General features: G+C 41.1%; 1 protein-coding gene across 1 annotated transcript; it reads right to left on the reverse strand.

The window, feature by feature from the left end:
* Nucleotides 1-4,749: 4,749 nt before the first annotated feature.
* TOX3 (TOX high mobility group box family member 3) lies at nucleotides 4,750-112,126 on the reverse strand. The gene is made up of 7 exons (XM_067721247.1): nucleotides 111,920-112,126; nucleotides 36,851-36,916; nucleotides 32,300-32,554; nucleotides 16,814-17,083; nucleotides 12,500-12,727; nucleotides 10,785-10,865; nucleotides 4,750-6,642 (listed from the first exon to the last, which is right to left on the reverse strand). The coding sequence occupies exons 1-7, from the start codon at nucleotides 112,004-112,006 to the stop codon at nucleotides 5,914-5,916; spliced, it is 1,716 nt and encodes a 571-aa protein (XP_067577348.1). The 5' UTR covers nucleotides 112,007-112,126; the 3' UTR covers nucleotides 4,750-5,913.
* Nucleotides 112,127-144,179: the final 32,053 nt, after the last annotated feature.

Consider the following 144,179-nt stretch of genomic DNA (forward strand, 5'->3'; position numbering starts at 1 on the left):
CTTTGAAATGTACACAGTACTATATAAATGCCGGGGATATAATGAGATGTTTTACAAAAGAGTATTATTCCTCTGCTAAGAAGTGTACATCCACATTCACATTTTCTATCTGTGAACGTTCTTCTTTGAAATTAAATTGAGACCATAACCAACATCCCTCCCAGTGCTGCCTGAGGTTTCACTCAAGCGAAAAAGCAAGGCCTTCTTTTTATCATTCATCGCATTTGAGTTCAAGCACCGAGAGGTACTTTTTAAAAGTGGTGAAAATAGCTTTCTTTTCACAGCAGAAACACAGAAAAGGATCTCCCTCTGGATGCTAATATAAGGATGAGGCTTATTCTGCAGTTGTCACCAAAGATGCCTTGATTCGGATTTGTCGATGGTGTGTTCCGCCACCAGGAAGTTGGGAGGGGTGTGAGAGAGCGCGTGACGCCATCACTTTATTTATTTATGTGAATAATTAAAATATTGAGATACGTTTTCAAGTGGGAACCTTGTTCCATTTTTCATTTGGCTTTTAGTGCCAACTGGATACATCCTTCTCAAAAGTGAGTTAAGATAAAATCCTTCATGTATTCAATCAACTCTGATCCTGCTGTTTCTTACTCAGACACTTTCAGTGCTTTTTGAATTAAGCACAAGTCTCCGGCTGGGCGTACAAGAACTTCTACAAATCTAATCCCAAACCTCCTTTCTAGCACTTTCTCCCGCTCACCTACCCCCAAACCACTGTGTGTCCAAGTTGCTATATTCCTCTCTCTCTTTTGTTTTTTTGGCCTCACCGTGTGGCTTGCGGGACCTTAATTTCCCAACGAGCCCCTGCAGTGGAAGCGCAGAGTCCTAACCACTGGACGGCCAGGGAAGTCCCTATTTGCTATATTCTCTACTGGTGTTTCAATGGCGCCTGTGCTTTCAACCCAGGTGGCTCTTCTCCTGTTCCCCCTTGTCTGGAGATGCCTCCTTCTTCTACCAGGGTAGGACTTCCATCTCGGCCTGGTGAAATTCTACCTAACCTTTTAAGGCACATCTTAAATGCCAGGAATCCCACGCAGCTTTTCCTAATACCCCTAACCAATTGCAATCTCTTCCCTTTCTAAATAAATTGTGATTTTTCTCAGATTACCAAAAACAAAAAACAAAAAACAAAAAACACCCACCACCACACGCACACACTACAACCCACATGCGTTCTACGCTGGCACACGGATCGACTACTGGGTGCTTTCCCTCACAACACGGACAAAATAAAAGCTCCTAAAGTTAAGGATGGCTTTTATTTTATTTTTTTAACGTGTATTATGAAAAATTTCAAACATATACAAAGTCAACAGAAGGCCCTGTTTATTTTTGCATCTCCTTTGGGACCTATCATAGTGTTTTGCATGTAGCAGAAGTAAATTTAAGTAATTAGGGCCTTAGGCAAATAGAGCTGTCTGTCTGCATATCTGACTCCATGGTTGCTGGATGGTTAAGCTTTTCCTTTCCACACACCAGCACATACAACCAACACACCTGTAGGATCACAGTCAACATGGGTTAAACCCATTTACCAACTTTCAAAATTCAGGGAAAGTGCTTATTCTCAGGGTTACGTCAGAGAGTCAGCAAAGCGAACTGTGTCTGAGAGGATGAGGAGAAAAACTCATTAATATTAAGAACATTTTCTAAGAGAATTCTAATCTGGTTGTGTATCTGTGTGACTTTCCAGGTGAGGCACATTTCTTGTAAATGTGAAATATTTGACCGATAACCTACAAGTGTTAGGGCTCTCTCCACATATCAGAGTCTTAGCCTTTCTTTACCTTGCATTATTAACTGACACAAAATATCATTTTGAAGAAGCCTCCCTCTTCCAAACCCTCACCTCAGACCCTTAATTCTACTATTTGAGACAGACTTTTAAGGAAATTTTGTGCCTACTTAGCCCATTGTTTTGCTATTACTGTGCGTGTGTGTGTGTGTTTGGGGGAGCAACGAAATCCTTCAAGCAAACCAGAATTCTAGAGTGATAGCTTACATGCCCATGCTGTGTCATCTCCAGTTAACTCAAACTGACTGTACACTTTGCTCTTCTGTGAGTGCACGGAAGATCAATGAATACGGGGAAACTCCAGCCCAGCTCCCCCACTTTCCCATCCGATGCGAGTAGGTCTGAGGCGGTCATGCTCCTGTGACGTGTGTGCCACAGCTCAGGCAGGCAGGTGGTGCGGACCCAGCTCCCCACTTTCCCATCCGATGCGAGTAGATCTAGGCGGATCATGCTCCTGCGATGTGTGTGCCACAGCTCAGGCAGGCAGGTGGTGCGGGGACACCACTCAAGCTTGGCCTATTCAATCCCGAGTCCTGTACCGCGCATTCATGCATAGCAAAACACCATCTGGTCCTATTTTGCCTTTAGCAATCACAGCTGACCAAGAACGATAATAACAGCTGTTGCAAAACAAAAGCCAGACAAAGGGGGTGGGGACGGGGGCGAAGGAAAGGTTAGATGGAAGTCCAGTGCTGAAAAATGCTCCGTGAAGTGAGAAATGGGAAAGAAACCATTCAGATGTCTGAATGGACACAGCAGAGGACTGCTACTTAAACTTGAGATATTAATCCATCTGTCTAGAACGCTTTCAACCCTCCGTCGGGTGGTAATATATTGCAGAAATTATGCTGCACGAAGGCATTTAAGCTTCTGTTCTTTGAGTTGGGAGCTAATGACCCCGTGTCAGCTAAAAACGAAAACTCCTTATCTTCTTTCATCATAAGGCAGGACAGGTTAATGCAAAAAAGAGAGTCTGTTTAGCCAGAGTAATAAAATAGTGTGCACATGGCAGGGGAGAGAAAAGGTGTGTGGTGGAGGACCGGGTGAGGGGGGGAGCCTCGTTAATGTCTGTGGACCACTTAAGAGGGAAAGCAGTTAGGCCGTTTAGGTGTCCCGCTAATCAGATACCACATTGCTCATGCCTATTTTTCATTACCCTGATTCATTTCTGACCTGTAAAAGTACACCACGTACTTACTTATGTCTCAGAAATAGGAACCAATCCTGTGTACAAAGTGAAATACAAGTTGACTCATAATGCGCTTATCGGATCCTGAGAATAATATGGTAACAAGGTTGGGGAATTCTTTTCACAATTCAAGCTTTTTGACATTTTCAAGACATAGTTTTGCCTGGTGATTAATGCTTTAAACTGTAGTAATTAAGCTGGTTTTTTTTTCTTGAAATTGACCATCAATGGCTTAGCAGTATTTAATCAGATGTGATAAAACCCAAGATTTATAAAAATCATTTAATAGATGATACAACACCTGCTTCTAACTGCAAACAGTTGAAAACAGACTTCATTTGCAATTCAGTCTTATCACTAGTGACATTTTTTTTCCGAGCAATACTTCATGGGTTTTCAAAATGACAATTACAGAACTAATACACAATTACTGTCACATGTAGTTTAGCAATTAATTTTGAAGACATTTGTCTAAAGGTTTCACAACAGAATATAAAATGGTTCTTATTGTTATGTAATGTTAGTTTCAATTCACAGAAAATCTTTTACCATCAGCTCTGCTTCTGATGGGTTTGATGCAAGCAGCTCATTTCTTTGTGGAATACAATTGCTCCCTTGTAGATGCGATTAGGCATCATTCTTAGACTGTTTGAACACTGATACCTGTCAACTAATACATCTTACGAAAAGCTTCAATTTAGACATAAATTTTCCTACAGCCAGAAATCTATAAATTTATAATTAGAATCTCTTGCTGTTCAATATTTGTACATAATGCAGGGGATGAGAAGATTATGAAATATTGAAAGCTGAATTCATTATTCATAGCCCACAACATACAGTAAATATTCTTTGAAATACAACAACTTTGAGGAATCCATATTCCATTATTTTTTGAATGTCTTGCACACAGTAGCCATGGATACCACTACTCACACCCTAATTTTTTCCAGATTAGGATTCTGGTCAGGGTTAACACTTGCTGTTTTTAATTTTCATTTTATCATAAGCAGTTGAAGACTGTTGCCAGTGGTAATTTGCAATTTTTATCAAGACCTCTTCATTATAGCTTCTGACAGGACAGATGCTGTAATTAATCATGCAGGACAACTGGGGATAGTGGTCACACTGTTCTCAAAGAGGAGTCACTACAGAGCAGGAAAAGGGGGGAAGAAATGGGCACTGAAATAATTATTTTGGCTTAAGAATTAGCATTCACCATCTATTTTAACAGCAATAAAAACACAGTGCCAGCTAGTCCAAGCCCCAAATAGAAGACAAGTGCTTCTTCCTCTATACTTACCTTGCCCTTGCATCTTAACAAAATGATAATCATAAAAAACTTCTAATGGTTCTATTTCTTTTCCTTTTTTCCCCTTTCTTGGCCGCACTGTGCAGCTTGCGGGATCTTAGTTCCCTGACGAGGGATCGAACCTGCGCCCTCGGCAGTGAAAGCGAGGAGTCCTAACCACTGGGCCGCCAGGGAATTCCACTAATGGTTCCGTTTCTAACGGTTTATTTGTTTTTTTACAGGCTCTGGTTTGGGGCCATGCAATCCACATTCCTGGCTATGAATCTCTTATTTCCAGTTGGAAATGGAAGAAGGTGCTTGGGCTCAAACACAGGTTGGTATGGGACCTATTCCCCCCATCTTCTACATATTCAAGGAACCCAAAGTGAAATTTGACATATTTTATTTTGAAAAGTGAACAGTAGTTGCCTGGTTGTTGCATGAAAATACAGTCTGCAGTTTTTACTGAAATGTGTTTATTCTATAGCAAGATAAAAGCATTTTTGTTTTAGTTAAGCAAAATACAAACAACTTAATTGCTGCTATCATAACTCATAAAAAAGTATAAAACAGCATAAAAACACAATAAGCAACGTAGCAATGAATGGTTTATGTCACCAGTGTTTACGTTAAAGCCTTGTTTATGAAAACTTTACAACACATGATATGAAAACTTACAACTTTGAAAGAAAATATTTACATTGATTATTCAGATGTGGTGCGCCTTTTAAATATTCTACCGGTATTACATCATAATAAAAACTCTTGTTCTTTTTTTTTTTAAATCTTAACTTTTGTAATAACTGTCTCCATTTAAGTGCATTTCCCTTTTAAAAATACAGTGTTTTTCATTTTCGAAACTTGTCACTCAAAACACAGAATATAATATTCACATTCTTTTCTTCTAATTGGAATGAATATAATGGGCTAACAGTGGTCATAGATATTGTTACAACATATACTGTGGTTTGATTTGGAGAAGTCATGGGTAAAAAGTGAAAAGGAGTCAATAATTGAAACTAATCACTTGCATTTTTTTTTTTCTTCTGGAGAGATTTAAGAAAAAAAAATAAGAGCTTTGGCAAAAGTCTGTGATTTACATTATGTTTTTCATGACAAAAAAATGCCATCAACGATTGACGTCATACAAATGTTTGTATGAAACTGGATTTTCGTATTTCAGGTAGTTACGACTGTGCTTTTTATTTTTAGGGCTTCGGAAGTTCCAATCGCCTTGAAGTGTGGTTTCTTCACTTCGGGAGAAATAAGGCCATTTGCTATGACTCAGAGAGGCCAGTTTATTATAATCATCAGTATGTCCCAGGATTCATTAAACGGTTTGATTCACATATTGTAGGTAGAGCCTGAATAAATAAAAAAAGGCATCACATAAAAGAGCACAGCTTTTCTTGTTTAAAAACAAAGTGGTTTAGAGTCAGCTAGAAGATGATTTTCAGCTACACTGTAGTTCTTATTGCCTATCTAATAGACACTTGAGAGGACCGCGTGATCTTTTACACATTTCTGCATAACCAACACCGACTCACGAGTTGCAGCCACACATGGTTTACTCTCGGACGCCACTCTCCTCCAGAGGCGCAAATCCGCCTGCCACGTGCGTCTTCAGAAAATACTGACCTGCGATAATACTTGAGTCTGTGTCTGAGACTGTATCTGTGACTGGTGCTGCTGAGAAGCTGGCTGGGGGCTCCCGATGGCGGGGATGGGGGATGTAATCTGGGAGGTGACAGGGGAGTGCTGCCGAGGAGAAGGCTGGGACTGATGCTGCATGTGCTGCAGCTGCTGCAGCTGGAGATGCTGCTGCAGCTGCTGCTGCAGCTGCTGTTGGTTGATTTGCTGCTGGAGGTGCTGTTGCTGCTGCAGGTGCTGCTGCATGTGGTGCTGAAAATGCTGCTGCTGCATCTGCTGCTGGATCTGCTGATGCATCTGGTGCTGCTGGAGCTGCTGCTGCTGCATCTGTTGCATCTGTTGTTGTTGCTGCTGCTGCTGCTGCTGCAGCTGCATCTGATGCTGCTGGGTCTGCACTGAAGGGCTCACTTGGGTGGAGGACGCCGAGCCCACCATGGAGCTGATCAGTGGAGCCCCAATGTTCGATGGCATGTTGGCTGCGATGGTGACTGAAGTGACGATCTGGTTCATGGGGAGTCTCATGGTTAAGGGTTTGGGAGCGATTGACCTAGGGAGCGATTGTTGGAGAGTCTGAGGGGAGGCCGACACTGTTCCGTGCTGAGACAGCGGAGGGCTGAGAAGGAGGGAGGAGGTCAAATTGGTGGACGCCAGGGTCTGCTGAACAGAACGAATGGTCTGGGCTTCTGCTGATTCGGCAGCAGCCTGCATTTTGGGGGAGAAGGTTGGGGTATTTTTAGTATTGTAAATTGATGTCAAAAATGGCCACCATTATTCATGCTTCCCTGAACTCAAGCACTTTGTCATGTGACTTTAAAGCTCCTTCCAGAGGTAGAGTGACATCCCCCACCCTTTGAATCTGGGCTGGCCTGGCACCTTTGCTCTGGTCAACAGAATGTGATGGAAGTGAGGCTTCATATTCTGTCTGTCTGTGTCTGTCAGAACCTACCACCTCGTGATGACAGCCATGTGGCCCAGTTACCCACTCAAGAGCCAGCTCACTGCCAGCCAACTGCCACATAGGTGTATGAGTCCAGCACCAACCCCCTGAGGTTGACTGCACACAGACGAGCAGGACTAGCTGATCCTGCCGAGTCTTGGTTGAGATTTAAAGACCCAGCTAGTTAACTGGCACTTTCTGGGATAAATGCTTATCTTTTTAAGTCATTGGGCTTGGGGCTGGTTGTTACACAGCACTATTGTAGTAAAAGATGACTGATACATATATTTAAGAGTAACAATTCTTTAGCATTTAAGTCTGAACTAATGTCACCAGCAAGAACCATTTTGAAAGACAACAGATTATAGACTGCCTGAGTTCAAATCTAGCTCTACTACTCAACAACTTTGTGGCTTGGGGCAAGTTAATTCACTCATCTGTTCCTCAGTTTCCTCATCTATAAAATAGTGTTATATGGTATTCACCTTGTATAGAGGTTGTGAGAATTAAACTAACTCATATTTATTAAGCATTTAGAACAGTGCCCGGCCTACAAAAAGCACTTCGTAAATGTTAGCTATTTTCATTAATTAACAATTACTACTACCAGAAAACAACTGTTACCAGAAAACTTCAAAGCCCCGTATATAATAATCAAAGCCACGATTATTTATAACAGTGCTCACTTGAGTATAAGAAAAACATAACTGAATTCTTTAGAGACACTAAATTGAAGTACTTTACAACTTTAGAAATATTTTTAGTTTACCAAATATTTTCAAAGATTTCCAAAATTTAGCAAAGGAGTCATACACAAAGGGAGAAAGTTCAGCACTCATGTGACTGCGTAACCTGTTATAAGATAAACAAATGACCTGGGGCTCAACATGGAGAGAAACTGCCTCATATATTTTGTACTAAAAACACATAATTACCTCCACAAAAATAAATTATTTTAAATGCAACTGGGATTGGAGTAATTCCTCTTAAAGACTATTTTTTCCTCTTATTCTTCATAAAATTTGGTTTTTTTGTAGGGGGTTGTGTATGGGGGGGACCTTGGCGGCATCAAGCTGCCATCCACTCTCTTTAATGATTCTGAATATTTATTTCTAGATTTTTACTACTCACATTTATAAAATCTACTATTAGAAGAAACCTGAGGAGTGACCTTACATGGAGAATCACTCAAGGTAGGAAAAGCCATGGCCGATGGCTTCTGTTTGAACACCTGATCAGCGTAAAGCTCCGTCCATCGGTGGACAGTTCTCTGGTTTTGTACAAAAGCTCAGGGGGCGCTGCATATTACTGGAGGCTCGTGTTCTGAAGCCTTTGGGTAAGAAGAAACCTGCAAATACTCATAATTATCTTTAAAAACAACCATTAAATCACCCACAAAGTAGAATACACACAGTCTTCTACATATAAACATGAACATTATTTTATATACTCTAATATTAAAAAATTGCCAAGCCAGTCTTAAGGAAAAACTACAAGAAGAGTCTATATTTAAACACCTGGGCAATCACACCATTATGCCTATGAGATGCTCCCCTAGTGCAGAATGGAAAAGGGTGGATGGCTGTGAAGAGCTCCTGCTCGTCTGCCGGGTCTACTCCCTCATGGTTGAAAATTAAGTTTCTATTAATTTTGTTGGTTGTTGTGAAGATTAAAAGTGAGAGTAGGGCTTCCCTGGTGGCGCAGTGGTTGGGAGTCCGCCTGCCGATGCAGGGCACACGGGTTCGTGCCCCAGTCCGGGAGGATCCTACATGCCACGGAGCGGCTGGGCCCGTGAGCCATGGCCACTGAGCCTGTGCGTCCGGAGCCTGTGCTCCGCAACGGGAGAGGCCACAACAGTGAGAGGCCCACGTACCGCAAAAAAAAAAAAAGTGACAGTAGAGTCACATCTTAAGGGAAAGTCGCGGGCTCTGATTGTAGAGACTTAAGTTAAATGCACGTGTGATGTTTATTATTTCTAACGTTGAGGCTGAAATCTCGCTCACTTGTAACCTCACTCCTTGGATGAGTTCTTCCATCCAGGGCACAGAGATCAAGCTTAGGCTTCCCTTCCATCATGGCTCTTATATTTGAGGACCAAAATCATACTGCTCCAAATCTTTGCTTCCATGATTCTTTCAATTATTTAAGTATTATTGGATTTTCGGTCCTTACCATCATGGAGGCAACCTGCTAGAGGGCCTTCAATTGGTCAACCACTGGGAACCAATTCTTTAGACGTGATCTAATCAGCAAATTGTACAGTCAGATGCTGCTTCCTGTGAGATCACCATATTAGCAGCTATTTCACACTTTGGGTTCAGGTTGAAATTATTCCAAATTTAGACCTCAAGGACTATTTTAGTTGCCTGTCATGTCTCTGACTATAAATTTAGGGTGCTCTCAACTGCACTGACCTAATGAAAAAAACAAAACAAAAACACCCCTCCCCCAAACAATTTGGATTTATTCTTTTCAAATTCCATCCTATTGAATAGTTTTTTAGAATCAATGTAATCAATCAATCCATTTGGAAACATTTCCGAATCGGATTTTAGTATCCAATGTAAAACGTTTAAGTTATCCCTTCTAAGTCGGTCACAGACCTGATCAGCCCAATCATGGAGGCTATTTCCAGAACGCCTTTTGAGTTACTGGCTCTTGGCTTAAATCCATGTATGATCAATTATTCATGCTCTAATGCACAAAGATCACCTGCACCTGCTTCTAGGTAAATGAATGAATAAACGATCCACGCGAGAAGTACATGCACATTGTTACTCTATTCATGTCACTCCGTCTAATTAGCCACCAAGTACACCTCAATTCTTAACATCTGTGGCCCACACAGTCTACCAATGTGCAAATCCCCATCCAGAATAGGTATATCTCTCAATGTGCACCTTCCAGAGTCTCAGAAAAAACTTTTGCTACGGACCTGATGAATGTTTTCTCTTTCTAATGAGGTGGGAAGAGTCCTAAGAGCTATACCTACGAGGTATAGGAGTACCTCTCTTGATCTGGTTCTGAGCAGCTGCCAGCGGTGGATCTTACAATTCTGGTGAAGACGAGAAAAGAGGGCTAAACCCTTTTTAAATGGCTCTGCCCGGCAACACTGACCATGCCCTGAGGCCCTATGTGGTACTCGGAGGCAACAACAATGACAATGAAATGGAATCTCTGCTTGCCAGGGGAAATACATCACGAGCAAAAACATTAGTTCACATTATCCTCCCCAAAGCCTCTCTAAATTCTAGAAAGGCTAAGGACAAAGTTAATTAAATGTTAAACATATAAGGTAACAGCTCATGCTCCTTTTGGATCAAGGTAACAGTAATCCAGAGTGACATTTGCTTTGGACTACTGTTGCATTTTATAATACATCAGGGCCCAGTGTATATTCTATGTATAATACATGTATACATGTCTTTTTTAAAGTACTTGGAGCATAATTTTATCTTAAATAAGCATGAGGCTTATTTATTTATATGATGTGGAACAGTTTGGTCAAAAACGCAACATCCTCTATTATATTATATCCTCTACAATGCAACCATGGAAGAATTGATGATCTGATGTCCAAAAATGCCTAACATACTTCTCAGTTTAAATAGAGGACATCAACACAGATCTCAGTCCCCGATGGGAAGAAAGGGGCTGTTTGAAATCTGTCTAAATAGCTTCAACATACATATATAGAGATCAGTGACTCCCGGAAACATCAGCTTGAATGAACATTTATTTTCCATGCCATCCTTGGGGTGATCTCTAATGGGAACAAATAAGTTTATGAGTTGTTCGAGATGCTTTTTTTTTTTTTTTATCAACTCGAAGAGGAGTTGCATTTATGATTTCAATCCTCCAGGGCTCCTAACTCTCTCAGAGACTGGCCGTCCCGGTCTGGGTTTACCTTAGAAACGAGGCTGGCCCTATACGCAGCCAGGGCCTTCAGGTATTCTTTTTTGGCGGCTTCCGTTTTCCTTTTATAGACCTATTAAAAGACCACAATTAGCACCACCTTTAGCACACACATTCTCAGCCATAAAATAACTGCTGGGCAAATTACGTCGCAACAGAACTCACATAAAAAGTTGGTCTCCCTGGCTTTGATTTTTAAATGTAGAAACACACACACAGATATTAAAACAAAATGAAACCCTGCCACCCCCACTGGGGCACAACTCTGACGTTTACTATGGCAAACAGAAAAAGATTTCCGGTTGCAGCATAGAATTCATGAGAGTAACAGCTAAGGGCCTTCTGTTCGGGCAGTAAATAAGGTAACAAGGATGAAATTTGCAGCAAATGGTTTAAATTATAGAAAGTTAAGGAACTTCTCCATCCATGTCTTCTTTCCCTCACACCCATTTCTAAGCTGAAACAAACCAGAGGATGAAAAACCAACAATAATAGGGAAAGTGTGTGAAGACAGAAGAGGTAAGATGGAGGCCTTTCAACCTGGGTTTTCTTTTGGAGAAAAAACAAGAAAAATCAGAGATCGTGAAAGATGAAAGATTTCCATTAGTGAGACCAGTGAGTTACATAAATATATTCCAGTATATTAAACCTCATTTGGGCTTCCTTTTCTTAAACTGTGCTGTCTGATGGCTGGCTGTTATACCGAAGTGCAACTCTCCTTTTCTCCAGAATTTAAAAGTTAGATGCAGCAGTTTGCCAGCCCCCTTAGGATTACATTTCTAGGGTAGAAAATCAGTCTGCCGCATAGAGCATGAAGCTCAGTGCCAACAAACAGGCAGATTCTACAGCTGCACCATCCCAAGGTAACCAGTTGGTAGGAATGAGGAGGAAGGAAGAAAGAAAGAAAGAGAGAGAGAGAGAGAGAGAGAGAGAGAGGAAGGAAGGAGGGAAGGAAGAAAGAAAGAAAAAGAAAATCAAGCGTTTTCCACTCCTTATTCCTGAAACAATTATTCTGGTTTATTACTAATAGGGGTCTATTCTTGTGAGGATATGGAAAATCAACGCCCATGAATGGTCACTGGAGCTCATGCAAGGAGCCAGGGGAGGACTGAGCCCCAAGGAAACCATTCTTCTCTCCATTTGTGTGGAGGACTTGCACGGGGGAAGATGGGAAGCGGGACCTTGAGGAAGTGTCTCCCACCAGCATGGCTAATCTCTCAATACCTCTCATATAGCCACGCTTTCAAATGAACTTGGAATAAAATTTCAAATGCCCGATGACAATAATGAGACACGCAGAGTCAGCTTCAAAGTTTGGAAACCCCCCAGGAGAGCACAAGAGTTCAGAAAGATGATCAAAAAAAAGGCAAGCAGGATGGACCTAATCCCTTTGTAGTGCCTTTTTTTAACAAAGGGGGGAAAAATTCCGCATTATTTAAAATGAAAAGATGATCATCAAAAGTTTATGCTTGCAGGATACTGCCTGGATCTCCTCCAACTCTCTTCTGAATGGGTTCTGAACACACACCCTTAAGGGAACTGAGAAATCCATATAACTGCAGAGTGGTTTGGATTTATGTGTGTGTGTTTTTTAATTCCATAGCTTAGAAAGGCTTTCATGAGAAGCAGTCATATTAAGTGGATGTATTCACTCAGAAAAGGTGTAAAGAATCATCTTGCAATGACCACGATGGATCTTTGCCTCACCTGCTTTTGTTCTTCTCCAAGGCTGTCCCACATAGATGCTACGATTTTTGAGACCTCTCCAAAGGTTGCATTAGGGTTTTGACCTTTAATTGCAGCCTGTGTGTCTCTGAAAAACAGGGCATATGCTGACACTGGCTTCTGTGGCTCATTGGGATCTTTCTTTTTCTTTTTCTTTGGAGTCTTGGGCTTCTTGCCAGAATCTGGAGCAGCTCTTTTCTCTCCAATGGCCTGCAAAGCAGGAAGAAAATTCACTGCCTAGAATGTACTTGCAGAGAATGCAGAAAGACTTACTCAGGTCCCCAATCGTTCTTTTAAAGTTTTGTTAAACATCATCAACAGATGAATCACCACGAAGTGTGGGGGAGGGGTAAGCTTGCTTAGAGTTAACTGGACAGCAGAGATTAGCATTTAGAACATTGATTAATGAGACCCAGAAGTATCTTCAATACATTCGCAACATATGCTCTAAATAGCAATTATGAATAATGAAAAACAGAACGCTCTGTACCGAGTAATGCCATATATATGTATATGGGCTACACATGTACCCATAAACAAAATATTTTACATTTTCAAAGGTTTTAGAAGTAAACCTAAATACTATTGAGGATGTTGATCATATTCAGATATTTTATATAAGGTTCCTTAGCCATAGAGGCATACCATACGTATGATCGGTCTGAATTGATTTTTTTGAGGCTTGGTCTTTTATTTTACCAGAATATTACTTTGCTAATGGTCTCCGGAAACTCAAATGGAAATTAGCTCTAATCCCTAAGCTCGCACAATAAGGGAAAGGTCACTTTTATTTTCTAAAACAATAAAAACTTCCTAAAGAATAGGATAACAAGAAATGTAAAAATGTCAAAACTCTAAGTAGAGCTAGAAAGGAAATGGACACTCTTCATAAAATTAAAAACCTGTGAAAGAGCAGCAACAGTAGATACTTAAAATCACCAAGGCTAAAAAGAAGACTAATAAGGCGATGTTTATTATTACATATAGTAAGTAACCCTGCCCACAAGAATACTGGCCTAGAGACGCTCACACATATTCACAATGAACTCTGAAACTGAAACTATAGAGATGATATGGGTACAGTTCCCCTCATTTATATACCACTGAGCTCCAGTATTCACCTGCTACCATCATCTAATTTCAACAGTCATATAACATACTCATCAGAGAAGCAGGGGAAATGATTTATCAACCTTGTTTTATCTCCCCCTAGATTATGATATGACTATATTGGAGATAATTTTGCCGTTAACTTCATCAAGAATGCTGAAGTGTTTGACAGAATCTGTTTTAAAAGCCAGCCTTGGGCAAGATCAACAGAGATAGATTCAAGTAGTAACAGATTGGCTTTTAATGGCCTTGAGTCTTGAATCTTAATTCAAATTTTCCAAGAGTATCATTACTTTCTGAAAGAGGGTCATTGGGAACTTAATCCAATTACTAGCATTCTTAGGGAGGAAATGGATAAGTAACTTTTCTTTGAGAGCTCTGAACCCTCAAGGTGTTAGGAAACCAAGAGCCTACTTGTTGGTGGGCCTGTTGTTTGTACTGAGTGATAACCACACCCATACTTTATACCAGTAGCTTATGCACTTCAGTAGGTGTTAAGCTAGATCTCACCTCTCCTCCAAAATGCCATCTTTCATAACTCACACGATTAATTCAATAAAATTCTGTAGACCTCAGAGTCTTTTTTCTAAATCCTCAGAATAAGTGCAACTTGTTTAATCTAGTTAATGAATCTGAACTTGCAAGGGAGTCAGATGTCTGTTCAGTTAGAGCTTCAATTGGAGCCAAGTTTTCCTTCAATGAAAAAATATTACGTAAGCCACATGAAAAAAAATATATACACAGATTTTTCTGAGTCAAACAACTCTATTCTTTCCTTGGAAGAGAATTTGGCACCGTTTCCGCCAACAATACCCTGACCAATGGCAAGATGAAAGTTATTTCCAGTAAAGCTTTTTCTAAATAAGAAGAGTTCTATTTCATTCTTTGTGAAAAAACATTCAAGTGTTGACAACCTTTGACGTCTTTCTTGGACAACCATGACTTGCCTTAATCATCATTAGCTTTTGAGAATAAACCCAAAATGAAGAACCTCACAGTGTAAATAAAAGCTCAGAATTAATTCTCCTAAAGAAACTTCTGCATAGTTGACTCAAAGGGCTGTGAAAAAATGGAGAAATAGCTTTGCCCAAAAGACATAATCAACAATAACGTTAATCTTCCTTTTTCAGCTAAGTTGCTTAAGAGATATACTGGATTCCTTGTCTTTACACAAAACCTAGACCCTGGCTTAAAATGGAACAAGCTAAGAGTCACATAAAAGGTTCTCTTTAGAGGTGACAATTTCAGATTGATACAGAGGTAATTATTAAGGTCAGTAGAAATGTGAGACAAATGAAAGGACTCCATTTGAATTGTGTAATAGCCAGTTATAACTCAGCTGTATCTTATACACATCCCTCGAGTTTCTTTATTACTTTCCACTTCATCCCGCTGAAGTCCTTGTGAGTGTGAACACAGACTGCTAAGTGCATTTCCCCACCTTGTGTCCAGTGGGGAGTTAACATAATGGGATAGACCAAGTCCTCTCTCTTAAAATCCCTGCAACATTTCTCCTCTTTTCAGGTAAACTCCCTCCTCTTTTCATCACCCACAATCTTTTCTAGCTCCTCTTCTTCCATTTCTATTTAAACGTAAATGATGCTCAAGGTAAAAATCAGTGATGCTCAATATTCTGGCCTTGTCTCGCTCCTTGCGCACTCTGAGAAATCCTGATTACTTCTATGTGCTCACATCTACGTGCAGATGGTCCCCAAATCTATAGCTCCACCTCCAACAGACTGAGTTCTAGACTCACATGGAAGCAACTCAAATTCAACCCCTACCATGTCAAACTCTCATCTTCCCCGTGGGGAAAAAAAATAACACCCTCTCTTCCTAGGTTGAGCCTCTCCATTTACTGATAGCTACGCTGGCTCTCAAACTAAAACCCCGTGTACCTTTTATTCCTTCAAATTCCAGGGGATCACCAAACCTTAAGAGATGATTCTTTCTCTTGAATGTCTCACTAAACTGGTACCTCCTGTCCATGCGTTCCTTTGCTAAAATAAAAGCAAACACTTCATAACAAAAGGACGTTTTAATTGAGTTCCTTCTCTCTGGTCCTTCTCTTTATAACACATTCTATATACAGCCCAAGTTATCTTTCTAAAGCATAAATTTGCTTATGCCATTTTTCTATGCAAATAATTAATCAGCTCTCAACTACCAACAGGGGAAAGGCTACCACATTTCAGCCATTTCTTTCTTCAACTCATTTCTTTCTTCCCCCATGTCACACTGCTCATGATACCCATAAATGGACATGTAATTTCATTGCTCTTTCTACCAGAATGCTGGCCTCTGTCTTCTGCCTCACAAACTTTTATGTATCCTCTTAGACCTAATTCAAACATCACCTTCTCAATAAAGGCTTCCTCATATCAATCTCCTAAGCAGAATCGATGACCATCTCAGCACACCAAATACATCAATTATACCTCTAATCACATCTGGAGCTAGTTTTAAACATTGCTATTTGTTCCCAGTGCAAAGTCCCAGGGGCAATAACTCTCTTAGAAATCTTTGTATCACCAAAACACAGTAAAACGCCAAGCACAGAGTAAGTGTACCACACATAATTAATAAATGAGGAACGAGTAATTGTGTACCTACAAGTAAGTTCAGTGAAACAGAATACTTTTCTAGGCATTCAGAAAAGTCATACCTGCAACTAAGTTTTTACTTCACACTGTGCATATTTGAATCACGTGTCATTTCCCTGACAAAAGCAAAGATGTAAAACGATTGGAACTCACTACGTGATAAACCTCATCAAAGGTGCAAGACTGTCCAATGGGGCAGCAGTTCAGCCAACTAACCAGATGAAACTTGCCTACCTGGACATTAACTTAGAACCAGAGCAGTTCAGAATTTCTGGAAAGTCTAGTGCAAGCCTTCCCTTTTGCTGATTTAGGAAAATTAAGCCTACAAGAGTTAAGTGACTTACTCAATGCCTTACAACTAATAGGAGAAGCCAGATCTTCCAATTTTCAGTTGAATACACTTTCCACAGAAAATAAGTAAACATAAAAGAGTGAAGAAAAAAAATTAAACCACCATAAATTCAAATGCTACTCCAAATCCATGAAGCAAAAGAAGGTACTACTGTGAATGAAATTCAAAGACATGAGCATGGGGTGATTCCCAATTCTCTGGTAGGCTATATACTAAAGGCAATTAACTCACTCTGTTGGATTCATCAGCATCCTCTTCATTGATGGAGCTAGAAGGGGAGGGAGTCGCCGATTTGCTCGCTGGAGGTGAAGGAGACGTGTGGGGCACACTGGCACCTCCCAAATTCAACCCCAACTGGGCGCTGAGCTGAGACTGGTTGATGGTGGTGAGCTGGGCAGGAGGCATGATCCCAGAGCGAGCAGCATCCGTCATGTGGATGATGGACCTCATGATCAGGGAGGGATCCTGACGGTATTGTGAAACTTGGGTGTGGCTCTGATCCTAAAGGGGCAACAGCAAGGGGGGGAATTCTTAGTTTTCCCAAACATCAGTGAGCTTACAGGGGTTGGGAACGAAATGGGGAAAGGGGATCAAAAGGTACCAACTGTCAGTTACAAAATAAGTACATCATAAGGATGTAATACACAGCATGGTGGCTGTAGGTCACAGGACTGTATTGCATATTGGAAAGCTGCTAAGAGAATAGATCATAAAAGTCCTCTTCACAATAAAAAAAACATCTTTTTTGTAACTGTATGATGACAAATGTTAACTAGACTTACTGTGGTGATAATTTCGCAATATATACAAATATCCGATCATTACACTGTACACCTGAAACTAATGTAATATTAGATGTCAATTATACCTCAATTAAAAAGAACAATGAACTTATAATGTCAGCAGTTCCTTAGATAGGTTTGACTTGTAATTTTGATAGATCTGACTTATCTCAGGATAGCTATTAATTGTCTAGCTATTAATTTATTAATTAGAAGGACTCATGCCAGAAAGCTGAAAGGTCAAAAGCACAAAGCCCAAATTATCCAGCCTAGTCTGCTGCACCAGAGAACTATCACTGGATGACTTAACTAAGTGATAACAAAACACTACCAGCAAAGGGAAGAGAAACAGCCACCTCTTGCTTCGTACTGAGGAAACTGATGACAAGGAAAGGGTGGAAACAGAGGTCTAACCCTTTCAGGCTCACCAGTTGGTTTGCCATCCTTCTCCTGCACAGTTCTGGTTCTACTACCCTTTCCCCAGCTCTGCAAAAGGGGAGAATCAGTTCTCTATTTTATCCTCCCAGGCATGCATATGCCATATAGAGAGGATGGGCTAGAGAAGCACAGAGCAAGCATCTGTTTGCTTCAGGGCACCCTCTCTGTAAAACCCTCTGTGGTTAACCAGAGGGTCATTCCAATTCTGAATTACATTGTCAACGACACTTGGAAGTCATTCCATGTCCTCAGGATTGGATATCACTTTTTTCATCTTAAACCTGCTTTGTTTTCTTCTGTTCAACCCATCTGATTTAATATACTAATGAATTTTAAAAAATATGTATAAGGAGGAGGTAAAGACAATCAGAATTAGCTTCTCTGAAAGTTACTGCTGTCACTTGAAATGTAGCCTTCTCTGTATTGGGCAGTCATGTAAAAGGCTTTAGAGTTGCTTCTTCTTCTTCTTTTAATTCCAAAAAATCAAAAAATGAAGACATGCTTTTCAAATGACTTACTTTAAGACTTGTCATCTAGAGTGAGTCTGTGATTTTCTTGAAACCAAATTCTCCTGACTCACAGTGACCCAGAATCTAATTTTATACACAAGCCTATGAATTCCTCTTTTGAATCTTTCTGATAAGGCTTATTTTGCTCTTTAAAGAAACAAATGAATTGTAACTTGGAGCGTTTGATCTCTTGATATTAAATATTATAATGCCACTAAATAAGAAGCCAGAGCTATCAGTAGGAAACTAGTTGAATCAATCATGATCGACCATACTACAAAGTATTATGAAGCTTTTTAAAATAATGAATTAGATTTATGTGTATTGACCTAGAGAAATGATTCTCAATTTTGGATCTAATGACATTTTGGACCAGATAATTCTTTGCTGTGGGAGCTGTCCTTTGCATTGCAGGATGTTAACAGTAAACTTGGCCTCCACCTACTAGATGCCAGTAGCAACCTCCCTCCCCTCACCAGTCATGACAATCAAAAATGTCTCCAGACATTGCCCCCTGGAGGGCAAAACTGCTCCCAGTTCTAGAAAACCACTAATCTAGAGTGAAATGCAAGATATAGCAAGTGAAAAAGCAAGTTGCAAAACAGAGTACAGACCCTTTTTGTTTAAAAAAAAAAGTGTATAAACAATGGTTACATTATATCGGATTGGATTGGAGGGGCAAGGAGGGAAGCATCTTAACTTTTTCCATTTAACAAAACAAAAGAAGCAAAAACTAAAACACTCTAGTTAGGAAAAACTAAAACGAGGAGACACAAGTAGTTAAAATAGTCTGTAGCTAATTGCTAGGGTTTAATATTAAACATATAAATTTTCCACTTCTTAATGATTTCTGAGTTATCAAATTCCTGTGGAATCCTGGAGAAATGTGTCACTCATATCAGAAGAACCCCAACTCTTCTTTGTCTCACTGACAATATCCTCTTCCACTACTCCTAAAATATTACCTTCTCCGGGCAGGCATCCTTCTGCAGACTTGTATGGCAAAAGTGGATTTTACGCTACCAGTTTGTCCTAATTTCTTTTTATTAGCATTCTTCACACATTTAGCTATTTCTCTTCAAAAATCTGAGCTGACTGTCCACTCTTCCGCATTCTTTTAAAGTTCCACCATTTCTTGCTTACGTCACTTCCAGCCCCCGACTCCTGGGATTTAAGCTATCTTATTCTTTTCTTTTTATTGTTTTTTAACATCTTTATTGGATTATAATTGCTTTACGAGGGTGTGTTAGTTACTGCTGTATAACAAAGTGAATCAGCTATATGTATACCTATATCCCCATATCCCCTGCCTCTTGCATCTCCCTCCCACCCTCCCTATCCCACCCCTCTAGGTGGTCACAAAGCACCGAGCTGATCTCCCTGTGCTATGCGGCTGCTTCCCCCTAGCTATCTATTTTACATTTGGTAGTGTATATATGTCCATGCCTCTCTCTCACTTCGTCCCAGCTTACCCTTCCCCCTCCCCGTGCCCTCAACTTCATTCTCTACGTCTGCGTCTTTATTCCTGTCCTACCCCTAGGTTCTTCAGAACCATTTTTTTGTTTAGATTCCATATAGATGTGTTAGCATACGGTATTTGTTTTTCTCTTTCTGACTTACTTCACTCTGTATGACAGACTCTAGGTCCATCCACCTCACTACAAATAACTCAGTTTCGTTTCTTTTTATGGCTGAGTAATATTCCATTGTATATATGTGCCACATCTTCTTTATCCATTGTATACATGTGCCACATCTTCTTTATCCATTGTATATATGTGCCACATCTTCTTTATCCATTCATCTGTTGATGGACACTTAGGTTGCTTCCATGTCCTGCCTATTGTAAACAGAGCTGCAATGAACATTTTGGTACATGACTCTTTTTTGAATTATGGTTTTCTCAGGGTATATGCCCAGTAGTGGGATTGCTGGGTCATATGGTAGTTCTATTTTTAGTTTTTTAAGGAACCTCCATACTGTTCTGCATAGTGGCTGTATCAATTTACATTCCCACTAACAGTGCAAGAGGGATCCCTTTTCTCCACACCCTCTCCAGCATTTATTGTTTGTAGATTTTTTTGATGATGGCCATTCTGACTGGTGTAAGGTGATACCTCACTATAGTTTTGATTTGCATTTCTCTAATGATTAGTGATGTTGAGCATCCTTTCATGTGTTTGTTGGCAGTCTGTATATCTTCTTTTGAGAAATGTCTATTTAGGTCTTCTGCCCATCTTTGGATTGGGTTTTTGGGTTATTTTTGATATTGAGCTGCCTGAGCTTAAGCTATCTTATTCTTAATTTTAGTCTCTAAATACATCTTTCAGAAGGCTTTTTAAAAGTCCTTTCAGACTTCTTTAAATCTAAGTATTTTAAAATATCTACAGGCCACTCTAGAGTATTTTAATTCTGACTGAATAATAATAAATTAGTTAACTGGCATGGCCATGACATATGAGGATACGACTTACACAGTTTTCTCATTAACTGAGGAGTCACTTTGTTTTCTTTACTTCTATGCCCATGAACATCAGCACGTATAGGTACTTGACTGATGCATCCCAGACCTACAGTATTTCAGAGGAATCTCATGGTCACACAGAAGGCCAAGGAGTTAGTTTTCTTGGCTTTATCAGCTCTTCCTGAATTCCACCTGCAATTTATGCCTTTATGATGGACCTGGTTGCCTGAGAGTTCCTGTTGACAAAGAGCCAAGGTTCACAAACAAGGAACATTGACTGTATGTTTACTCGGGGCCAGGATTTGTGCTAAGCTTAATATGCATTTTCCAATTCAATCCTCTAACTTTCTGAATTAGATACTATTATACCTATTCTTGGCTAAGAGTGATTCCCTAGGCTACCGAGCTAGCTGGTGACTGCTTGATGGAGAAACTGTGCTCTAGGGAGCCACGGTGCCACCACAGTGGAAGCACGTACTGACGGAAAGAGAGAAGAATGGGGCTCTGAGTTCTGCACTGCCACCATCCATCCCCCTTTAACAAAAGCAACTCAGTTTTCGTTTGCTTTATAAATTGAGATTCCTCACAACATTTCACCAAGAAAAAATGGGTTTTCCTGAAGCAGGGACAGTGTATAAACCACTCCTGAACCATACTGGTGGTGGGGCTAAGGTCTTGCCAAAACTTAGAGCCATCTGCATGGTCTTCAGATCCAAAAAATGCTGGCGCACCTTTTCTAATCTCCCACAGGACCATACACCAAGGACCGTTAAAATATTGTCAAGTAACCTCTGAACCACATAATCAATGCATCAAATTGTGCTAGCATTTACCACGGTACACAGCTCTCCAATAATAACTTCCTATATGTAAGGATTACAGTATAAGATTAATGGTGAAAGTTATCTCTTTAGAGAGTCAAGTTCCTTTAGGGCCACCAATTATTAACAGCTTCCTTGGGGAAGCTGACGATCCTGAAACTCTCCAATCATTTTCTATTTTAAAAAAAAGGTAACCTTTAAAAGACACTTCCTTGCATCTTAGGATTTCTACCTAAAAAGAGAAAGATGTCAGCTCAGTTGAAAAGTGTTTATTGAGCACTTACTATGTGCCAGGCCAGATATCTTTGAAAACTAGAAAATTACCATATGATTCTTTTAAACATGACTCTAATTTAGAAGGGACTGATGAATTTACTATAACAAAGTATAAGCAAGAATAATTCATATATACTCCTCCAAAATAGCTCACCATTTTTCCTAGTAGTACTGACATGAGAAGAAAATGTATAACCATGGATATAGCTCTAAGAAATTTAATGCATTTTTGAGACTTCCCTGGTGGCGCAGGGGTTAAGAATCCACCTACCAATACAGGGGACACGGGTTCAAGCCCTGGTCTGGGAAGATCCCACATGCTGCGGAGCAACTAAGCCCATGTGCCACAACTACAGAGCCTGCACTCTAGAGCCCGCGAGCCACAACTACTGAGCCCACGTGCCACAACCACTGAAGCCCGTGTGCCTAGAGTCCGTGCTCCACAACAGGAGAAGCCACCGCAATGAGAAGCCCGTGCACCCCAACGAAGATTAGCTCCTGCTCGCCGCAACTAGAGAAAGCCTGTGTGGCAACAAGACCCAACGCAGCCAAAATAAATAAATTAATTTTTAAAAATGGTATTACACAGATATAGACTGTATTTCCCCACACTGTACATTAAAAAAAAAGAAATTTAATGCATTTTTGTAAATCATTACGTTTCACTTATTAAAATTAAGCCTTGAAATATTTACCAATGATCACTGAAAGGCAAAGCAACTAGTGGGTTATAAGAGATTGCTATTAGCACATCCAACAATAAGGACTGAATGCTGGTAGCTTCTTCAACTCCTTTCACAATTATGTTTCATGTGGAGAGTTTACTTGTATCACTTGCTAAACTGTTCATCATTTGGAAACAACTCATTCTCTCTTCTTATCTCACTCTGTCTTCTAATTGATAATATTAGATAAGAGCTTCTCAACCTCTGCAGTATTGACATTTTGGTCTGGGTAATTCTTTGTTGGGAGAACGCATCATATTCTTTGTTTACAATGCACCTTGAGCATTGTAAATGCTTAACAGCATCTCTGGTCTCTACCCACTAGGTGCCAGTAGCCTCCCCTGCCCCACAGGTTGTGACAACCATATGTCTCCAGACATTGGCAAATGTCCCCTGATGGGCAAAATCCCCCCCTTTCCTGTTTGAGAATGACTTTATTAGACAAATATAATGGAAATCATCTTCTTGAGGGGGAGGAGGAGGGAGTGTCCAAAGATTAGGTTCTGTCTGTGAAAACAGAACACATGTGCATAAACAAGATTCAAACTGTGATACTGTGAAAAAAATAAGCTAGACAAAAAAAAATTATTCTGGGGAGGGTAGCTACATTTGATTAAGTCAGCAAGAAAGGCCTCTCCAAGATGACTTTTGAGCTGATACCTAAAGAATGAGGAGAAGCTAATCAGGAAATGAGGAGAAAGTATGTTCCTGGCAGAGGGAAGAGCATATGCAAAGTCTGAGGTGGGAGAGGGCTTGGCACTCTTAAGAAATGGAAAGGAGACCCGCAGAGGTGGGAGCCAGGTAGGCAAGATAAACAGCGAAATGCAATGGGATCGGAGAGATGGGAATGGGCCAGATCATGCAAGGTGGGGAAATCAGGGGATGCTTCCCTGCAGAGGTGACCCACCGGGGTGAGGTGTAAAGGAAGAGAAGAAGCTAACTGAGCTAGAAAAGAGGGAAGAGCATCGTATGCAGAGAAGAAGAACTTGTACAAAGTCACATAGCATAAGGAAGCGCATCACGGATAAGTAAGGGAGAGGTCAGCGTTACTGGCCAGGGAAAGCGAGGCTCGCTGTGAAGCTGGAGAGGCAAGTAATGGCCAAAAGTAACAGGCCTTGTAATCCATCCTAGATTTTGTTCACGATGTAGAAGGATGCCACTCAAAGTTTAAAGGCTTGGTACCTATCCAGTGATGTTACTCATTCCAATAAGTATTAACTGATCAGGGGACATCCCTGGTGGTCCAGTGGTTACGACTCTGCCTTCCAGTGCAGGGGGTGCGGGTTCCATCCCTGGTCGGGGAGCTAAGATCCCAGATGCTTTGCAGCCAAAACACCAAAACATAAAACAGAAGCAATATTGTAACAAATTCAATTAAAACTTTAAAAATGGTCCACATCAAAAAAAAAAAATCCTATCAACGGACAAAGGATTAATCTCCAAAATATATAAACAGCTCATTCAGCTCAATATTAAAAAAACAAACAACCCAATCCAAAAATGGACAGAAGACCTAAACAGACATTTCTCCAAAGAAGACATGCAGGTGGCCAAGAAGCACATGAAAAGCTGCTCAACATCACTAATTATTATAGAAATGCAAATCAAAACTACAGTGAGGTATCACCTCACACCAGTTAGAATGGGCATCATCAGAAAATCTACAAACAACAAATGCTGGAGAGGGTGTGGAGAAAAGGCAACCCTCTTGCACTGTTGGTGGGAATGTAAATTGATACAGCCACTATGGAGAACAGTATGGAGGTTCCGTAAAAAACTAAAAATAGAATTACCATATGATGCAGCAATCCCACTACTGGGCATATACCCAGGGGAAACCATAATTCCAAAAGACACACGCACCCCAATGTTCACTGCAGCACTATTTACAATAGCCAGGTCATGGAAGCAACCTAAATGCCCATCGACAGATGAATGGATAAAGAAGATGTGGTACATATATACAATGGAATATTTCTCAGCCATAAAAAGGAACGAAATTGGGTCATTTGTAGAGACGTGGATGGACCTAGAGACTGTCATACAGAATGAAGTATGTCAGAAAGAGAAAAACGGATATCGTATATTAACGCATATATGTGGAACCTCGAAAAATGGTACAGATGAACTGGTTTGCAGGGCAGAAATAGAGACACAGATGCAGAGAACAAACGTATAGATGACACCAAGGGGGGAAAGTGGCAGGGGCTGGGGGTTGTGTTGTGATGAATTGGGCGATTGGGATTGACATGTATATACTAATATGCATAAAATAGATCACTAATAAGAACCTGCTGTGTAAAAAATAAATAAAATAAAATTCAAAAAAGAAAGTATTAACTGATCGTACTTCATGGGCATCCATCAATTGTGGACAACTTGGATTTAATTATAAATAGTATAAATATATAGCCTAACACCTCAACTTATGTTTTGGAGAGTACTCAGGATTAGTTTTTGCAGTCAGAAAGGTCATTCGGAATGGGCAGGCCATGGACTTCTAACAGGAAGCACATTGCCTTCTATCTATAAGTACAATTCAACGAAGCCTTTGCGCAACAATGCCTTGATGGTTTGTCCCTGTCTTGGTAGGGGGAGTGCTCAGCTGAGGCTTGCTTCTCTCTCTACCTGATGAAAGAGCCTCTTTGTCTTTTGTTTTTTCTAAAACAGGAAACCAAGGAACGGGAAATTTGGGGTAGAGGTCCCCCGTTTTCTTAAATTGCCTGAAATCCAGTCTATTATTGAACGTTAATCATTTGAGTGAACGGTTAAATATCTGAATAATTTTATATTCAAAAGGAAACTTTAAATCACTAGCATAAATTAAAAACTGGAATCACCATAATCAACGGAATGCCAGATAAATACTAAGTAAAGGAAATACTGAATAATTCCATTACAGTCCATCTAAATATGCAGACCTGCCTAAGGTTCTGAGCCAGAGTTCTGCTCTCTTTTTTAAAAAGGATGAGAGAGAGACGTGAAAGACTCATTAGCCCCAAACTGAGACTTCCTTCTTGACTTAAGATTGAAAGAGAACGGAAAGGGGAAAAAACGTCCCTACTGTGCAAATCACCGTGTTATATTACCATGTCCATACTTCATATAAAATATGTGGGGTTTGGGGGGATGGGAATGGTTTGCTCTTATTTCTTTAGCCAAGAAAACTCTCCCTCCTCTACATATTCAAATCTTTTTCACTCCTACTTTCGGGCCTGTCCCTCCACGAAGTCCTCTCAGAATGAATTTCCCTTTCCTTCCCATGCCGGAATTTATCTTTGTGATGCATACTTGGTGACACATAATCACACATCCTCCTGTTTTGCGTTTTTGTTTCTTTTACAAATGTAAGATATCAGCTTTAGAATAGATTTTAAAATTTTAAGTACCACCCCTTATTCTATTTTATCTATTGATATTTTTACTCAGTTCAATGATACTTACTTCCGTCTGAGTCGATTTTATCACAAAGGATTTTTAAAAATCTAACATGCAAATGTATTTAATGCACCTTCCGTCTACATTTACAAGTAAATATTCTCTGTAACAATGTAATATCAGATTTTTATAATAAAGGGTAACATCTAATTAAGAAGCAAATAACCCAAATATATTAGAAAGTGCGACTAAATTCATTTTCACTATGTGGTTTTTTAATCAATATTTCTTGAGAAATGGAGTAATTAATTATCAGTAATAAAAACTGCTTTGTATTAATAAATATCAGAGAACTACAAATAGGAAATCCAGTAATTTTGTGCTCCATTATTTAGTTATGTCCTATAGCGAGGTTAAAATTTTATTTCCAAATAAACAATCAATCAACATTTACGCATAGCGAGTGCATTCCTAACCCAAATAGAAACTGAAACAAACACAGTCGTGCCAAATACACCAATGATAATTACAGACCTACATACCCTAAAGGTTATATTTATCAAAATATCTGCACCGAAATAGATACTTTTTACTTAATAACTACTCTCAGGGTTATAATCAAACATACCTACACATGAAAGTTTTGTGAAAACCAGTCTTCCCCAAAGTTAATAGTTTCTTAGCAAAATAAAAATTTCAAGTTTATCATAAAACAATGGTATTTTCTTATGTACCCTCTAACTCCTTTGTTTTACCAAGAAGTCAGCTCTGTGTTGATTTTATTCAATCCTAAATTAAAATTTTAAAGAGGAATTCCATTTTTACAGCTGTTGATACTTTAAACCTCCTCCCCACCTCCATTTTTATTTAGTATTAAGGTACGTTCTTAATAACAACTAAATATTCTTTCATTATCCTTTCATTCATTCATATATTCCACAAATATAATATTTATTGAGAGCCTCGTGTATTCCAGCCCAGACACTGTTCCAGGCCTGAGGATGACAGTAGCAAACGAGACAGATGAGGGGACAGGACAGGCCGTAAACGAGCAAAGGAGACCGTTTCTAAGGGTGACAAGTGAGGCCACAGTACAGGAGTAACTCTCATCCCTCTAAAAACTGTTTGACCCATCAAGCCAGTTTTATTTGGGAATCTGAGTGATGTAGAATGGTGTGTCTTCTGTCCCTAACCCACAGGGAAATACTGCCAACGCTACAGAAGATTATAACTGTAGAGTATATATATGTTAAAAACAAGATACAGGGAAATAAACCATAGCCTAACTTTTTAATAACATGTTTCCTTGAATGGGATAAATCAACCAAGTAATCACGTGTTGCCCTTCACAAGAGCTAATTGGGTTTTGTAGAAGTTTGGAACACGCCCCTCCTTTAATACATGATCCTGAAGTTAACTCAACCTTAAAGACAACACTCATACGTTTGGGGTCAGTAGGCCTCTCCAGGCAGAGAATAAAGGATATTTCTTTTAAGCCGTGTATGGTACAAGGTTATTTGCTCTACCAAAAAAGGCAGCTCGTAAAATGTCTGTGGCTTGGGTATTTGGGGTAGACGATTGTCCAGGTGTAGCAACAGTTAATTAAGGTGGACTTTGGACAGCATGCCTCTTTGAAGCAGTCATCAGACTCCGAAGTTTTGTATTACATGGAAGAGACACTGCTGACCGAGAACTCAGTTTGATAAATGATCGGTCTCTAATGATTAAGAACAATATATAGCACCTAGTAAGTGCTCAGCAAATGTCTGCTGGAGTTAATATGGTTTTAATTATATACTTTGGGCTTGGCACAGATAGGTCCCGTTCCACTCAAACTGAGTTATTTTACTTATGTAAGATGTGCCTTTTCTATTGTTAATTTACAATAAGAATACGTTTCGACCATGACCTGACCAAAAATAAACATTACTGAGTTAATCATTCAATTTGTATGAGAACTTGTTGGTCCCCCCAATGGCTAAATGGTAATCGTCCTGTGGAATTTAGCACTGCCGCCTCTATTGACAATGGCAATGAACCTGTCCATAACAATAATAAGGGCTTGTTTTAATAGAACGTTCCATGCATTAAACACATTAATGACCCATGAAATAACTGTTTTATCTGTAACACATTAAGCTACATTGCTAAAACGATGTATTAATTGAAAAGTCTGCGATTTCTCTTAACGTAAGATTTTGGATAGTACAAAAATGGCATGAAAGTTATTTTGTGAAAATAAAAATAATTCAGAATTAGACCCCTACTAAATGACTGTACGAAAAAATCAAAACTTCTAAAATAAGCCTGGTAATTTTAGGAGTATTATTTTGATACATTCTTATTTTTCTGATCAAAAATGATGTCTGTCTGGATTATGACATAAGAGCTTTGTGAATATTTTAAAAGCTGGTACTTTTCTTCTCTGTGTGCATACCTTCTGTAGGACTTTTTTCTCTCTCATTCTCCTTCCTTAACGGGTACAGAGACTGCCATACCCAAATTTAGCTCCCTTACTTCCATCTTTGTCAATTTTCTAGTACTATGTTTGATATTATCAGAGCACCAGTAGTGTTCTCTATAAACATGTGCTATCGCAATTAAGTCCAAAGCAACATCAAACAGAAAACGTCGCTCTTCCAAACACGAAACATAATGCACGAAGAAAAAATATGTGAATTATCAGTGTGTTTTATAAATTCTCTTTTGGGGGGCATACAAAATATCAGACTAGAGACAATTATGTTACTGTCTGTTTCTTGGATATCAAAGAGAATTTTGAAATTCATCAAAGCTAACCTTCTGTTATGTACAACAGGCTAAGCTGAAAAGAATGTTAACAAGTTCAATTTTCATTCAATCAGCACTACTGCTCTCTGAAATGTTTCATTGCAGGAAAGAAATAAAAATAATCTATATGGTAATTATGAGGATGAATCCCCCAGTAACTTTCAGCTACATGAAAGGTCAGTTCTATTCAAGATATTTTATCAGTCCCCTGCACATACTCCTGTCCTGTCATTTTAAATCTGAACAGCATTTTATTTTCCCATTTACTGCTACCTGCAGAATTAAGTACTTAAGCCAAATAAGAAAAAAAAAAAAAGAAATGTTGAATGCTGGCAAAGGCTATAATAGCATAGAGATAAATCGTTCAGCTGCTCTCTCAAGCCTCTAGGGCTGCAGATTTTTCTTCTCCTGGTGCACTGTGGGTATTCAAAACTTGTTCAACATGATTTCATTTCATTTCAGGCACTGCCTGAGAAAACTAAATTACAGAATCAATCATACAGAAGGTCAGAGTGAGACTTCATTACAAGTATTGCATGCTTGCATGAATATCTTTCATTTATGACTGACCCAATATGTCACAATAGCTGTCTAGTAAAAATAATCCACTTTCTGAAATTGATGTACTACTGATGTCAATGCTACTCAGCAGGCTGGGCAGATTATAGAGAGGTGTTAAAAAAAAAAAAAAAAGAAAGAAACCTTTTGGAGCGCACGTTGTAGATTTTTAGGATTGCAATCTTTTGTAGATTAAAATAATTTCCAGATGATCATCTAAACTGACAATAATGCTTAGAGGTAACCAAACTATGACTGTTGATTTCAACTTGCCAGCGACACCCTGTGTGAAAATACACATATCCACAACAAGCAAATCAAGGTTGTTCTTTGAAGTCACAAATGCATCGACTTTCAATTTTTTCAACAATTCGCTTTTGAATACCAGGGCATTATTTGCATATTTTGAAATGGGAATGCTAATCATTAGACTCTTTTTAATCCCCCCTTTTCTTTTTTGTTCCTGCTTTCTGTTTTTTAAATATAATGGCAGAAACTTAAGGAAGATAAACATGTTGTGCTGGTTGCCAACAAAAATGCAGCTAATCAGTAATGTGACAAACTGTCACTCTTTCTAAAGGAAAACCAGTGAAGCTCTGAAGAAAAGCTGGTTCAATACCCCATAAACAAGCTGGCTTTTCTTCTTATATGAAAGTCTTAATTCACCATAGCAATCCTTAACAGACAGCCATATTCATTTGGATAATAAAACTTCTTACTTGCATAAGGTATGATAGCCGGTGCACACTGGGAAGCCGAGTGCATGATGTATAAAGTATTATTTATTATTTTTCTGGTGACCTTCCTAAGGGAAATCTCCGAGGAGCTGCTGTGGAGCATTATGATGTCGCCAGTCACCTCGGTACCCGGAGGGAAATATAGAAGAACCTTGACATAACCTATTTTTAACCATGCCTCTGGCGATTCTGAATTCAAGTTTATAGGTGAACATGTCAGGTAGTACATAGAACAAAGCCAACGACACATTGTATTCATCATAATTCTGTCCTGGTACATTTTATTTTTTCCAACATTTGTGATTTAAAATCCCATGACATTTCTTCAAGGTGAAATTCTACTAGAATTTTCAACAAGATTAGTTTGTTTCCAGCCAAAATAAATATCATTTGGGTTCAGCAAAACTTCAGAAAGGCTCCAATAAATGTGATGAGGTCCATGTAAATACCATGACAACAATTTGCACTTGGCTAAAGTACTCATACTTTTAAAAATCAATGAAATAATTCAACGGCTTGAGTGATTAGCAATACATTACAAAAGAAGCATTAAAAATTGAGTCCTCTCTTCCAATGCCAGCCCGTGAAAGCACTGTTCTTTAAGTGTATGTGAATATCATAATTATTTTATGATTCCATCTTTAGTTCTTTCCAATATAGTAAATTCAATTGACCATGAAATGAAATTTCATAGTCAAAATGCCTCCTTTACACTTTTTTTATAGCAGCAATAACAGTTTTATAGCTTTAAGGCAAGGTAATTCATCAGATGTTTAATTTAAAGGCAGATTCTTATATTATTAATAAATATTTACCAATTTAATAAAGCACACATTTTAGCATGCATTATATGGTCTTTTACCTATTTCCCTAACTTAAATGAGCCTTGCTGAGCATCTATGAATAATGGTGAACCCTGGGCAAACTCTCTTGGTGACTAAACACCCTTTTTATTTTTATTATTTTCCAGGCACAACATTGCAAGCCTCATTATAGAGGAACAGAGGACAGAACCCTCCCTTCCAGTGTCAAAGGGACAAAAATGTAAGAAAGTTCACAGGAAACAATTATTTGTGATGGCGAAGAACGTTTATGAATACTTAATGACCATTTCCCGACTGTTCCCTGCATTCTTTTCTGACAAACAAGTAAAAATAAAAACCCTGATGTTCAGCTCAGACACAAAAGATCACAGGCAAAGAAAATTATGTTGCCGCAATCCTATTTGGGAAAGTAATCTTATATTTCAGAGAGCACGCTGAATCTTTGCACTGCTAATCCACTACATATTCGGCAATCATCTGTTGTTATCTGGGGAATTAACAATGAAACCAATAAACATCGCTGGCATGGTCATAATGTGCACAGAAATATGTAAACAAGCAATAGGAATTGTTTTTTGTTATACCAACACATCTGTTTCATTTGATCAGGGTTAAAAAAAAAGCCCTATAAACTATTAATCTTGTTTTAAAATGTCTGCCTAGTACCTCACCTAGATAGACACAAATGCACTACATACTATGGTAGAGAAAAAAAAAAAACAATCCCAGCAGATGAGCTTAAAATACTTAAGCAGATTTACTCTGGTGATTGCTAACTATAATTGCACACTAAGAAAAACAGAACCAAAATTATTGCATTAGTAACCTTGGCTCTCTGGAGGGCCTTACTCGATGTTTACGACAATAAATACCACAATTAGGCATACTTCACACAATAACCTGCTCTATATTTTTCTCTGCTGGTTATAAGCAATTATTCTTTCTCCCTTTCTCTGTACCACTGTTTGATATTTCATCTCAGGTAGGAGCAAATCATGTATCATAAACGTGATGCTTTGATCCAACAAATGCAAAAGACCCGGGCACTTGATAAGGGCTTCCATTTCTAAAAACTCTCCTGGGCAAACTTTCGACTCAAGTACACCTCTCTGTCAAACCAAAGGCAAGGGGAGATGGGCTGCTTTCAAACCAATGAATCAGACTTCTCAGAAACTCATTTCAAACCAGAAGGATCTTGTTGGGTCCTCCTCTTTCAAGTCAACCAACCCAGCGCGCTCTTGTCCCACACCAGGGCTTAATCCACTACCTGCATTTAAACGGCATTGGGAGGAACAATCCACACGTCCTCCGGTGGATAGGCACGAGCATGTTATGACACATGGGCTCTCAGATCTTTACCCTGAGAAGGACAAACGATAACTAAAACACTTTCAAGCAGTAAATTTGCTGCCTACCATATGCAACCCACTGCTATGAAGCACGCCATCTTGTTCCACGAGATTTCTTGAGATTGTAATGGAAGGAAGATCCAGGCTTTGAGGGGGAAACTGGGGCGTGAATTCACTTCCCTGGGAAGGCAACGGATCGCTGAGGCCTTGAAAAGGTAGAAGGACATCAGGCATGCCCAGAGCGGGGTCCGACTCTGGAGGTGGCGTGATCGGGGGTATTTCAAACTCCTCATCTCCGAGGCTTGGTGTATGGAACGTCTGCTAAAGGAAACAAAATACAGATATCTTCATATTCTCTTCCTATATCTTATTTCTCCTTGGACGGAAAACGAAAGATTTCGCATGAAAATACTACAGAGCTAGGCCAAATATTGATTTCTCAAATGAAAATACCTTAAACACAGATTTCCATATATAAAGTTTTGCTGATCATTCTGATTAAAGATTTGAGTCTCATTATCATATGATTTTAATGGAGTATCAGTATTAACAGTTTTTTAATGTGTACTTAATTAGCAACATCTGTCTTTGTTGTTAGTTGGAGCACCAGCGACATTAGATTTGGCTATATAACAAATTACCACTTTATTGATATGTTAGTGAAACGGCTCAAACGCTTACATTATCCACATGCTTCATCAAATGCTGACGATTTTGTGGAGCACACATACGACATTAATCCAGAAGTGAACATTACACATATTTACTTTCTGCCACAACATATAAAACAAGTGATATTGAATGTATGGTTTGCTTTTTAAATTTCCTTATTGGTATATCCTCAAGTGCAATGGATGCTTCCACGGAAATTGTTACTGTTTGTAATAAAGCATTTCATATAAGGATTATCAGAGTACATATATCCACGGCTTTTATTTAAATTGTAAGGAGAGTTATTTTCTTTTATAGGAAGATTTTGATATGTATTTATCAGAACACTTTTCTTCCAGTCTTCAGCTTTTTTTTTTTTTTTTTTTTTTTTGCCGTACGCGGGCCTCTCACCGTTATGGCCTCTCCCGTTGCGGAGCACAGGCTCCGGAAGCGCAGGCTCAGCGGCCATGGCTCACGGGCCCAGCCGCTCCGCGGCATGTGGGATCTTCCCGGACCGGGGCACGAACCCGTGTCCCCAGCATCGGCAGGTGGATTCCCAACCACTGTGCCACCAGGGAAGCCCCAGTCTTCAGCTTTTAAAGACCATAGAACGAGCATAGAGATATATTGATAGAAATGTTCTAATTCCATGGATGTTGCTCAATTACCTAGACATGTGTTACTTCTCAAGACCTAAGTAAATAATGCATTGTTTTCTTCACGGCTACTTAGGTTCTCAAAGATAGTGTTTTCACATAGGGCCTTGGGATGCAAATCAGGGCTGCCTTGCTGAACCCCATGAATTGTCTTTCTTAAAATAGAACTTGGATTTTGTAGGGAGAAGGGTCAAGGTCTAGAATATTTTTTTTGTAGGGTGAAGGGCTTCAGGGACAGCTCAGATACTTTTTATTCCTAGCTCAGAGGGTCAACATTATAGTTCATTTATTACTAATAGCATTTTTTGAAGAATGAATTGGTACCACATAATTTGAATCTGTTGTAACTGGTTAAAAGAACTAATTAAGAGCTGAAAATCATCCTTCTTCAAGCTATCAATGATGATGTAACCTAAGAACCATCTGAGAGAAAATAGAAACAAACGCAAGGGGAAAAAAAAAACATTTCTTGCCTATAGAACCTGTCAACTACTATTTGTATCTCACCAGAAATAAAGAGGTCACAAGCTATGGGAGTTTATGGCAGACAATTGAACATCTTGAGGTTCTTAGCAGATTCAATAGATGCAAAACATTAGAGCATAATAACACATTTGAAAGCTAGAATGAAATATTAGATTTTCTGACATATTTATTCCAATAATGACCCCCCCAAGGATGTCAATTTCCGACTGTGGTACCCCGAGTTCTCAAACACAAAGGGATGAATTGGCCACAAGCGTGTTTGGCTAATGAATGTAACCCTATGGCTGCATTTGCCGTTATTTTGGCACTAATGTGGTCTAGTAACAGATGCAACTGTAATTTGTGACTCATTTGCTACCCCATTACTGCTTAATGAAATCTAACATATCACATTAACAATACGGATAAACACTCATTCTTGATATGTGGCATTTGGCTGTTTTCATTACCACTGTAATTAACACTTGAAATATTATTTCAATAAATATTTAAAGTACTTTAAAAATGGTCAGGGTAATCATGACACAGACAGAAAACATAAAGCAAATGTGTGAATTTCAAACTCAGAGCATCCTGGTCCCTGTAGTGTTATCTACAGGGCGATACCTATGGGAAGGGGATCGGTTTCAGGCACAATTTCGACTTTACAGCATCAAACCTAAAGTCTTCCTGAATTAGTCTGTACTCGTTAAAATGTTAAAAAAAAAACAAATAAATTTACTTTTAATGCAGTGATTGGGAAATTAGGCACATACTATAACATAGTGCATTAACATTTACTTGGGCTTTATTTTTTGTTCAAGAAAAGATGTACAGTGAAATAATTATATAAGATTACTTCTTAAATTCTAACATGTCTTAAGTGAGGCAGTTAAAATTAAGGAGGTTGTCATTTTTATTTCTGTTAAGGAATAAAGAGAGATCTTACATATTATGTGTTCCTCCAGTATATTTTTTAAAAGACAAATTAATTCTGAGCTAGAATTTAATATATTACTATTTCATAACCTAATAAAATAATACCATAATATTACATTATATAACTAAGAAAATGCTAAAATTTTAAATGACTTTTAAAGAGCGGTAATCCATTAAATATAAAGTTAAACATTCCTTAGAGAAAAGAGTCATCGCAACATTGGTTATCTGAGATAATAAAAATAACCAAGTATGGCAGCAACCAAAGAAAAAGACATCGACTTTTGCAACTAGGCCATATGACCAATATCAGATTAATCAGTTAGAGTTTATATGATTACTTTTTGCAGATACTGACTTTCCAGTGTTTACCTTGTACATGTTAAAGTAGTATGTACATGATTAAATACCATCTGTACCGAAATGTTCAAAACATTTGTTCCTTTTGATAAAAATGCAAATCTGGAGAACTGTTGTATCAACATATAACAGCCAATGTCTGACACGGTGAATTATCACAGCTGGAATTAAATTGTCTCTGAACAGCTGCTGGCAGTAGAGCTTTCATCAATGTTTGATTCAAATGGAGGGAAAAAAATCCTACAGAATGAAACATCATGTTGTCCTTACAGATGGGGTTTGTGCTCATTATCACAAACAACACAACAGCCAGTGCCAAACAATATTCCCTTATCCAGGCAGCATCCTTGGTTAGAGAGATGATGGTCACTGCAAAAATGATTCATCTACGGATACCCTTAGTCCTCGATTCCCCAACTTTTTCTACTAATTTCTCCAAGTTAATTTCTTCCATACCACTTGCTTCCCTGTAACTGAGATCATTTACGAAGCCATTATGATTTTCATTCTCTGGGGTCAAGCTGGTCCAGTTTCCTATAGTTGAATGTATTTGGAAAATGAAGACTTTTTATTACAGGAATCACAATAGGAAATGTTCCATTTGGACCAATTTCACTTCTGCTTGTGCTTGTTTTAAAATCTTAAATCTCACAGTCTACCATTTTTAAGAAACCATTTCTTTTTTTTAAAATTTGTATTGGAGTATAGCTGATTCACAATGTTGTGTTACTTTCTGCTACACAGCAAAGTGAGGCAGTTATACATATACATATGTCGCTCTTTCTTGATCTAATCAAGATGGAGGCTGTTCTGGAGGGCAGGCCAATGAGACCAAGACAGCAGCCTTAAGTCACTAAGTAGGGAAGGGCAGTGAAAACAGCAACAAAAATATGTTTGTTCCATGGGCACTGGTAAACTGCAGACAAACTCAGAGCCACCATGGTGTTGCATTTCAAATCCATCGACTGATTTTCCTAGCAATAGCCGAGTCTTGGAGCATGCCCATTCATTCATTCATTCATTCAGTACATATTTATTGAGCAACTACTATGTGCCAGGCACCGTACTCGGGTGTGGGAATCTAACAAAAACACTCATTTTACACCACTCTCACTGAAGACCCCAGAAATTGTAATACTGTTCTGCCACACTGTTCCTAAACCATGTCAACTTAATGAAATTATCCCCAGAGCTGTGTGAAGTTTAAATATTTTCTATTAGGAGTCCCTTCCATCCTAGTTTCCAAATATAGTTTGGATAGATATTCTATCCTTTCTTATATACTTACTTTTGCTTGCATCTATACTCTTTTCATCAAGAGATGTGTATGTGAATTACTAACGTTCCTAACAGCCTATGGACGAGTGATAAAGACTTGTCAGGTTATTTTCTTTTCCAATAGGTTTTTCTCGTTTTTCCTCCAAAGTCGTTACCTCGTGCCACGTAATAACAAGATAAATTCAATACTTGGCTTTTTCCTCCAAGCCTGTTAAATGATCTAAATAACACACAAAACATGAACAGATACATTAAGGCAGACACCTACCTCGCTGGCTGCAAAGAAAGCGTTGTTTGCTTCAGCCATATTCATGTAGTTATTGTTATTTCCAAACTGAAAGAAAACAGATCGTTTTATGTTAATATGCAACATCATAAAGAATTCTGGGGGTTTACTTACTGCTTAGATGGGATTTGGAAAGAATGTTGGTGTTGTGAGATAAAAGGGTGGTTTCACTCGGACCCAATGTGAACTGTGACAGATTTCAGAGCACTATGCTATATGCTGTCGGCTGGTTCCCTCAGAAAATAAAGCACCGAGTTAAGCTAACGCGATAATTCTAGAAAATAGTGTTGTTTCTCAACGAGACTAATAGCAAAGGGAGACAATTGTAAACATTTGGCCAACTGGTCACTAGTGGGTGTTGTTTATCGAACTGGCATTTGTCAGAGGTTAGCAGGAAAAGAGTTTCCAAGAAAATCACCCTGACACATTTTTAAAGCATGTTGGGATTTCATAGCTTACTTTTCAAGAACAGATGTCACAAGTGTGGGTAGGTTAAAATGTGAATTAGAGTGAATAGAATTCAATTCCCAGGACTCAAATTCTATTTTCCCGTGAATGGGGTGTGGCATGAATATAAATAAATAATAAGACTAAAGAGTATTTTTTAAATCTCCAGGGTTTAAAACGATATCTATATCCATCAGAGCTGTTGAAAACAGTGGTATTTAATCTCTCAATGTAACATTAAGTGCAAAGAGGTTTAACATATAAGCGGGATCCTATGAACACAGCAATTTTTATTTAATTCCCTAACACAATAGCCCATTCAGGCCATCACAAATAAGACTGTATCAGCATTTCAGACATAAGCTCTTTCCTTCTAGAGACCTGTTATCAAAATATAAAACTTGGATTTTGGCAGAAACGTATTTTCAGGTTCAGATGGTCTAAGTAGGAACGTTTTGTTGCTTTAAACATTCTCTTATCAGTCTGGCAATGTGGAAAGGCTCTGTGAGCATAATTATCCGGAGCTATATTATTTTCATGATTTTTAAATGGTAAAAGAATGCCCTTCTTTTTATAAAGTGTATTATTTCCTTCCTTTCATGCATCAAATAACACATAGGTTTGGTCTCCACAGGGTGAAATGTATATCCATTCTCTATTATAAATAGAGCTAGTAATTATTTAAAGTAAAAGGCACAATTTTCCCAAAGAGATAGGTACACAGATAGATACAAACACACAGATAAATACAGAGAATAAATATAGATACAGACACATAGATATGAAAGACCCACATAATCTTCCTCCCAATAAACCCACAAGCACTTATTTCTGGGAGGCTCTCATCCTCTGACTCTGAACCTGTAGGATTCGTTCACAGAAGCGGGACTGACACGCTGCACTTTCTCATATCAGGGATCCAAGAACCAAGCAGGATTTATACGGAAGGCTCTAAGGGCTCCAGAACGCTGTTATGGTCTGCAGAAGCCAAATCCCACCCTGTAAAATCCCACCTAAATACATCCTCACACAATGAGCCCTCAGATTCATTTGGATAAGTATCTTTATAAGGATTTATGAAAGATGTATTTGTGGCGCTTAAGAAAGCCCTTTATCTAGTTTCTCTGAAGGCACGTGATATCAAAAACACATGGCGATGGCTTCACAAATGTATACTTATCTCCAAACTCATCAAGTTGTATACATGAAATATGTACAGTTTTTTTGTAGGTCCATGATACCTCAATAAAGTGTTTTAAAAATCATTTTAAAAGTAAAAAGAAACACGTGAGCAGGAGCATGAACACACACACACAGAGTTTTCCCCCATTTTTTTTTTTTTTTTTTTTTTTGCGGTACGCGGGCCTCTCACTGCTGTGGCCTCTTCCGTTGCAGAGCACAGGCTCCGGAAGCGCAGGCTCAGCGGCCATGGCTCATGGGCCCAGCCGCTCGGCAGCACGTGGGATCTTCCCGGACAGGGGCACGAACCCGTGTCCTCTGCATCGGCAGGCGGACTCTCAACCACTGCGCCACCAGGGAAGCCTGATCTTGGAATTTTTGATGAATGAATGATTTTAGAATTACGATCTCGGGCCTCCATTTAGAATGTTCTTTTTGGAGATTTATGAGAACTTGGGCCACGATGTATATTCCGCATACCAATTCCTGACTCAAACCTCGGGAAAGCCTGTATCACAACTTTACTGTTATTTAAATGTAGGTTTTGTTGGGGAATTAGAAATCCATTTAAGGCAAACAGCTCATTATCAGCGAGCATTTTTTTAAAGATTAAACTCACTTATTATCTAATAGCACCTAAAACAACAAAGAAAAATAAAATGGCTATTTAACGAAGGGCCTAAACAATTCAAAAAACAAATTAAGCTTAGAGTGAAATAAGAACTGGGTTAGAAATCCTCTTCTGAACAGTTAGTATGCGAATGTAATTACTGAAGAAACCACAGCTAATCAGCTGTGAATTGTATCCATTAATTAGTATTTGCCCTGGAGAAATGAGAAAAATCAGTAACAACGCTGGCACGGTGGCGCACTGATGAGCCACGAGACGGCTCCCACCGTGGTTCCTCAAGCAGGTGGCTCCAGTGGTCCACGTAATTTGAAAAGCTCTCACCTGAAGTACTGAGCTGGAATTACAAAGCACTCCTCGAATATCTTTTGTATCTATATAAGGCCTTAATTAATGGCTTTTAATTTGGAAACACTCGGCGATCAGGCGGGAACAGCTATAAATCATTTCAAATGGAAGCAAAAGTTCCTATTCTGTTTGGGGTAAAATATCTCCTCTGCACAGATGGATTCAAACGTTGACTTGTTGCAATCATCTTTCTTCTGCGCAGTGGGCTGGGCCCCTGGTTTAGAGAGGAAGGGTGGTCAGAAAAAAAAAAAATACAGGATGCCCAGTTAAATTTCATTTTTAAATATACCACTTTTTATTTTAGTATAAGTATGTCCCTTGCAGTATTTGGGATTTACTTATAGAAAAAAAATTATTCTTTATTTATGGGGGATTCAAATATAACTGCATGTTGTATGTTTTTATTTGCTAAATCTGGCCACCCAACTGCCATGGTGGACCTGATCGGGAAGAAAGGGATCCCACGTTTCCCTGGCTTTACCTTATCGAGTAATGCTAGCTTAATTTTATTTATTTTCTTTTAAAACATGACCTCTGAATCTTGTGTTGCTTGTTTCATGTAAGAACAGGTCCAATTCTGAGAGAAAAAGTGATCCTTTGGGGCAGATCTCTAATATAATGACCTCAGAACAGTTAACTTTAACTGAATTGTGTACAATTAAATTTATGTTCTAAGAGACCATGACATCGGTAAACACATTATATTACAAAAACCCTAGGTCCACGAGGGAAGGGGCCTTAATTGCGTTCACTGCTGTCTCCCTCAGAACTAACAACAATGGCTGGCATATGAGAAGCCCTCCACTATTTGTTGAAGGAAGGGAGAGAGGGAGAAAGGTCGATCGCATTTTAACTTCAATGTATCATAACCAACTAACTATCATAACCAACTAAATGGAGCGATTTTATCCCTTACTTTTTTTTTTTCGGTGGGCCTCTCACTGTAGTGGCCTCTCCCGTTGCGGAGCACAGGCTCCGGACGCGCAGGCTCAGCGGCCATGGCTCACAGGCCCAGCCGCTCCGCGGCATGTGGGATCTTCCCGGACTGGGGCATGAACCCGTGTCCCCTGCATCGGCAGGTGGACTCTCAACCATTGCGCCACCAGGGAAGGCCTATCCCTTAGTTTTTTATGATGATAATGATAATAAGGGTTTACCCAGTGAAGTCCTCTACATAGTTTCATTTAACTTTCCAGAGTGGGACCAAATGTAATTTATTTTCCCAAGAACCAGTTAGAAAAACATAATTACTATCCCTATTTTACAGACGAACACACTGAGGCTTTTCGGGGTCAGGCAACTTGCCCAAAATCACAGATACAAGCAATGAAGTCTGACATCCCTCCTGCTGCATAATCTGTATCATTTAGGTTCCAATCGCAGCAAAGAACTTGAATATTTCACTCAGTGATCAATTTCAAAACTTTATTTTTAACGATCTTACTCAAATCTTGAATTTCCCAGAGGGTATCTCATTTACTAAGTCTAGTAAAACGTTCCTCAAGAAAAGGGTTCCAAAGTCAATAAGTTTGGGAAAGGCTGCGGATCATCGCCCTCTCTTGGAATGAGTCACAGTGCTTGCTGTAAAGTTAAAGGCTCTGAGAAGTCCTGCAGTTCACTCTTCAGCAAATATTCTATGCCTACAACATGCAAGACACTGGAGACAAAATGACACAAAAGACAGCAACGTTCCTACTTGGACACACCTGACTCTTCTTTAAGTGGGAGACGGTAAACTTCCTTCCCAGGTTCGCTGTGGAGCGCTTCCTTTTCGTTTCCCCCACGACACCTTGCGGGAACACACTCTGGGAAACCTTGTTCCAAATCCTTTATTGACAGTACTTTCTTACTCTCCCTGGATCCTTCTTATAAAAGCTAATATCGTAATTTTGCACCATGGTAAAATTTACGCATTTTGCGAATCAACTAAATGCGAATTTCAACATTATGTGATTCTAAGTCACCTAAATTTGGCCTATTTCCAAACTTTTTCGATGGTAGCTCTCCACTGATGTTCCTTCCAGGATCCCCTACCCAATGATATAAGGTTCTTCTACGCGATTCTAAGTCACCTTAATTTGGCCTATTTCTAAACTTTTTCGATGGTAACTCTCCACTGATGTTCCTTGCAGGATCCCCTACACGATGATATAAGGTTCTTCTATGCGATTTCAAGAGTCAGAACAAAATATTTCAAATAAATTAAATGAAACTCAGGTGAAACAGAGAGTTAACCACTCTAAAGAGCATTTAAAAACATTATGAAAGAAATAGGTCAATTCCAAGTGTTTTAAAGACCTCATATATATTGGGAAATGGTCACTGTGAGGCAGGGGCATTTATGAGGTGCTCTGGTGATGATCGGTCCTTTCCAATTTGATAGGCTCTAATAGGTGTGATCCCCAAAGATACATTCCCAAAAGATATAATTATAAAGCAGTGCTAAAACAATTACTCTGCGTGTCGAACTTCTGTATCTTAATAATTTCACAAAAGAACATCTTCATTGTACTTGGAGGTAGGTTTGCTTTCACTGCTTGATGAGTAATTATAGCTTTGGCAAATACAATTTATGAAGTACATCAATTAAAAAGGAGCATTGCAGGATTAAAAAAAAATTATTAAAGACCATCGTGTTTGTGGCCTGACGAGCCATGTGAAATGCCAAAGTAAATTAATGGAGATTGTTAAGTCTAGCTTGTCCAGCAAAAGGCTTGGAAGACAGTGAAACAGCAGACAATAACCCATCTGTAATCACAAGACGAAGACTTCAGCCTGATGAGTCCACACAACATCATTTTCACTGAAATTATTTTGACACCCATGTGAAGAATTGTATGGGCTTCTAAAAAAGCAGCATTAACTACAGGGTATCAAACAGCTAAACGGCACAAATTTAATCCTAAAAAAAAAAAAAAAAAGATAATCCTTTGAATTCTCTTTTCTTTTTTCCCATTAGATTTGTTAGCAGACACCATCCAATTTGATGCCTCAGTAAGGACATCTGTCAAGTTGCTTACACGAATGAACTGTGCCATCATGGATCAAGTGTGCCAAGCATGGTCACATGATAGAGAAGGCTGCACTGCTAAGCTCACACACTCTCGAAGCCTCTGTTAACTGCCCCGCGGAAAAGAACTTACCAGACGTAACCAAGTTTTAACCATTTTCAGCAGTGGTAATCTGTTTCAAGATAGAAAGCCCAGAAGAGTGAACACAAGCCCAATATGGTGAATGATAATACTACTGATGATGATCAGAGGTAAATGTGGAGGGCCATACCAGGAAACGGAGAATGACTCGGTCAATAAAGTCAGTCTGTACCAAAGGTTAGGGGGTCAACAATAGGCTAGAAACAAAAAACTGCAAACAATGGACTATGAGGTATAATTAGCAGAAGAACAGACATACATATACACACATAATTCTGCTAATTATACAATTATATATTGAGAGAATTATGCACACACATATATACAATTATACACACTTACATGTATACATATGCACACATACGTTAACAGGTTCAACTACAAAGCAAGTTTTTTTTTTTAAAGAAACTTTCAAAAATATTATTTACCTTTGCATACACTAGAAACTCCTAGATAATTATCTCCCAAGCACCGGACTCACATATACAATTGCCCACAGCACTTCCCCTTGGTTGTCAATAGGCATCTCAATCATGTGAGCAAAACTGAATTCCTCATCCTCTCCCCCAACCACTCCACCCGCAGCCTCTCCTCATCTCCTTTGATGGGGAAGTGACTCAGTTCCGGTGATTCAGGCCAAAAATCATCCTTGAATCTAGTCTTTCTCTCTCCCTTCCCTCATCAAGTCATCAAAGGACTCTGTTGGCTCATCTTTCCAATTATATCCAAAGCTGACCACTTGCCACCCCTCCGCAGGATTCAGGCAGGCCCCAGCCGTCCGTTCCCTCCTGCATCCCTGCTGCAGCCTCCTGGCAGGTCCCGCTGGCTCTGCCATGCTCCCACCACAGTCTATTCTCAGCACAGAGCCAAAGAAATCCTTTGAAAATCCAAGGCAGATCACATCGCTTCTCTGCTCAAAACTCTGCAATGGCTGCTCATTCACCCAAGGGAAGAAGCCCAAGTCAGTACAATGGCCCCATTTCTTCTCTGACCTTTGCCAGTGTTCTCCCCCCTTGATTATCCTACCCTAGCCCTGCCGGCCTCCTTGCTGTTGCTTCAAGACCCGGACACATTCCTGTCTCAGGGCCTTTGCACTGGCTGTTTCCTGTGCCCAGACTGTTGTCCTTCCAAGTGTCCCCATGGCTTGCTCACTTCCCTCCTTTTGAGTCTTTTCTCAAATGTCACCTTCTCTCTGACCACGTATAAAATTTCTTTGCAGCCCTCCTCCACCTCTAGAACTCTACCCTTCTTTCCCTACTTGATTTTTTCCATAACACTTTTCAACATATTTCTTGTCTTTCTCCCCCACTAGATTGTAAACTTAATAAGAATGTGTTATCTGTTGTTTACACCGATGTCCCAGTGCCAAGAAGAGTGTTTGATAAATAGTAGGTGTTCAATAAATCTCAGTTGAATGAACAGACAGATGAATTAATTTCTAGATGTGAAATGATGGTATGTAGAATTGTCCTCCAAGCCAAGCAGGGCACAGAATAAGCACCTGAAATTCAAATAAAGAGGATAAACCAAGCATCTGTTACCACAGGTCCCTCCAAAAACCACGCTTATGGGGAAAAAGTGGTAATAGGAAGAATTATACATTCTAATAAAATGAATATTTGAAACACTAGAGATACTTAGCTTGAAAAAAATGCTTTATTCTAGCAAATGCACTTACCCTTTTCTAGAAAAGATAAAGAGGCCTTGGAGTGGTAAGGATGGATGCCTTCAGTGGCCAAAAACAAGCTGCAGTGAAAAAAGGGGCAAAAAGAAAAGAGAAAGCCAACAATCTAACATCACTGGGGCAAGAATTTGAGCATTAAATTTGATAGTTGATTTTTTTCTCATTGAAAAAAATCCTGGTTTTTGAAATTTTTGCTTTGTAGTCTAGTTCAGAGTTTCTCAAAGTGTGGTGCTAGGGACCACGGAATAAGCAGATGTCTGGTAACGGTGCAGATGACCTGATCCCCACCGTGGATTTACTATATCAGAATCTCTAGGCAGCAGGAACTTAAAAATCTGTATTTTTTTTTTACGGGCTTCTCAGGAACTCTAAAATACACTCATACTTGAAAACGATGAGCCTGATTAATTTTAGGCTAATGGGTAGAAATTTCTTTTTTAAAAAAACCTTTCCGTATACTGCATGTTGATCTTCCCGAAATGCTGATATAGCACAGGATGTAGTGTTTAGAGTAATAAAGGCTTCGTTCAATTATTTACAATCTCTTATTACCTTTCTTGCTTAGAGGAAAAAGTAATCACTTGTGAGGTGACCCCCCCCTCCCCTCCCCTCATGACCAGAAGGACTGAAACATCCTAACTTGGACCAAGTAGGAAATGCAAGTTCCACTGTTAGATTTTTCAACACGTTCTGTGGACCCACACAAGAAACAACAATGCCTAAACATATGGACTCTACCCAAACAGGGAGGCCTTTGGATTTTCATGATCTGGACACATTTGAGTCTGTGAATTGCATAGCCATCTGGACTAATTAGAAGTAGCAAGAAAAAAAAAAGAAAGAAAAAAAAGTCCCAACAACTTCTGAAACCCAACTGCACTTGTTTAATATCAGAAAAACAAATATAAGTAGGGGAGAGGGTATTAAGCTTCTCAAATCAAGTTTTCTTTTTAGCAAATATGGAACAATCTTTGGGACTGGCCCAGCAACCGAGCATCACCAATGTTCAGAAAATAGGAAAAGGGCTGATTTTCCTTAAATACACACCAAAAGGAGCCAAATATGCTGTGGCGTGACCGTGCCTTTTGTGTAATTATAGTTTATCTCACTTCCTCCCAAAAGCCTTACCAACACTTCAGTGAGTACCTATTAGATGCTAACTAAAAGGATATGGTTGGGGCTAAAAATAGTTATCAACCGAAGGGCCAGGTCAGTGAGTGACACGGACAAATGGTCTGCAAGTTTAGGAGACGAATCAAAAGGGAATGGCCTTTCTGAGGAACACGTCTCGAACCAAGGAAGAAGGCATTAGGAGGGGGTGTCCCAGGCAGAAAGGATGGGGTGAGCGAAGCTGCAGACCTCAGTGTGTACTGGCTTCTTTCCAGGAACAAACAGAGACCTTTCTGGCTGCAGGGGAGGGGTAGGTATGGAGGGAAGGTGGGGTCAGCTGGGAGAGACGGTCTGCAGCCACGCTCTGGAGGGCCCTGAAGGACAGTCTAAGTATGTTGAAATGCACTGAACAGGAAGGTCCAGGAAGGATTTTGTTGGAGGGAAGAGGTAGCGAGAGAGATGTAAAGCCCGCCCCCGAGCACATAGCTAGTGGGAGGTATGCAAGATTGGTATCAGGAAAGACAGAAGCTGGGAGACCAGTTAACACGGCAAGCCTGGCGCAAAGTTGCAGATGCCAAGACTGGGCAGAGGCAATAGAAGGAAGAATGAAATACAGACAGCACTTTGAGATCACGAGTCAGACTAACCGGCTTTGTGCTCCAATCCTGCTGAGCTAGTTATGGGATGGTAGGTAAGTTACCGAGCTCATCTTAAGGACAAGTTCAAACCCCAGCTGGGCTACTTGCTAGCCATGTAATTGTGCACAAGCCAGTTAGCCTCTGTGGACTTCAGTTTTTCCATCTCTACTGCTGGGATAAGAATACCATTTGCCTCATCCGGGTTTTTTTTTTTTTTTTGCGGTACAAGGGCCTCTCCCGTTGCAGAGCACAGGCTCCGGACGCACAGGCTCAGCGGCCATGGCTCACGGGCCCAGCCGCTCCGCGGCATATGGGATCTTCCCAGACCGGGGCACGAACCCGTATCCGCTGCATCGGCAGGCGGACTCTGAACCACTGCACCACCAGGGAAGCCCATCCGGGGGGTTTTGAGAACTAAATGGGTTAAAGCACAAAAAGCCCCCTTTTCTATCTGTACTCTGGGCTAAGGTGACATTTCAAAGAGTCTTGCAGAAACCAAAACAGACCAAGCATAGCTGTTTTACAAACTGCTGTGGCTTATATGACAGCACATGAGGGTGTTACTACCTAAAGAACTCCAGTGGCTTCACAGTGATATTCAGAGTAAAATCCTTACTCCTCCTGTCCATGGGCTACAAGTTCCCACATGATCTGGCTGCTGGTTCCTTCTCCAAACTCCCGCCTAAGAGGGTCACTCTCGCCCGCTCAGCTCCAGGCGCTCTGCCCCAGCTGTTCCTCACTCCCTTCTCCAGGCCAGTGCCTGCTGCCCTTCCTGCCTGGACTGCTCTCCTCTCTGTCACTAGTTTATGTAGGTTTCTGCTTAATGTCCCTCCCCAGGTCAGTTTAGCTACAATGGCACATACACCCCCATCCTCGGTCTTTTGTCTATTCCCTTGCTTTATGTCCCTTCACAGGATGTGTCACTGCCTGACTTCACTCCATTTGGTCGTCTGTCTCTCTTCTTACTAGAACGGAGTCCGTGGTGACAAGGAATTCGTCTGGTTCCACGTGGTTTCCTCTGGTCCCAGTGTAAGTATGGCTGCCCCCAGTAAGTATCAGTATTATCAGTGGAATGCATGAGTCAATGAATGAGCCAGAAAGATCCAAGTTCAAGTCCCAGCTTTACCACTTACATGCTGGGTATCATCAGGTATATTGCTTCATGTTACCTCTCTGAGCTTCTGCTTCCCCATTTTTTTTTTTTTTTTTTTTGCAGTACGTGGGCCTCTCACTGTTGTGGCCTCTCCCGTTGCGGAGCACAGGCTCTGGACGTGCAGGCTCAGCGGCCATGGCTCACGGGCCCAGCCGCTCCGCGGCATGTGGGATCTTCCCGGACCGGGGCACGAACCCGTGTCCCCTGCATCGGCAGGTGGACTCTCAACCACTGCGCCACCAGGGAAGCCCCGTTTCCTCATTTCTAAGGAGGAAAGGATACAACTTCGTGGGACTGGGCTACGTAAGGAGAAGTAACGTAAGACAAAGCCCCCAGCAAAGGGTCTTATATGGAAGAGACACATGATTTAAAAAAAAAACACACAAAAAAGTTGAGAGTGAAGAGCCTAGAAAGGTAGGAATTTGGTAATGTGGGAAAAATAAATGGATCATTGAAACATTTCATGCAATATTTATTAAGTGCCTACAATATAAAAGACAGTAGATATTGGGTAAAAAATATGTGAATAAGACTCAGTTTCTACCCAAGAACAGCTTTAATGGAAAAGATAGGTAGGACGCCACATGACAGGTGCTGCACTCCCCCTCTGGAAAGTCAGCAGAAGTTTTCAAATAAGAGGAGCCATTTAAATGGGGGTCATGAAGGATGTGTAGGCACTTGCCTATGAGACAAGAGCATTCTGGTAGAGAAAACTACTTGTCATAAAGTTGGCCTGGCAGACAAAGAAACGGGGATGCATGCATTCTTGGCAGAGAGGACAGAGGGAGAGTAGATATGGGAACCAGTAAGTACAGACTGCTCTCTGGAGAGGTTTAGCTCAGACATGCTGTATGGATAAAAGGCCACTTGCAGATGTTTGCAAGTAGAGGAAAGACTGAAGACAGAGGAGAAGGAATATCAGCCGACAATAAGCAGAAGAAAAGTTTCAGAGTGTAACTTGCAGAAGGTAAGAATAATGTTTTTTCTGTGTGTCTTCCATTGTATTTGACAAACTGTGGGCATCTTTTATATCATGATAGCAACTTCTAAATTAGACGTGCTTGGTCTGTTTTGGTTTCTTGAAAAGTACTGAAATGAGAGCTAAGAATAGCCATTAATCCGGAGAGAAAAAGTGGCTACTTTCTTTGATGTCACTGTAAGAACCAGAAAGATCCCTGCCCTGTCCCCCAAAGATCTGACATTCACATGCAAATTTCCGTTACCGGTAGTGCATCGGCTGGGTTTAGAAAGGGCTGTGTCTCGTAATAAATTCTAATATCCCTGGGAGGAAGAACAACTTAGTTCTCATCTGTCATGGGCACTTTAGTGTGGATTCGTTTATAATAAGTAGATCCACTGATGCACACAGTAGGTATCATCTACAAGGATGCTCAGGAAACACCACCTTGGAATGCGGAGAAAAGGAAGGGAACCCTTCTGCACTGTTGATGGGAATGTAAGTTGGTGCAGCCACTATGGAAAACAGTATGGAGATTCCTCAAAAAATTAAAAATAGAACTACCATAAGATCCAGTAATTCCACTCCTGGATATTTATCTGAAGAAAACAAAAACACTAATTTGAAAACATATATGCACCCTGATGTTCATTGCAGCATTATTCACAATAGCCAAGATATGGAAACAAGCTAAATGTCCATCAACAGGTGAATGGATAAAGAAGATGTGTATGTAGTAGTATGCAACGGAATACTACTCAGCCATAAAAAAGAAAGAAATCTTGCCTTTTGCAACAACATGGGTGGACCTAGAGGGTATTGTGATAAGTGTAGTAAGTCAAACAGGGAAAGACAAATACCATATGATTTCATTTATATGTGAATCTAAAAAACAAACAACAAAAAAGAACAAACATAACAAAACAGACTCACAGATACAGAGAACAGAAGGCTGCTAGAGGGGAGGTGGTGGGGGGAGGATAGAAATAGGTTTCTGGGAGTAAAAGGTACAAACTTCCAGTTGCAAAACAAAGCAAATGAGTCACAGATACGAAATGTACAGTGTGGGGAATATAGTCAATAACTAGGTAGCATCTTTGTATGGTGACATCGTAGTGATCATTTTGAAATGCATAGAAATGTCGAATCGCTATGCTGTGTAACAGGAAATAACATAGTGCTGTAGGTCAGTTATACTTCAAATACAAACAAATTCATGGAGAAAGAGATCAGATTTGTGGTTGCGGGGGCGGGGGGGAGGGGGAGAAGGAATTGAATAAAGGTGGTCAAAAGGTACGAAATTCCAGTGTAAGATAAATAAGTACTAGGGATGTAGCATACAACATGATAATTAACACTGCTGCATGTTACATATGAAACTCATTAAGAGAATAAATCCTAAGAGTTCTCATCGCTCGGAAAAAATTTGTTTTCTATTTCTTTAATTTTGTATCTGAATGAGATGATGAATGTTCCCGAAACTTATTGTGGTAATCATTTCATAATGTAAGTCAAATCATTATACTGCACACCTTAAACTTATACCATGCTGTACGTCAATTATATCTCAATAAAACCGAAAGAAAAAAAAAGAAAACAACACCTTGGAAAAGCCTTCCTTGGCACCACCTTGCCCACCCCTGGCTGCACTGGATTCTCTTCTTCCAAGCTCTGAGGCAACCTGTACATCACTGTGCTAAAATGATCCATTTTCATATCTCCCTCGAGGGCAGGGGCTGTATGTGACCCACTGGCCATTGCAGCACCATGGCCTGGCCCACAGGAAATACTCAACTGATATGGCCTCAGTATCAACTCAGGGGTCCTTGCAATTGGCAGCTTCGGTGTGTAGCTAAGCCATTATATTTTTGGGCACATGACTCAGTCCACTTCAAATTCAGGTGAACCACTGTGAGGGTTTGTCAAAGCACTGCCAAGTCTTAAAACAAAATAGAAATGGAAAGTCATCTAAGATAAAATCTGAGTTATTTTCCTTGTACTGCCAGACTTTGTAGTTCACGCTGCAATCAAAAGACTAAGGACCTCAGAGACTTTCCACTGAAAGCAAACTTTCAGGTCTCTAATGACATGACATATTTATACTGAATACCTTCAATCAGTCTCCCGGGCCTTGCTTCTCACACAACCCTATGAAATTTCAAATGTAAAAACGGAACCACACATTAAGCAAAATGTTCCTCAGTATTTTTAAATGAAAACATTTCAACTAATTACAGCATTTCTCTAGTTCAGTAACCAAACTCTACCAACCAAAGGTAAAACAACGTGTTCTCTAATTTCAATCAATCCCTCTAATTACGAGTTAGTATGAATTCCGTCAAAACATCAATGATTTTCTACATTGTCTTCCACTCTTTGATCGCTAAAGTATAAAATTTAATGCTCCTAAACTGTGTCATATCATGTCTGGGTGCCTAAAACAAATATACTCATATAGAGATGCAGATAAAGCTATAGATATACAGATACAAATACACAGATATACGGATCAGTGGTTCCCAACCAGGGGCAATTTTGCCCCCCAGGGGATATGTGATCCTGACTGGAGAGAGTTTTTATTGTCGTGACCAGAGTGTTCTGGCATCTAGTGGGTAAAAGCCAGGGATGTTGCTAAACATCCTGCAATGCACTGAGCAGCTCCTGCATCAAAAAATTATCCCATCCAAAAGGCTAAGAGTGCCAAGACTGAGAAATCCTGATACAGATCAGTTCATACGTTAAGCATAAACAAAAGCTATTTAAAGTATTTTAAAATACGTATTACAGGATTATTGCTTCTACACTCTCCAAACACAATCAGTGTTCTTTCTTCAAGTGGGCATTATGCTGATTTTGGATATATCTACTTATAAGATTATTGACTGCAATTAAGGATTATCTTAAATGTGTTTCAAATATGTATCAACTAGTTGCTTGTCAACTCTGAAGCTTTCCATTTATATAAATACTCAGTTGCGTGTTTCTTCCCTGTTTTGAATAAGTCAAGAAGTAGAAATAGTTTAAGACGTTTTTCTAAGGCTAACATTTTAAAAAGAGCAATAAACCTCTAAATTCTTCCCGAAGAATGATAAGTGACTTAATGTGTTTATTTTCCAGTCTCAGTCATATTTGTTACACCAAATACTGGAAGCCCGCTTAACTCAAAAATCACCAATGATAAGAGTGGGCCAGCACACATAATACATAATCATTTAAATCAAACAGGATTACATATGATGTCTATAAATGTCTATTAATTCACATCTATCCTTTCCAAAAGCTTAAGAACAAGTCTCAGATACTTGATAAGAAATTATAAGAGTGTACGAGAACCCTGTTTCTGTTCTGGCTACGGAAGCATGTCAAGGCTAGTGCTTTACAGTGTAGGGTTGGGAGTTTTCGCTCACACTGCAAGAATATCTTGATTACATACATTTTTCTGTGATTTTATGATTGCCTGAATTCTGCAGGGACAACTTTTTACCAGATGGGCGATCGTATAGCTTTCATTAGTTCTCTGTATCTTACCAGTTATGTTTGCTTATTTATCTAAAACCTTTTACTAGGAAAGGGCTCACAGGAGACTCTAAATCCCACTTCTGATAAGGTCTTGGGGCAGGAGGGAGGGAAATTACATTCCTCCCAAACAGCTATCCCGAAATCCTTAACTTAAGATTTTATACCTTATATTTATTTTTAAAGGAGGTTCCCCCCCACTTCTAGGCCTATATTTCAATTCGTTTGAGTATGAGGCTAATGGATTTTTAAACATAATCATAAAATAAAATCCCTTCAAAGTAGGAACTGTTGGCTTTCATCTTGAAGACAAATAATGGAATTCAGTCAAGATGTCAGTGTTAATCTGGTGTATAACTCAAACTTATTTTAGCATTTTACATAAAATAACCATGAATTTAAGTATCCCTAAATAAGGGAAGCATTTTATTCTTGGAATCCCAAACAGTCGTTGTACACCAGTACATTCAAGATTACCTTAACATTTCTTTGCATGAATTTAAAAAGATGTGATTATACAGCAATTTATAAGCAGCTATTCTTAAATCATATATCAAATTTTACTCACTTCAGCAAAATCCAAATTCTATTCCACAAGAGTGACTCAACTATATGAAGGCAAATTATATCAAGTTGTAAAGGCAAAAGTTACCCCAAGGGAGGTAAGACATGTAAAAATCTTAAAACAATCACAAAGGGCTATTAGCTAGGCTGCATGTTAAACTAAAAACAGTATGTGCATCCTATCTAAAAATGTACTCATTCTCCTGCTAGCCACAGTTAAAATGCAACCTATTAGGGGAGGAAATTTTTGCTCAGAAACTTCTTAAAAAAGACAAGCTAGGGGGCTTCCCTGGTGGCGCAGTGGTTGAGAGTCTGCCTGCCGATGCAGGCGACACGGGTTCGTGCCCCGGTCCGGGAGGATCCCACATGCCGTGGAGTGGCTAGGCCCGTGAGCCATGGCCGCTGAGCCTGCGCGTCCAGAGCCTGTGCTCCGCAACGGGAGAGGCCACAACAGTGAGAGGCCCGCGTACCGCAAAAAAAAAAAGAAAAAAAGGTTAATGTTGAAAATAAGCCCTGTATAATAGGGCCCCTGGGATAAGGAACAGATTCCGTGAGGGATGTCCATCTGGCACTGGCCACGAGCTGTTCCCTTCACTGTGCTGTCTAAACACTCCATACACAAAATAAGTGCTCACAGAAAGACCATGCCCCCCAAAACTACACCTACCGCCCAAAATGTTTCACTTTCATCATGTTTTAATGACTTTCATCAGATTATAAAGAGGTGAAGCTGAATATCCTAATGAACAACTAGGGGGGAAAGGTACATATAAAAGGGAAACTCTCAACATAAAAGATGATGCTTCTACATGGGAAAATAAACCCTCCAGAGATAACAGGAAACGTATTCTATTAAGTCAAAGTTCTTGACCCTTGCACTGACCAGAAAAGAAGGGCTGACAAAACACCAAGTGTTCATCTCATTCTGGCATTGAACAACTATCAACTCCCTGCACGTGCCTTTCGAAAACAAGAGCTACAAGGAAACCCTCACCTGCTTTCTCTCCACTGTTGGGCAAAAGTTTTTAAAGTTGCTTCCCCTACTAGTCAGGGCACTTTTTAATACAAGGAAGGTAACTTTACCAAAGAGACAAGATTTAATTTCTAATGGCAGAACCTGAAGTGGATGCTGTAGATGGCCATCTGGAACTATATCAAGTGTTGATTTGGGACAGATATTAACCACGGAATGCTCACCCTGGTCTTGAGAAATCTGAATGATGGAAGGTCCAGATACCAACATGGAGTTTTACAAAGTAGCAGTTGTACTGAAGTAGAAAACAGATCTTTGACAATAAGCACAACGTCACATATTTTAAATGGAGCCTAACAGTCATTAAACCTTACGAACTCCAACAGTTCATAACTCCATTAGCTAAACAAGGTCTTCCCAAGAATGATACTGCATCAAATATAAACATTCTAGAAAGGCTGTAGGTCGTGGATTTTATTTTAAACAATTCTCAAGTGGTTTTAATGTCGTAGGATAATGGTCCTGGTTTAATAGAAAACCATGCTTCAAAACCATATACAGTGTGAAATAATTTTTTCTTTTTTTTGTGCTTTCTAAAGTTAGCACCTACTAGTTCTGTAATCAGAGAAACTGTATATTTTCAATGGAACTGCTCCCAAGAAGGATTTCTTTAATCTCTATCAGCACAAAGCACATAATAAATAAAAATATTGAAAAACAGAAACAGCAATAATCAATTTTTACTGTTCATTCATTTACTCATTCTTGCAACAAATATATTCTGAGAACATCTATGTGCCAGGGAGTTTGCTTAAATACTGAGAATATGACATGAGCCAAAAATGATGGTTCCTGACTCCGTGGAACATATAGTCTGGAGAAGAGAGATAAGATAGCAATTAAATGATTACAGAAATATTTGGTGAGACTTCACCTGGGAAGTATGCCTTGAAGAAGGACACAGGGTACAGAATGGATTACAATAGATGCTGGTAGACCAGAAGGAAGACACTGCAACAGACGAGATGAGAGGTGATAGTAGCATTAACTAAGGTGGGAATGGTGGGGGTAGGGAAGTGAAGATGGGGAAAGTTGAGGAGTGGATGGAATCCAGGGATTTCCCCTGGACTCCATAATGAGTTGAGAGGGGTGAGGGAGAAGGGGCTGCTATCAAGGAAGATGGCTAGGTTTGGGGCTCGTGTAACTGGAGGGTTGGCAGTGCCATTCATCCAAACAGAGGAAGCGGAACAGAATCAGACTTGGGGATGGGGGGTGGGCTGAATCATGGGTGCATTTTAAATGTGTTGAGATTGAGGGACCCAGAAACATCTGTAGTTTTATAATAGGCAAGAACAAGCGACTCCATATTAGATCTGTTCTACTGCCTGTGCTTCGTCATGCTGGCTCTGCACCTTTTGTAAAAAAAAAGTTGCCTACAGCCTGCAATATACAGGATAGCCTAGTCTCAGGGCTCTGACCTTTAAGAGTCCATTCATATAGAGATAAAAAGTTGCAGAACAGAGAATAGCATTTGGTCTGTTGGAGGTTTACAGGAACATGTGACCTGACCTGTATGGACAGCTACAAGAACAAAGGATTCCGAAACCAAGAAGTCTGCAACAACTAATCACACCTCTCCCTCACCTTGCCTTTAAAAGTGCTTTGCTGAAACCCTTAGAGGAGTGCAAGGTTTTTGGGGCACAAGCCACCTGTCTCCTTGCATGGCCCTGCAATAAACCTTTTCCTGCTCTAAACTCCGATGTTTAGGTATCGTTTGGCCTCACTGTGCATTGGGCACACGAACTTGTGTTTGGTAACAACTGGGATTGAGGGACCAAGAAACATCTGTAGTTTATGGGAAAGGTCTGGAATAGAGAGAATTTTTTGTGAGAATCTTTGTAAGACTCACAGGTGCAGATGTTCAGTGAAGCCATGAACATGAATGGCACTGGGAAGAGAAGAGGCCTAGAACAGAACCTTGAGCAACTCCAATATTTAAAGTCCAGGATGTTGACTCAGCAAAAGGAGCCTGTGAAAGCGTGGCGAGGTTTGTAGAAGTGCAGCCTAGAGAGAGTGGCGTTCCCAACGTCAAGAGAAACTACAGTAAGAAGAGAGGAATTGGCCCTGTTAAATACTGCGAAAACTTAATTTCAACGTCTGTTGGATTTAGTGACACCAAGACACTTTGCTGTTCACAAAAGGCACTTAGCAGAAAGATAAGGAAGGGGTAGTACCAGCTGCCCTCAAGGGGTTGTGAAGACAATATAGACACGCAGGCAATGACATGGAACCACGTCCAAAAGAAACTCTAATACTCAACTCCAGTTTTGGTGGGAGAAGAGGAAAGTGGAGAAGCAAGAGGGAAGGTTGTGGCTACAGAGGATTTTACTGATATAAAGAAAATATGATGAAACTTATTTAATGTTTTAAATCAATGTTGTAATAAACAAATGAACAAATAAGTAAATAAATGTGACGAATGCCTACCCTGCAATCTTGATTTATTATGGGAGAAAAAATAATAAGCATTATGCTCTTAGCATATAAATTATCCCTCAATAGATAAACAGAGTCCAAAAACATCTTTAAAGGAAAAACCCTTAGAACAAAGGGACAAAAAAGATTTTCTTATAATAAAGCAGAAGATGTATTTTCTGGGATTAGTGAAAAAGCCTTGTTTGCCAATGATCTGGAAGAGCTGTATGGCCCAGAAACTGTTGGTTTCGGGCCATGATAAGCACACGGCAGTGCCATGCCTTACCTCTCCACCTCACATCCCTCCCCACCGGAGCAGCTGAGTCATAGATGAAAGAAAAGGAAAAAGGAAGACATCCGCTTCATCACGAGTGGTGGCAAAAGGGAGAAAAATGAGCTTTCCCAATACCCTTTCACAGCTACGAAATGTCATATGTTAAAAGGTATTGTAGATTGATTTCACCGCAGTACTTAATTCTAAAATAGGGGTAGCTCAAAATTAAACATACATGTAATGGAGCAAGAAATACTTCCTCTCTCCAGTTTTATTCACCCACACCCTTTAAAGATGAGGAATTATCCAGATGTGTTCAGAAGGAAAGGACATCTAGAAGACACAGGGTTAAAGGGATTGCTTCTATCTCTAGGACAACAAGTTTGGAAGCCTGAAACTGCCACTGTCACATTATCTTCTCAATATTGTTTTAAAAACAAGAGAATCAGACTAGATTTTGTAGTTAAAGTTAAGGAATGAAATATTAACTGGAAATTGGAGGAAATTTCTAATAAATTTGAAACCACTTCTCACAAAGCAATTTGGTTGTGATAAATGTGGATGTTGGGGCCCTTTACAACTCACAGTTTGTCTATGAAGCCATCAATATGAATTCTTACAAGTCTGTAATTTTTGGAATCAAAAACTTAGCGACTAATAGAGAAAAGTAAAATTTCCTCCAGATTCTGATATGTATAGCGAAATTCAGAAAGAATGCCATTTGCAGCAACATGGATGGACCTAGAGATGATCATATCAAGTGAAGTAAGTCAGACAGAGGAAGACAAATATTATAGGATATCACTATATGTGGAATCTAAAAAATAGTACAAATGAACTATTTACGAAACAGAAACACCCTCACAGACATAGAAAACAAACTTATGGTCACCAAAGGGGAAGGAGTGGGGGAGGGATAAATTGGGAGTATGGGATTAACAGATGCACACTACCATATAGAAAACAGATAAACGATAAGGGTTTACTATAAAGCACAGGGAACTATATTCACTATCTTGTAATAAACTATAATGGAAAAGAATCGAAAAAAATGTAGATATATACATGTATGTGTGTAACTGAATCACTTTGCTATACACCTGAAATTAACACTATACTCCAATAATTAAAAAGAAAAAGAATGAAATTCATCCACCTTGAATCTTCCGCCCTTCATCTGAGGTGCTGTGAGCTCTATTAAGCAAGCAAAAGATAAACTTCCAGGTCCCCGAACTTGAAAATGAGTAACTAACTGTACTTTCTCCATCTGTAGCCTCCTGGTATATATTTTCTTTCTTGAATACATCCCACTCTTTCCCAGCTTCAGGCCACCTCCTCCATCTGAAATGCTGCTTCTCTCCACCCCCATCCCAACATAACCCTGCCCCCAGCTAATGGCCTCCTGTGGAAATTCCTTGCTTTCATCAAGATGCAGTGCAAACACCTCCTCTCCTGCAGGATTCTTCCCAGCTCAGGCTACCAGAGTTGCTGTCTCTTTCTTTGGAATCTTCAAAGCCCTTCTTCCCATCTCTTTTATGATGCTCAGCATGTGCTGATAATGACGAATTCTTCCTATGCTTTATCCCACCACCCACATCTCCTACCACACTGGAAGGTCCTTAAGGGCAAGGACCATCTTGTCCCTTCCGACTCTTTTGCAAGACAAGCTGCCTACAATGCGTTATCCATAGAAGAGACACAATAAGTATTTGGATTTACTTTTTCACTCTGACATGAACTTTTTTTTTTTTTTTTAGTGGAAGAGAAAATATCAACTGAAGAGAAAGAAAACTAGGGTCACAAAAGTAAAGCATAACAAGGAAAAGGGATTCAAATCTTGACATATTACTTGGGTCCCAAGAAACAGACTCCCCCAAATTGTCTGCAGATCTACAAAGACTGACTCATTTATTCAACAAATGTGTACAGAGCCTTCATTACAGAATACACACACACAAAGGACTATGGGAACACAAGCACCAAAAATATGTACCTCCCAATAGGTATGATCTCTATATTATTAGGTTTCTGATCTCAGCAGAGCCCCTGCAAACACTCAGCAATCCCTTGTAACTGCTGATCCATTTCCCAGAGCATTTCTGCTGAACCTCTCCCCTCCCCTCCAGCTCTCAGCCAGTCCTCACCTACTCCTCCACTAGAGAACTTTGTCCCTTACCAAAGAAAGCAGAGGTCCTCAACTGAATTCTTCAACTGTCTATGCCAAACCAGCACCTCAAATCATCCTTTTCCTTCCTTTGCCAAGGAGAACGTGTTCTTCTGCCTCTACTCTACGTCCCATTCCCATCTAGACTGACTCTATCAATTTACCTCTCGTTTGATTCTTAACTTTTCCCACTTCACTGCTTCCTCCCTAGACTTATAAAAATATTCAAATCCTTGGGGGGAAGGGGAACCAAAGACCACTGAGACCACTGAGCCCCTCTCAAATTAATCTCCTCCCCTCCCCGCCATCCCCACCAACCCAGATTCCACCTCCACACTTTGATCTTTCATTCACTCCTAAGGCTTCAACCTGTCTTCTTTTATTTAATGAACTGCTGTTGTTGAGTCTACTACCATGGACTCCTGGCCACTTCCCTGTAGTATCTCTGTCTCAAATAATCACTTTCCCTCCTCTGACACTTTCAACCATTCCCTTTATGAAAGAGTATTTTTCATTTGGAAACTGTGACTCTCCGCCAGTTTTCTTATCCCCCTGAAGATTTCTCAGTTTCTTAACACATGCTCTGATAATTCATCACGTCCAATGCATCAGCCACCACCAACACTCTCCAAGCTAAATATCTATCATTGTACTGAGTTGCAGTTTTCCAATTCCTACTGAATATTGCAATGGATGTCTTATCAACTCAAATTCAACACATGCAGTGCAGAACTAATCTTGACCAATCTCGGCCATATTTCTCCCAAGTAACCATCCCAAGCAACACCTTTGATCTTCTCTCTCATCTTCCACATAAGGTCTGCAGCTCTGCCAACATCTTTCACATCGCTGCTTCTAATGGCACTGCTAACCCTCACCAACCCTCAGACTCCAGTTTCTCTCTTTCTAATCCATCCTCCACATGACATCTAGAGTTACCTTTCTCTCAATGTATCTTCTTCTTTCTTTTTTTTTTTTGTGGTACGCGGGCCTCTCACTGCTGTGGCCTCTCCCGTTGCGGAGCACGGGCTCCGGACGCGCAGGCTCAGCGGCCATGGCTCACAGGCCCAGCCGCTCCGCGGCATGTGGGATCTTCCCGGACCGGGGCACGAACCCGTGTCCCCTGCATCGGCAGGCGGACTCTCAACCACTGCGCCACCAGGGAAGCCCCTCAATTTATCTTCTAAACAGCATTTTTATTACATTATTTTTAAAAAATGGAAGATACTGAAAAGCATGACAAACAGAAAAAGTCTTTCTCATAACAACATGATCATTCAATCTTTTGGTGTAATACTTTCCCAATCTTTTCTGGTTTTCCTTTCCACAATATACATAATCTTTAAAACAAGATCAGGATCAAGGTGTATATTTAATACACTTTTTAAACTTAAAGATATTCCACAACCATTTTCCTCACTGTTACCATCTAGGAGGGGATTCTTCACAGCCACGCTGGATGCCAAGTCGTGGCTTCAGTATCATTTACTTCACCCATTCTCAGTGGGGTTAGCCTTCCAGAATGGAACTCTGATCGCGCATGCCCCTGTGGGGCTTAAAATCCTTCAAGGCTGCCCACAGCTTACCGATTACAAACTTTCATCAGTAGGGACAAGAGGCCATTCACAAGTCCACACCACCTTATCTATACAGCCTCATTCCCTTCTGCTTCTCTTCTCTGCTGGCTACCTCACCCTCTTTATTTCTATGATCTTTCACTTCTTTGGTTCTGCCAGTCTCTCTCCTAGAAGTGCCCTTTCCTCTTACCATCCAACTATCCCATCCATGCCCGGGCTGTCTTTCACACTAAGTATGACTGCTTCCTTCAACCTTCTCCCTAATTAGGCTTTAAAGCCCTCCAGAAAACATATCATCTTATCGCACAGCTAAAGACTTACAGCAGCCCCTCGAGTTTGTGTTAAACACGTGGGGACAAAGGCTTTTCATGGGGGTCCGTCACCAGCGTAGGACTTAGTATGTAGTATTTATAATAAGAGCTCAATTTACTGAATGCTAAGTATGTGCCATGTCAGCTGTTGTTTGAGCTTCAGAGTTGCAATTGTATATGTATTTGGATAATTATTTGATGGACGTGCTTCACCCGCCCATTGACTGTAAATGTCACAAAGGAACTGCATCCCTTTTTGCTATTTTGTTTTGAGTACTGGATACACTGTGTGGGACTAGACAGCTGCTAAATAAATATTTCCTGAAAAAATGAATAAATGACTCCATGAGGTCACTGACAGTGTGATCGCCATCCTTAGAGAGTGGAAATGGAAGTACAGACACTTTAATTGAGGTTTCATATAAAAAATCAGAAGATGACACATCAGTATGCTCGAGTGTCCCATAATAATTTTTCGGAAGGTTTCTTGTTTCTTGTGAAAGAAGGCACTTTCAGCCATGCGCCAAGCTGCTTTCAGGGCTACATGCCACGTTGCTGGGTGCAAGAGGAAGTTTGGCTTTTGAAGGGCTCCAATCTGACCAGTTCTGCGGGGCCCCCTTGACACGACAAAGGCTGACTTTGAAATATTATTCCCTCAGTTGTTCCAGGCTTTATAAATTACATCTCTTTCTCAAAATGGATCTGTATAATGAATCTTGGTATCGAATTACTTTGGCAATATTTTTAAAACTTTTTAATGGCGCTGCTGTTGTCAGTCACTTTTAAAGCTACACAAAAATTCCTTAATTTTCCTTTATGTAGAACATTCATGAGCAACCGAATTTTCACACACTGTATCTGGGACCTAAGACAGATGGCCAATCAAAATAAAGTCACTCTTCCTCTTCCCTATTGAGTCAGGGCTCCAAACGTTACCAGGTGTTATCGGATATGACGAGAAAAATGAAAGGCCATATCTTTGCTTCTGATTTGCAGAATGATGAAAAGCGTCTTTATTTTTTTCCTCAGGAGTCGACTCTTTCAACTCCCAATTTTGTTTTCATGAGAGGCACAAGGTAGATCAGACAACCCAACTAAAAAAAAAAAGTTCACCCCAGCTTTCTTTCTGAGAACAGTCAGATGAAAAGAATTTTTCTAAAGGCAAAACAGGTGGATTTTTCCCCTTTATACTTACAAGTGAAACAAACATGTACTTTGTACTTTCACTGAACACAGAACAAGTGGACAGAAGCAAGCTTCCCTCTGCTTCGTTAATACTCACACCTGCAAAGGATTCCTTTCCTGCAAAAGGCAGAGGCATGTGAAACTAGTGACTTAAAATTGGAGCAAAGGAAACAGGATCTCAGTGCAGTATTCCAGACAACATGTGAAGAATAATGTACAGGGGAGAAATAAACGTGAGGTAATGTTAAGAAATATTTAAACTTGGACACACAGTCCCCTCCCACTGCGCCCCCCTCCCAAATAAAAAACACACACTTATACGCCCACATGCACATCCACCCTCTTTTTCTCAGTAACTAGCTCTCTGGAAAAGTGAGAGCTACAGTCTTTATTCAAGTTACGCATATTCATAAATTGGACCGTAACCTAAAAGTAGTAACGGTGAGTTCTCAGGAGAGGTTAAAAAATAAATGCACAAATAAACTACACGGTGATGAGAAGCCATAAAGCCCATTTTATACCAAATATCATCTGAAGAGAATTACTTACTGGCAAGAAGACAGGCAATCGGTTATAAATATTTGACCCCCCCTGAAGAGTCTCTTTTGCCCTTCCCAACCTCTCTTTTTCTCACGAGAAAATTTCCTCAATTTCTTTATTTTCACCCCAGGCCATTTCAGAATCTTCTTAAAAACTGTGTCTTGTTTAGAGAAGATGCCTTTTCATCCAAATACTCAGCACCTTTGCTTCTATCTCTTGAAACCCCACCTTTCCTACAAAGTGTCCCCCTTCGTATGGAAGAAAGATGGTAATTATTTCCCAAAGTCCTAGCCATTTAAGCCCACAATCATCCAGACAGCTCTTCTGTCATTGCCACACTTCCTATCTTCAATGTCAATACTTCAGATGCTTTTTCAGTGTTTATAACTCTCCCTGTGTTTAAATGCTCTTTAAACATTTATCTTCACCAATATTGAAAGGCTTGAATTTTATACCTTAGGAGAACAGATATTTATTTTCTGACTGATAATCCAAAACTCCCCTACAACCCTTCCACCCACAATTTTAAGAATAATTTTATAATCTTTTCTTCCAACTCCCCAAAGAATCCTCTAATACTAGCAAACAAATCTGCTTGTCATGTGTGGCAGCTCCAGCTAATTATTTTCTAAAAGTCAGGCTCCTCTCTCCATGGTATAGAATTACTGGCTGTTTCTAAACCCCTTTTGGCCGGGCCGTGCAACTAGCTCTCACCAATGCTCTCACCGCTGCAGAAGGAATGAATGTGTGTCACTTCTGGAAGAAAACAGTTGAGAAGTAAGTGTGTGGCTTCTCCACCTACTTTCCTTTCTATCCCAGCTGGTTGCTGGCACTCAAAAGAAGACGACAGAATCTCCACCGGCCTAGCTTCCCTGCCAACGGGACAAAACTTGAACTGCATGGGTGAACAAGAACTACACCTCTATGATGAGTACCTCGTTACATATTTGGGGCTATTTGTTAGAGCTGTTAGGCTAGTCTGACTGTATCACCATCTCCTATTTGCTCATTTCTAATCTCGTAACTTCTGAGGCCATCTCGATGGTCCTCCATGACTCATTCAGTGTCCATCTTGACCTGCAAAGCTCTGATCAAATCCATCTGTCTAATAAAAAGTTCCACCAAAGACCACCCTCTCAACACTTGTATATTGTTTGTATTACACTCACTCGCATCTGGTCAAATGACTCTTTCAGTCCCTCCATCAATAAATATTTATTTAGTACTCTTACATCACATGCAAAGTTATTCGTCAACCTGATGATATCATACTGGAGGAGAGAGGAAGTTTTTTTTAGTTTGCTTGCTTTCCTGTGACAAACCGTTTACCTGTGTGATACACCAGCGGGTTCAAGAGTTTATGTCAAATGGCCAACAGTGTGTCATTAGCTCATTGACGACAACACCCTCCTCAGCACCATATAGGGAGGGCTGGTTAATAGATCTCCCATAAAGAAGTTTTTCTCCTAACAATAGGATGACTGCCTGCTGTAGCTGAAGACGGCATGCGTTTGTAGCCCGCAGCACCTGGATTCAAATCCGACCCACCAGCTGGGGTGATATAAGCTCCTTATAAGTTCCTTAAATCCTCTAAGCTCCTGTTTCCTCATCCAGAGGACAGAGATAACACTGACCCAGACCTTGCAGGACTGTCGACCATCTGCTGATAAGAGATGTGAAGAAACCCCTTTTACCTTTAAGACTTTAATATATATTGTGATTTTAAAAAATTTTTATTGGAGTATAGAGTTGTTTTACAATGTTGTGTTAGTTTCAGGTGTACAGGGAAGTGAATCAGTTATACATATATCCACTTTGTTTTTTTAAGATTCTTTTCCCATAGAGGCCATTACAGAAGTATTGAGTAGAGCTCCCTGTGCTATACAGCAGGTTATTAGTTATCTATTTTCCTTTAAGACACCTTTACCTTTACATTACCTTCAAAGAAGTCAGGAGTTCAGAAAGTACTTTTGGAAACAGAGATCTTCCTATCTCCTCAAAATGCAATTCCCTGATACCTAATTTTTGTCTTCCAAACACACTTCTTCAGAAGATATGAAGAATCGCCATGTGACCTTCCTAATAATGATCAGGAAATGAAAGTAAGTACTAACCACTCTGGACCCGCTTTCCCAAATCTCACTAGTTCTAAAACATCTCACAGATAGACCACACTAACAGTAACATTTCTTGGCATTGCCGTTCATTTCACGTGGATCACAACCCTAAATGAGGGAAGTACTATTGTCTCCTCTGCTTGCAGATGCAGAAGCTGATGCTCAGAGGAGTTAGGCATCTTGTTCAAAAGTCACACGGTGCGTGCACGTGTGGTGGACACACGATTTGAAGCCAGGCTGGATCCTGCCAGATGGCGTGCTCTCAGCGACCACCACAGTGCTTATGCACACCCCTGTCCTTCCACTACACGCTGGCCCGTTGATAATCTCCAAATTCTTGCAGCAAGGCACTTGATCCTGAAATCCCCCACCCCAAATTCATCTAGAAATGCTCGAACTGACCATGTTGGGAGGGTAAAAGAGGATCTGTAAACGTCTATTTGAGTAGAGTGATACCCGAGTATTACATTTTCTTCCAGTTATTCTCACTAGAAGTTTGGTCTGAGAAACTTTGAAAACGACCTCCACCACAACAATCAAACCTTGTCACCACGAACCGCAGGCCGTAGAAAGAGGTGCTATATCCAGTTTTACTAAATGCTGTTCACAGAAGAGTATGGAATTCTACTCGTGAGATTCTTGCATTCTTTTCTAACTAAAGACTAAAAAGCCTGCACAAAATAGTAACTGGGAGCTTTTAAAAAAAAAAAAAACCTGTAAAATACCATATAATCAAGATTGTTTAAATGTATAAAACTGTCATGTAGATTATCCTTTATGCAATTCAAATGAGCCTTTGGGAGACAGAATTAACTGAGGGCAAACAAGAGCTTAACTTTAAAAGACAAAGGCTTGGCTTATATCAAGTTGACAATTCCAGATAAGATACTGCATTATACCAGGTTATATACTCGCAATAATAATTTTTGATTGGCATATCATTTGCCACTAACTACTGCTTGGCTTCCACGGAGCACACGCAACATACTATAAACTGTTATGAGAGATGTCTTTGTATTGTTCAATATTTACAGGGTGCGTTATTTTATAAATGCTCGAGTTGGCATAAGCAAAAAAAAAAAAAAAAAAAAAAAGGCATTAAAACATTTCAGATCAAAACGATCCCCTTCGCCTTTCAAAAGAAGTACTTTCTAAAGACAGGTGACAATTCTGTTCAGAAATTTTCACACCAAGGCTAAGTAAATGTTCAGCAGTAAAAACAGAATTGCTTTGTTCAGCTGCACAAACAGATTTCTCTATCGCCTCTATTTGCGTATTCCTGAATATCCTCTTTCAGATCCCACTTTTATGGGAAGCAAAATCAATTTTCTTTTGGACAAAAAAAAAGTGAGATCTGGTCTAATGATTTTAATCTTTTAAATAAACATGAACTGAACTTGGAGCACAAGCTTTTCTCTTAAGAAAAGATCTTTGTTGTCCAGAAAGATCTCTTTCAACCTATGAACGGTTAATGCCAGTGACAGTCTAACCTGGGGAAAAAAAAGGAAAACACGTATTTATACCCCTGTTCTTTTAAAAGAAATAGCGAACGTTTAAAAACACACACACAAAAACCCTGCAACCAAATGATCCTGCCCCAAATGTAGACTGATGTTAAGTTCAATTTTTGAAACAAATTAGGTTCCCCAATTCAATTTTAAACAAATAGAAAATGAGAAACAGAAAACTATAACATAAAACTTTTATTGCTACTTTGCTAAAAAAAGCACACTCATGTTTATGAAATAGAGTCTCCCTCAGCCTCCAAAGGGGAATTATTCTAAAATTCGGCAATACTTCGGGATCCTCACAAACACCCGCCCAGAGTAGCTTTTCCAGGCCTGTTTCAGCCCTGCTAATAGTTATTGTTTGTACAACTGTAACTAAGTACATTACCAACCAGTTGTTCAATCTATATAAATTTAAGAAACACACATTGCCAAGGAGTGACTCATATATCAGTCTATTATATGCTACAGGGCTGACTGTTTTAAACAAATCACTCTGCCTACAGCTGAAGAATAGAAGCTATATACAGAGCAGAGGTTATTGTCTAATTTAAATCTTGGCTCGCTTCCCAGTGCTGTACAAGATTCCAATTTGTGGAAATGTTGCTCTTTGCTACTGCCAGAAAGGCTGCAGAAAATGGTATTGGGAGCCTTCCAGAAATATGTCTGCAAAATGCCAATCAACAAGTCACTAAAGATTAACAGTACGACTGTACCAAATTAATTTAAATTATAGAAACATATGGCTAGGATGTTTGCTTTGCACTTAAGACAACACCAACCTCACAAAGAGCTAGGTTTCTTCCACAGTATAAAATAATATCCCAATGTTCAGATTCCTGCAAAATGTATCAGCTAATAAATCGGGATGTCCTTGCAGAGCCAATCTTTTCGAATGTTTGGGGTTTTATCTTTAATATATTCAAAACATATGAGAAAATAATTTGTGTAACAAGGTATTTTTCTCCCACAAAGATAGAAAGGAAAAAATCAACATTATTCAGTGACTGAAAACAATTTGCTCTATAATGTGACGAAAATTCTAGCTTTATTGAGATTCGCCGTAGAACCCAGAGGATGATGCGATCTATTGCACATTATTCCCAATTCTAAAATATGATATTGGGCTAAGAATTTAATATATAGCCAAGAGAAATTCACCAATTATATGACCAAATCAGGAAAATCAAAAGACAACACAATTTATACCCCGCCAGCTGCTCTCAATATATATTATAGTCATGCCGCTTCCCCATTATTTTCATGGGAATCTCTAATATATACAATCATGTCATCAACCAAAAGGGGGGAAATCAATGGCACTTTAAGCCGTAGTTATACATTAGTGTACGCTGTTTCTCAACTGAATAGGAAGGGAACTGTTTTATGTTTCTCTCCACTGCTTTTCTATTATTGCCTAGCTAATGGAAATACATCAAACAAATGTTCTACAAGAGCAATAAATATTAACGTTGACCTATCCATCTGGGAGAAATGAGAACAATACTGCTCACTTTTAGCCCAAATATGACACTGATAAATGAAGCGATGAGATTCCATCACACTTTCAACAACCTGGGCTGGGAGCCCCCGCGTGATCCTGGTACTGGCAATTTTCTTCATTCATCTTCATTAGGCAGTCACTTGACCTGCCTCCCAACATCCCTGTCAAATCAGAACCTTTGGGGGGCTTGTTGTACTTTCTAACAATGTAGCCTAAAAGTGTTCTTCAAGTTGGCTTTTTTTTTTTTAAGCCAGAGGAAGGCCTGGATGAGCATGAAAGAGGGCGCAAACAATTCCTCTGGAAGCAAAGAGACATCAAATGTCACTCATGATTAAAAGGGAAGCCGCGGTATAAAACTGGTCATGCAGCCTCTGGCTCGCCAGCCGGAGCATCACCCTGGTGGCAGGAAGGCCTCCGAGTGTGCAGACCAGCACTCCCTGAGCCATAAAAAGACAATTATGTATTCAAATGAAGAATATATGTGGGACCTTATCACAGATGTAGAAATGCTTTCCATTTCCTTCCTCAATCACAGTTTCAAGTGAGCTGGAACAAGAAAGGAGGACATTCTTACCCTAACACAATGAGCGAGTTTCATCACATTAGCGGTTTTACATTACAGTCCATTATTTTCTATTTCAACAGCATAACAAGAGAGGTGCTGATTTGATTATTCCGTAATAGTGAAAATGAATACCAATGCAATATAAAATTGCTATTATAACACAAAGCTACTAATATGATTCACAAGACCCCCTGGAAATTAGGTTTTATAACTATGTTCACAGGGGAAAAATTAGAAAGCCAGTAGGCAAGAAGGGAATTAGGTGCTCCCACACCAGTCTTAGCGATGCAGAGAGCTGCTCAAAGGAAGCCAGGCGGCATTTACGTGGGAACGACACGCAACACCCCATCCTTGTGAATTATTTGAAAGGTATTCCTTCGTTTTTCTTCATGGTGTGTGTTCCAAGTACTCATGATATTAACTAAAGCTGTGTTCGCCTATACTATTGATGTAAAGTTTCTGATTCAAGAAAAAAAGAAACCCAAAAACCATAAGATAACCAACAAGGGATCTACTGTACAGCACAAGAACTATACTCAATATTTTGTAATAACCTATAAGGGAAAAGAAGCTGAAAAAGAATAGATGTATAGATGTATAACTGAATCACCGTGCTGTAACTAACTAACATGATATGGCAAATTGACTGTACTTCAATAAAAATTTTTAAAATTAAAAAAAAATTAAAAACCAAAAACGAGAGGATTCTAAACAAAGGATGAAGAATCCATCACTTCTGGAATCAAATTTTTTAAGACCAGGGTGATTCTAAAAATCCATGATAAACAAAATGATGAAGTAAAACTGCCTGAAGGCTTTTGGGCAAAGGCCCTCTTTTCTCCCTGTCCCCCAGCCCAAATTAAAAGGATGTAAACTTCGCTGGATTATTTATTTCTAAACCAATCTCCTCTCTAGCAGTCTGGAAGGATCTAAGACCCACCTCAGGATACTCTTGGTGTATGGCAGGGCGCACACCTGGACTGGTGGTTCTAGCGAGCTGAAAATGTGCTTTCCCTATGGTCTCAAATATATACCTGCCCAGACAGGTAGAGGGTGAGCAGAGAAGCACTGAACAGCAACTCTAGCATCACCCTAGGTACGAGGTAAGGATGCATGGCCCTTCACAAAAGTTTTTTCCAAGTCAGTTCTCTGTCAGTTTCTAAGAGTGTATAAGATGTCTGAGACAAACAGAAAACCATGGGAGGCATCCATCTTTGGTTTAACCATAAAAGTCACTGGCTTCAAAGTGATAACTATGAATTTCTGCTCTGGCTCCATGTAAGAATAGATACTATAATGTAGGCCAGACGTTTTCCATCTTTGCAAAGACAGGGCATTCTAGAACTGGAAAAGGGTTTGCAGACCATGGTTTTCCTCTCCAAATAAAAGAGAGTATGCTATATTTAAGAGATTTAAAATAAGTAACTCACTAGTTGGCCTAGAAAGTCACATTGTGTCAAATTGTACCCTGTATCTGCACGTGTCCTTCTTGTGTTTAAACATCTCAGTTATTGGAGGAGGTGGCAATACGACACGAACAAACACCAAAGAGTATGTAAATAAAACGTGTACATCCCGTGCATATCAGCTCCTCAGCATAGGCCATAACTCCTGACACAGCCTTATATTCAACAAATACCCAGCTAACTGACCAGTACTGGTACTACCTCATCAGCATTTGATCACATGAACCAATAGTATCACACAGGATGTTTCACAAAGATTTCTGGAGAACATTAAAATGCTGCCACATTTCTCAAGCTGGGTACCACAGAAGCATTTCCAAGTGTGTGAAGGCTGAAATCTATACTCCCACTAGGTATCAAGAGCAGATCTCTAAAAACCTTCCAACGACTGTCATTGCATTTTGCTTTCTCACCTCCCTTTTAGAAGAATCCATATGCCAATGTGTCTTAATAACAACAGTTAATATTTATTGAGCACCTTCTGTATGTTAGGCATTCTGCTAATCACTTCCCATTAATTATCTAATTCATCCTTCACAACATCTTTACGAGGTAAAAAAAGATCATATTTTATAAAATCTAGGACACCACTGATTGTAAAATACAATCCAACTACAGACATGTTAAAATGTGAATAAATGTGTGCCTCAGTCAATGAAATATGGTATTTTTATTATTACTATCCCCATTTATAGCTAAGGAGGCAAAGCTCAGAGAGGTTAAGCAACTTGTCCACAATTGCACAGCAAGAAAACCTGGACTCAAACTAAGAACAGTCTGATTCTGAAACCTTAAATTCTAATTAAGTAGTCTCCAATTATTTTTTATTACACACCTCTACTAAAAATATTCTCATAAACAATAATAACTAACCCTTTCATTTACTTACCAAGTTACCAGGCACAGTTCAAAGCCCTTTCCATATGTTAATTCATTACTTCCTCACAACAACCTCTGAGAAAGGTACCATGACTATACCCATCCTACGAACTGAGGACCTTGACCAAGGCAACCTGGTGGTGCAGAAAGCAGGCTCCACACTCTTGAGTCACTGAACTGTCTCCCTAAAACCACTGGCATCCACTGGCAACATAAGCAGGTTTATTTAGTTGTAATGTATACACCTAATTACCACCATTCTGACATATTATGCATATTTTAAAACATATCAAAAATTGTAATTAAAAAGGATGAGAAACACAGAATTACTAATATTTTCTTCTCCAATCCTAAAGTCACTCCCTGAGCTACGTGAGACCATACTGGGGAAACTCCTGCAAAAAATTCCTTTTGACAACCTTCCTTATCTAGAATGATCTATAGGAGACAACCACACCACCAACTAAGGCTCCCTCTGCCTTCCTTCCTGGGGTGGCACGGACTTGTCTCACCATCCTGCAATTACTTGAGGGAAGGAAGCAACAGAAAAGGGAAGGAAGATATCAGTTTCCTGTAATTTGAATACCCACCAAACAAAACGTGGGTATGTCAGTGAGTCCTGTCAGTAAAGTGGCCACATCTTCCCAGGTGGCTTATCAATGCATGGTTTTCTGGGACACTGCAACTCCACTTTTTCCTGAAAGTTCCTTCTAACCCAACAATAAGACAAACAGTCAAGCATTTCCTGAGCGCCTACTGTTTGCCAGCCCGTGTGCAGTACCAGGAACACACACACACAAGCTGCAGCCATAAAAAACAGGAAGAAAATCTAACATGTCTAGAAAAAGCTACACTCTTTCATGCTTCAAGTTTAACTCTTACTTCTAAAATGTCTTCTCTTGTATATTGGCCAGGCCAGTTTCCCACAGGATAAGCAGTAGTAAATATTATGCAGATCAAACCTACAAGAATGGGTCTTCAAGAAAAGAAAATAATTTTCAGTTAAAATGTAGAAGGCTATTCTCAACAAAAAGGACAGATTGAGAAACTATTTCAGTAGCAAAGAAGGAAAATTACTATTGATCCTGGCTGCCACGTCTAACGAACACACTGAGGTTTTTAAGGGTAATCTTTAGTAGTGAAGTTCAACCACATAAATTGATTATGCTGTAGTCAAAATGAAGAATTCCAGAATGAGATCTTAAATATCACTCTTAACAAAACTAAAAGCAGAGGAAGTGTTTCACAATTATTACAAAATTTTCTGGAGAGACTAAGATAAGAATTCCATAATATCCTAATGAAGACTGAACCTTGGTAACTCAGTTTCTGGGAATTTCAAAATATTATCAAACAGTACTGCTTCTTGCTTTAAGTATAACATTGGCTTGCTGGTATAATATTAATATGAATAATAACAATAACAGTGCATTTTTATATGTTACAGAGATCAGCAAACTTTTTCTTAAAGGACCAGATAGTAAATATTTTAGGCTCTATGAGCTATCTGGTCTGTATTGCAACTACTCAGCTCTGCCTGATGGAGCATGAAAGCAGCCACAGAAGACAGACTTAACATAAATGAATGAGTGTGGCTGTGTTCCAATAAAACTTTATTTACAAAAGCAGGTGACCAGCCCACAGGCCACAGTTTGCTTACCTCTGGTTTTAAATTATTACTTGTATCTATTTAATTTTTTTAAGCTTGATGTTTATTGGGATCATTCCACCATAAAAATTATGTTTGCTCATTAAAGAAATTTAGAAAGTATAAAAATGCAGAATGAAGAAAGAGCCTTGGGCTATGACGTCAAACAGGGTTGGGTTCCAGGACAGCTGTATGACTCTGGGCAAGTGACCTACCATAACAAGGTGTCAGTTTCCTCACCTGTAAAATGGAGATGATGACGGTCCTGACCTCATACTGTCATTCCTTGTGAGGACCAGAAAATGAATATATGTAAAGCACATCCCTTCTACCCACCCTATCACAACTGTTGCTATCAACTTTCTTCCAGCTTATCTCTAATGATATTAAAAACCCAGCACAATGCCAACATACCTAGTTACTCATATTGAATGCACGAGCAAATGAAACAAATGAAAGGGAAGGAGAGGGCAAAACGTTACCTTAGTTTCCAAATCAAAGTATAACCTGGATCTTCTAATGTTTTACAAGAGGGAAAGGCAACAGAAAATAATAGTTAATATTTCAACTGTATTGATAGATTTTCCAGAGCAAATTCTATATAATTTGTTTCTCTCCAACTTTCAAAGAATAAGAAACAAAAAGTAAATGAAAAGAGCTGTTATTTTACAACATTACTTGAACCAAGGGATGCATTTATGGGAACAACACACATATTGTAAATTAACCAGTTTCAACACTACAAAACAATGCTCCAAGGACAAAAATGTGAGATAAGTGATTGCACATCACTCCAAAGCCTGATTTATTGTTGTTCTTGAAATCAAGTGGTCATATTCTGGTATTTGTTCTCTACTACAGAATCACTACTTTCATATTCACTACAGCGTGAGATGAGATATTTAATAAATAATAGGTCTTGAAAGTCCAGGGATTAAGTAGTTTTTTTAAGCAAAATTGAACATCAGGGCAGCATATGCCAACGATTCCTAGTTGTGCAACAATTTTTGTGGTTGGGAAAGGACAAAAAGGCCCGGCGTATTCCCTTAAGATGCTCATGTTCTAAAATGAAGAGAATGAGAAATGTCTGTGTGTACACAGGGCTACACACACACACACACACACACACACACTGGTTGGAAGGCACAGTCATGGCTACATTCTTTCCCGCTCACATGACAACACTGCAAAGCACAGGTGAGATTCAAAGGATGGAAGGGATGTTGTTTGTTACACTGTTGGGATAAAGGAGCCTCTTAAAGACCTATTGGGATGGACAAGCAGAGGATCAAGCATGAGAGACAGAAAGGCAAGGCAAGGGACTCGATCTAGGGAAATGGACAGTGGAGATGAAAGAAGTCTGACAGAACAGCAGTGATATATTAAAAGGAGAGAAACTTTTAAAGAAGCAGGATAAATAATGAAGATCAGGTAAGGAGACCAATACATGGGAAAGAAAAAGCCTGGCTAGTCATCCTTGAATCTTACCTTTTCGCTACTCTCATTTTAGTCATCAATGCAGTTAAGATGTAATGATTAATTTATGCCACCAATAGTTCTGATTTATTAACTTCTCATTCAAATAACAACAACTGGCTAAACCATTTTTTTCAGAGGGATTACTTGTTTGCTTGTTTCTTTAGCTATAATAAATTCTGAATGCCAGGGTCTCCAAACTAAACATTAAACAAACTGATTGACAATTTGGAAGCACAGGAATAATTACAGATTATGCTAGACAATGTAACTAAATTGAGTTTTCATAAAGCTGATGACTGGATTTTGCCACAAAAATCACCAACTGCTTTGGCGTCCAGAGAACGGCCTCATGGATAAGCCCCAAGTTCCTTCTGGAGAATGCAAAACAGTCAGAATCACAATCAACTAGCTAATAATTTTATATCACAAGAAGAATTAAGAATCTCTAGGAGAATCTCAATTTTTATCTAAATCTATTTGAGACCTCAATGATGAATTTTATTAACTTAGCCCTGAATTGACACTCCCAGTCAGAATTACAATCACCAGAGGAGAAGGGTCTCAATATTAAATTCCAAGTCTATTTTATCTCCATCCAAGAATTATGGGAGCAATGCAATTAAAACTCTTCTCACGCTAAAAACAACGCACCAAGTGCCTCTGGTTTCAAGTCTTAGCAGGCACATGCCTGAAACACACAAACTGCTCAAGCTTCATTACCCATGTGCCCAAAGGTCTAACTACCGAAAGACATGAACAAATACAACAGATGAAGAGGAGCATTTTCTCCAACTGCTAGAAGCCAGGTCCAAGGCGAGAAAAGAGGAAAGAACAAGAAGGTAAACAACCTCCCGTAAGTAAGAATTCAAAACACATAGTCATCAGAGACTTCATCTCAACCCAACTCACCAAGGGATGCATCAGATTGAATGGTAGACAGATTAGAGGCATTATGAAAGGGCTACAGTGCATGACTCAAGGGTCTCGTGGATTCTTGGCCTTTCTTTTGAAGCTCACAGGGTCATGGTAGCCAGCCCCCTACCATAAGTTGTTTACCACAAACATATCGGTCAGGTTCATAAAGTAATCAGAGACTGAAGGCAAGGTGCAGGTAAGAGAACTTTCATGGGGGGTAAGGGGGATGGAATTATTGTGGAGGCCTCCAATGATGAGATACCACTTATAATCATTTAAAAGATTCAAAAACATGATTAAATCACATGTTAACATTCTCCTCCTTAGAACTCTGACTTCCCTTAGGATGTCCTTCTAAATCTACTTCATCTAAGAAGTGCTGCCATTTATAATGTAGAATTGTTTGAGTCAAGTTCTCAAAGAGGTCATCATGGAGACTAATGGATTTAAGTGGTTGGAACCTGTGATTAGAGTCCTCCACAGAGATCTGAATTTTCCTCACACTGTTCAAAGGCTTCCAACAAAGTGGTCATTGGCTCTCAAGATGATGAGATTCACATAGTTCATATTTAATGCTAAAATGTGTGGCACCCCACTATTTAACTGGGGTACACAGCAGACACGTAGGATATACATAATAATGTTTTCAGAGTTACAGAATGAAGTTGGCAGCTTTCCAGATAACCAATTTTACTCAAAGACTGTGGTGGAGGGAGGAGTCACGACTTTTGTATTACAGCAAACGTGGAGAAACTACGTTAAAAAATTGCAAAAACTGTGTTAAAAATAAAACAAGAGACTTTAAAGAATTGCTGGCAGCTAAGTGACCTTGAAGAATGTGAGTTCTCTGCCTTCTTTTCCATCGGGGGGCTTCTGTGATAAAGTGTTAGGAAGGTGAACCTTATAGGAGTCATGAAGTCTTCATTTCAACATTTATGCTTAATGATTTGCACACAATTCAGTAAGCAAAAGAAGCCACAAATAAGAAAAGAACTATTTAGGAAAACATTATGTCAAAAATAGAAAATGATGTATACAATTATTTCCATATTAATAGAGCAAAGAAATGCCATAGGTGACCCAAAGTATCAGTTCATCCAGAACTGGTACTAAAGTCCAGAAGTTACACACTGAGGATTGGATTTATACATTAGATCATTTTTACAGTTAATCTAAGATCTTAATTACATTTTACTAGGGCTAATACTATCTTTTTTCCTTTCTTTTTGGTATCTAGATTATATTACTTGAAAATAGTGACTTTCAATCATGTTAGGTGGTAGAAGAAAGCCCAGGAAGGAGTGAAAGTAAATCAGAGGACTCAACTCTATCACAACTAAGCTATGGAGTTTGCATAACTATAACAATATTATGAATGAGTTTCAGGCTTGTTTCTGAACATATTTAATATTTGATCGAAACTACTGAGCACTTTTGACTAAGCACAATAATCAAAGAATTATGCTAACATAGCAGAACTCCTGTAAGTTTCCATTATATAGGAAAAGTTTCCCTTTGATTTAATTAGATAGTTAATTAATCATACAAGTATCTGATGACATCAATACAAAAGCTGTTTTGGAGGAGACGTCTAACATCTTGGGTGGGAGTGTAAATTAGTACAATCACTCCGGAAAACAGTTCAACATCATCTAGTCAAGCACAAACCCTACCCTAAAACCCATGAGTTCCACTTCTAAGCAAACACATGGGAGAAACTCTTGTATGCTGCACTTCGGTACAGATACAAGATGTGTGCAGTGATACTGTTCGTAATAGCAAAATGTTGGTAATAAAGTCAAGTGTCCACTGACAGAAATGGTATATCCATACAATGGAATAGTGTACAGCAGTGAATACCAGAAAAGTACAGCCACATGCATCAACTTAGATGATGCACAGTATAATTCCATTGATTTAGAAATAATCAATTATTATAAAATAAATAAAATATATTATAAAATAAATAAAATAAATATAAAATAAATAAAAATATTATAAAATAAATAAATCAATTCCATTGATTTAGAAATATGCAAAATTAAACAATATGTTGTTGAGAGATAACTAGATGTGTGGTAAAACTATAAAGAAAAAACAAGGGAATGATAAATGTAAAACTCAAGAAAGTGACTGTCTCTGGGGGTGGGGATGGAGGGAGCTGCAATTGAGAATGACATGGAAGAGGCTTCAATGTTATTGATAACTTCCCATTGAGTTGGGTGTTGGGCAGATAGGTGATGGCTTTATTATTATTCTTGAAACATACTCATTAATTATACTCTTGTATGTGAAATATATTAACTTAAATTCACACATATAGTCATATATACACACATATATCTCATATATATATATAACAATTAAGAGGCTTACGATGCACTAAAAGAGTGAATAAGCCCAAATCTCTTGCACACTGACAATCAAAAGATGATTGTTATTGAGGAAGTAATTCAAAAGGAAGCCTTAGAGTATTTCCAGAAATACTGGTTCTTGTGATGTTCTTTCAACCCAAATAATAAAGTTTAGGAAAGTTCCACTTTGTGTATCTTTCTTATAAGCTGAAAATATGAATAAATGTTTACTTGGAATTATCTCTATAACTATGCTTGAAGCTAATGTTGCAAGTAAAGCTATTTATATAGCCTCATCATTGGTCTGAACGCTTATCACTGCAGTTTTATTATAAAGAACATCTAATAGACTTCTTTCCAAGCTAAGAAAAAAACAGTACTATAATAAGGTATCGTACATTCGTGGGTAAAAATACTCCTTTTAGAGAACATAACATAATTAGTTTCTATTCCAAGTCTGTCAGTGTGCACTGTTAACCTCTGACAACTATACACGAACCTTTTAATTAGTATGTTATCTTTGGTGCAATGAATAACTTGTACCTCACGTTCTAGGCAAATTAAAGATTTCCCACTAAAGCCAAATTCTTCAGTGCAGTTCTAAAAGTGTTTTGCCATTTAAATGAAATTTTACCATTCCGACTTCTTACTCCCAAAACACATAAGCCATTTTTTCCGAAGCTAGACAGCTTTTCGCTATCAACGTTCTTTCAAATATTTTACTTAAGACAGAGAATCTCATATTAAATTCAATTTCACACTTGCCAATCACACACACCCACTCACAATTCCTCTAGATGATGCAATGTGGCCTAACGTGTATGTGTGTGTATGTGTGCAAACACACAATGCTTAAATACGTATAAACACATTAACTGCTAGGTATTGGTTAAAACAGATTTTAGCCTATTACCTTATTATATATTGAACATAATGGTTGATGTTAGCAGTTCTACTAAGATAATTAACTTTTAAACAGGAATTGGCAAGTTCAAAGTCTATGATCCACAGCAGTAGTTCTCAAGCTGGTGCTATAACAGCCCAGTCATGATATTTGCGAGATGCATCTAAAAGGATCCCCAGTCCCACCTCCACCCCCAGAAACCAGAGCTATTTCCTGCTGATAATGGTGAGGAGGGAGCATCTAAGTACAAAGTCAGCTATATTCCTCCGATCCCTTGAAATCCATCCCCCCTTATACTCAAAAAAATATCTGTTGCGTTTCCAAGAGAAACAACAAAGACATAAGCCTTGGTAAAAATGATGCCACTTACAAGATAAAATGCGAGGCTCTTTTTCACGTGTCTTTCCCTTTTCTCTTATGACAAGCATGGATAATCTCAAAATATTTGTGTCAATAAACTGATTACAATAAAGTGATGGCAAGACATTAAAGATTAAAGAAGAGAAAGGAATAAAATTACATAATACTTAGAGGACAAGGGCCTTAAAAATCTAGACTAGGTCTGTTGAGCAGAAATATATACAAAAATTATATATTAGAACAAAATAAAGATGGATTTAGTAATGCTGGATTTAAACTGGAAATAGCTATTTGAACTCCTGACCTTGACCTTTTCAGCACTCACCCTAAAATGACCTAGCAGGGGAGTCATTTCTTCTTTCCAGAGGCACTTGAATGGCACAGCATACAAATTTTAGACTCTAATACTATTCTCGACTAAAAGGATTCAGAACTCCTTGGAGAATAGCTGATTCCATGTGTTGGGATAGGAAAAAAAAATCAAGGTCAACTGGAACTCGTGGCTCTCAGAAAATAAAAGTGCTTTCAGGAATGCCTGGGGTGATGCTGACAGGACCAAGAAGGAAGCTTAAGAAGACTCCCACAGTTCATGCTGCGACCATCTGAGCATCAACCTGAGAATACGAATCATAATTAATTAGAACAAGTACAGCCTATAAAAAGCTCTGAGTTCAGGATGCTAGAATAGAAAAGTTAATGTAAAGTATACCCAAAAGAAAGATATTTGTAATACAAAAGAAGAGTATGTGAAGATATCTTAAAATCAATTGTAATAGGTGGTGAAGTGTTCGCAGATTTGGATGTTCTGTTTCTCCTATTAGGCATGTGCTTCCGTATAAAGTACGGGTCTGCATTTTTCATTATGTGTGTTTGTAGGAAAGAATGAATACGGGAACTCTGAGTAACCCAAATAGTCCTAGAAAAATACGAACTATTCCAAGGAAACATGAAGAATCCCAGCAACAGCTGGGAGAGTGAGTCTTAAGGTCTGAAGAAGTTCGAGACTTTTTTTTTTTTTTTTTTTTTTTTTTGCGGTACGCGGGCCTCTCACTGTTGTGGCTTCTCCCGTTGCGGAGCACAGGCTCCGGACGCGCAGGCTCAGCGGCCATGGCTCACGGGCCCAGCCGCTCCGCGGCACGTGGGATCTTCCCGGACCGGGGCACAAACCCGTGTCCCCTGTATCGGCAGGCGGACTCTCAACCACTGCGCCACCAGGGAAGCACCCCCCCAACCAAAAAAAAAAAAAAAAAAGAGGAAGTTTGAGAACTATTAGCCCATACTCCAAAGACTCAAAAATTGAGTGTACTTGAAAAAAAAACCTCTTCAGTGTAAAACTGTGTTTGACTGTATAATTTCAAAGAATGCTTAAAACCAAGCAAGATAGTTAAGGCCTAACTGGATACATTCAGGACTCCTGAGGAAGGCAGCAGAACACACGGAGAAGTGAACCTGGAATCGGAGAGTCCAGGTTCAAGTACCACTTCGTCTATTTTCCATTGTTTTCAAACGTTAATACCTGTCAGACCTCCCTCCAGGGTAAACATGAGGATCAAATGTAAGATAATATATGCAAAGTGACCATCCCTGTATCTTGTGTTTGTTTGTTCATATATACAGAACCATCTGTATTTGGTGGTTCATCTTTAAGACAGTTTGACTATGAAAAGAGTAAGATATTTTTTATTACTCTACCCCAGAAATCAGGACACATTCTGGAAAAGACACAGAAATACGGGCTCCAACTGATTTTCCTTCAACTGAGTCAAGGGAATAAAAATTTGCCTCAGAAATAGTTGCCAAAACACCATGAAGGTTTTTGAAGGAAAAACTACAAAAGCTGATGGATTGTGTTCAACCCTCTCAAAAACGATCCCAACCCCCAATGCTCTATAACCCAGAACTTTACTCCAGGGATATTCCACCCAACATGAGCCTCTGTTTCCTATTTACCCAGAGCATAGTTACTGCTCAGTACATCTATTTATGCGTCAAATGCCATATTGATTATCACTATGCTATGTGCTTAAGATGCAGCTAGCAGTGAAAGAGACCAAGGTCCCTGCCCCTGATGAGGGGCGACAGACAAAGATAGGTGACAATAAGTAAGAATTTCAGGAAGAAAATAAAATAAGATTATGTTACTAAAAAGGCCTTGTGGGAAGGATACTTTTGAGCGGGGGAAGAGGAAAGGCTTCTGGGAGGAGGTGACATTTGGGGCTAAGACATCAACAATGAGAAGGAGCCAGCCTTACCAAGAGCTGGAAAAAGATCCCTTGCAGAAGAAAGAACAAGCAGAAAAGCCTTGAATTAGGGATGTGCCTGGCATGAGGCTGGAAGGAAGGAGAGAAGAGAAGAGAAAAAGGAAGAAAAGAAAGAGAAAAAAGAGATAAGAAAAAAAAGGTAAGATGCCTTAAGCAAAGGGAATGCTAGGGAGGATTATGACATGAGCTTGGACAGGATGGAAAGGACTATAGAAAATGGTGTGAGCGAGGTAAGCAAAAAGAATAAATAGTACCCCTCATAACAGTCAATAGTAGATCAATTCTCTTTCTGCAATTCCGAAAACTATATACGTACATAACGCCATATTGTGCACCATAGCAGTGGATCACAAGGAAAGAACAGCTATAATGCAAACAGACAGCAACTGATTCTTTGGGGAGCTTAAGAAAAATGAAGTGGACATACCAACACGAAAGGCTGAGTAAATCACAGCTTTTCCCAAAGCACACTATTAAGGCTGTATGCTGTAGAAAAGGCAACTGGATCTCCATTTTCATTCCTGCCCACTGAGAGCCATCACTACCGGTAGCACCATCTTCCAAACAACTGGAAATACAATGTTACCTGTGTTCCAGAAACATTTTGTGTTATGATACCTGGTGATGTATGATATATTTATCACAAAGAGCTGATAAATAACCATTTCCTCTTTGCATATTCAATGTACAGAAATAGCTAGGACCAGGCCCACACTTCACAAACATTCACATAATTAGAACTGTTACAAGGGTAAAGGCATGAGTTAAAATTACAGAAGCCTAGATGAGAGAGAAATTGGAAACATACTGAAAACTATTTCTTTCATCATTAAAATGGTATAAGAAATGCCAAGGTCCTAGCAGAGTACCTAGGGTCCTATAAGGGCTCAGTAAATGTTGGTTTCCTCTCCAAAATAAAAGTGACATGATTTTTCTGTGTTGCTTCTATTCTAGTTCTAAAACTAAAATTCTACTGAGTAAAAGCAGAGTGACCTAGAATTGGGATGGAAAGGCCAATCTAAAATTGAAAAATCTAAAACATAGAACTTTTACTATGTTCACTACTCATAAAATACTTAAAAGGAGGGCAGGGAATTTACATATATTCTTCTACACGCTTTACATTCATTAAGACTTACAATGGTCCTGAGGTAGGTATTACTATCCCCTTATTTCTGAAGAAATCATGGTTCAGAGATATAAATAATATAAACAAAGGAACCAAGCTAATAAATGGTAATCATGGGAGTCAAACCGAGGGCTATTAGGCCCCAAATCTATGTTTTTCCACTATATCAGACTGTTTCTCAAATATAATACAAGTTTAGCAAATTCCAAATTACTGAGGCCTAAATAGATACCTTTTTAATTAAACATTGTACGTCTTCTCTTCTGTTTCTGCGTATCATTTCAGCCATAATTCAAGAGCCAATGCTTACAAATTTAACTCCACATGACTGGTTTTGAGTAAGATCCCAACTGGTACTTAACCACTAAACTACTCAGAGCACCCTTCATTCATCTTTAGAAGAACCATTTAAAAACAAGGAAAATAGGTACTGTTTTCTCAAAATGGTTGTAAAAGCTGAGATAAGAACAGTACTCACAAGTTCAATTACGCCCGAAACAGAAGGCTTGCGAAAACTAGGGGAGGGTGAGTATAGTGGACGAAGGCCCGTGAGTTGAGAATCTAAGAGGGGATATTTATATGGAAGATAGGAATTACCTTGGAGGACGAGCTAAGCCCCAGAAGAAAAGGGGCATATAACTTTAATAGAAGAGCTAACTTTATAGAAGGACCCAAGAGAATACAAGTTCCATGAGACTGGGGCTCTGCTCTGTCTTGTTTTGTCACATAGTAGATACTCAGTAGGTTACTGCTGAATGAGTAAGCGAAGCAAATGGATAACTTAAAAGCACAGCTATGAAGAGTTTACCAAAAAAAAAAGTTTCAAGAGGGAAGAGTCATGCCTGTGTCCCTGTCCTTGGTGCTGAATAACTGTGTTTGGCTAGGTATGACGGTATCCTGAACCCACTTCACTGGTGTCCAAATTCTACTCATGTTTCTTTGTTTGAATTCTCAACTTTATTAAATTTTAGAAAGAGTCTGTTTTTTGAGCTGCAGAACAAATCATTTCATGACTTCTGTTCGGAGTTGGCATAGCTGACTGCGTGTACTTTCGACAGTTCTACCATGTTTGACACTTATATTTTCCCTACTCCCACTGGGAAGTTAAGCGTTATGTGTTTCTCATCCTCCCCTGATGTTATACTTTAGTTTAAAAATAACAGTCATTATCACTCAATTATTCAGTGATCAAGTGTAACACCAGGTGCAAACAAAAGTTCTGACAACACTAAAACATGCCCTTGTTACTGCAAAGGATTTGAGAGCTTGGCATTTATGAAGCTAGTGATCATGTTACTCTAAATTTGAAGGAGGTGAAACAGAAGAACAGAATAAGCTGATTTTTTTTTCTTTTTGCCCTTTTAACTTCCTTTTTCTTGACAGTAAGGGTACCTATAGCAAAATGTTACTCTTGTAAATCAACTATACTCCAATTAAAAAAAAAGTTACTCAGCTTTACTTCATCACTGTTCTCATTGGTATAATCAACATATAGAATGTTTATTTTAATGATCTTTACAATCTTCTGAACATGATAGCTCTAAAATAGCTACAGCTCAATCACTTTGGTTTTTCTCTTTTCTTTCCATTTATAATCCATGTGTGTGTGAATCTGTATACACACACTTATACAGATACACCTATACACACACACATAAATCAAACATGCACACATATATATGTAAAAAAAAAACTCAAAGAGTTATATATTTCAGAACTGAAAAGTCATTTGAGCTCATCTGATTAAAGCCTTGGTACTGCAGATGACCTCAAATAACTTTCAAATTCCACACAGATATCCAACACGGTCATGGATATGATACCTAAGAAAATCAACCAAAGATGAACATCAATGTACTTAGATTTAAAAATCACCTCATTTAATATTTTTAATTAATTCTCAAATTTCAGGAAGGAGGTCTATATAGCCCTGTGGATCTAACTAACATTATCAAAGAAAAATTACGATATTTTTCCCATGCAGAAATAGACACACAAGTGAAAAAATTTAATTGCTGGAGAAAGGGATCTGGATGCATCACTTACATGTTTTTAGAAAAATCTGTCTCATTCATCAGCAAGAATGAAGCAGAAAAGTTGGCAACAGAGTCAATTATATTATTTTCTAAGTAACATATAATTTGGGGCTTTTAAAAATCCTTTTTCCTATAATTGATATAAAGTTTTTACTCAAATTCTGACATTTCCTCTTTCTGGTAATGACTCAACATTACCAAAATGTAGCAAAAGACTGAAAAAACAGAACATTTATGCTAACCATAAAGGTTTGCCAATATGGATATATCTAAACATTTACATACCTATTGATTTAACCTAGTTCTCTTAAACATAAATGTGTATCATAAACAACATGCGGACAGAGAGCGGACCAGTGGTTGGGGGTACGTTGTGCTAAAGGGCACGAAGAAACCTTTGTGGTGATGTCAATGTTCTATGATCACGGTGATGGTTGTTCACAACTGCATATATTCGTCAAAATTTAAACTGTGCACTTAAAATTAGCATATTTTATTGTATGTAAATTATATCTCAATAAATCTGACAAAATAAGACCCCAAACCCTAAATGTACCATGATGCCTAAAGAATAATTTCTATCGAGTACCTGCCATGTACAAATATTAATTATGACCCAACAGAATACCAAGAATGCATTAAGTAAATAGTGATTCTCCTATTAAATACACACACACAGATTATATGTTAAGGAATAGTAAGTACAAAAATTAGGTTAGACACTGTTAACACAGAACAGAAAATGGATTTCCTACCCCCTGCCCTAACCATTCCTTACCAGTGCTCAGTCTAATTTAGGATAGAGCTGGGGGAACTTCCAGGAGTGTCTTAACTCACTTCCTCTAGACACCACCACTCAAAGCTTCCCTTGGACACTTCAGTCTAGTCTCATTGACAGTCATCATTATTTTGACCAGGAAAGAAGAGTGGCCCACCTCGAGCTATGCCTCTGCCCCTACACTGAAAGAATTAGAGAAAGAGACTCAAATCCTGCAGAAGGATGTAGTGGCAAGCTAGGGTAGTTTGCTGTGGCAAAATCTTCTCCTCTTGTCACGCTGAGAGCTCCCTTCACCTTGGCGGTGCCCTAGCCAGCCCCCGAGAGTGTCTATAAATATGCAGGAGAAGAGAAAAGCACTAATAATGATGAATGTTACATAATTAAATAATTTATGAAGGATAAAATATTGGAGCCACGGGAGCTGTGAAGGAACAGATAGGCTACATGTATCTTATCTGCAAGTTCAGTATTTAAGTTCTGACTGTCCTCTGCTGTCACACCAAAAAAAAAAAAAAAAAAATTTGGGAACCACCCAATCTTTTCCATCAGGTTAAACACACCAAGACCGCTTTGGAAATATATAGGAAAACATACAATTAAGAACAAAAATGATATTTAAAAATATAAACTATGAAGAGTATGAAAAAAGTTTCTATTTATTCCACCCGTGATCCTTCTCCCAAACCCCTAAGCAAAGGAGACGCAGATTTCTGCTTCCAAAAAATGATTTCTTGCAAACCATATAATACCTATGCTTTCAATTTTATTTAATTAAAAGTAGGGCAAAGTAAAAAACAGGTGCCTCTGCAGATGGAGTATGCTAAACACATGTAACACCTCTGATAATGCAGAATCCCACCCTCCCTTTGGAATTTAAAACATCCCTAAAAACCTGCATGTCAAATATTACCAAATATTTAGAGTCTAAAAGGATGAAGTTCGTTATTTTGCACGGTAACGCATCTTCAAATAATATTTCAGTCTCATTTTGAAGAACTGCAATTGATATCTTTTCCATATATATTTAACCTCCTACAGATTTATTTGATTCTCAATAATTACTATTCTCTGGTAAAAGGCATATGTTATTACAGTACCCTACGCTCCCACAAGCTGTCCATTCAGTGTATTTTAATAAATCTCTGCCAGAGCTGTATAAATTTGATCCTGTTTAAATTTAATAAGGATCAGAATATATCAAAGCACAAATACCCATGGGAGAAATAGATATTTTGCATAGTTATTGAATGGCCTATTCAGGGATACAATATGTAAGACCCAGACCATCAACCTTGAATTAAAAAGAGAGATTAATGCGCTTAAAGCCGGCTACTTGTTAAATAACATATGAAATTAGTATTTAATAAAACATCTTCTCTATATTGCTGCTAATGGTATCAGTCCTAATACAGCTTTAATATCAATATTCCCGTACAGAACTCTAATATTTACAAGAATTGCCAGCAACATATTTCTTAAATATCTACATTTACTTTCATAAAACACAATACTGTGTGGCACAGAGATGGAAAGTACCTTACAGTCACTTAGAATCGGGGGATTTAATGTCCATCTGAAGAATATAAATAAAAAGAACAACTGCGTTACTTGATATATTTCTCACAGATTTCAAGCGTGACGAACAGTGCACTGCTTTTCCAAACATTCTCTTCTATGGTAGGATGGGATGTTTCTGATCTGAATCATATTTCAATGATCATTAATATTCTGCGGTTAAGTAAATCACTTCAATTCTTTGTTCTACCAGAATTTACACTTGAGTGTAAACACCAAGGACAATGACTAATGAGCCTGGATTTAGAACCTGGAAGAAGTCAGAGAAGGGCTAAATGTCAGTTATCAGGAAATCCTTCCTCGCAGTGAGGACGATTAAGAGACAACTATTGCCAAGAAGATCAAAGAGAAGCAGTATCACTCAAGGCATGTAAAACCAACCTTTTCTAGCATTAAATGTCCTCGGCAGATGGATGGACTAAACTGTCTTGAGTCATCTACAAACAGTTTGGAGGCTACAAATTGTTTAAAGCCCATGAAATCTACATCAGCTCACGCATGTTATATTGAAATCTACACTTCCTTATTCCCAAACACTTTCATCTTATTTAAACTAGAAATGCAAGGATCAGTTCACTCATCACACAAAGTGAGAAAATACACTGTCGATTGAGCCACCAAGATCCATTAGCCAACCGTACCAGAAGATTAGGTCTCTCAATGGGACAGGTGGTTGTCAGGTAACCAAGGCAATGTGGCCTGCTCCTGAGCCAGGGTGCCCCCAATCGCTTCTCACTGTATCCTCTGTGAGCCCCTGAGTCTTCCTTCTCTACCACTGTTGTCTCTTCTCTGCTGGATTGGGCTGCATGAAAGAAGTGAATCCTAGCTGAGCAAAATAAAAGGATGTGATGGTTGGGCAATCAGCCATTTTTCACACTGAGAAGACAAGCTTAAACACCAGATATCACTTCTTACAAGAAGTGGTAAAATGACCTACGAATACCATGGCCTAATGGCCGATGGAAACTGGAATATGGGTCTAGATATCGCATGACAGATACGCCCAGTTTTATGAAGCACTGGTATATAAGTTCCAAACATAAAAAGCAAATCCATAGGAGTAATTAGCACATTAAAAAAATCCTGAGATAGTATCTCTAAATCCATTAAAAAACTGGCTCTTGGTTGAATGTCTTCAGTTTGCCAATGAAAGTGATGTCATTTATTACAACTTTCCTGAAGAGCTTTTATTCTAAAAGATCAGGCTTATTAGCAGCTGAACTAGCACCTTATCTTACGCAAAATACAGTTACAACAAATAGAGATGCAACCACTACCAACTGTTAATAACAAGCCAAAGCTGAGAAACTCCATTAAGTCTTGTGTTTGTTCTGCTGGTGCTAATACACTCACCTCAAATCACAGTTCTTCACCCTAGATCAGTGTCTGTCAAATTTCAATTATTTGTATACCACCTTTATGAACTTTTCCCTTTAAAGCAGGTCCACATTCTTCCTTCTCCAAAATCTTGGGGCCAGAGGGGTTTTACAGTTGAATGTTTTTAAGATTTAGAAAAGTAATACAATGCATATTCCATCTACGACATAATACCTCTAGTGGTCTGGGGCACCATCCCATAATCAAATAGACAAATATTTCTGCAGCAAAATGTCTGAATATTCACACAAAGGGAGATGAATAGAGAATAAAAACAGCCTCGCCTAAGTTCGGTTCAGATTTTGTTGCAAATGTGTTGCCATAAATTTTTTTAAAAACACTTTGTTCTTCAGAGCTTTCAGAATTTGGGAATTATGGATACAGCATTGTGAGCCTTTATTTCTCTTTAACTCAGCCATCTGAATAAGAACAATTGTGCTTTTTTGTGAACAAAAGGAAAATTTATATCATAAGTGGAAAACCAGTATTTGCCATAAATAGAACATAACCACCAAAAGTAATACAATAAAAGAACAGTGATGAATTTCATTCTAGCAAGCCATTAGCTACAGAAGGTTTGTGCCCAAGTCCTGTGTTTCCTCCCTGCCTCCTTTCTCTCTGCCTCTCTCTCTCTCCTTTATCCCTCCTTCTCTCCCTCCCTCCCTCTGCTTTCACCTCTCCCTCTTTCAATCTCTCTGTTAAAAAAAAAAAAAAAAAAAAAAGAGAGAGAGAGAGTAGCAAGTATTAGGTGTTAAAAACATAGGGGTACCACACTGAGACTTTTCTCATTGATGTAATAAGGAAGACTGAAAGGGAAATGGAAAAGAAACCCTTCCTACGTAATTCAGTGTGGTTTAATGACATATCCTCTTAGCTGAGAATCGTATCACGTCCCACCAATGGTAGAAGCTCACCACCACCTACCTCGCTTTAGTCTTACACAAACTCATCCCAGTGTTTGTTCCCGTCCCCGGCCAGCCCTACCTTCATCTTGTCAGATGTTTGGAAACACACGGAGGTCTTCAGTACGCAGCTGCGAAGAAACTTAAGTTGTGTAAGACCACAAGGGTCCACGAAGTGCTTCATTTTACCTGAAACCCACCTTATACCTGTTAGATGTGTTCTGCCTTTGTCTATGGCTGCCTGTGTGTTAGACACTGTAATTACCAGAGTAGGCAAGCATGACTGGAGAGATCAACTGTGTGTACACAACTCCGATGGCTGCGAGTATATTCTCCTCGATGGTCCCTGGTCCCTTCAGAGGCCTCGGGATGGATCAGAGCAGTGGTTGCTCAGACTGAGATCCTGTGACAGTAGCATTAGCATCACCTGGGAACTTGTTAGACAGGCAAATTCTTTGGCCCCAGCCCAGACCAACTGAATCATGGACTCTGGATGTGAGACCCAGCAATCTGGATTCTAACAAGCCCTCTAGGTGATTGTGATGTTCATTAAAATTTGAGAAGCATGGGGGAAAGCAGCACAGGCTCTGAACCAGCCTGCTGAGTTTGAATCCCAGATCCACCCGCTCCTAGCCTGTGACCTTGAATAAGTTATTTAATCTAGCCATGCTCTATTTCCTCATCTGTAAATTGGGACCTTAATAGTACTTACCTTATGAGTTGAGGATTAAATTTATTAATAGATGTAAAGTGCTCAGAATAGGTTCTGGAAATATTCCACAAATATTCATATTCCAAATCTCCACATAAAACCTTTACTTACAACTAACAATGATATTGCCTTTCTCCAAACAATAAAGACATTTAATAACTATGTTTCCATTTCGTGCTTAAAATTAAGGTTCACAGGCCTTGTCTCCTAAAGAATTGGGAGCTCAAGTCTACTTCAGCAGAGGTAGCGAAATGACAGCCCACAGGCCATACATAATCCTTGGACGGTTTCAAATTAGTTGCCAACATTTAAAAATTGAAAAATATCACAGAATCAAAATTTCTGGATCCCCTTGAAAACTTTGGAGCTCAGACAACACTGGCCTCTAACTCCCTAGAGCTATGGTTGGCCAGAGTGGAGTTGCAACCATGCACTTTAGAGGGGCCCGTGTTCTGCTCATACGGTCCCCAGCCACACACAGGCAAGTCAGCTGCAGTCACGTATCATCTTCCTGGTGTCTATGACAGGTGGGTTTGTGAGCCCTGTCCTCCTGCAAACTCCAAAAGCTTCTAGTATGTTCTCTGTGCACAGAGTAACCAACCGTCCCAATCTACTTGAGACTGAGGGGGTTCCCAGGACATGGGTCTTTCATGCTAAAACTGGGAGAGTCCCAGGAAACCCACAACGAGTTGGTCACCCTATCCGTGCTGATCACTCCCAAATCCACATGCCAGGAGTCTTTCCTGATATTCTGGTCCCCATTCCCCACTACCATGGAAAATATTTCCCCTGCAAACTCCACTTTTACCTGAAAAAACACTTTCTTCATTCATTTGTGCATTCCACAAATACTTCTTGAACGTTCCCTCTATAGCAGGCACAGCTCTGGGCAATGGGGATAAAGCAATGAAGAGGCAGAAATCTCTGCTCTTACAAGGTTATGTCCTAGCACAGGGGAGACGGGCAATCAGTAAAAGAAATGTGGTATATGTTATAAGACCAGATGCGTGGAGAAAAATGAAGAGGGGAAGGGGGATGGGGAATATCATGGAAAGGGAAGGGGGTTCATAAAAGTGTTCCCTGAGTAAAGGACATTTGAGAAAAGACCTTAAGAAGACGAGGGAGACATGAAAATATCTGTCGAAAAGGGGTTTGGGGCAGGGTGAAAGGCCCTGAGATGGGTGTGTGTCTGGAGTTTCCGACTGTGGCGGGAGCAGAGCGAGCCTCACCTAGGAGATGAGGTCAAAGGAGATCATGGCGGCCACCCAGCTAAGACTGTTTAGGCCTTTATGTGGACCTTGGCTTTTAGTGTGTGTGAGTCAGAGGGCCACTGGGGAGCTCTGAGCAGGGGAGTAATAGGAGTAATAGGACCTAGCTCAATTATTTTTCTAGAATAGCCATCAATATAACAGTTGTTTTTTCTTCATATCCAAGTAAGTCAGTTCAAGGAAACTCCTGTAATTTCAGCGTCTTTCCTGTTAAAGACACGAACCCTGTTTAACATCATGGGGTCCTTGGGCAACAAAGATTGATGTAGAACCAGACAGTGAAAAGAAAGACTTACCTCAGTTCATCTACTGGGATTTATGGACTGCAGGCTAATAGGCTTTTGCACAGGAATATTTGTGTTTATGAAGACATTCTGATGAATGATACTTTTTTTTCCCGTTCATGAAAATTTCAACATAAAAGAACCCAGAATTCCTATTTTGAAATCCATTGTGCCATTTTTATTCTGCCTGTATTTTAATATAGCATCAATATTTAACTACTCATTAAATGAAGTGTGACTTTTATAGTGAAAATGTCAGTCTTTGCAGTTCATTAAATTCATTTAAAGTATAGCTGCTTGATTTTTTTCCCCCTGGAAGAATAAAAAGACTACGAATTGAAGGCATAAACTTTAAATTGAAGCATGTGTTTTCTTCAAAATTAACATTCAGGATCTGTAACATTATTCATAAGACCAAGGGAGTGTTTGCATCTTCCTGCATTCTACTTAGTGACTGTCGTCTTTACAGAGTACAGAGCTGTTTATCACAGTTGGATATGACCAGTGGAATGTCACTGTGGACATTAAGGTGTCATAAGTTATTATGAATCTCTGGAATTCTGCATGTAGTATTAAAAAAACATTATCTTGAACTATGGCATCAGAAAAAATACACCCTGGAAGATGTGAAATTTAATAACTTGCTGAATCCAATAGGCCCTAAAAGTAGTCTATTTCAGTTTTTAAAAATCATTATGATATGACATTTGGTCACCTGAAAGAAAAGGATATATTAGGGGTGGAATTTGAGAAATGAATTATAATGAATTTTTTAGATGTTTGTGATTCCTTCTTCCTAAAATGACTATAATTTACACGTATGGGGCAGTAAAATGCAAATGATGTCAGATCACCACCGGTACGTGTTCACGATGACAAAGTCTCTTAATGAGATTTCAGAAGACTTCAGCATTTCTGAACAAGACATAAAGGAAATGAACACCCCCAGGTCCACCTCTTCCAACAGAGGCTAAAAGGGACCCAAGTCTCGTGACAGGAACACAGACACACACACACACACACACACACACACACACACACACACACACACACGCTGCCCTGTTACCCTCCCCTCCCCCCCAGGCCACCCCTCATGCCAGGTCCACCCACCCCCCAAAACAGAAATCTAAGCACAACCCCTGAAGCAAAGTGCCTGAAAGATAAAACTCAAACTCTGAAGCGTGCAGGGAGAGACCTTTCGAAATCCAGCCTCTGTCTTCCCCTACGGGTGTCCACAAGAACCCCCGTCCTCTGCCTCGTCAAGGCTCCATGACTTTGCGTGATGCTGCCTCCTCCCCCCGGATACCCACCCTGAAGTTCTGTTAAGGTAAAATTCCCAAAACAATTTCCTTACCTGGAATGATCATTATAAAAGAAAAATTTTACTTTGTTCTATTCTGGTTTCAAAAGTCTTAAAAGGCATTATATTTGAGAAAAAAAAACAAGGTCTGGGGGGGGTGGCTTTTGAAAAAGAAATATGCAGGACCTGACTGCCACTGTATGTGCTGAACTCACTGCACCTAATCAGCTACAGTAAATAAAATGACTGGGGAATCTTTCTGATGAACCCAAAGGTTGATGACTGGAGGAGGAGGGCTATCCATGTATTTGTTAAAGTGTAACGATCCACTTGAAGAAGTTTGTGGGGTTGTTTTCTCTTTTACTTCTGCCCTTTTCCCTGAAGCCCTCCTACTGGAAAGGAAATGGGGAAAAAAAAAAACTTATCTGGAGTCCAGAGCACCTACCTAAATTACTAAGACAGTAGAACACATACAAAATAAAATAATAAATCAAATTCTACTCCAGGCATCTGGCCGCTTGCTAAGAAGCATGCAGCCTGCCATCAGCAACGTTACCAGCTACACCTAGAGGGGCAAACATTAATTTCAAATCAGTGGCTTGTCAAGCATGTATGAATGTATTTCATTGCTTCTTTGTGATCGGTGACAGTGGACTGGTAGGTTACAAAGGCAGTAACTAAAGCGAGGGCCTCTTCTCACGCCTCTGCTGCTTTCCACCACTGGGAAGTCCATCCGAGTCCCACGGAGTGTAGTACACATGCGTGCGCGCACACACAGACACACACACGCCCTTCCAACATTTCCCAATATTTATGCGTGCGCGCACACACAGACACACACACGCCCTTCCAACATTTCCCAATATTTTTGTATTTTCCCCGCTCCCTCCCTTCCCTGTTATAAGTATTAATACTATATTAATTTATAACACAAACCTGCCAGGTAAATCCAGAAGGAAAAGAAAATGAAAAAATGTACGATACATCCCATTGAGAGATACCCACAACTGAATTATTTGTGCCTCTCTTTAAATCGCAAAAATTTTGGTCTGCCCATAAAGAACTAAATGTTCATTTGTTTTCATTTAGATCTTCCAGGATTGGCTCTGCAGGAACTGCCCATATTGGCCAAAGTAGCTACTTTTTATAAGCTACTGCTGCCTCTGAGACATTCTCCCACATTCCCATTGGCTTAAGTATTCTCGTACTTTTCTCAAATTTGTAGCTGCCCAAGTTTAATTACCCCTGAACAATCCAGTCATCGACAGCTAACTGAAAGAGTGTGGAGTTTTTCTTCCCCCATAAATCTATTCATTGAGATTCCACCAAGCCTGGAATGTCCAGGGAAAGATTCAATAATCAGGGGAGAAATGAGTTGCAGAAACTCAAAGAGAACAGAATAGCCAAGGCAGGAGATTACAAAGCCAAGCGATGAGGACTCACTGAATTAAACATTCTTAAGCAGACTTACATACATAATGAATTGGTCAATTCTGTCCAATGTTTCTGAAAGAGATTACCCTTCCAACAAGCCAAACGAGTGTTCAAGGATGGTAGCTCGGATGGATTCCCGAACAAAATAAGTGTTAATCACTTTATCTCCCCCGATCTTTTTTTGTGAAGAAGAGCAACTTTTCATTTCCATAAAGCCTTGAACTCGTTGGCTGGTAGGGGATGGGGGTGGAGCTGCGGTTGAGGGAGGGCTGGTTCGAGGATGCAGACAATGAAGTCCCTGAAAAGGGGGATTTCCTGACAATAAAACCCTCCTGATCAGGGCAAGAGAGGGGACATTGTTGTCTGCAGCGCTCCCCCTTTCCTTTGGGAATTCCAAGCACGGTGGAGAGGGGAGGGTCATGGTGACAACTGCTCTGGGAAGGATCAGCCAGGTAGGCTTTGCGATTTATTGCTTGCGAAACGCTGGACCACCACAAAACATTCGTTCTTTTAAACACATTGCTACGGGTTCCTTAAGACATCCTGTCAGTTTAAGGAATGTGTAAAGTAATCAGCCTATAAAAACTTTAAGCAAAGGGTCACCGACTATTAGCAAAAAACCTCCCAACTAGTTATGACTGGAGATTTTTCTGTACACCAGACACAGTGCTGGGTTCTGAGGACAGAGCATCCAATAAGATAGACATGGTCACTGCTCTCAGGAGCTCACAGTTTAGAAGGCCGACGCTATTTCTTAAGCGTCTATGCGCGCCATACCGTACAGAGTAGCCACTGCAAAATATCTGAGGGATGAATGAAGAAAAGACTTCTGAGCTTGGGGTTCACGTGGCTCAAGACTAAACAATAATAATAACAACTAGCAGGTAGACTGGGAATGACCAAATATACGAAATAATCAACTGGAGTGTGCCCCCCAAGTTAGAAGAAATGGGACGAGAAAGAGAAATAACCCTGACACCCAGATCCTATCTGTTATTTCATGCAATCACTGCACAGAACCAGTCATTGGTGGTGTTTTAACAATTCACTCCAAATAGCTTTGTGACTGACTTACTTCAAGTATCTAGAGACACAGGTGAACCCTAATTGAGCCAAGTCCCAAGTTCATGAACACTTATTCGAATTATTCCCTCTAGTGAACACAGACCTTCTCTTCTCAATCTGCTATATCACACAGCTTTGCAAATTCAAAAGTTATTTCTATTAACCCAGAGAGAGCCCCAAACAAAAGAGAGAGAAGGAAAAAGAAAGAAAACAGTTGCCAGATGTCAAGACAAGTGTTGATTCTTTTACCTGGTCCAGGGACTTCCTTCCCTGGTGACTCCCCCCCAGATGGACACTGGCCTTCTTAGCTATTCCGAGGCACACACAGTGAGGGAGCATCCTTTTAGCTCCATCAGGCCCTAGAGAAATAACTGCCCTATATTTAGATAAATGCCCTTTGTAACGAAGGAATGATTCATCCCAGTTAGCACTTTCTAAATGACAAAGCCACAGAGTTTTCCAAAATATTCCTCTAGCTCAGTGGTTCCCAACCAGGGGCGATTTTGCCCCCCAAAGGATATTCGGCAATGAGATGGTTTTGGTTGTTTTACTGGAGGTGCTACAGGCATCTAGTGGGTAGAGGCCAGGTTTGCTGCTAAACATCCAAAAATGCACAAAAAGCCCCAAAACAAAGAATTATCTGACCCCAAACATCAATAGTGCTGAGGTTGAGAAACCCTGACCTAGTTATACATTAAGCAAAGAACAGAGGGTCCACATATAAATGTTTAAGGTGTAAAGTCCTCCAAATAGTTCTGTTCATATGTCGGGATATTCTGGGGCAAGAGTCTTTCCCCACCGTCTATGTTCCACAATCTATCCGTATCTTAAGAAATTTACCTGATGTTCGGCTAAAAATAATATCCTAGAATAATAACGATGATAATATGTAATATTAATGAAGTGCTTAGTATATAGACAGTTAGTCAATATTTACAACAACCCTATGTTATAGATGGTCTACCATTATTCTCTACAAAGTAAGCTTATTTATTGCACACAATGACCCACAGAGCAGCTGGGTTTATAAGCCTCTAAAATGTTAGTGCTACGGGGCAGGATTTTCTCTGTTTCGTTCACCAATGTCTATCCACCACCCAGCAGAGTAGAATCCCCATTTTAGAGATGCGGACACTGAAAGCCTCAGGAGCGAGCTGGAGATCACGGAGCCCATACGTGGTGGAAAGTGGCTCAAACCTGGCCTCTGCCCACACACCCTGCCAGCCTGCCAACTGCTCGATATTTGGAGTCATTAAAATCCATTAGACCTCTTGGGCCAACCTTAGATAAACAACCTAAGGAGGAATGAGTCAGGCTGCTTTCCAAAGTTACCAAAATAAAGTTTCCCACTTTTCAGGAAGCTGATTAAACAAAACAGTGGCACCAAGACAATGGTAAAGTACATCTGCATTGCCATGAGTCACTTTAAAGCAATCTAAGCGGGTGGCTGGTTTTATGAGAGGTTAACTGCTTCTCTTAATTTGGGCAGGGCTCACGTGGCATCAGGAAGGCTTCCCTGAGCCAAGACAGCAGGGCTTTCTCAAAGATCAAATGCCCTGGGTGTGCGCAGAAGCGCTTTCCAACCCCTAGGGAGCCAATTCGTGGATCCTACGATGCACGTGCGGACCAGTCTCCACTTGACAACTGGTCCAACGGACCCCCAATGCTGGGGTAATCTTAACAGTCTTCAGGTAAAATTAAAACTACATCTACTCAATTAAGATAGATGCTAATGATGGCAGGATGTGAACATTTAGGAATTAGTACTTTTTGAATGATAAGAGAGCTCAAACACTGATTTGAAGGCTCAGGGGCTATCCCAATTTCCCTGTTTTCATCATTTCAATAGATTCCCTAACTCTGGGGAAAATATCCTAAAGGAGAGGAACTCTGGCAAGCGCTATAAATTGAGAGTTATACTCGTCCTTGTAAAAAGACCAAAAGGGGAAGGGATACGTTTGTTTTTTATTTTTACAATATTGACACAACCGGTAGACTTTAATTTCCTAAGTGGAAATTTCTCTTGTAGTAAGATACTCGAAGTATTCTTGACACTATGCAAACATGCTCATTGTACTTAGAAGTAGTTTAAGTATTTATTCATAAGCTGCTTTTCTCCACAAAAGAATTGGGTGACTTTTATTTGTTTTTTGGTTTTTTTTGCGGTACTCGGGCCTCTCACTGTTGTGGCCTCTCGCGTTGCGGAGCACAGGCTCCGGACGCGCAGGCTCAGAGGCTATGGCTCACGGGCCCAGCCGCTCCGCAGCACATGGGATCCTCCCAGACCGGAGCACGAACCCGTGTCCCCTGCATCGGCAGGCGGAGTCTCAACCACTGTGCCACCAGGGAAGCCCCTGGGTGACTTTTAAAAGTACAATTGATTCTAAAGAGAGAGGTAATATTTCTAAGAATCAAGGCAAAAAAACCCTAAAATAATAAAGCCAAGGTGACTAGCACTCAGGAACGCACATCCTATTCTTCTGGATAGTTACTACATAAGTTTCATGCTGGACTCCAAGCCTCCTGACAGCCAATGCAAAGAAATGAGAATAACAAGATTAATAACACCCATTAGATAAAACCAAGTGATGTTTTTTCCAGCTCTTCCTGATACAGTAACCTAAAAAGATCCTCTGGTAAGTCATCCTAAAAAAAAAAGACACTATGAATGTGTAATGGACTATAATTAAACAGAACCCCCAAAAAAGGACGTTCATGAAACTATTATTCATAATTCCGCTCAATGCGAAGTCCTAGGAGTGTGTAATCAACACCTGAGAGAGACCCAGTGAAGGCAAATGTGGAGTGGGGTGTACAACAGTGTGTCGTCCTAAGCATTCAGCTCTCAGGCTGGCAGACTCACTTTAAGTTAGATTATCTGGATGAATGGATACACTGCATCTTCTTCAGGCCATTCTCCATAAATATATTATTTCTTAAAACAGTTTTTAATAGGGACTGAGCACCAGATTTAAGGGACTTCCCTGGTGGCACAGTGGTTAAGAATCTGCCTGCCAATGCAGGGGACACGGGTTCAATCCCTGGTCCGGGAGGATCCCACAGTCCGTGTAGCAACTAAGCCCATGCGCCACAACTGCTGAGCCTGAGCTCTAGAGATTGGGAGCCACAACTACTGAGCCTGCGCACCATAACTACTGAAGCCTGCGTGACCAGAGCCCATGCTCCCCAACAAGAGAAGCCACCGGAATGAGAAGCTTGCGCACCACAACGAAGAGTAGCCCCTGCTCGACGCAACTAGAGAAAAGCCCGTGCACAGCAACGAAGACCCAACACAGCCAAAAATAAATAAATAATTTTTTTTAAAGAAAGGACCATCATTTCTGATAAGAAACTAAAGGACAAGAATTCTGCATCAACCATCAAGTATGATGGCCAAACATCATCAGAAAAAAATTTCCCAGAAAGTTAAATTCTCATATATGGGTTATGCTACGCTGGGAAATTTTAGTAGTCAAGCAATGAGGTGTTGTCTATTGTCCAAAAGTTATCTGTTAACTTAGGGTTGAACTGGCCTCTTTAAAAAAAAAAAAATACCCTTTTCTTTTTCCTCTCGACATCTGGACACTGTTTTTTGTCTCTCTTTCTAGATAAGAATCTTCTCGATCACTCTCAACTATTGTCACCCTTCTTGTCTTCTTTTGTCACTCTTCTTACTTTTCGTATTAGTCTATCAGAATTCTTTAGCCTGACTTGGTTTTCCTTCACTTGGTTTCTGCCCTGAACTTCCACAAGTTTCACCTTAATAAACACACAGGCTCAAGAATCGTAGGGAAGCGGGATGGATGCCAACTACAACCTGCCATCTTGCACCTGCTCGAGTGCCACTGTTTTCAAAGTGTCTAACCATGAAGAGATATTCAGATGATCAAAATGGTATGTATCACAACTACAGTGTTTCCTAGGAATCTAGGATTAAGACAAGCCATAAAAAAAGGGAATGTGTAGTATAAAATTTAGCCCACTGGCAGTTAAGAACCTGTTAAGCCAAAGCCAGAATTGGAAACAGTATTTGAAACATTATTAATTCAGACAGAGCAAGGCTATTATGCCACCAAGAAAGTTATCTACTGTGAACAACTGGGCTTTGAGGGCCAGCAAAAAGAGCTATTTCAAATTAATATTTTCAAAACAACTGATATGTCTAAGCAATGCACGAAAATATTAAGACAGGCAATCCTACTTTGTGGTGCTGATCTATAACCACTGAAATGACCCTGAGCAGAACTCTAGTGTTTAATAAAATTCAACAATCTTTTTCTAAGGCATTTTGTTTTTGCTTAATGTGGTTAACTTTGATACTAGATATGGAGGGTCTTCAATGTCAAGTTGAGGACAAAGCAATTTATCTTGTAGGCCAGTACTCCCATATCTATTATGCATACTGGATTAATTTAATTGATATATACATACATTTTTTAATTTTAATAGTTTTGCATTTATTGTATGGGTAATTTTTACATGTTGCCAGCAATACAAGGTTCCCTTATGCAACGGTGATATAAGTTAAAAAGTGAGTCAATGTAAAAAAATTTTTAATAAATAATACTGGTGGTATGTAGATACGGCCAAAAGGAGGTGGCAAATCTGCGAAAGCACCGGTATAAACAAAGACGAGCCATTGGAAGTGCTTTTAGAGGGAGAATGATGCTTAGACTGATATCCTTTTGAGGGATCAAACCGAAGTGGAGCGCAGATTTGATTGCAGGCGGGAGAAATTTAGAAAATACAGAGAGTCAGGGAGGAGCTTGTGGCTATGGTAGAGGCCTTGGCTAGGACACTGGCAGTGGAAAGAAAGAAGACAGACGCAAAAGAGGTCATGAGAAGAAAAATGAAGACGGCATGAAGAGCTACTGCCTTAAGAGAATGAAAGGGGCCAAGTAATCACAGTTAATATTTTGTATCCGAAAATGACGAGGGCATTGAGAGAAGTGGTAAAAACTTGAAGGGGAGCTCTGGGGCAGAGGGATGCAGGTTGCCATATGGCTTATGTTTGATTTAAACTGATGGCAGGCAGGGAAGTGGTGATATCCTATAGAGAGCTGCCATATAGGGGATGAGAAATGTAGATCAAGCCAGAGATGAAGGTTTGAGGCCTTGGGGAAGACTGCGAAAAAGGCCCCAGTTCTTCCACCTCCCTGTATCCACGCCCCTTTGTCATGTGATTTTGCAGCAGCTCCTTTCAAGAAATGGAATCTACCTCCCCTCCCCTTGGATCTGGCTTTGGGCAGTAGAACGTGGTAGAAGGAACAGAATTTCTGAGCCTGAGCTCAAGGGCCCTCTGCACTTCTCAGAATGCTACTACCATGCAGGCACTTGTGTACATCTTGGCATGCTGGAGGGGAGAGACTACACGTATGTGCAGCAGAAGCAAGGGGCCCCAGTGGACAGTCAGCCAATCTCCAGAAAATAAGCCTCACAGCCAACCTGCCACTGCCCACAAACACATTAGAGAATCCAGCCAAGATGAGAATAACTGCCCCACTGGGCCCAGACTAAATTACTGACTTGCAGAATCACAAGTAAAACATGTTTTCTGTTTTAAGCCACAAGGTTTACTTTGTTACGCAGCAATAGATAGCCGATACAAACAACATCAGAGAGGGAACAGCTAAAGGCAGAAAGCAAGATCCACATACAAAGTGAAAATAATACAGGGGCAAAAGAGCAAGAAGCCAAGCTTTGGGAGGACATTCCCATCGCCTGGGAAGAGGAGGGAAAGCCGCAGACAAGACAACAGAGCAGGAGTACCCAAATATGTCAATACAATATTTGGGAACCAGAGACATGGGAGATCACAGGACACAGAGGGATAGTCATCAGAAAAGCATAGCCCCAGGGCTCAGAGCAGGATCTAGCTTAAGTAGGCACTTCACATTCTTGCAGGAATGAATGAAGTTTGATCCGGCAAGGCAGAGCTCACAGGAGAAGAGGAAAAAGGTCGTGTCAGTAATGCAAGGAGGAACAGAAGCAGACTGCAGGGTGTTGAGGTGGGCCTGAGTGGGAAAGACATGGAAGCCCAGGGAGAGACTTCTTGTTTGCGCCATTGTTCAGAGAGATGTTAAAAAGGGGGTCCACAGAGTCAGACAGAAGAGTCGATGTGGATGGTCCTTTCTCTAGGACTCACAACTACCAGCATAGCCAGGACCAACAGCAACAGCATCACCTGGGAATGGGTTAGCGATGCCAACCTTCCGGCCCACCCAGACCCGCTGATCCGCATTTTATCCTGACCCCCAGCTGACCCGCATGCATATCCCTCATAGAAGCACTGCTCTGCGGGGTCCAGAGACAAGGAAGAAAGAATGTTTAATTACATCTTGAGAAAGTCATTCTGTTTTGAACTCCTTTCAAGCCTCCAGATAAAATCAAAGCCAGAGTCTCAGTCTGGTGCTAACACATCTTCCACACCTCCCTAACACTTGCAAATCCCCCTTTTCAACAAACAGAGAGCAGAGCCTGAGGCCAGCAAGGTCTCCTGTGAGCTCTCCAGAATACTGTTTACTCCCCTGGTATTTATCTTTAGGATTTTCTTCTATGTCTGGGAAGTGATAGGGTTTTCCATTTGAGATGGTCTTCATTTCACATTAATTTATGTAAGGGAAAAAAGTGACTTAAACAAAACCATGACATGTACTATAATGTGGATTGAATGAGGAGACAGCCAAAGCCGTGACAAGTGAGGTGGCCCTCAACAAACTGTAGATTGGAAAATCTGTAGTGGAGGTCAGAGGACATCTGGGCACATTGGAAAGTAGAAAAAGGACTAAGACGGGAAAGATGGGAGCTGTCCGCAGAACCAATATTCAACAATCAGAAAGGGAATGACGCTGTTGGGGGAATTTCTCCCAAAGAGTAGAAACTGCTCTCCTCTGGGTCTGGATAAAAGAGAGAAGCGGTTCCTACACGAGTGAGGATGACACGTGAGCAATTCCTAGCAGATAATATCAACGTTCCTCATGAAGCGAAAGATGTGAGTTCCCTCCTAAGAGTGAGGGGAGAGCTGGTCTGACTGTGACTTAAAAAGAGTGGAGACGACTTGGACTCTCCGTTTGGAGAATGTCCAAGAGAATAAACAGATAAACAGAAGGACCCAAGCACACTCAGAGAGCTTTCGTTTTTAGAAAGGAAAACGGACACAGTGTTCAGTTACCCTAAAGTTGAGAAATGAGGCTGACCAAGGGCTGACACAGCCTACACAGCAAAAGGAGAGGGGGCTGAGGAAGCTGCCGTGTCTTTGCCATCGAGGTTGCATGGTCAAGGCTAAAAGAAGGGGGCCAGAGGGTTAAGTGAGGAGAAAGGGCGTAAAGAACTGCAGGTTTCTGGGGAAGAAGATTTGGTGAATGTGTGGATACGATGAGTCACAGGTAAGCTGGGTTTGATCAAAAAGGAAACCCATCAGTTGAAAAACAATCTAGTTTTAAAAAACGCAACTGAAGACTGACTTGTGCGCAAAACTCTATTACCCAGAGTTAGGACCTGAGAAATGGCAGTGTAAAAATTCAAGAGGTATTTTGAAAAGAAGAAAAATTTGGGCCTAAAATATAGGTAATGAATTAATATTAGGACATCGGATTTGCAGTTCCTACAAAGACACAGATCAATCATCGGGTATTTTAAGCATGCCCAAAATAAAACCCCAAAGCTGAAGAAAGGATTGAAAAGATAGCACAGTGTATCTCTTTCACCAAAAGAGGACCCTCCAGGAGCAAATAAAACCGAAAATATTGAACGAAGTTTAGCAAAATACAATGTTACAGTTTGTTCACGAAATCTCCAACTTGGAGATACCCAAAAGGGTTCCTTGGACCTCACCCATCACTCACTCATAGGCACTCACCCCTGCTTCTGCAGTAACTGAGTGTTCCCTGGGCACGTGGCCAGCCACAACCTGGCAGTCACAGGTGTGGCCATGTGTCTCAGTTCTGGCCAGTGAGAAAGAAGCAAGTGTCCTGTGGCAGCCTCTGGAGACCTCCCTTGACCACATTTCCTTCCTGCCGGTTGGACCATGATGATGACTGGCATTCTACCTTGGACCATAAGGACAAGGGTCACATGAAAGTTAGAGACAGCTTGGGTCCCAGATGTCTATGAAGCCCGCGTAACAGCCCAGAACTACTTATCTCTGGTCTTCATTAGGGACAAGAGAAAATCTATCTCATTTAAGCCACTGCTTCTCAAGTGGTTTGGGGGTGTTACTGTTTGTCTGGGGTTTTTTTTGGTTTGTTTTGTTTTTATTTGGCCGCACTGCACAGCTTGTGGGATTTCAGTTCCCCAAGCAGGGATGGAACCCGGGCCCTCGGCAGTGAGAGTGCGGAGCCCTAACCACTGGACCACCAGGGAATTCCCTCAAGTTTTTTTCTGTTACTTGCAGGTGAACCCTAACTAACAGGCCCTTCTTTGCCTACATTGAAGTTTCCCCTTCCTTGACCATTTCTGGAACACTTTCACCAAACCAACCATTGGCTTCTGCCTAGAACATCTCCCTATGTACACATATTCACACACACACACACACACACACACACACACACACACACACACACGAATTTCATGAACACTCACATATGCACACCAGCTCTCCTACCAAACTAGAGGTCTCTTGAAGGCAGACCACATCTAATCTCAGCCCCTCACAAGAAGTGCATTCCTAATAAGTGCTTGGCAAATAACAATGATGACATTTGCATTAAATAAGCACAGGCTATTTCTGGTTTCCACAAAGAATAAGAAACATGGACAACTCAAATCCTCAAAAATTGTCAAGTCTCACTTCATTTAGCAGTTTAAATGGACTTTTTTTTTTTTTTAACTACCTCATGCCCACTTCCCTTTGCTGTGACATCAGCGTTTTGCTCTCTCTCTGAGGATCCATTGCTCCCGACTCTTGGCCTGCGTGGTTTCCATGGGGCTGCCAGTATGCACCCCTGATCCTGAGATGGGTATGTGATGTTGGGCCTGGGCACGTGACCCAAGTCTGTCCAATGAGACTCAGTGCAGAGGAGGTACAGAAACAAGCAGGGAAGAGAATCTCCCCTTCTTGGGGAAGCTGAGCTGTGCAGGTGTGACCTGGAGCTGCTACTGAACATCTTCCCACCACGCAAGTTTAACCTGACTGAGAGAGAAGCCGAACAGATGAAAACACTAATATAAAGGAGTCTTGACAGCATCCCTTTGTAACACCTGGATCCAGCTATGCCTGAAGCAAAACTTATAATCCCTTTTCTATTTAACTCATTTTGAGGACTTTTCCCCACTTGGAGTCCAAAGAATTTTTACTTATACAACAGTTTAACCACTTCTCCATTAAACATTGTTGTTAGAATTTTTTGAGTAAGCCAAATAATGAGTTGAGTTTCTCCCTGGAGACAGGCATAAAGGAGTAGCAAAACAGTCTACTAGTACGCTTTATGAGTACTCAATAGTTCTAAATTTAACTCATCCTTTTTTCGAGAAAAACCAACTTCCAACCAAACATACATATTTCACAAAAGTGTTCTAGTCAGGTCAGCATTTGAGACTTCTCCTTCCTATATCTAGAAGATTTTTTAAAAGAAAGTGGAAAAATTTTGTTATTCTGCAGCACACCAAAATCCCTTGCTCATTATAAATTAGCTGTAGAAACTGCTGGAAAAATCTCACATTATAGTACAGTTACACTACATCAATTTAAAATATTTTGAAAACTCACTTCCATTACAATATTTAATATAATTCTTCTATATATACAATTTATAGTCAGTGTAGAAAAGGTCACATTAAACTCGCAAGATATGGAATAGAAGGGCCCACCTTAAAATCTATCTCCTCCAAAAGAACGAATCTATAGCATTCAAATATGTATTTAGAGTGAAATCCAAACACTTCTTGATGTTGGCCAGTTTCTTTAATTTATGGATTATCAAGACATGACAAGTATTCTTTTATAAACAAAGTAAAATTAAATTAAGATTGAAGATAGAATGTTAGTCATACAAGAAGGGACATTTTCCAATGGCTAATGTGTTTTATACAAGAGTGGAACATATCTAAAAGAACATGGCCTCCCAAAGGAAGGGATTAGGACACAAACCTAGGAAACAAAGAAAACAAAATGACCTACTACAAAGAGAGAAGATAAAACCTGTCAGAAGCTCATGCAGACCTTGAATAAAAGCTTCTACTCCTTTTATTTTAATAGGGTTTTTTAAAAAGAGTGCTGAATCCACCTTTAAAATACACTGAATTTATAAGCATACTTAGCAGAAATCCTGTCCTTCCTTATTAACCACACTCAAAACAGATTCCCCAAGATACTTATGACATCATGAACATGTCACAAAATCCAGTTTGAAGTTGCATCTCTTACACAAAGAAAAACACATGAAATGTTTTAATTCATAAATGGCTGACGTGGTTGTAAAGTATGGTATTGCAAATTTTGCATTATTCCCACTTGATGATAGCCATTTAAGACTGTTTCTTTCCAAATAACTGTTAAGCTAGAAAAGATATATCATCACACACACACACACACACACACACACACACACACACACACACACACACTCCTTTTTTTGTTTTTTTTTGCGGTACACGGGCCTCTCACTGTTGTGGCCTCTCCCGTTGCGGAGCACAGGCTCCGGACGCGCAGGCTCAGCGGCCATGGCTCACGGGCCCAGCCGCTCCGCGGCATGTGGGATCTTCCCAGACCGGGGCACGAACCCGTGTCCCCTGCATCGGCAGGTGGACTCTCAACCACTGCGCCACCAGGGAAGCCCCACACTCCTTTTTTATACCATCCTTGTCATGGTACAGTAAGATTTCCAAATTTTCGGAGTTTCACGTGTTAGGTCCTAAAATACTGCCTCCCAAACTGGGAAGTTGGATTACCAAACACTGCACCAGCCTACCCTCAAGACCAAGGATGCGTCCTTGCCACCCCGTCTCCTTACTCTTAGAGAAATGACTTCTGTTTCCAGCGCTTTATCACTTACAGGAAGCCTCCGAGTTTGGTTCTCCAACCCTGAGCTCTCTGAGTTCCAAGGCACGGGTAGGTTCCAGGGCACCTACTTGACATCTCTGTGGGAATGTTCCACCCAAATATCCCATATCAGTGTTATCTTTCCTTCAACCCCAGCTTCTCCTCTGGCCTCTCTGCTTCTGTTCAAAGTCTTAACATTCATTCAGGTCCCCAGTTCAAACACCCTGAGTCGTCTCCGCTTCCTCTTTCTCTTTCCTAAGCTACAGAGATGCTCTGTTCCGTGCCCTCCTCTCCTTCACGTCCATATTCACATCTCCTTAGTTCAAATCTTTCTCACACTTTTATCTTGACTGGCTAGTGGCGTCCTCCCTGGTCCCCGCTGACCGCCACCTCCTGTCGGGCCCCACGCTAATCTAGTCAAAAAGTCAGATTCATCTTCACAAAATTCAACCCCTACCACACGCTAGCCCACTCAAAATTCTTCAAACGTGCTCAGCAGCAGACACGGGTGTCCTTCCAACAGCCTCCTTCCTTGCTAACAGAGCGTAACATCAATTATGCTCATGTGACAAGTGTCCAGCCCCAGGGGATGACATGGGATTGGTCTATGCTGATCACAGCAGTCCCCTTCTTCTTTGCCAATGACTGTCCTAGGGTGGGCATGTGATCCGTTTCTGAACAGTAAGATGAAAGAGTCTAGTGGAACTGTTTCCAAGAAAGCTATTCTTTCTTAATAAGAGATGTGTAGAAAGAGAAAGTGCTCCTTTACTGCCACCCACACCACTGCCCTGCTTCTCATTTCGCATGCTATCATGTGAGGATGTGACGCCTAGAGCTACAGCAGCCAACCTGTGACCATGAGGAGAATGTTGAAATTCCAAGGATGGCGGAATAAAGAGAAAAGTAAAGGGGGTCCTTGAAGACATGATTGAACCATCCAAAACAGCCTGAAATGGCCCACCTAAAGACTTACTAGTAAACAAATGTCTTTAGGGTTTATGCACTGTTTATTGTTTATTCTGTTACCTGCAGCCCAAAGCATTCTAGCTGATAAACTTACAAAGAACAAACTACTTCCCTTACCACTGAAGGCCCTCTGTGCCATGCTACTCACAGTATGACATCATCACCTGAGAGCCCCACCCCAGACCTATGATGCAAAAACTCTAGAGGTAAAGTCCAATGGTCTGTGTTACAGAAAGCACTCTGGGTATTACTCGTGTATGCTCAAGTTTGAGGAGCACGGCTCTATAATATGATCACAAATTACTCTTTTCCATTTCACCTACCATCCTACATACCGCAAGGAACACTGGGTCTGTATTTCTCTGATGACAGTGACCTCATTTCACTAGGTCTGAGCATCATTTGATGCTCGCTTAATTTCATCTCTTTCTAATCAAAGTTTTCAAACTCGAAGCCTCCTGGGACCTACCTGAGAGGTATACAGAAGGCGAAGTGTGAGGTGGAGGGAGTGGAGAGGACCATGGTGAACTGTGGAGTACACAGCCATCTGAATCAGGGCAACTAGCAGACGATGCCACGCCAGGGTACAGGTCCAGTATTTACGATGAAAGAAAAACTGGAAATCCAGATTTATATGCAAAGATTTTTAGAAACAGACAACTAATTTATTTTTTTAAATACTGGTGCAAAGTAAACAAAACAAGTCCTCAAGTGGATTCAGTGTCTCCCTGACAGTTTGTGACCTGGAGTAGACAGTTCTTGAAATAACCACACGTACTTTGAAGGCTGTGGCCACGTACAACCATTGACTTCACCTGAAATGACTAAAATTAACATTCTTTGGCTAACTGTATATTAGGCTTCACTGAGCACATGGTTCTCATCAATATTCCACTGGTTGACGTGGAAAAATGGGGAGTTTCTGGACCTCAAGCTTGTGTCAGCAGGACTGCTTTATCCAGTAGTCACCATAGACTGGACACTTAGAACTATAAGCTTCTCAGGAGCCTACAGAAATGTTTAAAATGTAGAAAAAAGTAATTGGCCACACAGCACAGAAGTAAGCGTGCGTGCACGCACACACACACGCTACAAAATTAAAACTAATAGATGCTCAATTAAATGCCTACAAAATACAAACATAAGCCACCTAATCAACATCAACTCAGATATGGTATCATGTCATATTGTATTAAATGCAGGATGTGGAGGGGAGCCCAAATCAATAGGGCTTAGGAACTGCCAAGGGCCTCAAAAGGCCCTGAGTGCCGACCAGGAACCAACCATTCTGTCCTAGGTCTTGTCTTCTTTATAGCAATCACAAACTTCGTACCCAGTTTTACTGCCCCTGGACATTGCTCACTTCAGGATCCTCAGCCTAAAACAAAGTTTCCAACCAGAGCTGCGTGTTGGAATCACCTGGGGAGCTTTTAAACACACTGCTGCCTGGATCCCATCCCCAGAGATTCTTACTGAACGAGTCTGGGGTAAGGCTGAGCTTGAGTATCTTCTACAAGCCTCCTCCTACCCGACCATGGCTGAAGCCAGGGCTGAGACCCCACCGTTCTAGAAGCATTTCCAGAAACATTCTCTGAGAGAGTCATCTTTCCAGTTAGGCCATCTTGATTTTCTTTCTACTGTCTTGGCTTGGAACAAAGGAAGATCACAGTACCATCAGTGGACTGATCATCTAGAACAGGGGTTGGCAACCTTTTTCTATAAATAATAAATGTTTTAGGCTTTGCAAGCCATGCAGTCTCTGTCACAATGACTCAACTCCGCCACTGTGGCATGAAAGCAGCCCCAACAAGATGTAAACAGATGAGTGGGGCTGTGTTCCAATCAAAGTTTATTTATGGACACAAAAGGCAATTTCATGTAGTTTTCGCAGTCACGAAATATTCTTCTTCTTTTGAATTCTTTCAACAGTTGAAAAACACAAAAACCAACCTTAACTTGCAGACCATGACCTGTGGGCTGCAGTCTGCCAGCTTCTGACCTAGAATAACTATTCCATTGGTTTGAGACCATAAAACTAACGAATGATAGAATCCAAATTATTAGATTAGAACTACACTGAAAGTGGTTAAATTATACCTCCTCCACTCACTCAACTGAATTATCCACATAGTCGAACACTGTAGTAGAACTGCCCACAGAGTTGAACGTAAACTAGAAATGATGTATTTAAAAATGATTTTCGAATCCTCATCTGCATATGAGTTTGTTAAGACAAAAGTTGCAAAGGAGCAGTACACAGGCATGCTTTGAGGGTCCCACATAATGATTTCACGTGTTTGTTAATTTGCAGCCAATACTTAAAATTCAGGATACTTCCCATAAAAACCCAGATTATCATTTTCTTGAAAAAAAAGAATTGCAGAATGTGGAGATACTGGGTCAAATGTTGGCATGGCAACAATCTACTAATGCTGAGCAAGGCTCCCCCTTTAAATGGGGCATGTTCTCCACTTGACCACAACCTCTAGCTTCATGGAGGTTAACTGGCTGTCCCTACAGACAGAGTTTATGACCCTTGCTCTAAGGTCCCTAGAAGAACCTTTTACTTCTTTCACAATGTGGTTTCCACATCTTGGTTAAACACCTGACATGGAAATCTCTCAATTTGCTCTCAAAATTCAACACCCCCATACTCCAGACCCTAGAAATAAAACCATGAGTTCTCATGCTAGTGCAAGATATCAACTTAAGGAGAGTTTCAATCAAATCCCCCTTCCCTCTCAATATGTTCTCAACTTGAACCATGGGCTCCAATAAGGTAGACCAATGACAAACCACCCTTTGGGTCCTCTTATTCTTCAGGCTAGCCAAGGTAGAGGCCCATGAGGTGGAGGGAAAGTGCTCACATCAGAACAGCTTAATTAAGCAGAGTGATCAATAACACATATAATAATTAGGAAGCAATGTTTGGGCCAGATGGAGTTACAACAGCATAGGATTATTCTACATAGGGTAAGACGTCAATAGCTGTATTTTGAAAGGGGGTGGGGAAGCCCTAAGAATATGCAGAAAAGCTAGTAACTAGAGTTTAGTCCAAATTCATTATTAACCCAATGCGTGATTGTACCTGGCTTACACCCACATTAAACGTAACAGTGTATTTGGGGGCGGGTGGGTGAGGAGAGCTGGCTTCTGACCACTACATGCCGATTGATACGTTGCATATTAGCTTCCTACTGGTGAAGACAAATTGAACCCAGGGAAAGAAAAGTTCCAGATATATAGACAATGGGTCACTAATTCACTTGAATAACATAAAGCTTTTTTTTAAAAAAAAAGACATAGGTGTTAGTTTAATTTGTTAGCTGCATCAGAAAAAGAAATGTTCAAACAGTAGATTTTCCACTTGAAATTAAAATGGAAATTAGCCCTGAGGAAATAGAGATGACTTTGAGTTTATACATCAGTGGCTGGTTCATGAATTATTAACTGATTTTAATGATCCTGGCTATATTTTATTTGAAGTTATTCTCCTACTTGCAATGACTTTTGAACCCTCAAAACTCTTTCATCCATTCTCCATAGACAGAGTACACACTTTCATGAGCGCTGACATTTAAAAAGGATCCATATACTCACAGAATGTGAAGATAATACACATGCATATAAGTTATACAAAGGACTCGGGTCATCTGTTAAAGAGAGAAATGAATGAAACCCTATTATTCACGGTTTGTAAATAAATTTAACGATAAGCGCTAACTTTTCCCTTGTTAAGCCTGGAGCGGAGGGTTCTGTATTTCTTCTAAAGTTTCCCAGATGGTCGTTAAAACAAGAAAGGGCAGAAACAGACTTTCTTTGAAAGCCATCACTTCCCATCCGGAAAGATAACGCACATGATCAAAAGTTAAGTCTTAAAAGATTAATGATTACAGGTGTTTTCAAATAAGATACATGCATGTCTTTGTACGCTGCTTTTTACATTTTCAGTATAAATCTATTGAATAACGTCACTTCAGACACACAAGTTAGCTATGAAATGAAATGCTATAAACCTTTAACTAGCACTTGCTGTTTTATACCCATGAAGTTAATACTTCTTCTTCTACTGCATTCTCCCCATAAGGAAAAATTACGGGGAGTAAAGTTGGGTTTTTCACTTCAGAAATTAAGAGTAGGGAAATACAGTATCGTGGCTCAATTTAAAGATTATTGTATTTTTATCTGCAAGGAATGAAATGCAAACATCCCTTAAAATAAGTACAATCTGATTTCTACCAATATTAAGCACTGACCTTCATAAGTTGGGTACACAGAGCACTTAAGACGACAGATTGCTGAATAACTAAGAAACCGAGTTATTTCAGGCGAATCGCTGCATTAGGAAAATATGACAGCAATCCATCTTGCATCCTCACTCCTGAAACTGAACAAGCATCTCAATAAATATTGTCTGTTTGCAAGCTTTCTAGGCGCTCCCAGAAGTAAATGTTCTGAGTTTAAATTGACTCGAAATAGCCTTTCTCAAAAAATAAAAAGAGACACACACAAAACACCCACAATTTCCTCTGGTCCCTTGAAGTACCCTTGGGATCCTAGTGAACAGAGAGATTTGCCACGCATTGCAGTGACTGGATTAGTACAAAAGGTTTCTATTTTGGTGTCATTCGAGTGTTGCTGATCTTAAATCAGAGAAAGAAGTAGTTACATTAGGCAAGGTAATGGCTTCCAAAAATAAGAGCATGCCCAGCTATACAAGGCTTGAATACACAAGGCTAAGTTGTAAGGAGATAAATAATACCCCACTGGAACAATTAGGTGGATTCTCAGAAACACTACATACTTAATTAGGCTGCCTAAGTCCCTAACTGAGCATACATGGGAGACTTTTGAAAGCATTTAATAACTTGAGTAAATCCAAAATCAGAGGCCTGAAACTAACCCTGAACCCTGGCTACAGGGATAGGCCTTTTCTTGCTTCTCTTTCAATGCTTAATGTTATCACTCTAGGAATTTTGAGAGCATGAACGCCCACCATCACCAAAGGGTTAAAACACACTGAATGATGTCCCTTCCTTCTATACTTGTTGGGAGGCCCCTCCGTGCCAGGCGCAGAGCTGGGTGATGATGACACAGGGCAGAGGGGTGAGGAAGAGAGACCCTAATGGTGTTTCACAAACTTCAGCACTGGAGTTGGGAACGGAGTATAAACAAACAGAAAGGAACACGAGCCTCCATCAGCCACGGGGCACAGCAAACTGTTCCTCACTCTTAGATACAAATCCTCCTCTTCCTGCTATGTATTCATTAGTTTTGTATAGCACCTTTCTTTCTGCAGGCTCCTTATTTCCTCCTCTGTTATCCAAGCAATCATAAACAAACTGCGATTTGAAAGAAAAAGGAGGGGAGGAGGGAGGGGCAGGGGGGAAGGAGAAAGAAAAACCACATTCAAAAGGCACAGGCCAGCCAGAGCACAGCTCTTTCTCTGAATATCGCCCTCGGGGTGATGTTTCCTCTAAAGCTTGGCCTTGGGGGCTTCAGGAAAGGATTGAGAATGGGAGTACGCGCTGCGCTGGCCCAAGGGCCGCGGTTCTCGCACCGACTCGCCGCTCCGAGCTGCGGCCAGCTGCCCTTCTGAGATCCACCTTTGGCCACCTGAAACGCTGGGTCCTCGAAGTTGGAACAGGGGGAGGTGAAGGAGGTGGGGTGACCCAGGGCGTGGTGTGGAGGTCTCTAACCCTGATCTCCCCGAAATGCCAAACTTACCCCTCCCCCCAAAATGAAAGATAAGAAGCCACTAGTGCTAACCAGGGAGGGGCGGGCACCTCCATTGCATGGTCCAGAGCGCCCTAGCGAGAGGGCAGGAAAGGCCACCTGCGGGGGTCCCACCACTTCGCGGCTCCCCTCTTCGAAGACCCCATCCAGGGCACGCTCAAAAGTTAGTTCCTTTCCTTCGCTAAGCGGCCCTGGGTCCAGCTCTCGGGGGCGTGGGGGAGGTGAGATGGGCTGGGAGGGGGGCGGCGAAGTCATCAGACCACGAGATGGGGGACTCCTGCGTTGCCCCCTTCCCCCCGCAAACTCAGGGGAACTGCGATCGTGTTTACTAATAACAACAACAAAGAATCACACGCGAGTCCCCCCTTGCAGTTCTTGGGCTGCTCTTCTTTGGGGCAGCCAAAGAGCGTCGGCCAGGTTGGGGGGGGGGGGGAGACAGTGGGAGGAGAGGCGGAGGAGAGAGGGGAGCGCCGGCTGAGGGACAAAAAGGGGGGTGGGAAGGGGGCAGAAAGAGTAGAGCGGGAGAGTTGGACAGAAACGAAGGCGCAAAGGGAAAGGAGCGGAGAGGGGAGAGAAAAGTGAAGCAGGCGGAGATCTGGACCGCGGGGCGCGCCCGGGATGGGGAGGTGGCCCCCGACCCGCCGCCCCCCGGCCCTGGCCCGGCCCGGTCACCTTGCTGTAGCCGTAGTACCCCAGGCACTGCGCGAAGTCCAGGCCGGCGGGGTCCCCGGCCGCCGCGGGGTAGAATCTCACATCCATGCCGGAGCCGGGCCCGGGGCCGGGGGCCGGGACTGGGGCTCGCCGGGACCGGTGCCCGCCTCCTCGAAGCCGCTAGATCCACCGTCGGGGGCGCCCAGCCGGGGTTGTCCGGGGGCGGCGCGCGGGACTTGGGCCGGAGGGGCGCCGCGACCGGGAGCCAGAGGAGCCCGGGAGCCGCGGCCGCCGCACACAAAGGCGCGGCCACGCGAGCCGCGAGAGAGCGGGAGGCGGCCCGGGGGACGCGCCCCGCCGGGGCACCAAGGCAGCGCTGCGCACCGGCCGGGCGCCCGGGGCGCGGGGCGCGGCGCGGGGGCCCGGGGCGGCGCGGCGAGTTCAGGTGCGCGGGGCGAGGCTGGGACGACGACGGCGGCGGCGGCGGCGGCTGGCCCCGCTCCTCCTCCTCCTCCCCGGGCGGACTGAGGAGAGGAGCCGCGGAGACAAGGGGCCCAGCCCCTCCCCTCCTTCTCCCCCTCCTGCCTCCCTCCGCCGCCGGTCCCCTCCCCGCGCCGCCGCCGCTCCGCCCCTCCCACCGCGGGCAGCTGGCGCGCCGCCCGCCCCGCCGGTGCGCTCTCGGCCCGGACCGCCTCCGGGCGCGCGGACCCCGCCCCGCCGGCCCCTGCCCCGCGCGGCCCCTCGCGGCTCACCCCGCGCCTCGCGCAGCCCTCGACCGCCCCGTCGCCCGCGCCGCGGCCTCCCCCTCTCCGGGGCCCCTCTTCTTCCCACCGCGCCCGCCTTCCCTCTCCGGTCCTCTTTGTCCCCGCTGCCTCGGAGCGCTCCTCGCTCCCCTCCTTCCCTCGGCCGCTTCGGCCAGTCCCGTGCCCGGTGTGGACCTCCGCCCCCTTTCGGACCACCGCTGCCCTGGGCCCCCGGCTCCTGCCAGCAGCATCCGCGCGCCGTCCGCTCCCTTCCCACCACTCCTCTTTCCCTTGGTTTCCACTCCTCGTCCCCATTCCTTCCTCGTGGGTCCCCCGATCCCTCTACCCCACTCCGCCTTCCCCCACGAGTGTCCCCTTCTTGGAGGCACCTAACCCAGCAGGTAATCTGCACGATTGCCTCCGAAGAGCCGGGAGCTGGGAGCCCCGTGTACACCTGTGGTGTTTTCCAGGAGGGGTATGGGGGCCTGACCTTTCACAGGTAGGCAGACTTGAAGCTCCCCGGGTTAAGCCTCATGTCGCTTCTCTTCGTATTTTCTTTGCTCTTGTTTGTATTCGAAAGGCATTTGAGTAACTGGATCTAGGCGGATCACTCACCGCTCTCTGAGAGAAAATGTCCCTATTTTCCTAAAAGGTTCTGGGTGATTAACTTCTTCACAGTGCACTCACCCACCCCCCTCTTGATTTCTTTCTCTTTCTTTAAGCTACATCTTCCCGCCCCCCCTTGCTTTGGGTTCATCTGACAGTTTGGCCCTCAGCCTTGGCGAAGGGAAGAGATTTGCTACCAGATGAGAACGTTAAGGAGAGGCTGTGAGATTTGCCCCCCTCCCCAATATGGTTGTCTGGTAACTACTTTAACAGGAAGGGAGAAATTTACAAATATTTTAGCTGACACTCACTCACACTTTCGTCCCTGATCACACTTTGCTGGCCCACGGCCTGAAGTTTTTCAGACAAGCATCACAGGACCTTCTCTTCATTTCGTCTGTTCTCCAAAATAGGGACCCTGGCTTGGTGACACCTTGTGTATGTACCTTTGCCCAATATTATCGTTCTGGAACCAAGCAGGAAAAATAAACTTCAATTAGGCGAAAGTTTGTGTATTTGCTCTTCTCTTAGCAGAGTCGGGTGTTTGGAGACTGCGTGAGAGAGCGGTGTGTATTCAGGAAAGGAACAACTGCTTACGTTGTCGCTGGGTTGACTCCAATCCCCCCCTCCTGAAAAAGCTTTGGTCTCCTCTCCCGAGTCTCCATTTAACGTTGACAACCCAGCGGCGCTCCCTAATGGCCCAGCGGGTTGCACAAATTGGCAGTGAGCTGAGATATTATCAGGACAACACCCCATTGAGCAGGTTCTTGAAACGCAGAAATGGAGGCCCTTTCTCCGGGCCACTGGGCGCCTGTGGCCTTTCCACCAATCAGAGCTGGAGGTTGCAGTGGCCACCTGTTGTCTCGCAAGAGTACATCTTTTAAGTTTCACTATTAGTATTTAACAATGGCGTGGAGTGCAGCATCTGGCCACAGGCGAGGAGCAGCCTGCTGATCTGAGGTACCAAAAAAGAAATTATATTTTTTTCCCAGATAGTTGTTAAAAGGAGCCCCCAAAAGGCTGGGAAGCGGAGTTTTTCTTTGCACACTCACATTCCTCACCTTCTGCTCATTCTGTCGTGCATCTGGAGCAATCTGAGCTTGATTACAGAGGATGAAGCAAAGTATAATCAAAGTTACATAGAGACTGAACCTGAAGTTGTAATCAGACCTCGAGGATCAGGAATACAAATATTCGCACTGGAAACCCCACTAGCTGCGAGACGGGGAATTGCATGTGGGCGCCTGCGTGGCACTGAACGTTGAGCTGTGGAGACTAGAAACTGAGGGGACAGCCTTCTCCCAGGAGGCTCCCAGGAGGCTGAAATGCCCGCTGCTAGGGATACCACCTCCCGGCCATTGTTGTGGGAAAGGCTTGCTCTTAAAACCCCCCTCCCTGTCACAATGCAAATGTCTTGGGGAAGGAAACAATATTCGGTCAGTCAATATTTTAAGATGATGATGATTTAGGAAGTAATGTAAGCGAAAGTTCTGAGTGTAGATCTTGATTAAGGAGAGAGGAAAAAAGAAACTGATGAGTCTGAAGATACATATGTTGAGGCACTTTGAATGAAAAAAATCACTAGAACAGAAACAGTCATTTGGGAAGGCTGCATACCGACCACGTGATTTTGCCCACAGTCGGTCTCCGTGCACTCAACAGATACTTTTTGCATGCTTCCTCTGTGCTGGACACTGTTTTAGGCACTTGTGAATGATAAAGAGGAGCCCAAAAGTGACACACATGGAAGCCCTCAAAGGAGAATTGGACCCATCACACTCCTACACACACACACACACACACACACACATACATAGTCACCCGCATGCAGGTACACATGCCCTGTCCCATCCAGGTACCTGGAGATCCCGTCATGACATGGCTACTGCTGCTATGGGGAGAAACAATCTGACAAGCAAATTTGCATCATGGTATTTGTAAAAGAAAGCTCCAGGAAGGGGGCCAGACACTCTGCTCAAGAGCCCAAGCAGGATCACTGCTGTATCCCAAGAACCTTGGACCACGCTTGGTACTTAGGTGGTTTGCAATAAATAAATATTCATTTAAGAAAGGAAAGTGAGAAGGAAGAACAGGGGTGGGGGGGAGGGAGAGAGAGGGAGGGAAGAAAGACGGATGTTTTTGTAGTGGAATGTCCCTCCCAGGGAACCGGGTCAAGGTAAGATTTGAAAAGAGTGAGCCCAGCACTTCTGATTTGGAGAAGAACAAACTACCTGAGGGTTGGGAGAAGAGAGCCTTTTGCGCCCTGCTGTTTTAGATCTTTTGTATACATTAAAACTAGAATTACATGTGGTTTCATTTAGAGCTGTTCTAATTAACCATTGCATTCAGAATGCCCCCCAATTTTAAGGGTGCCGGTGGATTTGAAGCCCATCCATTAAAAACTTAGAATGATGCTTTTAAAAATTTAATGCAATTGTAACTGTCATGCTATTTGTCATCGTAAGAGTGTCACCTTTTTCAGGCTGTCAGCGTTTTGTTTCTGAAATGCCACAGACAAAGGCTTCCTTTGTACTATGTTAGCCTTGAATTTGAAGAAACCTCCAAGAACATATCTTAAATATGCTTTGAATTTATGCTGCACGGTGCTAACGGTCATTGATTTAGAAGAGGGCAGTACAAGAATCAGTTCTGAACCCAAAATACAACTTCTGGGCATAAGAAAATTCCTGTAAGGTTTTTATATGATTTGGGTCCAAAACGTCTGTCTTATTAGCTTGATGTTTGTAACTGGATAGTTGGTGTCGTCCAAGAATCTCTAAAAAATGGGGGGGGGGGGCGGAAATACACAAACTTTACATAATAGGAACACCATTTTTACATCTTGACAGAACTCAAAAACTTTATTTCTCTACTTTATCTGGCTCCAAAATTAAGCAAGAAAGTCCCCATGAGGACTGCATTTAAACTTGCTGCGTTTTATAACTAAAGATCTGAGACTCCCACTTTTAGGGATCTATGAACAGTAATTTAACCTGTGTTCTGCTTCCTCAGTTGAGGTGAGGATTGTATTAAACATTACATACAGTTTAATTTTCTTGAGTTTTGGTCATGAAACGTTCTACCCAAATATTATAATCCTTGTTTGCAATATGTAATGCAGCCAAATTAACAGCAGCTCCAAGTGGAAATGAGCAGGGCCAGAGCTACTCAAGTTTCTTTTCTTTTCCCATAATAACAGCTAATGTATTATATTCATAAAATGTCTTATACTTGGTTTTATATCTGAATTGGGCTTCATGTCATAAAGCATAGCATTTCTATCTAGCATGAGTTCTTAGTGTCTGTATTAACTCATCTCCATGAAATTTAAGAGAGTTTCATGCCGAGAATCAACTCTTCACGTTCATAGTCTAAATCACATGCAGATAAAATCAAGTCAGGACCTACCAAGGCTCTCACAATAGTGAATGTACACATGGTATAGAGGAAGCATTCTGACCTTGGGGCCCTCATTACACGTCTCCAGCGCAGGCTTGAAAACTAATCACCAGGAGAGAGTTTCACACAGGAATTATAGTGTGAAAATAATCCCCAAGCACTGTCATTGTTAGTTTCAGTTTTCAGTGAATCCAAACTTTTCTGGTCTGGAAATGTGAATTATTTTTATAGTTTTACTTAGGTCAAGAAATACACACACACACACAAAAAAAGAAAAAAAAGAAATACAGACACATGAGCAAATGGGGAAAAAAATAAGCAAACTTTTCATTCATGGTAATAAATATATTGTTATGTATATGAGGTTGTTTCTCGTATTACAACCAAGTTTGGCCATATTGGTTTCTGTGCTACCAGGCACAAGAAGAGCTCTAGAAAACAAATCATTTTCCCAGCTGAGTATGACTTTAACTAAGAATAGATACACCCATAGGTTCTGACAGATATATAGTAATTATAGAATGGTAACCCCCAAAACCTTAGTAGCAAAAATGTACTGAGCTGAGAACTCATTCCCGGAAATGTAGCAAGTATTTGCTTGCGACCTAAGTAGCTCTTCAATAAAGCTATTTTAAAAACCAATACACTCCACACAATCAGGAGGTGTGCAATTTTCGGTGTGTTTACACCCTGCCTTAAAAAAATATATCCTGTGTTCACAGAAATCCTAAACTGTTGTCCTGCCTGTTTTCTGAAATGTATTCTATTTCTTCTAAAGTGAAAGAATGACCTCTTTTGCAGGAACAATTTTCAGAGACAGCGTGTTTATCGAATGGTTTCTCTGCTTTCATAAAAACAATTTATTTTCACTGAACTCTTCAAGATAAGCATCAAAGCCAGGAAGAATGTACAATGAAGTTTATAATTACACTCCAGAAACAAATACTGGGTAGTTTTTATTTTGCTCTAGTGAAAAAGGTTTCTTTTCCCCCAAAGAGACAAAGGTAGTGATGGGGGAGGAGGTTTATGCAGGAGTGGAAATCAGGAAGCTCAGAGGATTTCCAGCAAGAGGGGCCCTGCAGTGTCGCCCACAAAGCCCACTGGCTGAACAATGAAAGCGGAGGACCCAGAACTCTCTTAGCGATGGGTGGGGGTCTATACATTTTTTAATTCTTCACCAAAGGACAGCTATTGGGGCCTTAAGGAGAGAAAAATCATCAGACAGATATTAATTAACTCCTTCCATGACAGATCTATATACCATTGTACATAAATAGCTCCCATAGTTGGAGCCTCTGATGACATCCTTTCTTTGATGAGCACCCATGTTTCTAGGTTTAATTTATAGGACATGTTATTTTTAATAACCATAGAGCAATAAAATGGTAAAAAAAAAAAAAAACCGAGAAAAGAACTGAGTCTAATAAAGATTCTGTTTCTTACGAATTGGGAAACCATTGCATTTTGATCACAGAACAGCCAAGGACTAGCAGCAAAATAACCTCCCCTAATTTACATAGATCTGTGCGTGCCAAACAGACGAGTGTTTGCTTTTCAAGTAATAGTGCAGGTGCGTATCCTGCAGTAACGAAATCTCTAACTCATCAAACCGTTTCACCAGAGTGGGACATGCCCTCTTTTCTGGAACTGTTTCAAGCTTTCTCCCCAGCATTCCAGCCACCTGTTTATGGAGTTCATCCTGGGGAGTAGATGCATGGAGTTAGAAACAAGAAAATGAAAATAAATGACCTTGTTTGTTATTTATAACAAAGAAATTCAGCAAAATTAATGCCCTGGAGCTTGACCTCTTGACCTGGGAGAAAGAGCCACCTCATGGCTTTGTGGCCGATGAACAATAGTCCGGCAGCTCCCATTGTCCAGCTAGGCTGACTTTTGGATGGTCATGAAAGCCATATATCCAAAATATTAAATGTTTTACAAGTTAGATTACAGGATTTGCCTTTTGTTTTGTTTTGTTTTTTTAAAAAAAATAAAACATGTTTAAAGAAGCGAAGCTAGTTAGCAAAAGAGCTTTTCTGTTTAAGGTGAACAGGTAGAATCATGTTGTTTTATCTACTCAGTGTGTCCTGTGTCAACAGCATGTTGAAGAAAAGGAAAATATTAAAAGTTTCAAACCAGGACTCTGAGAACTGAAAAACGGTTACGTATATAATAGAAATCAAATAGAAAGATGGGCTTGGCAAGTGGTTCAGGGAAAACATCGTGTTTCCTCCTTTTACGACTCTCAGTGGGAAAGGAGAGTGCAACTTCCTTCTGTTACATAAATGCAGTGTGGATGGTGTCCCCTAGAGTTGTTCAGTGAAATAGCACCGCCTTTCCCTTCTTCCACTTACCTCAGCCCACACCCCAGAAACCCAGGGCAGGCAGGAAATGAAGGCTCTTCAGAACTGATGCCTGCTTGAAACATCTTGAAGCAGAATCTCTAGTAAAAATGACACCCTCCTACCTTGGGTAGCTAGTCCTAAGGCTGGCCTCTGCCACCACCTACTGCCTTCCTTCCTGCTTTTAGTTCCTTCCCTCGTTCACCTACAACACATCCCATGAGTGTCTTGGATTCTTCTAGACCTTAAATCACAAAATCCAAATTTAATTTTTCACCTCATATTGCTTATTTATTGCTCTATCTGTCCAGTGCTACTATGCCTTTAACTGTTTTATTTTTCCCCAGGAGCAAATAGCTGTTTTTTTTTAAGGATTCTCTACTGTTCCTCAAATATCTTTTTCACTATAAAATGAAGCCAGTTTCACAAGCTACACAGATCACCATGCAGACACTACCCCAAGTATTATAGGCCATCCCTCCTCCCCCTTTTTTCTTTTCTGACCCCAAGGGGTGGTTCAGCACCTTTCACTGGGTATGCTACCTTCATATATCCAGAGAGAGCCCTACAACCCCTTTTTGTTTTCTCACATACCCACAAAGCAACAAAAAAATTATAGCCATAAATGGTGCAACTTTCTGGCTAACATCTGTGGGACTAGCCAAAGCTCAGTCCCAGGGAAAAGACCTTCAGGAAATTTTTGCATTTAACTGGTCTAAAGAAACCCATTCCGCTGTCCAGAGCCACATGTCAGCTCTTGTTTAACTGAAAGACTCTCTTAATCTAGGAACATCACCAAATGATTTCCCACTGTGAGCTTGAAGTACCAAGTACCTGCGCTTAGTGGGAGAGATAGGGTAGAACGTTATTACTCCATCTTACTGAGAACTGAAACTCACATCATTTATTGTTCAGATTTTTACTATGCCTTTCTACATACCTGGTGCTAAATTTCCAGAAATGGAAACAAGTGTGATCCCTGTTCACACAGTGAAGATTATAAGACACAGGGAAAGTATTATAATGATGAAAAAATTTTTTTCTTACTTGTTTTTGGCCGTGCTGTGCAATGGCATGTGGGATCTTAATTCCCCGACCAGGGATCAAATCTGTGCCCCTTGCAGTGGAAGCATGGAGTCTTAACCACTGGACTGCCAGGGAAGTCCCAGTGATCAAATATTGTCATCAGGGTCAGAGGAGAAGCATTCCCTCCCTAATGTAGCCAACAAACGTTTATTCACAGATATGATTGCAGATAACATGTTGGGGTGTTGCTTAGAGAAGGGAGAGATTGTTTGAGATCAGGATCATCAGGGGAAGCTTCATGGAGAAAACATTTGAAAGCAGGAAGCTTTGGGGGGAGGCAAGAGGGAGGAAAAAGTGTCCTGGGGAGGGAGCTTTTGAACACACAGTCATTAAAAAGAAGAGCTCATGTGTGTGGTGGGGACATGGGGTTGTGTCAGCCATCTCTTGGATAGATGATGCTCCAGTAACAAATAACCCCTAATATCTTAGTGGATAACCACTACAAAAGACTCTTTCTCACCCACATTTTTGTCTACCAGCAGCCACATTTTCACTTCAGGGCCAAAGCTGACACAGAAGCTTGTATCTGGTCTTGTGGCAGAGAAAAAAGAGGTAGTGGAAGCATGCTACGCCTGTCGAAGCTTCTGCTCACATCACTTCCAGTCACTTTTTACCGGTCAAAGCAAGTCAGATAGTCAGATGGCCAAGCCTGATGTCAACGAGACAGAAAGTACGGTACTCCCATAGGGAATGGTCTGATACGGAGGGGCCCCCAATATTTTGAGAAAATGCAATCAGTGACAAGGGAAGAGTTTTAAAGAGACTTATCAAATGTCTCAGGCAGCAAGTTAAGATTGTTTAGCCAGAGCAGTGAGTGAATATTGAAGAACTTGGTGAGATAAGACGCTGGGAAGTTGTAGGGGGGAAGAGGCAGGATGAGAATGTAATGGAGGTTTTTTTTGTTTTTTTTTTTGCAGTACGCAGGCCTCTCACTGTTGTGGCCTCTCCCGTTGCAGAGCACAGGCTCCGGACGCGCAGGCTCAGCGGCCATGGCTCACGGGCCCAGCCGCTCCGCGGCATGTGGGATCTTCCCGGACCGGGGCACGAATCCCCGTCCCCTGCATCGGCAGGCGGACTCTCAACCACTGCGCCACCAGGGAAGCCCGGTAATGGAGTTTTGAAGCCCAGGCAGCTGAGTTAGATTTCATGCAAGAGTCTACGTGGAGGATGACATGAAAACACGGCTGGGTGCTCTGATCTAAAATTTGCTTTGACTCATATACAGCAGCCTTATTTAACATTTAATGAGTTTATCCTGTGTGCCAGTTGTGGTGCGATGTAGACATTTGCATATGTATATTTAAAATTTTAATCCTCATGACATCTCTCTGAAGTAGATAGTATTATTCCTTTTTTTTTTTTTAAGTTGAAGAAGTAAGCTCGCAGAGGTTAAATGACTTGCTTAAGGACACAGAAGGAGCATGTAGGAGAGCCATGATGCAAATTGAGGTCTTTTCTTTCTACTGCATCACTGCAGGGCAAAGAAATAAAAATGCCACCTTTCTTTAGTATTCACTTGTTATTCTTTATCTTCTCCTTAAACCCACAGTCTGAAAGCAATGTTAACATGATACTTTTTCTCCTCAAGCAGAAGCTGTCATTAAAATGCTGTGTCTGTAACCACTCCTTGCATAGAACAACTTTATAAGTGACTAAAGAAGAAACAAATCTTTACTTGAGTTTATTTATTATAAAACCCTATGGCAGAGACAGTTACCGTTTTCAAAGTGTTCATGTGCTGCCCCCTCCCCCAACCAAATATTTCCCAACCCTTTTTGTCATTAAGCAAGGGGTCATGTGATCATTTCTGGCCAATGGACCGTGAGCAGACATGTGTCACTTCCAGGCTGAGACAATTAAGAACTGACATGCATCCTCCCTATTTCTCTTGCCCTGCTGTGTTGTCATTGGAGACCAGGTGTTTCAAATGTCCTAGGTGGAAGCTAGAGGAGGGCCATTCACGCCTCAGAATTTACATGAACAAAAACACATCTTTGTGGTTTTGAGCCAAATCAGTGTTTGTTACTGCAGCATAGCCTAGCCTATCCTGATCAATACAGATCCCCCTGACTTTTAAGTGACACAAGGAAAGGCACCGTATCTGTCTCGATTATTCCCAGATCCCTACTGCTGAATACAGGGCCTGACTGCTCCATGGTATGTGCTCACGAAACATTGGTGAAGGATAATGAATGAATCCCAAATTGAGTATGGTCCCTATATGCTATTTGTTTAAGCCACATGTGAACTGTTTTTGGAAACGAGCTGTTGATCAGTCTTCCTGAAATACCATTGCATCTTGTCACTCCTCAGATTAAGATCTTACTATGTAGTGAATCAGTTTTAAACTCCTCTCCCCAACATGCAAGGTCCTCATAATGTGACCTAGGTTCCTATGATTTTACATCTCTGATTTTATATCTCTAATCTAGTCTATCATTACTCACTGACATGTGCCCACTAGTCAGTCTTCCATTGTTCCAGGAGTAAATATGTTCTTGAGCAAATTATTTGAAGTCTCTGAGCCTCAGTTTCTCATTCTTGTAAAATGTAGCAGATGAGAGAATGTAGACAAAATTTTTAAATTATGCAAGATTATGAAAATACGAACATCCAAACTTATTTTTATTTGTTTTTGTTTGTACACATTAACAAGATCAATAGATTAGAGGAGAGATATTAAAGAAGTATTTCTATTTCAGCAACATATCTGTCAAATTTTTCTATAATAATCTTGTACATACAGTTGTGATCTAGGGAACATTGGTAAAAGGAACCAGAAAGACACTGTCGGTTACCTACTCCAAATTCACTTCCCCTTCTTTTTGCTTAACCCTGCCTCCGTTTTATGTAGGCCTTTTCCTCCTCCATGGAGCCAGAATCATTCAGGGTTGATCCTATCACGATGTCCCCATTTTTCACTGCTAGTGATTAGTTTAGTCATTGGCTAGTACGCATTTCTGTTTGATGAGATGTGCAAAAGAGTGCAGGAGGGCTTCTAAGAAGCGTTTCTTTGCTCTTAAAAGGAAACACTCAAAGAGATATAATAATTTCTTCTTCTGGACTGTGTCATGTCTGGAAATGTTGCAACCATCTTGTCAACGTGAAGGGATCTAGCCTAAGGTCAGAGCTGACATACTGAGATAAGAATGGTGAAGCAGAAACATGCAAAGAACATAGATTCTTGACAATGTCATGAGTCACTGAATTAACCAACCCTGGAGCTCTTTTTCCTCCTGCTTTCTAGTTATGTGAAATAATGTATATTCCATCCTTTGAGCCAATTAAGTCTAAGTCTCCTGTTACTGAAAGCAGGGACACCCACCTAACTTGCTGTATTAGTTTGTCAGGATTGCCGTATAAAATACAAAAAACTGGGTGGCTTAAACAACAGAAATGTATTTTCTCACAGTTCTGGAGGCTGGAAGCACCAGATCAAGGTGTTGGCAGGTTTGGTTTCTCCTGAGACTTCTGTCCTTGGCTTGCGGATGGCCAGCCTCATGCTGCCTCTTCTCATGGTCATCGCTCTGTGCTAGGGCATCGCTGCTATCTCCCTGTATGTCCTAATCTCTTCTTACAAGGGCAAAAGTCAGATGTGTTACAGACCACCCTAAAGTCAGATGTGTTACAGACCACCCTAAAGGCCTCATTTGAACTTAGTCACCTCTTTAAAGGCCCTATCTCCAAATACAATCACATTCTGAAGTACTGAGAGTCGGGGTTTCAACATATGGATTTTGGGGGGAAGCACAGTTATAAGATTTGCTCAAGCCAAACAGGAGTTTACTTTCAAACTATAGAAAAATTCACAGAATCAAAGTGCAGGTTATAAAGTTAGACCTCATGGGAACTGAGAAGCCAACAGATAGCTATCTTTTCATCTTTTTCCTGCTTTCTGTTCTCAAACTTCTATTTCTCTCAGCATGCATGCTTTGGTTCTTTTTTTTCTCCCTAAACATCAGCCCCCCACTCTTCTGCTTGGCCCATCATAGATGGTCCACAAGAGCGGCCTCAGGCCCCAAGTCACATGACCCTCCTTAGAGCTAACAGACTCAGGCTCCATGCCTCTTTTGAAAATCTTTTAGTTTTATTGAGATATAATTGACATATAGCATTGTATAAGTTTAAGGTGTACAGTATAATGATTATATGTGTGTGTGTGTGTCTGTGTGTGTATACGTGCATATATATGTATATATATAGTTGACTCTTGAACAATGTGTGTCCTAGGGCTCTACTCTCCTGCACCCCTCCCCCAGTCAAAAATCTGCATACTGCTATCTCTGCCTCCAAAGCAAAGGAATTGATAAATGACTCACCCACCCAAAGGCAGGAAGCTGAAACAGTTTGGATAGAATCAGGACTCAAACCCTAGTTCTTTCGATGCCACATATTGTGATCTCTAATCAAACTCAAACTTTTCCCCACACTTAGTTAACTTAAAAGATCTGTAAAATGATATTACAGGTACTATATTTGTTGAAAAAAATCTGTGTATAAGTGGACCTGTGCAGTTCAAACCCAAGCTATTCAGGGGTCAGCTGAAAATACATTGTGAAATAATTACCACAATATATTTACTTAACATCCTTCACCTTACATAGTTACAATTTTTTTCTTTTGCTGAGAACTTTATTTTTTTTTTTTTTTTTTGCGGTACGCGGGCCTCTCACTGTTGTGGCCTCTCCCGTTGCGGAGCACAGGCTCCGGACGCGCAGGCTCAGCGGCCATGGCTCGCGGGCCCAGCCGCTCCGCGCCATGTGGGATCTTCCCGGACCGGGGCACGAACCTGTGTCCTCTGCATCGGCAGGCGGACTCTCAACCACTGCGCCACCAGGGAAGCCCCTGATGAGAACTTTTAAGATCTACTGTCTTATCAATTCTTTACCAAACTCTTGAGATAGAAAATGTGATTGGTCCAGTTTGCTCATCCTTAGTCCAATCTAATGTGGCCAGGTACATGAAGGTTGGGTGTTATGGTCTGTGACTTAGTTCACCAAGGAGAAGATTTGAATGGGAATAAAATATTTGGTAGCTCTAGTGGAACAAAGGAAATGTGGACAGGTTTATTCTCTAGTCAGGTGGATGTTAAGTAGATCGAATGATCATACACAAAGGATGTTGATTTATTATTGACAACCTGAAGAACCCGTTAGTAAAGTCTCACTTTGTTCTGTCCCTGATTCTGATATAAAAAATTTTTTTCCAACATTTTCATAAATAACTTAGATTAGGACATAGAACACCTGGCTACTGAATTTTCAGTTGACAAAATGATGGAAGCGTTAGTTAATATAGTTGGAGACAAAATTCAGACTCAAAATAATCATAAAGGACTAGAAACCTGGGTAGAATGAATAAGTTGAAAATTATCTCAGATGAGTATTCACTTCCAAATATGGATTTCGTATTCACTTGAAAAGCAATGGAATGGAGTTTTCAGATTGAGCCTTTATATAAATTGTAGCACCCTATATGGGTCTGTATCTCTCTCTCTCTAAGAAGGAAGTTCTTTTTAAGTTACTTGCATGCCAAAGTTAGTTTGGAAAAGTCAACGTTTTCCTAGAATTGGAAGAGTCCTATAATTTTGGTTTCCCCTGTTACCAAGTAGATAACAAGAAGCAGTAAGTACGTTTGTGTCCCCACAGGTAACGCACCAATGTAGATAATCACTGAACTAAGAGGTGCCTCCCTAATGTAGCTTAGTAGGGAGAAGCTACTGTAATACAGCATGAGTCTAACCATAATACACTCTCTCCATGTACAACTTGATATTCTGTAATCTTGGCTTTCTTAAATTAAGAAACAGAGATAAAGACAAGCCCACTTTCCAGCTGCTTTGTCTTTTATGCCATTTTTGTTTCTTTAATTTTTTAAATGACTTTATAATTTCCCCTTATATATGAATATACCCTCATTGAAAAGTGAAGCCCAAACATTACAAAAATATCTAGTATAAAAAATGAAATAGGGACTTCCCTGGCAGTCCAGTGGTTAAGACTCCGTGCTTCCACTGCAGGGGACAGGGGTTTGATTCCTAGTTGGGGAACTAAGATCCTGCATGCTGCACAGCACAGCCACCAAAAAAAAAAAAAAAAAAAAAAGAAAGAATGAAAAAAAGAAGAAAAGAAATAGTGCATAATGGGTAACCAATGTAAATGGTTAGGTGACTCCATTTCCAGATTATATTTCTGTGAATATTCTAACAAATTATTAATATTTTTATTTTATTGAGTATAGGCTCATACTACACATGTTCTTTTATAACTTTCTTTTCCCATGTAACAATATATCTTGAAGCCTGTAATGGTAGTCTTGTTTGCTGTACACTAATCCATCACCCAAGGACAATTAGAAAAGCCAGACAAAATATTTGATTGATTTGGGTTGAAGGCATCAAAGAGCTACCAAGCCTGCAAGGATTTGAGGAGCTAAGACCCTTGAGAAAAGGCAAGAGCAAAGATGTGAGTTCAATATTCAGTCTGCTTTCCCTCTCAAGGCCTTTATCTGATTCACAGGCAGTGTCTGGATCCGAGAAGCTGAGCAATACCTCTGGCAGTCTTACAACACTGAGGAGGAAAATGGGAGTTTTTCCAAATAAGGAAAAGCATCCCATGTTTTCAGTTGGCATCAACAAAAGGCTATATCATAGAAATAGAGGTGAACCAGAAATAAACCAGCCCTCACAAAGAGTGAACTCCAGTTTTAATAAACTCAATCCCTGATTGGACTAGGTGATTTGCTTCTACTCAGTTTGCTAGAAATAAAAGCAAATCTTCTTTGTAAGAAAATAAAGTTACCCAGAGTCTCAAATTATCTTAATTTTTTAAAAATAAACAACACCTGGCAGTCCAGTGGTTAAGTCTTTGCCTTCCAATGCAGCGGGTCGGGGAGCTAAGATCCCACATGCCTGGGGGCCAAAAAACCAAAACATAAAACAGAAGTAATATTGTAACAAACTCAACACAGACTTTAAAACGGTCCACATCAAAAAAAAGATAACTAAATGAAATAAAATAAATAAAAAAATACAACATCTGGTATCTAATCTGAATCTACCAGTCATTACAGGAGGCAAAGCCACATGGCTGAAGAGAATGATAGAGTGTACAGATACTAGGGTTATTAGACATGAACTTAAAATAATCCTGATTAACACCTAAATGAAATTAGACTTTCAAGAATTACACTTTAAAGAATCAGAATTTCAGCAGAAAACTGGAAATTATAAAAAAGGAAATAAAAACTATAATTTAAAAATAAAATAACTGAAATTAATAAATCAGACAGATTCAACAGTAGTTTAGGCACAGAGAAAGGGAAGATTAGTGAACTGGATGCTATGTGAGACTAAAATAGCTGAACTAAAGCCGAGAAAGGAAAGAAAAAAGATGAATGCAGTTGAGAAGCTAGTAGACACGTGGACGTGGTTTTTCTAAAAAGATATTTAAGTATAGTCTCAAAAGATGAGAAAAGAGCAAATGGAGCAGAAATAACACATGAAGAAACAATGGCTAAATTTTTTTCAAAACAAATAAAAGATGCCAATCTACAGATTAAAGAAGGACTTTGGACCTCAACTAAGATAAATATAAAGAAATGAATACTTAGCACATTATAATAAAAGTACTAAAAACTAGGATGAACAGAAAAATCTTAAAAGAAAGAAACGTACTTCCTTTAAAGGAGTAACAATTAGACTTACAGGTGACTTCAAAATGAAATGTCATAAGACAGTGGAATAACATATTCAAAGTGCAGAAAGAAGATAACTGCCAACCTAACATTTTAAAAAGAAAGCTTCAAAAACAAAGGCACAGTATGTAAAGGTATCAGCTCTTCCCAAATATTTATGCAGAATAAATGCAGTACCAATCAAAATCTCAGTAGATACTTCTTGGAAACTGAGAAGTTGACTTAAAAATGTCCAAGAATAGCAAGACCGTCTTGAAAAAGAAGAGGTTGAAGGAGTTACACTACCAGAGCACAATATTTATTATAAAGCCATAGTAATTAAGACAGTGTGGTATTGGTGTGAGGATAGACAAATTGACCAAAGGAGATAATTGAGGGTCCAGAAGGAGACCCACACACATATGGACACGCTTTTTATGAAAAAGGTGTCACTGCAGAGCAGTGAGAAAGGATGGTCTTTTCAGAAACTGGTTCTGAATTCTTAAAAATCCATATGAAATGAAAAAAAAACAAGAGTCTTCATTCATACTTCACCTCATATACCCAAAGTGGATTATAGATATACATATGAAAGGTGAAACAATAGAGTTTCCAGAAAACAATACAGAAGAATATCTTCAGGATCTTGGGATTAGCTAAGATTTCTTAACAGAATATAATAAACACTACAAAGGAAAAGATCAGTAATTTGGGCTTCATTAAAATTAAGAATTTCTCTTCAGTAAAAGGCATTATTAAGAGAGTGGAATTATAGAGTGAGAAAAGCCAATTATAGAGTGAGAAAAAAATTGGAATACTGAAACTAAAAGAGACATATCCAGAATATATAAAAACTCCTACAAATAGATAAGAAAAATGTAGAAAAATAATAGACAAACGATTTAAACAGTTATCTTTCAAAGGGGTATGCAAATGGCCAACAAGCACACGGAAAGGTATTTAACCTTATTAGTCACAGGGAAAATGTAAAGTAAAGCTACAAGGATTTACCACTGCCTACCCACTAGAACAGCTGAAATGAAAAAGACTGTTAATAGTAAATGCGGTAAGGATGTAGAGTAAGTGAGATTCTCATACTTCTGGTGGGGATTATAAACTGGTAAAAACCACTTTAGAGACTCTTTGACAGTATATGTAAAATTGAACATGGACATACCCTGTGGTCCAGGAATTCCACTCAAAGATATATGCCCAACATAAACGAATACATATGTGCACCAAAAAATATATTCCAGGTTGATGCTAACGTGTCTTACACACTATCCTAACACTATTTGATTTTCCTTTTTAACAAAGAAAGGACAGTCCTCAAGCTTGGACCACTCGCAGATTATATCCTGGTATCTCTTCTCTGGGATTCTTAGGGAAGATGCCACGGCTCCTTTGGAAATCTGGTGAAGCCTATGGACCATATATCAAAATAACGTCTGTAAATGCCCACAGCAAAATGCCTAGTACCACAAAGAAAAAAATATACTGAAGTAGAGTTCTATCCACCATCCCTTTGGCACTAAGGTTTGGATCACTGTATTTATTTTTATGGTTACTTTCTATGTATGGAAAGTGATACTAGTTTCCATTTACAGTCATGACGTACAGTGTATGTTTGAAAGTTATTAAAAGAGGAGAGATGAATTAGAGAGATATATTAAATAAATTAGAGGAAGAGATATGACCAAAACTGTGAAAGTGCTGTATCATGATTGAGTGAAGAATGCTGACTTACCCCAAAGAGGTGAGTTTAGTGGTGGGAATTTCAAGCACCACTTCGGGCTAGTGATTGCACTAGACCAGGCTTGGAACAAATCTTACTTATCTATCAGTCGGTCAGTATCTATTGATTGAGCAGCCCCACCCAGTATAAGACACTCCTCCAGGTGTGAGAATAGGGCAACGAACAAGACAGATGGATCTCAAGGCGTTTCCATTCTAGTGGAAGGATACAGAGACCAAGAGGACAAAAACGTTCGATAATAAGATAACTTCCGATGCTGATACTTGCGCTGAAGGGTCACTAGAGAGGAGTGACTTGGAGTAAAAGTGGGGGAGTGAGGGTGGGAGTCTTGATCAGGCTGGGTCAGAAAAACACACCAGGCCTCCACTCCAGTAGTGCCTGGAAAAATGCAGAGCGGCAAGCTGGGATTTCTGGGTCATTACCGTGAGGAAGGGAATAAACGTGAGTTCTGTCTCAGCGGCTCCTCTTGACACCTGGGTAAATGGCTGTTTACACAAGCACATCACCCAGCCGCTCCCTCAAAGGTAAATAGCTGCTTCCTGCCTTCCCTGCTAGCACAGATTGGGGCCCCGGAACATTGTGTACCCAGGGGAAAGAAGAGGTATCCTCCATTCATGTTTTTGTTAATTCATTCAAGCAAGATTTATGAAGCACCTCCTAGGTACCAGGTACAGTGGTAGATACTTGGGATATAGTATGGAACAAGAAAGAGGACATTCCTCCCCGGACCTCTGTCCACTGCACTTAGAATCCAGGGCTGTCCAAGCTACAAGTGCCTCAGAGACCCCAGGCCAACCCTCTCACGGTACAGATGAGAACATCAAAATCTGAGGAGGAAAGAGGACTTGCCCAAGATGCTGAGCTGGGTCATTGCAGGTTTCAAGCTGGTCCAGTCTCACTACTCCTTTGTCAACTGTGCTTTCGTTACCTACTCCTTCTGAGGTTATCTCGGACGGTATTTGAATAGACTCTTCCTGTTAGCTCAGTGCGTTCTCTGTTACCAAACTATCATGACTTAGGGAGAAACCAGAGGTACCTCCAAGTACGCTGAAATGTAATCCAATTCTAAGCCTAAATTACCACATGGACTACTTGGACTGGCTGAATTCGTCTTATCTTTACGTACCTTTTCTCCAAGGGATGCTACTCAATTTCAGTTTCCCATGTTGAAATTAGCACAGCCTACAGTCAGGACAAGCCTACATTACATTTAACTACACCTTTCATTTTCATAATGTCATGTATTATCCATTGTTTCCTGCATATGTTAAATCAGCAGGTGTTTACTGAGTACCCACTGTGCGCCAGGCCCTGTAGGAGAGGCTGGGATTTGATGTAGGCCAAAGATAAACATATCCCTGAACAGATCCTGCCTTCATGGTCTAGTCTGGGAGGTAAGCATTCATCAGATAATTGCATATATAAATATAAATTTACCATTGTTAATAGATGCTTGTGTTATTTCATGGACGCCAAGAAGCAGATGCTAAGACAGGAATAAACATGAAGGAGGTTTATTTGTGAGTGAGACTAGGGAGGGGGATGGAGAAGCCTGGGCGAGCCATCAGGCAGTGATGCAGCTCTGGGAAGGAGAGAGATAGGTAGTCTTGGGCTGCAGTGTAGTTCTAAGGAAGACCAGGCAAGGCCAAAGTTACCCATCAAAAGAGTCTTAAGGTCTCAAGAATGAACCTGCCTTTGTATTCCTGTTGTGCTCAGTCACGGGCTGGGAGCGGCCCATGGGAAGTGTGGCCTCAGCAGAGGGGTGGTGGTGGTGGATTCACAGTCAGCAGTTTGGGATGTCAATTACACTCCCCTCAGTGAGAGATCTAAGAAGTGCATTTTCGTGGCTACCATAAAGCTACAAAGGAGCAGAATATGGCAATAACATAGGATAAAGTGAAACTTGATCTGGTCTAGGAGGATGGAGATTCCCTGAGCAAATCACCTTTATGTTGCGTAAACGAGGTGAAAGTTCAGTGTTCCAGGGAGAAGGAACAGCAAGTATAAAGGCCCTGTGGCAGAAAGCATGGGCTGGTCAAGAAACCAAAAGAAGGCCAGTGCAGTTTAGTGATGAGTGGAATGTCAGGCTGGAGAAGTGGGCATTACTGGGGAGCCCCCAAGGGTCTTTCAGCAAAGGACATTATTTTGAACATACATCTCAAACTCATCATGAGAGACATAGTGTAGAAGCTGGGCCTGGATTTCCAGGTGATTTAACTGTAGCATGACTGGTGGGAATGGAAGATTGGAGAGGCCAGGGCCTTGGTGTTACATACTTTTGTTAGGGTTAAAGCAAAGGTTACAAACTGGTGACCTCCATGACAAATATAACTTAAAGATGTGTTTAATTTGGCCCAGGCAGTAGTTTAAACCTTTTAAAAATTTGTTGCTTACATTGAAAAATTGGGTCATTCTACACAAAAATCTAGCAAAAAAAGTCAGATCTAGCAAAAATTAGGCACACATTCCTGCCTGAAAATAATTGTCTGGAAAAGAATAGAGGCTGTTTCCTTCAGACAGGGCCTATCACATGGTAGTTGATCAATAAACATTTACTGAATGAGTGCATAAGTGAATGAAAATACAGAGACCTATGGGTCAGCAGGGCCTGTGGTAAAGGAACCCCTCTCAGCCTGAGAGAGAATGTGATTTAAGACTAAGTCCAGGGTGTGCTGGTAAATGTTTAACAACCAACTCTTTGGGGGAAATAAAAGAGGCCTGATTTGTAACGTTTGCCAGTTTTTAATGCTGTGAATATTCCCACCATGGCCAATTTCAAGCCACTGACATGATGTCACTCAATGTGAATTTGAACATGAGCCCCATCAGGGCTCCCGAAAGGGCCCAAGCTCACCACTCCTGCATGTGAGGCTAGAATTACTGAAATACCGACCTTCTGGAACAGTGCCTGGAACATAACAGGTGCTCAACAAATGTTTGTAAACCACCAACTGAATGGGTTGAAGCCCATACATGGAAAATCAGTGGGAAAAAGGAAAGCATAAGAAGGGGGATAAAAAATTGGGGTGCTGACCATGAGTCAGGGGGAGGTTGTCATTCTTTTGACCATTAATCATCCTTTGAGATTTTCAGATCTCTCATCGGTCAAATGAAGGGGAAGGGTTGGGTGATCTGTCTAAATCCTCTTATAACTCCATGATGTAAATTAGTGATTTTCAGCCATTATTAAAAAGCATAATTATCTTTTCAAATAAAATATCACAAATCCGATAAAAGGGGATATACATCTGTTGGGAGCCCTGATCCCCTAACTAGTTAGTTTCCCCTGAAGTCCCCTGTAATGGTCTCTCAGATTGGTGACCTCCAATGAACTCCATCTCTCTAGATCCACACCCCTGTGAAGTCCCTTCTCTTTGAATCTGGGCTGAGCCCATGACCTGGTTCAACCAATAGAAGACAGCAGAGGTAAAGTTAGGCCAGTTTCTGGCCTAACTCTAAGAAGGCTTGGAAGCTTCCAGAACTCTGAGTCATAACCTGTCCAGTTACCCTGCTGGGGAGACCACATAGAGAGGCAATGGAGGGCTCATGGGGAAAGATAGTGGCCCTGAGACTTAACGGAGTGACAGCAAGAGACCCAGCCATCCCAGTGTGCCAGCCCCCAACCCACCTGCCAGCCGAATGCACCTCCAGGAATGATCGCAGGCAAGACCAGCAGAATTGCCCCACCAAGCCCAGTTCAGATTGCAGAACTGTGAGCAAATAAAACAGCTGGTGTTTTTGTTTTTGGCTTTTTTTGCGGTACGCGGGCCTCTCACTGTTGTGGCCTCTCCCGTTGCGGAGCACAGGTTCCGGACGCGCAGGCTCAGCGGCCACGGCTCACGGGCCCAGCCGCTCCGCGGCATGTGGGATCTTCCCGGACCGGGGCATGAACCCGTGTCCCCTGCATTGGCAGGCAGACTCTCAACCACTGCACCACCAGGGAAGCCCAAAACGGCTGGTGTTTTAAGGTTTTAGTTTGTTACAGCTTAGATTATATTAAAGAAGCGAGATTACCTAAATAGCCATCAACGCAAAACTGATCCTTATAATGGAGAACTTCACAACTGGTAAAAGGAGAAGGCAAGTCTAGGTTTACTGGTATGAAGTGATCACCAAGATTTACTCTCATATGAGAAGGCAAGATTCATGAGTCTGGAAAGTATAGTGCAGGATTCTGCCAGTACTACAGGGACATAGGCCTGTGGGCCTGTGTGTGCACATGTGTGTGCTGTGTGTTTATGTGTGTGTGTGTGTGTGTGTGTGTGTGTGACTGTTAACGCATAGAGTATTTCTGGAAAGGCACTCGTAACAGGATGGTAGACTTAGGATGGGGGGGGTGCTTACTTTCATTATCTATCATTGTGCACATATTTTTACCATGTTCCCATTTATTACCCATTCAAATTATAGAAATAACATTTTGACAAAAAAAAACAAAAAAGTGAGCTGTACTAACACAAGGTGGCAGATGACAAGCTTCAACACTACGGTAACACTCTATGATACGAACCTTGATGACTGAGGGCTTTGACTAAATTTTGCTCAGAAATAGTATACAAAAATAGAGGAAATAATTAAAAATCTATCTGGTCAACAAATACCCTTGTCACTCTTTCCATCAGAATGGGAGATGCTAGTGAGGAGGGAGTTCTTATCATGGGAGAGGTCTCAAGTTCTCTAGTGCTTTCGGTTCAGTTTTCCAAGAAGCAGGTCCAGAGTCAAGGATTTTAGTGCAAGTAATTTATTTGGGAGGTGATCCCAAGAAGCACCAAAACAGGAGTGGGAAAGCGCAACAAGAAAGGCAAGAGGGTCAATAAGGAGTGTGTCAATGGTTGGCGCTGTGGGCAGCTGGGACTCAATCCCCCTGGGGACCTCCAAGAGCCAGGGTAGAACTTGTTGAGTTGTCCCACCCGTAGAAGGAGGAATATGAGGTATTTATCCTCTGCTCCTGGTGGCATCAATTCTCCAGCGTGTCCAGCCTACCCCACGTGCAGGCTAAGTGTTGGTGGTAGGAAGTCATCCACGAGCAGAAGACGCGAGTGCCAAGGGGGTAGGGGCAGGGCACCATGAGCATCAGGTTACCCAGAGGCAAAGCTTGTGGCAAGAGCCTTTGTGCCTAGGGAGCGGGGAAGGAGAGGGAGCCACACAGGGAAGTGCATTGCTCGATGACACGCTAATTGCTTAGTTTTACTGGATGTCTTCCTTTTTTTTTTTTTTTTAAAGGGAAGGTTACCCAATTACAAATTCTAGATTTGTTTTTAAATTTATTTATTTATTTATATTTGGCTGTGTTGGGTCTTCGTTTCTGTGTGAGGGTTTTCTCTAGTTGCGGCAAGTGGGGGCCACTCTTCATCGTGGTGCGAGGGCCTCTCACTATCATGGCCTCTCGCTTCGGAGCACAGGCTCCAGACGCGCAGGCTCAGCAGTTGTGGCTCACGGGCCCAGTTGCTCCACGGCATGTGGGATCCTCCCAGACCAGGGCTTGAACCTGTGTCCCCTGCATTGGCAGGCAAATTCTCAACCACTGCGCCACCAGGGAAGCCCCTGGATGTCTTCTTGAAGTCCATAGGAAACCACCTCTTCTCCATCCTATGTGTCTGTGAGGAGGAAGGAAGAAGGATATCCAAGGGACTTCAGCTCCTCTGCACTTCTGGGTCGTAGGCGTGAAGGTGCCTAGTGGATGTCATAGCGTTTTGCACTTCAGTGGCAGTAGGCAAGTCCTGGGGCAGGACATGAGCACCTCAGTGAGCCCTTCCACCTGTAACAGGTGATCCAGCTGTAGTGATCCAGATGCTGTAGCGATCCAGCTTCATAACTATGGGAGCAATGCGTTCCCATGTTGGGGCCGCCTAACTGCTCATGAGGTCAGGATGGATTTGGGATGGTGCACAACTGCCTCTGGTCCAGGAGACAATGTGGGAGACTGAACCAAGTGCAGGGGATGTGTCCTAAGACGCACAGTCTTGGAGTGCATTGTACCAAATTATGCTACTATGTGAATGAGAAATTTCCTTAAAAATTTTAAAGGTAGATTCTCAAGGCTAGAGACATTGTTTCAATATTGCTTCCTGACAGTTATATGGTAGAGGTTATTAAACAATGTTGATAAGCACATAGAAAAGAAAGAAGTAATTACTAAGACCCAATATCGGTTCTCCAAGAGCAGATCATACTGTACCAACCAATTTCCATTTTTGATAAAATTATTCCTCTGATAAACATTGATCTAAGCAAGGCTTTTGATCATGTCACTCATAATGCTCTTGTGGACAACATGCTGAAACACAGGTAGGATGACTGTACAGTTAAAAAGGCATTTGTTGGGAATTCCCTGGAGGTCCAATAGTTAGGACTCCACGCTTTCACTGCCAAGGGCCCGGGTTCAGTCCCTGGTGCAGGAACTAAGATCCCACAAGCCCGCAGTGTGGCCAAAAAATAATAAATAATAAGTAGATAAATAAATAAAAAGGAATTTGTTGGGGCTTCCCTGGTGGCGCAGTGGTTGAGAGTCCGCCTAACGATGCAGGGGACACGGGTTCGTGCCCCGGTCCGGGAGGATCCCACGTGCCGCGGAGCGGCTGCGCCCGTGAGCCATGGCCGCTGAGCCTGCACATCCGGAGCCTGTGCTCCGCAACAGGAGAGGCCACAACAGTGAGAGGCCTGCGTACCGGAAAAAAAAAAAAAAAAAAAAAAAAAAAGGGCATTTGTTGCTGACTTCAACCCACCATACTTATATTCAACCTAGAAGTCTCTAGAGATATGCCATAAGGTTATTGTCTTTATATCTGCTATGCTCAATATCCTTTCTTCGGTAATTTGGATAAAGACATAGCAGGCATACTCACCCAATTTATGGATGGCATAAATAGGGGAGGAATAGTTGGTATGTTTGATGGCAGAATAAGGATTTAAATTGTACTGACAGTTCAGGTTGCTAGGTCAAAATCAACCATACACAATTTAAGTGTAATAGAATCTGTCTTTAACATCAAAAAAAGTCAACTATGTAAATACAGGGTCAGAGAGCTGGACTGACAGCAATTGACTCAGAAAAAATCGGAGGATTTTAATTAACCCAAAGCTCAATATGCCCCAACAACAGAACTGCTTTTTGTATTTAATGCAATTTTAAGCAGTAATAAAGTATTACTTTCAGTTGAAGGGCAATGACGATCCTAATAGAATCTGTGAGGGGCATATTACATCTGGAGTATCATTTGCTCAGTTCTGGGTGAAAGAGTGAGCGATTATATACAGCAGGGATTCGGAATGCATGTCACACAGAAATGGTTATCAGCACCGAGGACAAATGAGAACAAAATGATAATATTTTCGGAGAATAATAACGACCTCCATCTATTTGAAGAGCATTCAGGTGTAAAAGGGAGTAAACCTAATCTTTGTTGCTGTATGTTTTAGTGCACTATTGCCACATTAATGCTGCAGCTTATTACCACATCTGTTTGCCTCATAGGTATCTGCAGGTGAGCTGGAGTTTGTCTGATCTGATGTAGGCTTGGCTGGGCTCTGCTTCAGGTCATGGCTTGGGTTCAGTTTTATTCTCCATGTTTCTTTGTCTTTGAGAATCAGTAGGTGCCGTGGGGAATATTTTTCTCATAGTGATGGAAGAAGCACAAAAAGGCACACAAAAATCAAAGCCTCTCTGGGCATCACATCCAACAATATTCCGGTTGTCCAAATCAAGCCATCCCAAAGTCAAGGGTCAAGAAATTACAACGAGGCCATGGGAAGGGAACTGGATGTATTAGTATTACAAAGTAGTAAAACCAGTAGTTCAACTTATCCCACCCCAGACTAGTAGGGCAAAACTAAATTCAGTGGGCTAAAGAACACTGATTCTGGTATAATGTAATAAAAAACTGAATGATCATTGAAACTGTCCAATGATAGATGTAAACTAGCAAAATCCTTGTCCCAGATGAAGTTAGAGTCCAGTGGTCCATTTTCCGAGAACATCATAAATGGAAATCCAGTATCATTTAGGAAGTGAGACACTGAGCCAGCTGGTAGCTTTCCACCTCTAACATCCTTCAATTCCATGATTCTGTTCTACCCCACATGCTTCTCTCCAGACTCTGACATCCTGAGGCTATTACTCCCCAAGCCATCCCCTGGGAAGTTTAATTATATATGGCTTTTGTGTGTCCCTGAGGGTTTCACATGAGTATTCCTTATCTTCCCAATTGCTTTGGAAGACTTTCAGTCGTACAGGCTGGGTCTTAAACTTCTCTTGCACTGTTTATAGCCACTAGCTCAGCGTCAGGCACCAAGTCCTTAGCAATGGCATTGAACAACCACCCAACCCCCAGCCCAGCCCAGACAGTCCTGAACAAAATCCAGACTGAACTGAAAGCTACAAAGAGGGGAGAATGGCAAACAAGAAGAGCAGCTTGTATCCACAGATGTCCCATGGGACAGTAAGCTTGCTGAGGGCAGGAACGTACGTGCACACAGAAGCTTTATGAATCTTCAGAGATGCTCCATAGTCCCTTGCTACATAACTGAACCCTCTCCCTCCCAGCCATTGTGTCTTGAATGCTATTTTTATCCTATTGTAATGCATGCAGTGGCGTGCCCCACTTATTTTGACTTCTGAGGATGTTCATTTCCCCAGGATCTCCAAATATGTCAGGTTTTCACTGAGGGCTACAGAGCCCTCATAGGTGTAGAAAGCATATAAATATGTGCTAATGGTTTAGATTCCTAGAAAAATGTATATCTATGAAGGAAGCATGGATTAAGCATAGCTAGTATGTAAGATTTTGTCCGCCTATCACCTGCCATAAGGCAGGATGGGAAGTGAATGTGTCAGACAAACCTGGGATCAAATACAAGCTCCAACATTTACTGCCTATGTGACCTTGGGCAAAATATTTAACCTCTCTGAGCCTTAGTTTCCTCACATGTAAAACATGAACCTTCTCCCAGGGATGCTCTGTGGACCAACGCTGGTAAAAACTGCAATGATAATAACTATCACTATGAGGGCCCACTCCACAGCTGGCCCTATTCTAGGTATTTTACATACACTATTACTTTTAATCTTCACAAAAGGGTGATGAGGTAGGGGATTGCATTGCTCCTGAGGCTCAGAGAAGTTAAGGAACTTACCCAAAGTCACACAGCTCATGCGTGAGGGTTGAACCCAGGTATTTGACTTGAAAGCCCATTCTGGAACATATCAATTGCTCAATATTTCTTGTTTCCTTTTTCCTTTTCTTCAGTTATTTGATGCTATTCCAAAATCCTCCGTGTGGTTGCTGTAGGCAATCTTTGCCTTAATTCTATAATGCATCATTCCCTCTTTCTCTTTTCTCTGCTTGGTTCCCAGGTAAATGTTTAGTATTTTTTAAATGCCCGTATATTAAATGTCCTTGCTAATACACAGTTCTTTTAGACTGCCCTGCCTTGTTTGGATTAGGGAGAAGTGGAAGGGAGGCAGGGAGAAAGGCCCATGAACTCCAATAGCCTTTGTAGCTTTTATTCTCTGTTCTCATTTCAGAATGCTGTGTCATTCCGTGATACCCTCCTCTCAATCTGCCTTTTCCTGGAGAACGCCAGCCTGATTTCACTTCCCTTTTAAACCATCCACGGCTCTGTGTGGGCCCCGATCACTTCAGCTGTATTGCACTGGGCCTCACTAAAGGTACAATATCCTTTTCATCAGAAGGTATCCAAAATGGCACAGTAGACTTTTGTACACAGCCAGAATCGCCGCATTCATCACAGATACCATGCACTGATCCAACGAATACCCTCATTTTCTCTTTTCAGGAATGGCTGGTGTCAGCTTTCATCCTGCCTCTTACGAACCAGGAGCTTATTTTCTCAAAGTCTTGTGACTGTTGTTTTCCAATCTCTGCCAGTTTCCATTTCTGCATGACATCAGTTGACCGGGATGCCCCTACCCAGGACCGGGACCTGGGTTAATCAACAATTGGCATTCTCCCCAAAGTCTGTTCTGCATAGATTTCGAAAAACTTGTTGCTCTCCTGTTCACCATCTTTCCTCCATAAGTAGAGTGTAGTGGACACATCATTCTCTTTCTTTGCTTCTTGCATAGCTTCACCTGCTCATCATAAGGCAGCCATTCCTATTGCGAGGGCTGATAGATATCCTACGATGGCGATTTAGCCTGAACCTGTCGGGGCCACAAAACATGCTGTAGAAAATTTAAAAGAACGATATAATAAAAAACCCCGCTGTGACCTTTTCTTGAAATATGAACATAGCAAAAAACTTGAGAGGAGGGTTTCCCTGGTGGCGCAGTGGTTGAGAGTCTGCCTGCTGATGCAGGGGACACGGGTTCGTGTCCCGGTCCGGGAAGATCCCACATGCCGCGGAGCAGCTGGGCCCGTGAGCCATGGCCGCTGAGCCTGCGCGTCCGGACCCTGTGCTCCGCAACGGGAGAGGCCGCAGCAGTGAGAGGCCCGCGTACCGCAAAAAAAACCCAAAAAACAAAAAACTTGAGAGGAGAGAGCCTGAAAGTAGGTTAATTGCAGTTTAATTGTATATAACAAGAGCTCTCATTGATGGAGCCCATAAGAATGCCAGGGCAGTCTCCCAAACATGTTCTATACATTATATCATTTAATCTATATCACAAGTCACAGAGGAATACATTATTTTCACCCCAGATTTACCAAAAACATGAAGGCTAAAAAGGGTTCAGTCATTTGCCCAAAACCATGCAGCTAGTGAGTATCAAAGGAGGGATTTGAACCCAGGCTTTGGCTGATTTCCAAGGCCACGAGCTTCACTACTGTTATCCAGTGCCCCTTGCTTTTTGCTCCGTGCACCAACCCTCTGATGTTTCTGTATTTGCCTTCTGGTTAATGTTTAGTCCCTCTTTCCTAGTAGCACGTCAAGGGTGTGGCATGGGCTTTCTGCTTCCTGAATAAATGTTTGTTACTCAGTTTAAACCAGCCCTACTCCTTTCCAAAGAGACATTAAAATTGACAACCCTAAGCTGAATTGAGAACCCATGCACGATTAGCTACGATGTAGGGTTTTGTTTTCCCTTTTACATTGTTGAAGCTTCTTTAGTAGCAAAATGACCCAAACATTATTTAACCTTCAGACAATCCCAGAGGACCTGGAAGACACCCCCAAACACCCAGGAGGGGTCACTGGGGATGCAGGGATTAAGGGAAGACCCTGACATAGGATTGTTGGTGGAGGGAAGAGAATTGTGGACAATTCTTTTTCTATTGCAAAAAGCAACGTCGCGGAGGGAACGTGGGCTTTCAGACCCAGGCCTGTGGGATGACCTTGGGCAGCATTCTGGGCATCTTGGCCCTCCTTGGCTTCCTTAATGGTGAAATGGAGATGGCCATAGGCTGCCCTAGGAACATCCTGTGGGTTTATGAGATTTTTGTCTATAAAGTACCCAGCACATACTTGGCACATTGTAGATGCTCCCAAAACCGAAGCAAGAATTCTTCTGAGAGACTAAGCTTGCCTCACTCTGAAGTCCCATGTGACCCAGGGTTTACGCTCAGCCTGATCTCTAAGCTGCTAAGTGAACCTGGACTTGTTCATCCTATTGCTGACTCAATATCCTGCTCGGGAAATAGATCTCATCATCCCACTCTGCCTTTTATGGATTTTGACAAGGATAACTGAGAAGTCCGTGTAGCATTTTGAAAATCTAAAATACTATTAGATCACTCTTTTGTTCACACAGTAAAAAGAAAGGAAGGAAAGGAAGGGAGAAAAGGAGACAGAGTCCAAAAGTGATGTTTCCAAATTTGCAAAGTGAGTGAGATTGGTGTTTGGTACTTTTGGATCTCTCCTTTCCCTGCCGCTTTTTCCTCCATTAAAAAGGGTGGGCGGGGGGGCTTCCCTGGTGGCGCAGTGGTTGAGAGTCCGCCTGCCAAGGCAGGGGACGCGGGTTCGTGCCCCGGTCCGGGAAGATCCCACGTGCCTCGGAGCGGCTGGGCCCGTGAGCCATGGCCGCTGAGCCTGCGCGTCCGGAGCCTGTGCTCCGCAACGGGAAAGGCCACAACAGTGAGAGGCCCGCGTACCGCAAAAAAAAAAAAAAAAAAAAAAAAAAAAAAAGGGTGGGGGGGAGTGTATTAGGATTCCCCCATGCAGACAGAGAGACACACACACCCTTCCCGTTATCCTTCAAATTATGCCACCAAGAAAACTGCTTACTCTGCTTTTATGCCAATTGACCTCACTGCCTCAGTTTCCTCATCTACTGAAATGTGTTTAGTAACAGCTGCCCTGCACACCTGCCGAGTCATCAGAGGAGCCCAATGGATAAGGGGGTGAGGAAATGTAAGCTAGTATTCAAATTGAGGTGAGAGACTTCCTGGTAGAGAAGGAGCAGTGGGCCAGGAATGAGCAAATCTGAGTTGGAACTCTCATGTTGACGGTCAGCAGCTTTGTGACTTTGGGCAAGTCACTTCACCTCTTTGGGCCTCGGGTCCTCATCACGCAATGAAGCAGAGCACTGCCTGGCTGCTGTGCCTCTCCGGCTTGGAGGACCCATGAGCTCTCACGTGTGGGGACACCTTGAAAACTGTGTTTTCAATCTTTTCTCACACAGGAAAAGCACAGACATGGAAACTCCCTATCCTTGTGCATTTTTAGGAGAATCTGAGGTTCCTTTGGGGTTCTACCTTTCTCCAGCCTCTGACAAACCTAGAAGTAGGGTGATGGTAAGACAGAGTGGGCTCTGGGTGGGGAGTACACACCTCACCTAGAAGGGACAGCAGAACTCAGGGCCAACAGACAGTTGGCATGCATGAGTAGAGGTCCAGGGTGGCCAGATTTGATTTTTCAAGGAATGACAATGATCTTGAATTTTCTTAAATATAAAATCTAGCATTTAAAAATAAATTGTATAAAAACTTTAATTTTTTTTAAAAATAAAACTAAGCATAGGTCACTGACTCTAAAAAAAAAAACAGTCTCAAAAATAACAGTAAACAGCATAAGAAAAGTTCTCCTGTCTTTTTAAAAGGGCTGCAAACCATAATCTGGTGCATGTGTCCTGTGTTGCAGATTGGGGGCTGAAACCTAAAGAGTGGAAGAAGGCTGCCTGGCTGGTGGGCAGTCAAAGCACTGAGCTGGGACCTCGTAGCTCAGATCAGCATCCCTTGTTCTTCGCTAGTTACAACCAGGTCTCCTGATTTCCTGGGCAGGTCTTGTTCGACCACATGGGCTTCCTTTTCTGGAAAGGCTATGGCAGAAGCGAGAGACAAATGAAGAAGAAAAGGGGAGAAGGAGCTAGTGTAGAAAAGAGAGAGGAAGAACCTGCCTGGCACACCCTAGCAAGTGCTCAGCATGCCCTTCAGAGGAGCACAGGCGGGTACCCCCTTCCTCGGGCGGGCTCCAGCAACCCCAAAATGACAGTGCACCCTGGTCAGGTTTGGCTGCTGTCCCCACGCAAGGAGCAGAACGCATGCAACCGCCAAAGTCCACCTTGTGGGGCTTGGTGCTGCTGTGTCGTCAGTCTCAAGTACTGACCAAGAGTTTTGGAGGCATAGCTTCTGATGGCTTGGCAGGGTTGGCTCCATTCCCGGAGCCCTGCCACTACACCAGGTGAAGGGGAAGTAGATTGTGAAACACTCTGGATATTATCACAGGTTATTAAAAGAAAGCAGCAACCGCCCAACCTGATTGTGCCATGTTCCTGATAGGAAGCAGAGAGACGGAGGGGGTCTTTGATGTTCTTAATGACCCTTGACCCACCTGCTTTCTCTGGGGCAAATCAGGGGATGCAACTTGCTTTCCTGATCTCCTTCATCCCTTGCCCACTCCCCACCGCAGGGGCCCAGGTAGGACAGTCAGCGCCCTGAAGTCACGGCTTTGGTATCTGTTGTGCAGGTGCCTCTGTCTGAAGCCAGACTCTTCCACTCACCAGCTGTGTGATTTAACCTCTCTCTGAACCTTGCCGTCCTTAGCTCCAAAATGGGAATGAGAAAATTAAAACAAAAGAATGAATGTAGAGCATTTCCTTTAGGATGAGACACATGAGAAGTAGTCAACAAATGGCAGCTATCGCTGGGGGCGCAGTGGTCTCTAGAGCTTCTAGACTCAGATTCCAACCAGAAAGTTGGAGAAGCAGTCTAGCACAGCATCCCAAAGTGTACGCTCTGGGGCCGAGCTGCCCAAGTTTGGCTACCCTGACTACCACCTTAGTGAGCTACTTTAACTCACTGTACTCCTACAGCCTCACCTGAGATGGAAGTAATAACAGCCTCACGGGGCTGTTTTGAGGATTGGTAGAGCCAACCCTGGGATGTGCTTAGCCTTACACCCACCATGAGTGCCTAATGGATGAGACATATGATTACCGAGGTGGGCAATATGGAACACAGACCGATGCATGAGCTCAGCCCTTGTCATTATGGAGCTCACCGTCTGGGAGGAGACAGAGTAGACACACATGAGACAGTTTACAGTGAAGCTGCTGACACCCACCCATGTCCTCTCAGGCCTTAGCCTTGTGGTTCACGTACATTGCAGGGACCCACCTTCCAACTGCCAGCCTCTGCAACTCACCTGAGATCCTTCTCTGGCATCCAGAGCCTGCTCTGCCCACGTGTTCAGCAGGGCAGAAATCCCTCAGAATTAATGCCCCCCCGACCCACCACAACCCAGGGAGCAGTCCTCAAGCAATGGTTGAAAGGAGCTGCTAT

The sequence above is a fragment of the Pseudorca crassidens genome, chromosome 20 (genome assembly GCF_039906515.1).
Source record: "Pseudorca crassidens isolate mPseCra1 chromosome 20, mPseCra1.hap1, whole genome shotgun sequence".
In the NCBI taxonomy this organism is placed as follows: Eukaryota; Metazoa; Chordata; class Mammalia; order Artiodactyla; family Delphinidae; genus Pseudorca; species Pseudorca crassidens.

What these genes read in the sequence shown, in the direction of transcription:
- TOX3 (XM_067721247.1), bottom strand. Translation starts at nt 112,006, where the DNA reads ATGGATGTGAGATTCTACCCCGCGGCGGCCGGGGACCCCGCCGGCCTG. An exon ending in CTTTCTTTGCAGCCAGCGAG is followed by an intron (nt 32,555 to 36,850) that starts GTAGGTGTCTGC and finishes TGTTTCCTTTAG; the next exon opens with CAGACGTTCCATACACCAAG. An exon ending in TTGGAGAAGAACAAAAGCAG is followed by an intron (nt 10,866 to 12,499) that starts GTGAGGCAAAGA and finishes GTCTTTTAATAG; the next exon opens with GTCTATAAAAGGAAAACGGA.